The sequence below is a fragment of the Haemaphysalis longicornis genome, unplaced genomic scaffold (genome assembly GCF_048455015.1).
Source record: "Haemaphysalis longicornis isolate Haplotype H1 unplaced genomic scaffold, Haemaphysalis longicornis Haplotype H1 scaffold_10, whole genome shotgun sequence".
NCBI classification, from domain to species: domain Eukaryota; kingdom Metazoa; phylum Arthropoda; class Arachnida; order Ixodida; family Ixodidae; genus Haemaphysalis; species Haemaphysalis longicornis.
The window spans coordinates 18821163-18965341 of NW_027526204.1; the positions used below are offsets into that span (position 1 = coordinate 18821163).

At 48.0% G+C, this 144179-nt stretch overlaps 1 protein-coding gene across 7 annotated transcripts; it reads left to right on the forward strand.

Moving 5' to 3' along the window:
* The first annotated feature begins 26557 nt into the window (after positions 1–26557).
* LOC144158257 (uncharacterized) lies at positions 26558–93975 on the forward strand. 7 transcript variants are annotated; one of them, XM_077689003.1, is made up of 5 exons: positions 26558–26859; positions 32033–32096; positions 33897–34139; positions 50656–50794; positions 69434–74115. In XM_077689003.1, exons 1-5 carry the CDS (start codon positions 26848–26850, stop codon positions 69657–69659), a joined length of 684 nt encoding a protein of 227 aa, XP_077545129.1. In that variant the 5' UTR covers positions 26558–26847; the 3' UTR covers positions 69660–74115. The 7 variants fall into 7 exon arrangements, with proteins under 7 accessions (XP_077545129.1, XP_077545131.1, XP_077545132.1 ...); XM_077689006.1 differs by lacking the exon at positions 26558–26859 and adding an exon at positions 27229–27842 and having other exon boundaries at positions 32033–32092; positions 69434–74114; XM_077689005.1 differs by lacking the exon at positions 32033–32096 and having other exon boundaries at positions 69434–74114.
* The last annotated feature ends 50204 nt before the right edge of the window (positions 93976–144179 follow it).

Sequence of the window (144179 nt, forward strand, 5' to 3'; positions counted from 1 at the left end):
GTTTTGGTTTTACCATCGAAGTGTACGCAAGGAGCGTGACATTTCGAGGAGCCACTTTAAGTTTACTTCCATGAAGGCTAAACTTTCAGAAAACTGTGTTTGATTCTTCTGTCATAGGAATCGGTAAAACACTAAAGCGAAATCTGCAGCGAAGTCTGCCGCTGAGCATGATTTGCGGGTCGGCGGCTGTCTTGTGGGTGTGCTTGATGAGCGATGTCCTGTTGGCGCGTCACATCGGCAAAGGTGTACTGGCGTCATTTCCGTTACGGATACGACATCAGTAAAATCTTGGTATATCCCGGAATAAAACACATTCGTGTTAAATATAAAACCTCAAACTAACAACCATAAGTATATCCTACTCTTTGGTACTAAAGGTTGCTTCCCCGCAATAAGTCCCTGTGTGCAAGGGCGCCCCCCTTACAAGCCGCTTGTGTCTTTGTATTGTGTGACGGATATGACGAAGTGAAATCTTCGTGAATCCCGGAATAAAACACTTTCGTATTCAAAGAGGACGCACTCGTGTTAGCAACATATTCGTTCCAAATTAATTGGTTTGTAATCGGTACACTAAGGTTCTTGTAAGCACTGACCTCACGAAGGGGCTGTGCGGGGAGGTTATAGAAAAAGGGCAAACTATTTTTCTTAGTAATTTTTATAAAGACGTATGTCTTGCCATTTACCTTCATGTTAAACTTTGTGCACCACGTATGGACGTTAAGAAGGTTATTATTTATTTTATTTCTACCCCTGGGCAAGGTATTTCGTCCAACGAGAATACAATCTTCCTCAAAAGGTCTGATTTGTAGTGGGTGAGCCATAAAATTACCATTGCCATTGATATATACCAAAAACAATAAGAGGCTTCGTACTCTCCCTTGGAGCACGCCAAATGTCACGGGTTCAGACTCGTATGAAATATTTGTAATACGGACTTATTGGATGCGATTATTGGATGCGATTATTGGATGCGATTATTGGATACTTATTGGATGCGATTATTGGATGCGATAGACAAGAGAAACCCAGCTAAAACCGCGGGTTCTTCTTGGAAATTTCCCATGTATGTCAGGAGGTGTTTATGTGCCTGTTTCTTACTTTCATATTTTGTGTCGCAGTTGTGAGCAAGTAAGCTGTTCAGCTGCTGAGGACAAGGTCGGAAATTCATTTGCAGGCTTCAGTGGTTGCTGTTACGAAGGAGACGCAGATAACAACGCCGGGGCTGCGGTGATTTCCCTTGGCGTTAAAAATTCCCAGGAATGGTAAAGTGCTTTGTTACACTGATATTGCATTCCTTGTAGCCTAAGTTTTTTTCGGGGAAGAATTTCATGTTAAATGCGTTAAATGGCTTCCAAAGGCAATAAATAATGCTTTGCCCCTTTTTGTTTGTAGCAAAACGTTCGTAATGTTACGTTTCACATGGTTCACGTGATTCAGAGACAAAGTAACTGGCTTACCCGCGCTATTTTATTTCAAGAACTTCTCACGAATTTCCTGACACTTAGGAATATGACACGCCTCTTCAATCTCGCTACAGACACGGTAGCGGGAGTGTGCTGGGCGCCTTAAACAAAACCTACCTTTTCATCGTCATCCTGTTTTATTAGTGCAAAATGCCACGTTGCAATAATAAATGAGAATGATTATGACAAGGCAGGTTTTGTCTAATGCGCCCAGCATGCAAACCATATTTTGCATTTTTTTAAACGGAAAACATGCTTTTCATTTTTTTGTTATGCAATGATAAAAAAAAGCAGGATATAATCTGAAGACCTTTGAAAAAGCCGTCAAAAACACCTTATAAAGAAGACCTTCAACAAACTCCTTGCTGATACCTACCTTTCTGACTTCTTGTCTACTTAGTTCGCATGTTGAATTAGGCGCCCAGGAATACATGTCTGCTCCTGTAAGTTGCCCGAATTTACCACCCTACTTTCTAGTCGTGTTTGCTGGTTTCTGGAGGTCGTCCGGCTTGTAAGCAAATTAGTACGGCGGCACTGTTTGTTTGTGCTGTACGTCAGAAGCACCCTTTTTAATTTACTTCGCAGGAAGGAAAGCTTATAAAATTCAGAACGCCTTTCTTCGATGAGTTGTGAGAGCTGTGCTGAGATATGTACCTGAGCACGTGTACTCGTCCTTTTATGTCCGTCTCAGGTTGCATACGCAACCAATAGATCCTGCCGGTGATGACATATTGAGCGGGAACATAGCGCCTGAGCAAACACCAAGGAAGCAAACTTTGGTCGGTTCAACGGGCGACGGAACGAATAATGATCGGAGTAACACATAGGGACAGAAAACGAATTTCTTGGATCAGGGAGCAAGCTTGAGTAGATGATATAATAGTTCGAATAAAGAAAAAGAAATGGACTTCGGCAGGTCATGTTTGGTCTCCTGGATTTGGCTACACTTTCTGCACCAGTTGAGGCGGTGCAGCACTCTCGCACTGGATTTGCCAGTACAGCTAGTGCCACCTGCACTTCGGCCCTCAATTTGACACTGTGCTGCACGAGTTCTACACTTCTGCACTAGCCTTTGTGCGAGTTCTCGTCTCGTGCAAGGTGCAGCGTGCTTTGGTGCGTTTTTTTGGTGCGCATTGTAGCAGACGGCTCCAGCATGATAGTTGTGTCAGTAAATGGATACAAACGACAGCGTTCCCCGTTTTAGACGAGAGTGGTCGCGCGTGCAACAAGATAGTTTTTTGTGTGTGGACGAAACACAAGGTGAGTGCAGGGTGACGCCATTTCGAAAAAAAAACGCGAGCGCGCAAACACGGAGACCGCAGCAGACGACGTTTGTGCACTTTTGTCCTCGATTCGGCCGCTGCACGGAAAGCTCTACTGTACGGCTGCACTCGCACTGAAAGAACTGGCACTGCGCTTGCACGACACTTTTGTGAACTAGTGCACTAAGTGCAGCCAAATCGAGGACACCTGTAGTGAGACGTAATGACAACTGGTGGACCACCAGGCCTACCGAGTGGATACTGAGGGACGGGTATAGTACGGGCGGGTCAATAACTCGAGGGAGGGCGAAGTAAGGAAATTAGGTGGCCAAGAATGGACTCGAGCAGAGCAGGACAGCAGCGAGTGGAGGCCGATGGGACAGACCTTCGTCATGCAGTGGACCTCAGTAGGCTGCTGCTGGTGATGAGGATGATTAGGTTGCTGGGGTACAGAGAACATGCTACTGTGATACTTAAGGAACGATATTTAAGGAGTAGATTCATGGTGAAACAGAGCGCAAGAAGCACAGGGAAAAAAGAAAACACAGCGTTGAATGCGCAACTGAAAGTGTTATATAGAAAACACGTATTTATACACAAAAACCGCACTATCGCGTGAGCAGATAACGGGGAATGCATGTGAGCGACAACAAATTCACGTGTTTAAAGGAGCCATGAAGACAAAATACAAGTTGGGTTTATTAGAAAGACTGCTTAGCCCCGATTACAATGATACCAATATCATCGCAATCTTCGAACGAATAACGGAGATATGAAAGAAAACGTGTGAAGCAGTCGCGACCCCCTGGTCAATTTCCCGCAACTTTTCTCTGACGTCACGGAACCTTGTTTGTGCGATTGGCGGCCGCCTAACTGACCTGTCGCGACGACTTATGACTGGACGTCTGTAATGTAGCCTCTAGTTCCATTTGACCGCATCACTTGAATGCTAACGTTCAGTTAACGCACTGAAAATTATGTTTTATTTTTGGCCCGTATGACGCCATTCTTGCTGATAACACGTCACTGTGGCGCAAAAATTGAAAGTTATCAAATACTTCTTGCTTTTTTTTTCGTTAAAAAACATCTTTCGTGGCTGTAATGAAGCTAAGTGAGATACTGAATCCTAGTTCTTTCAAATTAAACGAAGTTGTATTTTCTCTTCATGGCTCCTTTCAGTGTGGTACGCGACGAAGTTCCGCATCCAAGAAGTTACACAATCTGCAAGCGTATAAAAAATTGAAATTCCTTGTCAAGTAATGACACAGAAGGAGCACTAACGCACTTGCCCTCGTTCCTTCTATCATCTCTCAGACGTGCTGGTTTGTATGTTTGCCTGCTACTTTTATATCCTTAAAACAGGAAAACAACCTCCGCATTTTTTGGTGTGTTGTGCAATGTGTGAACAATCATCACCCTTCAAAGAACGTCTATGCTCCATAAGTCGAATGTTAAGGCATCGGCCCGTCTGTCCAATATAAACTTGGCCGCAGAAAAAGAAAGTTCTAATAAACAAAAAGAGTTATGTGCATTGTAGCATTACCGATTGTGTCATTAAAATTGAACTAAAGGATGGGCGCTTTCAAAACAGCCAAAGTAATGATAACAGGCTAGGCAGGCTGGATCGGGTTCCCAAAACGGAAGCGAAGGGCAGTCTTCAACGTTGCTAGATGTGCGCACACAATCTGACGCTATTGGGAGGGAAATTTCGTTTCTCCTTTGTAATGTTAGAAGCATATGAACAAGCGTGACGAATTATTATCCCTTGTTCACTCCTGCATGGCGGATACAATCATACTGACGGAAACTTGGCTGTCAGCAAAAATTAATAGCAGGGAAATTTCGCATGGTGTACAAAACTACGTTTTTTATCGCTGCGACCTGGTTAGCCGTTCAGGCGGTGGTGTTTTATTTGCAGTATCAAATGAATTCGTCGCTTTCAAAATAAATGTCGCTTCTGAACTAGAATTCGCCTTTGTGTGCAATCGAATGTCCCACAAAGACTTCATTCTTTGTGCCTGCTATAGGCCTCCAAATTATCATTCGGGCTTTTCGGAGATGTTTTATGACGTTTTAAATAAGATACATATTAGATTTCCTGCTGCAGTCCTCTTTGTTTTGGGAGACTTCAATCTACCCGGTATTCTTTCGTGTGTACCCCAGCCACGTGCAAGCACCGGCTCGTCTGAAAGCGCATCATTTGTCAATCCAACTTGTCAGTCCAATCTGACCCAACTTATATACCCGACCCGTGTTACTACAACAAGTTCATCTATTCTTGATTTGGTTCTCACAACTCACCCAGTTCTCGTTACATCCCTTTCTGCCATACCTAGTCTCAGTGACCACTCAGCGATCCATTTCACTATACCCAACAGGAATCCGAGGCGACAGAAAACTTCGAAAACAATCAGAGATTACAAACGAGCTGACTATGCTGCAATAAATAGGGAGCTGGAAGTGTTCACAGAAGAATTGTTTCAAAAATTTGATCAGCGTTCTGTACACGAAAATTGCCATCTGTTTAAAACTAAAGTGTCCGAGTTAACAAACCACTATCTACCACTGCGTAAAATAACAAATACGGTAAATCACCGTGGTTCACAGCGACCTCAATGCGACTATGCAATAAAAAACAGCGTCTTTTTCGGAAAGCCAAACGTTCGAGGTCAAATGATGTATGGGCTGCGTACAATGCACAGCCGGTGAATATGCGCATGCGCTTGCCATGGCAGAGCGTTCTTTCTTTGAAGTTACCCTCCCCTCTATGCTTAGAACTAATCCCCACACATTCTGGCTAACTGTCAACGGAAAAAGTGAAAAGAAAATTGAATTGATGTGTGAAGACGACTGCGTGATGCCAAGTGAAATGTGCTGTGAAGCCTTAAAGGAGCCATGAAGACAAAATACAAGTTGGGTTTATTAGAAAGACTGCTTAGTCCCGATAACAATGATACCAATATCATCGCAATCTCCGAACAAATAACGAGATAATAAAGAAAACGTGTGAAGCAGTCGCGACCCCCTAGCCAATTTCCCGTAACTTTTCTATGACGTCGCGGAACCTTGTTTGTGCGATTGCCGGCCGCCTAACTGACCTGTCGCGACGACACATGACTGGACGTCTGTAATGGGGCCTCTAGTTTCATTTGACCGCATCACTTGAATGCTAACGTGCAGTTAACGCACTGAAAATTATGCTTTATTGTTGGCCCGTATGACGTCATTCTGGCTCATATTACGTCACTGTGGGGCGAAATGTGAGTTTTTAAATTCTTCGTGCTTTTTTTTGTTAAAAACATATTTTGTGGCTGTAATGGAGCTGAGTGAGATACTGAATTCTAGTTTTTTCAAATTAAACGAAGTTGTATTTTTTCTTCATGGCTCCTTTAAGTGCTGTCTTTTTGTCGGTGTTTGTAACCTGTGTTTGTAACCCCGTTTGCCCCCTTTCCCTGTCTGCAGTTATTTACCCATGGATCCAATAGTTATAGACTGGGTGGGTGCTGCCAAACTAATGAGGAATCTGAAACCTTCTTCCCCCGGAGATGATGATATTATTCCAAAATTCTTATAAAATAGTGAAGTATTATCCGCTGTAATTCTGTCAAAGATTTTTTCCAAGTCTCTGGAAACTTCTACAATGCCGCAGGATGGAAGGTAGGGAAGGTGGTTCCCTTGCCCAAAACAGGTAACACTCCTAATCCCATCAATTATAGACACATATCGCTCATCGGTGTACCATGTAAAATTGTTGAGCACAACATGTACAGTCATAAAGTCCATTTTCTCGAAAGCAATTCCTTTTTACCAAGTACCAACATGGTTTCACAAAAAATTACTGCTGTGAAGCTCAGTTGCTTAGCCTCACTAACGACCTGTTTAGCGCCGCTGACCGTTCTTCAGTCATCGACTGCGTATTTATCGACTTTGCAAAGGCTTTCGATACCGTCTGTCAGGAACTACTACTTTTTAAATTAAAATCGCTGAATCTAGATGCAAATATTATAAAATGGTTGGAAAGTTTTTTAACTAACGCACACAATATGTAGTTGCTAATGACTTTATTTCCTCTCACTGCTCTGTTACATCTGGTGTTTCACAGGGTTCTCTCTTAGGACCCCTATTATTCTTAATTTATATTAACGACTTGCCGAACACACTATCATCAACTATTAAACTTTTCGCGGACGACTGCGTAATATTATAGAAATTCTTGATTCCGCCGAACAAAGTGTACTACAATCTGACCTAAATAAGATTTCTACCTGGTGCGACACATGGTTAATAAAACTGAACACAAATAAATGCAAACTAAAAACCAAACCAAAAAAAGTAACACTACAGCGTGGACTTACATACTTAACCACGACCCCCTAACCAAAATGTCATGTTACAAATATTTGGCGTGTATATCTCGGATAACCTTTCTTTGCAAGCGCTCATCGAACCCATCACAAGTGACGCTAACCGCATGCTCGGTTCTTTACGGCGGAATTTTGCTCTTGCTTCCACAGATGTAAGCATTTTATTTAAAACTTTAGTTCGGCGAAAGCTCGAGTATGCGTCGTCGATCTGGGACCCGCATATCAACTCGCTACTTCATGATATCGAAGCCATCCAGAATCGCTCCGCATGCTTCATATTATCTAAATTTTCGCACAGCTAGCGTCATTTCAATGAAATTTACCCTTAACCTAGTTGACCTGTCTGTTCGCAGGAAAATATCATGACTTTGTCTTTTTCATAAAATATATCACACCAATTTAATCCTCAAACATTCAATGCTTTTTCCCCCCACTTATCACTCGACAAGACGCGACCATCAGTTCAAGGTTGGCGTACCCAGCAGCCGGACAAACTACCATTTCAACTCATTCAGTCCTAAAACCAGCTGACTGGAACCACCTCCCAACCTGCATTGCTTCAATAATTAATCCGGTCAATTTCAAGGTGGCTCTTACTGGCCATATTACCTAGATTTTCGTTCTTTTTCGTTTTCTTTTTGCGTGTATTCCGCGATTTTATATTAATCCTGCTGTGTTGTTTCCGAGTGTGGAAAATGTTTTATGCACCTTCGAATTTTTTTTCTCTTGTTGCTGTTATATTTCTTGTTGATGTGTATAGTTCAAATATGTAAATATGTTTCCTATGTGTAACCAAACTCCTGCTGCACTGCCTGTAGAGTGCTTGACCCCACACTCCTCTCTGTAATGCCCATGTGCCTTGAGAGAAAATAAATACATAAATAAATATCATCTGGTGTAGCCATTCCGGGACATCAACACTAGGAGCCCCTAATTTCACCAGATTTCCAAAATCTGGTGCCGAATTTCACCATCTCGCAACGCTGGATCACACCCCCAAAACATATTTTTCTGCGACGTAAATATTTTGAAGCGAAGCCGCATTCTTTGTCCGCGCTGCAAAACGAAACAGACCTCTCAATGTGCCAGTATCAGGTCTAAACGAGGCGTCAGTAGAATTAATTTGTGCTTGACGTATTCGGAGGTGACAGTGGTGATATGCTGCTGCCGTCGCCGACGCCCCGAAGAGGGGCGGAGAAACGCGCTGTACAGCATCCCTGGGTAGCTATTGTCGGCGTTCGAGTACTCCACGAAGCCGCAGCTGCTTTTAAAGACGATAGTCTTTCTTGGGCTACTCAAACCCAAAAATTTTGGTCTGTCTGTCTGTCTGTCTGTCTGTCTGTCTGTCCGTCTGCCTGTCTGTGACTCGATTCAGCCACCCGGCCAAAGTAAAACAATGCCGGCGCAATAGTCTTATAAGTCACAGCTAAATGTGCCCGTCTAAGTCCGGTGTAATGTTCATACTTGTCAATATTGTTGAAGAACAACAAGACATGACGCATATATAAGACAACAAATTAATACAGAAGTGATATTTGCAGCGTTCCTTTATAAAAATCGTACATGTTTCATTTTGGCGAGATTAAATACTTCATCAACTGAAGAAAAAAAATATCACTCCGCCGTCGCCTGCTGTCGCCCGCGCCATATAGCTTCTGGCGGCATTTGAAGAAATCAAGTGGCAAGAGTTACGAAAGGTTCCACTAGATAGGTTCCACGTTCTGCTTGGAACGCACGTGTACTAGGGAAACGCGGTTCTATAAACGTTGAAGTAGGGCGCCTCGATTCACACGCATCTTCGCCGTACGGCAGCGTTGGCATCGAGACACCCGGTTTGGAGCAGTGGAACGCGGGAAATTTAAAATGATTTAAGCAAACCTTTGGCGCCTTTACCTTGGGAGCAGCGCGACGCAACAGGAACAACATGATAGGTGAGGGGGAAAGCGAAGGGAGGCATTTACTTGGCAAAAGTCGATAAAGACTATCGTCTTTTGACGACATTTGCAACGAAATGAGCAGATACGCGGCCAATTTTTAAGTTACCTATATAGACGTACTCTTTGCTTATAGACGTCACCATAACAAGTTTTATATGGCGTGGAAACGCAAAAAGAAGCGAAGCAGTACCAAAACACTGCAAGCCCCTATCAGCCACGTAGCGCAAATCCCGTAAACGCCGCGGAGAAGCGGCGGCGGGAGGCGCAGCGTTCGCAGACTTGTCAGCTGATTCTGACGTCGATAACCCCGACCAGGGCCGGATTAAGGGGATGGCTACGGGGGCTGCATCGCCGGGCCCCAAGCATTGAAAGTTGAAGGTAGGAGCTTCAACCTCACCTTCACCGAAGCTGACTAACTTGTGACTGGTTGGGAGGCGGGGGGGGGGGGGGGGCGCTCACGTTATGGTTGAACACCTTCGAGTCCATTTCAATTTAATGCAATTATTCCTACTCCTCTCCCTTATTTTCCCGAGGTTTATGAGAAGATGTCTCGGACCGAAAGTCGTGGGTACACAGCTTGACCGGGCCTAAGAAGCCACATAAAAAAGGCCCCGAGCTCGGCTCCGGTCTTTTTCGGCACAAGTCGTTTCGGTAGTCTTTTCGGTACACGGACATCTAAGTACGCGGATGTTTCGGCGCGCGCTCGTTTCGGTATAAGAAAGGGTCAGCCATGCGAATAATGAAATAATGTCTGAAGAACAGAAAAAAACGCCACCAGGGGGCTGCGGAGCCCACACCCGCTTCACATGGGCTACTGCTTTGCACCGCCCTGGCTTTGGACCTCCGTGCAGCAGCGCTCTATAATTAGTATCATCGTGTTCGCTAAGTCATCAGCTTCACCCTGATACCCGCCACAAAAGCCTTGGACCATTTCTCACCTCGCCGGACCCACCCGAAGTTTCAAGCGGTGAGCGTCTCTGCTAACCCTAACGTTCCAAAGAACACGGCTCAACTGCAATCGTGGACGCCTTCGGGCGCCCGGCCTGCCTCACTACCTGCGCGGAGTCTGGAAGTCGACATGCAAGAATCGCCCCAAGCCCCACCGACATACGACCCGGACAGCGGCCGCACGCTCCCAACCTATGACCCCTGGCGTCAGATCTTACGATCGCGCCACAACCAGCGCATCACTCCTTCCACTACCCACGTGCCAGCTTCCGTCTCTGCTCCACGCAGGGCAATCCAACCGAAACTCCCCATGAACGACTACAAGGTGATAATCCGCCCGAGGTCCGGCCTACGCGTCGAAGCCTTGCCGGCGCGACAGCTCGCACACAGCCTGCAACAAGCCACCGGCATCCCACCCTCTACGTTCTACGGGCAAGTTATCACCTTCCCGCAACCGCAGCAGAATCTTATCACGACAAGCACCCCTAGCGAAGTATGCGCCGACGCTCTGCGCAAGATCACCACCCTCCACCTTGGCGACACGACATATGATGTTACAGCGTGCCTCAAGAACCCCCCGGGGACTTCTCGCGGAGTAATCCAAGGCATCGACCCTGGAACACCTCCTGAGCAACTCCTCGCCATAATTACGTCCACCGGACCGCCCATCATTGAAGCCCGCATGCTCGGCACCTCGGACACAGCAGCACTCACGTTTGACGGTCCTCACGTGCCATTTTACGTGAAAGCGTACGGCACCCTGGTACGCTGTCGCCCCTACCGGAATACCTATCAATGCTGTGCGAAGTGCGGCGGCCTCGGACACCGACCCGATGTCTGTCCCAACCCTCAGCCCAACCTGTGCTCCCGGTGCCATACCCCCAACCCAGCTCCTGACCACCCCTGCCAACCTCAGTGAATCTTCCGACCTAGCGACTCTTGCACAAGAAAATGCACAACTAAAAGCACAATTAGCCGAAAACGCCAAGCAAATTGCTACCCTCCAGCAATAGCTCTCGGAGCTTAAGACACTTCTGCCACAACCACCCACTCCCTTCGTCCCACCCTCACCACCAGCAAATCCAGCAATGCCCGACAATTCCGCACTGGCACCCATTTTGTCTGCCCTGGATGACCTCAAGCTACTTTTTCAAACCAATTTCACGGCCCTGCAAGAAGAAGTCACCTCACTTTCGGGCCGCATCAAGGTTATAGAAGACCGCAACGCTGAGAAAGTAAAACGCAAAAAGCACCGCCCGCCCAGTTCTACCCCTCCACCCCCTACAACCGCTCCACTTGACGAAGCGATCGAGGAAGACTCGGACTGTTTATAATGCCTAAATGTACCACTTCCCCGTCCCTTCAAATTTGGCATTGGAACTGTCGCTCCTTTCGCAGGAAAAAATCGTCCCTCCACCAGCTTATCGCCCCTAACCCCCCAGCAGTACTCGCCTTACAAGAAGTAGAATTCACCAATCCCTCTCTCCGAGACTACATCACATTACCGCCACGTTTGTGCACAATACCTACCCAGCGCAACATCATCCGCTGAGCACTGCAATTGACTGTATACTAGTAGAACTCTTACCTACCAGCAAGAAGGAACAAAGTGTTTTTATCCTCAACGTCTATTCCCCTCCCTCTGGCAACCTCCAGGAACTTCCTCTACTCCTCCGGAATGTCATTAAATTAGCTAAGCACCACCGATTAGTAGTCCTCGGCGACTTTAATGCACCGCACACTGCATGGGGTTATGCGCGCAATGCGAAATCAGGAACTACCCTCTGGGATGCAGCACACCGTCACGGCTTTACTCTTTGCAACATGCCCCTCATCCCGACCCGCCTCGGCTCCAGCGTCACCCGGGATACCACCCCGGACCTAACATTCGTTCGGAACGTCTCCCAATACACATGGCAATGCCTCCCCCATACTCTCGGAAGTGATCACAGCATCGTTCACCTCACCATTTCGGGCATAACCAAGACCCAACTAGGCGTCGCCCGCCTCACAGATTGGAAAGCCTTCCGGGATACTCTAGAAGCTACCCCACCCGCCAATTCGGACCTCGATGAATGGACGACCACCATTGAACGTGCTCTTCACAAAAATTCCCCCGCATTTCCCCGAGGGGGAGAATGTGAAAGTGCGAATGCACGGTTGTCGGCCCGCTTGCGGCGCTTGCGCTCGAAACCCGCAGCCAACCGCCTCGCCGCATTCTCTTCCATCTCTTCCATCGGGTTTGTAGTATCACGTGTACACCACGCAGTTATCAAGCCGCTATAACGCCGCTGAGTCGCCAACGCACGCCGCTGACGACGTAGTTTGAATGCGTTAAAGATATAAGGCGCGTCACTAACACTGATATCAGCGTCGCGTCCGTGGCTTGGTCGGTAGAGCGTCGCGCTGCGGCCGCAAAGTCCTCGGATCGAAACCTGGCGCCGGATGCTGTTTCTTTTTTAAATATAGAGGAGCACTGCGGACGCCGCCGCCGCCGACGCCGCCGGCGGCGGTGGATGGTTTGGGGTCGCTTATAAAGTGCATTCGCACTTAAAACACACCAAACGAATCCCGATCACGACCGAGTACCCCGCTGTAGATCCGCACCTCGATCACCTTTGGACAGCCAGGCACAGCCTGGTAACACGCTGGAAGCGTAACAAAACAAACCGGCGCCTGAAGTTACGCATAGCTCGCCTCACAAAGCAAGCAGAAGACTACGCCCAACAACTAAGTCAGCAGAATTGGCTCCAATTTTGCGGCCAGTTACAAGGAACGCTTAGTACGCGCAAAACCTGGCACCTACTTCGATCACTAATGGGTACCCGAGAGAAGAAGATCACCAATCAACATAACATCCGCCGACTCATGCATGCCTTCCCAGGAGATGAACAAGGCCTCCTCAACACCTTACGACAAAGGTACGAACGTTCTCCACAGACTCCTGTGCCTTCTTATTCGGACTATACTGGTGATCCTAACGCGACGCTGGACACGCCTTTTACCTACGAAGAACTCGGGGCAGCAATCCGCAACCTCACGCGCAACACAGCCCCAGGTCCAGACAAAATCACGAATCGTTTAATACGCAACCTTCCTCCTGCCAGCCTCGACCAGCTCCTGAATCTTATCAATGATCATTGGACACAAGGGACGCTTCCGCCTGCCTGGAAACACGCTGACATCTCACTGATCCCCAAACCTGGCAAACCAATCGAGATACCCAACCTGCGTCCCATCTCCCTTATTCATGCCTCGGGAAACTGCTTGAACACATGGTTTACAATCGCCTTACGGCGTACATAGAAGAAAACAACCTCTTCCCCACGACCATGTACGGCTTTCGACCTCAACTGTCTACCCAAGACGTCCTCCTGCAGCTCAAGGAAGACCTCCTCAATAACCTTCCGAAGCATCACAAACACTGTATCCTCGCTCTCGACATCAAGAGCGCGTTCGATAACGTTTCCCACGACGCCCTACTAAGCAGCCTGGCCACTCTCCATGTTGGGACACGACTATACAACTATGTGAGAGCCTTCCTTACCAACCGCACCGCTACAGTGGGGATCTCTCATTTACGCACACCCTCCTTCCCAGCGCTTCCCCGAGGAACACCACAAGGCTCCGTCATTTCTCCTTTGCTATTTAACATAGCTCTCAAAGATCTGCCTCCACTACTGGACACCGTCCCATCCCTCCACCATGCCCTATATGCCGACGACCTTACCATATGGACCAACTCAGGTTCCATGGGCGAACAACAAGAATCGCTTCAACGAGCCATCGACATCACTACCATATATCTCTCTAAATGTGGTCTTACCTGCTCCCCGGAAAAATCCGCACTGCTAACCCTTCAGCAGAGAACTCGGGGACGACGCACGGCGCCGACGCCGGACCCGGCTCTTACTATAGAGACTCGTCCCGTTTCTGTAGTAACCCATCTCAGGGTACTCGGACTGACAATCCCACGAGATGGCTCCGGCTCGCACACCATCCTCGCACTTCAACGCACAGTTACTCAATTGGCACAACTAGTTAAGCGCATCACCCACCAACGTACTGGTCTCAAAGAAGCTGAAACTGCCCGTCTGGTTCAAGCTTTTCTCATCTGTCGCCTTACATACGGAGCTCCTTACCTGTCTCTCAAACCAGCAGAGCACAAGAAACTTGACATTTTAATTAGGCAAGCATACAAAATTGCACTCGGCCTCCCCACTAACACCTCTACTGACTTGTTTTTACGCTTGGGAATACATAATACTTGGACAGAGCTGTGCGAAGCCCAACGAACTTCGCAATTCCAACGCCTTAAGCTTACACCCACTGGCTGTAGTACTTTAGCTCGCCTGGACTATCCGACCCCGACTCAGCCTCACCGCCTGGCACGTCTTCCCCCCCTACTACGCGCTCGCATTAAAGTCGCCCCGCTACCCCGGAACATGCACCCAGGCATCCACAATGGTCGTCGCACCGCGCGAACCAATTACATTCGCACCCACTACCAGCATCTGCCGGACACGCTTTACGTCGATTCATCTCCATACCCCAACCGATCGACTTACGCCGTCGCCGCTGTAGATAGTCAAAAACGTACCGTCGCCACTGCCTCCACGCGAGCCTCAACACAAACTGAAGCGGAAGAGATAGCCATTGCGCTGTCCCTTACCTCCACTCGTCGTGACTACGTGACAGTAATCACGGACTCGCAGGAAGCCTGCCGACACCTTCAAAAAGGTCTACTCCCTCGCACTGCCCTACGCATCATTGAACACTCCTCTTACCTCCCTGAGGAGTGCCACATTTTATGGACCCCTGGCCATTGTGGGTTGGCCGGCAACGAAGCGGCGCACGACGCGGCCCGAGAAGTGGTACACCCGGCCATTGCCCACGACCCCCCTCCTACTACCCTGGATGCCCACCCCCTACTCACCTACAATGACATACTCACACACTACAAGCTCTCTCGTCGCACCTTCCCTCCACCTCACCTGTCTCTAACAAAAGCCGATGAAATCACTCTCCGTCAACTTCAAACCCGGACCTTCCCTCACAATACACTTTGGCATTTGATTTTCCCCACCTATCACTCACCACAGTGCAAGTTTTGCCCCGAAAGGGGTACACTTTATCACATTGTATGGGAATGCTCCCACACACCCAACCTCCCTCCAAATCCCCACCCCTCCCCTTCACAGTGGGCGGCGCAGCTGTCCAGCCCTGAACCCGGCTCCCAGCTTAACCTGGTGAGACGGGCCCGGGCTGCCAGCCAGAGCCAGGGACTCCTGGACTAAGGAGTCTCCCCACTGGTCTGCCTCCACACACGGAGTCAGATTGGGCCTGAATAAAAGTTTTTTCCTCCTTCCTCTGAAGAACATAGTAAATTGTTTAAGACCGAGGGACGCTATATGTAATTATTGACAACTTAAGCACAGCACTACGGTCTTATACACAGTTTCTGCCAGAAATTTTAATGTATAGCGCTTGACAAGGAAGTTCATAGCGATGACGACCCGTTCAATAAAGCTAGTGGATTAGTTGAATCGCATAAGCGTGATTGATATCGACTGGATATTTCTCACTGAATGGTCAGCGTATATATGCTTATTTAAATGTTCAAAGGTTGCGTAGGCCTCTCGCGGGGTCGTTCGGCTTCAGCGCGCGCCTCTGTGCTGTAGCCTCTGGAGGCTGTCTGGGAACAAGCGTTGCGGAAGCTACATGTCCGCGCGACTCCATTCGTAGCGTAATTCTTTAGGCGCCACTCCGTGTGGACGCAGAGGCCGCCGGGCCAGCCCGACCCTAGCGGCTCCCTTCGAGCTGGGGAATCAGCAGGCCTAGGCGGTGTGAAGAGCTCCGGCGTGGACGCCAAATAAAGCAACAACGTCTGTTTCCTTTCGGGGTGACGAAAGCTGTGTCCACTTAAAAACGCATCCTCCGTGCGACCCCTTCGATGCCCTCTTGAAAACGGACCTCCGCCGCGAATCGGGGACGGTAAGCTGTTTGTTCCCGTGGGCGCTTTTCGCTTTGGAATGAGCCGGCGGACGACGTATACCAAAGGGCGGCCCGCAGATCTGGTCCCGCTTGGGCGCGGCGGCAGGAGGAGAGGAACCCCTGAAGGAGCGCAGGAAAACAGTAGACGCGGCAGACATGTTGAGGGCTCTAAAACGAGAGGTCCACCCATACTCGCCTCCGTCGTAGACCCCGAATCTAGACGAGAAGCTTCAGCGTGTTTCCACTGCCAGTTACGACCGAACAACGACCCGACCGATCGACAACCAACTACTGACTGCTGGAACTGCTGCACGGCACCGACGGGAGCCGGACATTCTATCCCTATTAAACAGTTGTCCGATGCCATCTCTCGTGCTCGCCTGTTGTTCTCCAACCCAAAGGGGACCTGTTAATATGTATCGGCTTGCCGACTAGCAAGACCAGCACAGCTGCGCAACAGGAGTTCATCGCTGCTGAAAGTTCGACGGTCATGCGCAGAACCCACGCACGAAGCGGACCACTTCCAAGCCCAAAATGCGACATTCTTCTGCTTATCGTCTTTGTGCTAATCGTGATGCGATAGGAAGGTTGCGTTGCGCGACACGTCTGAGCCATCCCCCTTCCCCCCCAACCTCCTTCAAAGGAGGTGCGTGTTCTAACCGCCGCGTGCTTTCTCGTCTGCGCGGGTAACCTACAGGATTTTGGCCCGTAAGCCGTGGCGGCTAAATGTTTGGCAGATGTGTGTAAGTGACAGTTGCCTGCGCGGACTTTGAGCCCTCCCATATACGCAGGTGGAGAACATTACAATAAAACTAAAACCTTACAGGCTTAATAAAATATGCTTCTTGAAAGAAAATACTCTTCTGTACCATGGCGTGTGCAGGCCGACACGGCGCTTCGATTAATGGTTAATCTGTGGTGAACTGGCAATCCAACCATACTAACGTTTACGCCTGATAAAATCTGTTATTAATACTAGACATCAAACCAAGAAATTAGTTTCCGGAATGCATAAAGTTATGGATAATTTATCGCTGATCAGAGAGCATAACATGGGCTTCGAAAATTTTCGAATAATAAAGCAGAAGTATTCCCATCATCATCGTAATAATCATCATCATCATCATCATCGTCATTAGGGCCCCAATGACGCAGTAGCCCCGGGCCCCCAAGTTTCCTAATCCGGCACTGACCCCGACCTCGCTGATCACTCACAGGGTCACAGAGAAATTTGACACCACCCCAACTTAAGACTGATGTTCATTTGAGGTTCAGGCCGACCTCACGAGGTTCAAACTTCACGGTTCCGGGTTAGCAATTGGGGCACACCTGGGCAGCTCCGGCCATGCGGGTTCAAATCTGACGCGAATTCAATTTATTTATTAGGGGCGAAGCTCCTAAAGCCATGGGTCTGTCCATCCCTTGTGTCTCGTGGTACGTGACCGCCGCATGCTTTCGGAGATGTCGCAAAGTGGGCCGCGTTGCACGCGCAAGAACCGGCTGCAACCGGCAGCGCAAACTCGGCACCGGGAGCGCGAGCTTGTCTGTGTTCACCAACGGAGGCGCGAGCGCACGTGCACTGCGAGGGGGAGATCAGGCAAGAGATCACGCCACGAACGCAGGCAGTCGTTCTCGGAGATCGAACGAGACGCAAGGACCTTTGCTCGTTTCCTCTCGTCTTGTTCTGGCACAAGTTCGCCCTAAATATCTCGTCTAGAAAGTCGTGCTTAAACCGCGCGTCGGCAGCTTCGGGCTGAGCTCGCTTGATGCGTTTTGCTGCTGCCTCGCGAGCTCTCACTGCATCGGGGTTTGCCTGCCGATACGAGCGCTTGCTTGCAGCCTCACGAACCCTACAACAACAACAACAACAAACGAACAAGAACAAAATAAAAGAACAAAATAAAAGTTGATTTGTACAATGTACGCACACAGTCTTACGTCTTTCTTAATGATGTAATGGGCGAACTTTCACGGGAGAGTTACGGTTACCGATGATCTCCCCCTCTCGAGCTTCGCCCCACTTATCATCATTCATTCCGTGGATATGGCGTGATTTTTTTCCCCCTTTCAGCTGCGCAAATTCTTGTTCCATTGGTGTTGACCCGCACAATTACGGTCACTTTTGCTTTTTATGAGAAAGCTTTTATTCGCTCAATTACGGGAAGTACGTATGCAGCTCACAAATTTAAGAGTACCTGTGCACTACAACAACAGCTGAAAGAGGACGCCTGTTGTCAGATTTGCTCTACCTTAATGCAGAAAAAGTGAGAATGATAAAAGGAAAGTTCCTGTTTGACCGGACTCTTTATTTCAACAAAAAGGGGAGAGAGAGAGAGAGAGAGAGAGAGAGAGAGAGAGAGAGAGAGAGAGAGAGAGAGAGAGAGAGAGAGAGAGAGAGAGAGAGAGAGAGAAATAAACTTTATTGCGATACGTACTTAGGAGGGGGCGGTGACCGGTAGTCGCAGTTTGCCGGTGACCAAGGCAGCCCGTTCCGTCAGACTTGTTTGCATCTGCGGGTCGGAGCTACCCAGCGCCGCCTCCCATTGCTCGGTGGTACGGATTAATGGGAAGGGGTCGTTGTTGCATGCCCACGTGGTATGGATGATGGTGTATTTGAAGCCACAAGCGGGGCAGTTGGGGGACTGATACAGTGTGGGATGAATTAGGTGCAGTTTGGCGCGACAGGGCAAAGTGTTTGTTTGAATGAGACGCCATAAGCGTTCTTCAGAGTGAGAGAGGGTAGGATGAGCCGGCGGGATATGCGGCGGGCGAGGCGGTAATGCTCAGTTATTTCCCGATAGCTAAGCAAGCTGTCTCGGGCTGATCGGGACAGTGAGTTCTCGAGCTGCTTTGTTGGCTGCCTCGTTCCCCAGCCCTGTATGGGCAGGAGTCCAGATCAGCTCCACGGGGTGGGTAGGGGGATTTTGAACAAGAATTTGGAGCGCCTGAGGAGATATGGTACCTCTGGCAAAGTTTTGAATGGCCGTTTTCGAATCAGAGATGATAATTGTGGGGGTTGGTCGTTGCGTTAGTGCTATAGGGCGATTGCCGCTTTCTCTGCCGTTGCCGGATGACGGGTGCGTATTGGGAGGGACGTGAGGGGTGGGGAGTTTGGGCTGAATTCATTGCTGTGACAGCGTACGCGTCGTGATGTCTATAGTCTGCTGCGTCTACGTAGAGGGTGCTCGGCTTAATGGGATATTTCAAAGCCCGTGCTCGCTGTTCCCTGCGTGTTTTGTTGTGCACTGGGTGCATATTGCGTGGGAGAGGGCGGATGCAGAGGTGCGCATGAATGCTGTACTTTGGGATCACGGATTAGCGGAGCTATAGCTCGCAGATTTAACCTATGCATGATCTGTCGACCAGTGGATGTTGTCCATAGGCGCTGAATTTGATGGACCTCGACTATTTCTTCTGTAGTGTTGTAAACGCCCAGCTGTTCTAATCTGGCAGTTGGAATGCTGTGGGGTAACTGCATGCAGTGCCGTCTTGTATATCCGGCGAATGAGACAATTAATTTTTGCCAACTCTGCTTGAGAGGGATTGAGATATGGCAGAGAATACGTAATACGGCTTATTACAAACGCCTGTATGAGGCGGATTCTCTCTGCTTCTTTAATTTACGACACAGAATCTACGCCAACGAAATTACCCTGTGGGCGTCAGGGGGCAGTGATGGCCAAATCGAAGACACCCTACAAACGTTTCTACAAACGGGTGCCCGAATCGTCACTGATGAAGCTCGCAAGGTCGGATTAGAATGCTCCCCACATAAATCACAACTACTTGTCCTTGCAGCTAAATCGGGTTCAAAAACGCCTCCCAGTATAAAAGTCCACGTTGGGAACGTGGAAGTGTTGGAGGTGCCTAGCATTGAAATTAGCTGGGCCTTACTCTCCAGCGCAACCGCGCGAACACCTGCTTTATAACACAATTAAAATTCCAGGTAACTCAAACTATGGGCATATTACGCGGAATTTCCGCTCGCAACAACGAAAAGGGGAGACATGGGGCTCGCACACGCTTCAGTGGTCTAACAGATCGATGCAGCTAACAGCAGCGGTACATAAACTTAGGTTAAACAACCAAGTTATATTTGCCCTCGACTTGTGTTGTACTACAAATTGTGTTTAATCGTGCATGGACAAATTGCGCACAGAAACTGCGACGTGGGCAATTCAATCGCAATCACCCGAGTTTAATGCCAACAGCGAATAGGACTCGAATGAGGGAACCACTGACCACTGCATTCGCATCTGTGAAGAACACGAAATGCGACCAAGTGCTACAATTGAAATTTTTTGTTAGGCAGCGTCTCCTGCCACGCGCGTGGCAGCAGCCACGCCCCCCTGGCAACGGCTGCTGCCACGCATGACGTCGTAATGACGTCATAACATTAATAATTGTCATTATTTTGTGTAGTGTAGTCCGAAATACACATAGTGTAGTCCGAAATACACATTTTTTTTATTTGCAGTACAAAATAACGCACCATTGAACTGCTAAAACTTTTCTAAACAAACAATTTTTGTTCTTGCGGGAGCAGCCGGCGATGCTGCTGCTGCTGCTGCCAGCTGCCGTATCGCGCACATGGAGTCGCGTATCCGAAAGCGTGACGAAGCTCCGATTTTCTCGGGCCGACAACGTAGATAAACCGGAGTTCATATTGTCAGAAGCACTATCTGAAAACGTGAGAAAGTTGCTTGTGATTATGTATTGCGTGGGGACCCAGCCAGCCTTTCCAGACCGCAGCAAAATAGCCGCTCTCGAGTAATGTTGACCTGTGACCGCTTGGTTATGCTTGGTGTACGCCGATGGTACCTGCGTACAGTTTCAGCGTACGTGAGACGACATCGCACAGCCGACTGGCCTCGTTCGAACAAGCTACGTTCCACACAAGAAAAGACACCGTCCGAGCGTAATTCTGTGAACCTTCCGACGCATGTCGGCGCGGCGGCATCTGCTATCAACAGTTTGCACCACGGCAAGTCCAGAATGCTTAAATGGGCGACCTGAAATCGCGGTGTGTGTTCTCGAAATGAAGACAACTTAGCAGCGCCAAAAGATAATCAGAATGTACAGTGCCGAGGACGAAGGGTAGTGGCGGCAACCGTTTTTTACTAGGCACATGTGCGCATTACAATTACAGACAATTGCGCCGAGAATAGGAAAGGTAATCTTTGGTGTCCCCACACATGTACCACGTACGTACCACTACAGTAGATCTCCTCTTCTGAAATATTAGCAAGGAAAACTCGAAAATCGGGAAGTTCTTATTTTCTAGTGGGCGAAATTGTAGCTTAAAATTTGTTTTACACCCACGATACGTTTTATGAGCAGAAAAGTCTTGTGTGCATGCGCCACAAGGATCATAATTGCGTGATATTCAGCGCTTAAAAAGATTTCCTAGTAGAAACCAAATATTTCGTAGTAGGATACATGATTCTACAACAGTTTAGGACCTGCGACCTTCAAAAGGTAGACTAGCTAGACGCTTCATCTCATAGCCACTGCACTGGTATAACTTTCACGTCTCACTGTACCGTGGTGTACGCTATGTTGGCCAGACTTGACTGAGTCCCTCATGCAAAGGAAGTTAATTCAGGACACACAACCAGACGATAGGGTCAGAGAAGAGGCTGTAGAGACGGCAATAGGAAGGGTATACGCTTGGCCGGCCATCATGTCTAATACACCTACATGCACTCCAGCATATGAAAACCTATGGGTTCTGCAAAGGCTCAATAAGCAACGTCAAAGAGGATCTTAAGATATGCCTAGAACGTGAAAGCATCTACGGATTGTTTGTGTAAACAGGTATAAGCAGCGAGCATGCTGCAAATGTAATTGATAGGCAAACGTCAAGGCTATCATGGGGCGAATTTAACAAAAAGAAATGGTGCAAAAGATCCCAATTTCAAACTACATTGATGTTATATGTGCATGCACTATAAACACAGTCATCAGTATGTTAACTGTACGTAAACACTCAAGTGATATGATCAAACGGAACTAGAGGCCCCACTGCAATCGCCCAGTTATGTTTCTTTGCAGTGGAATAGGTCGGTATCTGTTAGTCGCACAAACAAGATTCTCTGATGGCATGGAGAAATAGCTGGAAAGTGGCTATGGAGCTCCAGCTGCTTTACACATTTTCTGTAATACCAGTTATTTGTTTGAAGTTTGCAATAAAATTGATCTCATTTGTTAGTCTTTTTAATTAATGAACGAAACTTTTCATGGCCACAAAACGGTGGTCGATAAACAAATGCTCACTTTCTTTGGTGGCTTGTAACGATTCACTAGAATTTCACATGGCCAACCCAAGGAATCCATGGCTCGTACACTGCAGGGTAGTGCTAGTCTCCAAAAACATTTGCCAGGACGACTGGAAACTAGTGCGGCCCACAGGCTCCATAGGTGGAAACCAGTAGCCCACCCACAGTGCCATAAAACAGCTAATGAATGGAGTGAGTCTCTGCTAAATATTAAGCAGGTTCAAAGGGTAGGTTCGCATTGATAGATTTTGTGCCACCGTTCACTGTGCGTAGATTAACTATTTAACGGGCACAATAGTCATTTTTGTTATTTCGGACAGTTGAAGGGTTGCCTAAATGTTCTTTAACAAAACAAAAAGTGAAAGCTCTCAGGGATTTTAAAAACATTGTTTAGCCTCTCCAGCAATTGTCCCAGCCTGAAGGAACTCAGCTGATAGTTGGTGCCGACTGTCGTCCTTGCTTGCTAGCTCCCTGACCAAGCACATGAATGCAGTGACTAAGAAAGATGGTGACCAAAGTGAGAAGAGAAGGTGGATCCTATACAACAGCCCTTGATCATCTAAACACCAGAAAAAAGCGCCGATGACTCACAGGCCACGACTAGGGCGTTAAAATACCTTTTGACATACATTTACAGGGCATTTACAACCTTTTATCAAAAAAATCTTGATTACACACAGTCCCTCCATGGAAGGGGTTTGTTTCTGACAAGGTCGTTGAAATTTGTTATTAGTGACAACATAAACTCATCATTGGTCCCTTTCATTCAGCACACTTACGGGCTTCGTTTTAAAAACCCTGCTGTTTCTATTTCACATATAAATGAACTGCTTATGCAATATTCTCTTATTTACCTATGTTCGAAGTAAACTGTGTTATACCGTAAAATGTGATGTGCCGAGTGCATGCAGGTGTAACATTCTTCAATGGGACATGCAGAACATGAAGCTCAGTGCTGATAAACTTAAATCAGGGAAAATAAAGCTTCCCATGTTGCTTCTTTATTTTTGTAACTATTCTCTCTACCAAATACTTTGGTGGTAAACTCAACTAAGCTCACCTTTTCCCTAGGCCTTTATAATTGTTTTGCTCTGCAATTATACATTCTCAGCTGGAGCATGCCTGCTGAATTCAGGCCCCAACCACGCTTTACTATTTCTCAATTGCAGCTGTATGAAATGTTGCTCTTTAGGTTTTGCCAATGATTTCCAACAGGCCATTTAATTGGTGTCAGAACCATTTTATACCTTTAATTGCTATTTATAGCAAACAGTATTATATCATTTTTCATAACACATTTTGTTGTAACCACATTCAATGATTTTGTTACCCCGCCAGCCTGGTTCATAAATCTTTGCGTGAACATGCCCGTCTTGCAGCTAATCTGCATTAACAGACACCACACATTTTGGCTTTCCAGCGTAGCTTTGGTGTCCGCAAAAAGGAATCTTTTTCTTGGCTCCTCTGCAGCGCTTTGTAGAAAAAGATCACTTGCTGGTTTGGCTTTCCCGCAGGGCTCTAGTGTAGTGCAAGAAAGTATCGCGTGCTTATTCCTTTTTTGTTGAGGTTTTAATGCTGTGCATCTTCCAGAAGAACCCTGGCATTTTGTTTAGAAATGGAACTTCACAGCACAAACAGTGCAGAGAAAGTAGAGCTACTCACTTTTTGCATAGACACGGAAGTTTGGCAGATCACTTGTCATTGACAAGCAAGTGTTTGATTTCTGGCTTAAGGTGCAACGCTGGGATAGTTTACTAGCTGGGTGGAAAAAACACAGCACTGATAAACGGTACTGAAGTACTAGGAAAGGTGCCGTGATCAACATGGTTCCCATGTGTTGGCAGCTTTTTGGTCCAGTGTTTTTCATGAATATTTGCCAGGGGGCCTTAACATGGCCTGCTTTTGTGTAACAAAAATGTCAACAGTGAAGCACTTATCAATGCTCACATGCTGCTCATTGATACCAGAGCAAAAGTACGTTCAGCAGTCATTTTATTGTTAAAGCCACCCATGATCCATACACCTTCCAGCTGTACTGCAACTTTCACAAACACCGACAGACATTCACATCTACGCACGTGGCCTTGGCTCCAGTTCTTGCACAAGGAATTAAGAAGTACTCTTGGGAGTGGGCAATGTCACGCTCGACACCAACCATTACCCCAAAGTTGTACTTGATGAACTATTTTTTACGCCTGTTGGCTTAAAGGATTGTTTAAGTGCCCGTTTTGTGGAAGAAAAAGAAACAGCTAATGGGCACACAACACACAACCCGTGAATGTGTTTTCTAGCAGCTGGCTTCTGACGAGACTTGCATCATTGTTGGGACATTTTATAAAGCCCCTTACCACTAAGTAAATTCACTTGAGCAATTTTCCAAAACAGTTTACACAGTGCGGAGTTAAAAAGCAATAGAATGTGAAACGTCCCCTCACAATTGGAAACTCTTCCTGTTCACTACCCCAAAGGCTTTGACAGTAGACGCTTAAGCACGCTTCACCAGTTGCGAATACAAGCATTAGTGTCAAGTTGAACTCCGCAGAGTGCTTGGGATGGGCATATAGATGTCACAGCCACTTGGAATTTGTGCAAAGACTGCAAGCCTCCGAGATAAGCTCTCATCATCATTAGCCCATCCTGCTGAGAGTGAATGAAAGTATTGTGCCTGGTTATGTTCATTTCCAACCAAGCCAAACACAAGAGTAAAGAAGGAACGAGCCTATCAAAATACATACTCAAAGCAGATGCAGGAGGAAGTTCTGTTGCCTAACCAGGTTAGAGGAGGCGAAAGGTACTGGAGCGAAGGAAAGGGAAATAAGAGCCAAGCAGTAATTTTAAGCCTTGCCTATCATTTCATTAAGACTTCCTAAGTTGAAAGCACAATGGTACTAAGCAACAAATCTGAGCATAGATGAACAATAACTGAATTGTCACTTGTTAACCTTATGCACACCAGACTTTTAAAGGACTATTAGCAGAAGTTCCAAACTTGGCTCACACGGCGATCTTATCGGCTGCACTTCTCCCATGCTTGCACAGTTGGAGCTTGAGCCTCCTTGCACAAGAAGCCAGCCAGTCAGCGAATGGTTTCAGTGGTATCTTGAATAGATATATCTTTGGACGGGCAGTTGGGCTCCACCCACGGAAGTGCAACTGCGCTCCCTGCACGGATTCTGCAGCGCTACGTGCACAGATCGTTTCTGTGGAATAGTCAGGATACATTTCTCGGCGACAGTACTACTGCCCCGGGGGAAAAATTGCAGAAGCTACATGCGAGATCGGATTGCGTTCGATGATGCCGTGCGCTACCTGACGACACTCGATTCGTGCACACGCTGACACTACGTCGCTCGCTACGGCGCGACGCGATGGAAAATACTGATCCCTACGTTTTATAATTGAGCCACCACTCCAGAATCAGAACACAAGGCTTGGCATGGAAGAAGCGAGGCACAAGTAGACAACAAATGCAGGCGCGTAAAGCAAATAGCACGCGAACTGCAATACAACGTGAAGCTTACAAAATATTAAACGACAACAGTACAGTTCTAGGAGCATGTAAAAAGCGGGGCGAAGCAGCGTGCAGAAAACAATGCGTTAGGCTTACCAAGACGTGCAACAGCAAGTTCACAAAAAATACCCAATCTAAATAATTACAAGCGCACCTCCCAACAAGAAAAAAGCGCCGCGAGGCAGCCGCTGTACAGGGAGATAAGGACGTAACGATGCGTCAGGCCTGCCATTCGAACCACGGGCGGAGAACATCGGGACACAAGACGCGAACACCCGGCTGCCGTCGTCAACACAAAAAAGTGGCATGATCAAATGACGTGAATATGACGTTTGTTTCACAGGAAGTCACGTGATTACTTTAGCTTGACGTCACTTCTGCGTGGCAGCAGCTGTTGCCAGGGGGGCGCAGCTCGTGCCACGCGCGTGGCAGGAGACTTAACCTTTTTGTTATCCTTATTATTATTTTTTTCAGAGGACGCTCCCTCTGTCCATCGATTCGTTCATTTTGTATAAATCATTATTTGGAAGTTTCTGTTGAGTAAACATTTAGGGAGGTATTGCTGTAAATTACAAAGAAACGGAGATATTTGCCCTAATATTACTGTGGTATTCAAAGGCTACAGCATAGAGTTCACACTGGTTAAAGGCTACAGCATCGATGTACAGGAATACTGCGCTCCTTGCGGCACATTTTCGAAATAAGGCATCTTAAGTAAAACAAAATTGAATGAGCAGGCTTTGAAAACCAAAAGTGGCTCTAGCCAAGTACTGGCCAGTCACAAATCCAGTCGAAGCCAATTCAGTAGACGCCATGTTCAAATGCTGCTTATCTCTTGGAAGAATTTGAGTGAGCCGCTGCCTGTTGTTGATGATGTGCTAATGATTCTACGGTCCTCGTTTGCATTGTTCAGATCATTTTAATGCTGCAAAATGATTGCCATTTATATGGAACAGCGGCCACGGCGTGACGGCGCCTGTCAACGTGTGAGCCCACGTGAACGACGGTTTGACGTGCGCCAAGCCAGTGGTCACCGCTCATCGTTTCGCCGTCGTCGGTTGCTCCCCTACGCCGTACCCTGCGACCGCCGATGCTGACCAAGGTCACCTCAGCGCCTGTTTTTCGCCAGTGATGTTAATCGCGGCCGTGTTTTTCTGGATACAGCGCGTTCGCGCCCTAAGCGCGCTGTCTGCCTTTTACGTGTGCCCGTTCGCCCTTTGAGTTACGTGAAACGTGGTTTCGATTTTTCCCCCACCTTGACGATGGATCGTCAAAGCTCCACGCGTGCTGTGCATCTTGGGCGCTTAAAAACTACGCTCCTTTCTGCCAGCGGTGGAGTGACGAACGTCTTGCGCGCCGTCTCCGCCTGCATAAATGGACCGTGAATTCCAACACGCACCGCTTTCAGCTATTAGCCGTGCTTTCACAGCAGGCTTGGAAGGGTAAGAAGTGTAGCTGCCGTAGCCTTGGTAAAAAGGCTTCGTCGTAATCACGTATACCTGGACTCGGTAATAAGCGTACCTCATTAGAACGCACAACGTAGGCGTAGTTGTAAAACACCTACACTTGTAAGGGGGGACGTTGGCGAAGACTTGTGCACATTCAAACATAACTATTTACCGCCAGTGCGATTCGGCAGGGCTCGGAATTTCGGCGCGGCAGCTTCCCGGAGCGTCATTCGATTTACAGCAGGAACAACGATGTGGGGATGGTGACGTGCTTCAAGTGCTCGGACAAGTGTAATGACGACCCTTGGAAAGTGGTGTAATGAGTGTGAGCGTGTATACAGATAAGGTTGCAGTGAAGTGTGTCATGGAAAATTTCAGAAAGAGAGTTTCAAGAAGCGTGATGAGGAGTTGGGTGGCGAGTGATGGGTAGTGGGGCAGTGGTGGTGATTGTGATGAGTTTGACAAAAGGTTCTGGACGTGAAGAGTGATGTGATGGTGCGACAAAATAGAGGGAGGGGTGTGATGACGAGTTTGGCGACGACACTACTGAGCAGTTCAATGTGAAATTGCAACAGTGTGAGTGATTTGTAGCCTAACAGTGGTAAGTGGTGGCAAGTTGGACAAGAGCTGTGGTAAGGTAAGTGACAAGCGCAGGAATACCTGCCGTGGTGGCTCGGTGGCTACGGTGGTGTGCTTCTGAGGCCAGGGATACAGCTTCGAGTCCAGCCGCCGTGGCTGCTTTTGGGGTGGAGGTGAAAAGCGAAAATGCCTATGTCAAGAGTTCAGCATACTTTAGATTGGCAGGCGCTTGAAATTATTGTGAGCCCTCCACAACGCGTGCCTCATGTAGCTTCAGTGCATTCAACTCCAAAAATGTGGGGAGTGCGGCAATATAGAGTGATAAAAAGTATAACAGTGGCTAAAAGGCTGCCGAAAGTTTGAAATGGAGATTGTCGAGTCAGTATTTACGCGAGGTTTTGCTCTTCTGCACGTCTCCAGCAGGTAGTGGTTCAAAGGGAGCACTGCTCCAGTGGTAGGAAGATTTCGAATAAGTAAGGTGAATGCGTGAGCATGGATAACACGAGAATGGCGGTTCCCAGGCAGGCTCATCACACTGCTTTGCGGATGTGCTGTGACGAATGTGCATGAGATTTGCACTACGAAACCTGGGCTCAGCTACTTTACAGTGGTGATGTTACAAGGCAGTTCTTTGTGCACAGCAATGCTTGCAAGGAACGGTTATGTATGTGCGATTGACATCATTCCATGTTATAGGTGGAGCCCGATAGAGATTTTATGAAGAAAGTTGAAGCCCAACTTAAAGGAGTACTGACACGAAATTTTTATGTTGCGTTTTTTTCGCTGCTATGCGTGCCTACCAGCCCACTAATCATAGAATGACAGATTAGACGGTCGAGCGCAGCGTAAACATTCATTTACGGCGTCGTTTATTCATGCCAGTTTCAGTTTCGACAAAAAAACGCCGAGCGGCCGCCATGACAGCATGTATCACATGGCGTCACCATTCTTGCCGTATCGCTGCCTCTCTAGAAGCGCGCGCACGCGCGCGCCCAGACCGGCCGAGGTTTTCACCGTCCCCACAGGCCCGGGCAGCATGACGTCAGTCCCAAAACCATGACGTGTACACACGCCCGAGCAGCGCGCACCAACCACAGCCAGCGCGTCGGCTTCGTCACGGGAGCCCCGACGTCGGCAGTTTGGGGCACGTTGCAGATGATGTCACGTCGGCCCGCTCTGGGCTTTCTCGTGCGGGCGAAGATTAAAATGGATTTTAAATATGTTTCGCTGAACGGTTGCTGTTGAAACTTGCTGGGAGATATCTCCTGATAAAAAGGAAGCGTTGTACATAGTTATCTCAGCTTTGAAATTTCGTGTCAGTACTCCTTTAAAGCCTGCTGCCGGGAATTTTCACACTTTATTCCTGTGTTTCCTAATGCAACTTTTGCATAACCTCGCAAGAGCCATGTATGGGGTAGCAAGTGTGTGTTTGTTGTAAATGACAGCACTTAGACATGAAATACATGGGGCATAATATGATCCTGTTCAATCAAAAGGTACCTGAAGAAATTGTAAAACTTTGTGCCCTTTAGAGCATGAAAAAGGTGGGGCAATTTCTACGTGAACTGAGGACTTTTAGCTAAGAATTTTGCTTTCCAAAAAGCAACTGCAAGCAATACAGTGGTAAATGGCTCTGAAAAGTGAAATTTTGCGATCAACCAGATTTAGGAGAAATCCCCACAAGGTGGAGTTTCTACGAAGGAAGATGTGCAGCTGTACAGCTTTTCTTTGTAGCCGTATGGCTGCATAGGGGTGGTTGTCAAATTTTCCTTCGTAAAGTTTTACAATGTTTGCTCTCTGCTTTTCATTTGGAAATGATACCTTGCTTTTATACAGCAATGAGAAAATGAGAAACAAAGCAGCAAGTACCCTTTCTAATTTGTCTTCCAGCAGACAGCCGGAGAGAGAAGAGTGTTGAGTAGATTGCAAATACTTGTCTCTTTTGAATGTTTAATTAAGCAATTTTATTTAGATATTCACTCAAATATCTGGCTTATGCTACACTGCGTGGCAACAGCAGCGTTATTGCTGCTGCCTTCATGACTGCTCCTAGAATGGTGCCAGTATAGAGAAAAAAAAAATGGCAGCATCTCCACTCCGTGGATAATGGCAAGGGTGCAGAGTACGGGGACTCGAAATGACATCCAAGTTGCGCCCCGAGTGACATCCGATTTGCGGGCCCCTACCGTCATTCGATTTGAGCCGTGAGTTGCACCTTGATTATTCCCTAAATGAAACTGCAACTCACGGCTCAAATCGAATTTCGCTTGATGGTGGTGTGCACACAGATGGACGCGGACGGACATTGGGAGGTTCTAAGGTACTCCGCACCGTTACAGGCGAGGGAGTAAGCCTTTTGACTCACGATCGTTGCCCAATAAATAAGACGACTGACACTAACTCTGTCTGGTCTACCATACGCAGGCTCGAATCCTGCCGGCGCCTGTGTGATATTTTGCGATTGTAAATGCTATGCGCACGGACGCGAATAGACATTTTGCGGTCCTAAGGTACTCCGCACCTAAAATGCCGGAAACTGAAATCCAGGCAACGTTTTCGAGTACACTTGGGTCTGCTGCCCTTTGTTCTTGACACACCCCAGCCAGATGGGACAGCGAATTTCTAGTCTTGAAAAACCTAGCCATATCTTATCTGCATTGCATGCGTGGTGCACAGTTATCTTGTCGCCGTCCACACGAGGAGGCCTCTGCAAAAGTCGTGGTTTGTTGCCTATGCTCCTCAGTGCCTTGCCCTCCGGGAACAGATTACAGCGCACTAAGACGTGTCTGACCTTCGAACGGCCGAAGCGATAACAACGCTCGGCCGTGTCTGAGCTTTGAACGGCGGGAGTGATAAAGGCACAGAGCACTCGGGCTTTTGTTTCCTTGCCGCCCAAGTGGTGTTGATCCGTTAATAGCCACATGCTGGTTGCTGCACATACGTCATTAGACTGATATCCCGGCTACACTAGGGTCCAAATGTCATTTGAACCAAATGTCATTTGACTCAAATGGGGTGCTTCGAATGCCATTCAGAATCTGCCGTGCCACACTACAATTTCGATGGCATTGGAAAGCTTTCACAATTGCTCGCCGTGCTGTAGTGGTGCTGTTGTCGCCCCGTTCCGTTTTCGTACAGTAATACAACAGTCAAGTTTAGAAGCAGTCTAAGGCAGTAAAATGATATCAAATTAGAAGAGACACAAATTTTGACTCTAATATGGTGACTGTTTGCGTAGTTTTATTTTTTTCAACTGACCCACTGGTTTTGGGAGTTTGAGAATTAAATATGTTGATTTTCCAGTTTAAATAAATGAACAGTGAACAAAGTTCCACAAACAAAAATATTTTGCTTGTTTTACGTACGGAAGTATTATATTTTTTATTGCCGATCGAAGATGCTGCGTGCGAGAGTGCGAGAAATGTCATTTGAAATCCCAAATGTCTCTCTCGGTGCTCATTTCGCTTGAAAGTCATTTGAGCCGAATGGCATTTCAGAACCTAGTGTAGCAGCACAACATGGCATTTGAGTCGAATTACATTTGGTTCAAATGACATTCGGACGCTACTGTAGCAGGGGTATTACAGATAATGAACAAAGCATGTATTTATTTTTCTGACAATACTGATGAGGCTCCGTTGAAGCTAATGCAATCTGCTTTTGATGCGTAATTTGCTAAACGATTACAAGGGAAAGATCGCAAACGGAAGTGCAAATATGAGCCGGCTGAAGTCACTTTGACTGCAGTTGTGAGCGCATTGAAATTTCTGGATTGATTAAAATTATCGATTAGTTTGTCATGTCTCATTGATCTTGTTTGTTTGGTTAGTTTTTTTTATGCAACCTTGGTGAATCTTCTAGTCTGTACACTGGTACATGCCAGCTGCAACAGGGCATGCGAACGCCACATGTCACAAATGTTTGGTACCTTCCCAAAATTGTTGCTACTAATACTGCATACTCTAAGTTCAAAAGTTTTAACAATATTTCTGTTTTTTTTTTTTTTTTTGGTGACGAGAACATCCTTCCAGGCTGGAATAAAGTTGAGCTAGTTATGAAAGGCTAGTTTTTTCAGCCAAAATTAAAATGTATGTGACCCCGAGGCCTATATGGTGACTTCGAGAACATATATGTGAGGCCAAAATAAAAATTGCAAAGAAAAAAGCATGAATGCCTCGCGTATGAATGCTAAGTAATATTTATGGACAGCAGCTCTGTACTGACCTTGTTTGTTTTTTCCTTCTACAGGGCAGGTTTGCCAACCCAACAGACACACTTGGATTGCACTTGGCCCTGCTGTGTACAGCAGTGTGTATGGCAGTGGTGTATAGCAAAACCTAAACCTTGCTGTTGCGTGTCTGTTGATTGAATTTTTTCCCAGTATAAGGGCTACACACGAGCCCCACTGACTTCTATTAATGACTAAAGTTTGATTTCAGTCATTGTGTTTATGTTATGACTGATTTTTTTGAATGAAACATAATTGGGACTTGGAAGTAGGTCTTTATGTGCAGCATTTTGAGAATGACCATTCTGGTGACCTTGGTCCTTTACTAAGCTGTATGTTGAATCCTGTGTGAAAAAAAAAACCTAATAATTTTTCAGAACTGGTGCACTTAGTTTTAAGACACTGGTCATTAACTTTTTTTGGGCTGGTTCTAATGACAACGCTGCATAAGGGACTAAATCGCAAAACAAACTCGTTTTGGCAGCAACAGTGTTTAACGATGCAGATAACAAAAAATGTGTAAAATGTATTATTTAAATTCTGTATATTATTCTGTATATTATTCTGCTGTATAACTCGGAAAAAGCATTTTCAGAGCCGTTAATGTTTTTTAGAGCAGTACCTAGCTTGCCAGAGTGATAAGTTGGTATTCGGATGTATTGAATATGCTGCTGTTTCTTGCGTATTTGCAGTGCAACTTACCACTTGATTTGGTGAGAGTGCTTGCCTGTAATTCATTCTTCTTTTATATCTAGTCATGCATTGGGCTGGGCACCACCTTTTTAGTGCTCTGTGGTTCTTACCCAGAACTGCTGAAAGATAAAACTACAATGAGCACGGAATTATGGCATGCACCTTCAAGGGCACTGAGTTGCTATGGCCTGCCTGCCATGACTTGGCAGCGTTTAGGATAGTAAAAACGACAGGGGAGGGTTAGAGGCTTGAGACAGATATAAAAACTCGTATAATATTTACTTGCTTCATTTTTACTTAACACTGTACTACGTTCTTGCAGGCTGAGGTTACTGAGATGGTGTCTAATAAATCCAATGTGTGCTGTGGATTGTTTGGAGGCTGTTTCAGGTTCTTTAGAAGTCATAGTGCTTGAGACGGCAGCTCTTCAAGCCTACTAAAAAAATGTAAAACGATTGGCTTATTGCCTTACCTTGTATGATTGCTATCATAGCTTGATAAAAAACAAATGCTGCATGCAGCATTTTACTCCTAGGGAGTTGCTTTCTACACCACTCAGAGCGGGACGGCGGTTTCAACAGTCTTTCTGCCCTTTGAGTTAAAGAATGGGTTTACTTTCCACAAGGCATTCAGAATGCACAGTCTCAGGTTCACATGCAGAAGGGGCCCAGCACTGACGAGATTGCAAAATCAGAACACCATATTGCTTGCATTTTTTTTTCTATCCACTTCTTGTTGACCTTTGTGCAAGCAGTCACAAACATGCCACTTACTCAATTAGAATGCCAGGGGCATCCATCTTGATAACTTCTCTGTCACAATCACCTTCTATGTCACAATCTCAGTTAGTTTTTCGAGCAGCAGTGTATTGCTGGTCTGGTGTTGAGAGAGTTTCTTTTTTGTAGATGTCTCAGTCGGGACCGCACCCTAACGTGTGAAACACATAAGCTGCTTGTTTTGTGTTTGCAACCATTCACAAATGTTGATTGTGCTCATAGAGTGTGATGGGGATTTCAGGTGGGAAAACTCGCTTTAAGTGGATGAGCATAAGGTTAATTAGAAGAGGGCTCAGTACGACTCCTTGAGGCACTCCTTTTTGTATAGTGTTGTAGTACATTGGGCTTTCCAGAGTGGACAGGGAAAATTTTTGCCCCAGTAGGTGGCTCACGGTGGTGTCAATAATACCTGCAGGGCACTCTGCTATGGTGCAGCCATGGCAGTTCAGCCGAGCACAGCTGCTGCCTAACACGCTGCACCCAGGGTCTCCGACACCAACTGAAGTCCTCGTGGCGTACCAACCTGAAGCGTACCAGTACCAGGTCGGGGGAGGTGGATTCACCCTGCGAGACCTGCTCACGGTGCCACCAAGCACACCGCAGCGGGAGCCAGATCATCAAGGACCACAAGTGATTACTATAGACGACGTACCTGAAGGTAGGCAAAAAGTATCTCTCTTGTTTTTGTTAGGCGTTCATAGCTAAGTACTGGTGGCACGCAATCTTAGAGCACTTGCAAATAAAATTTAGTGCAGAATGCGTATTGGGCCTGGCAAGACAATTGTGGGTTCATGTAATGGAGGCTTGGTGGGAACTTCTTTTTTAGGGGGTTTCTCAGAGGCCTTATGGAGTAACGCACTGGCAAAAAAAGTTTGCAGGCCATTCTAGCTTTGTCACCTCCTGAAACTCTAAACCCATTCTATTTTCATTCAGGGTACCTGTTTTCATTCAAGGTATCCATTTAAAAAGGATTTGTTTGGTTGAAGTAATTAATATATTTTACCATGCCTAATTTCACCAATATTTACTTGGCTTGGTTGTTTGTTGTCAAGTCCTATTGTGAAAAATGCTGCCTTATGGAACAACTTGATTTAGCCCCAGCCCTGTTTTTTGTAGCTGGGGTTGGGTATGGCATCTTTTTAGCAGGAGAACGTTACTGCTTCCCGTTAAAAAACTTGGAAAACGTGGTGTCAGGATCACCTTTCAGTGTCCTAGTTCACGGCTGAGCCTTGAATGCCAAAGGTTTTAACTGGCCATACCTATACGTCAGGCAGCCAGCAAGTGAGCAGTTACCATCACTGAGTAGCCAGCAGAAATGAGAAATAAGGAAGGAGGGGAATTTTGCAGCTTTTTTTGCTCATGCAAGTATCAAAGATGCAGCTTTGTTGTTCCATATATATTTGGCCAAGAACGACGAGGAGTCTTTCAGTTAACAAAGGCTGTTTGAGTGAACCTGTGCTTCGAAACAAGGGGAAGCCAGAAGAACACACAGCTGGCGAAGAAGTGGTCCCCATAGTCAGAGGCGTCGGAACTATTTTCTAACAGGGGGAGTGAAAAAATCCTAACATAGACATCATCATCATCATCATCATTTATTTTCTTTGAGGATTCATGAATGCGCAGTGTTCCAGATGACAAGACTAAAATAAACCATACAAAATCCAATCAAATTTTTATCCAACATCCCAGGTGCTAGAGAGCAGTCAAAAAGACCGTTAGTGTTTTGATGGCTTCAGCACCATCTATAAGGCGATGGTAGCATGCAAAATGCTATATATTTTATGTATCGAGGTACAGAAAAGCACTGCACGCCCTTGAAACATATGAAAACAGTAACAGGGAACCTACAGGGGTAGTGCAAAATGCCAGGTCATGATTTGATACACCTTTCGACTCGACCGTGTGGCAACAGCTTGTTGCACACCCTCCTCGACAAACTGCCGGCTCACTGCTCCGACAAAAGAATGTCGCTCGGTTTTCCTTCAGGTTGAGCCTGGGGAACTTGAGGTTACTTACTCCTTTTGCTGCGGGGCCACGCGTTATCATGGCCCACAGTTCAGTGATTCGCTCGGCCTGGGGGATCACCTCGAAAATGTTGTCCGGCTACCCGCGGCAGGCGCGTGGCTACCGAGGGTTAAGCGCAGGTGGTGGACGGCGCGAAGGCCGTGATTTGAAGTGAATTTCGTCTGATCCTTTAAACCTTCTGGGAATAAACCAACTTTCCCAGAACCGTCTGAGGCTCAGCGAAAGTCTATGCTCTTTGACTGGGGGAGCCGTGCTCCCCCATTTGTACAATAGGGGGAGCCGTTGCTCCCCCTGCTCTTTCTGTTCCAACGCCCATGCCCATAGTGACATGCACATCGAGCGTCTGCGAATAGAATGTTGCAGCGTTTGTTCTCCCCATATTTATGTCAAGTGATCTCCATTGTAGAAATATTGAACTAGGTCAAGAATGCTGTCGTTCAAACGAGAAAACTCTTGTATAATGACCGTGAACCTGCACTTTGTCCCCGTCACACAAGATTGCCACTGCAGCATATGAAAGGAGGATACGAAAGCACTTTACTTGAAACAAAGGATGAGATAGTGTAGTGTGGCCATGTGCTAGTGACAAAACGTAATTAAACAAATCATAAAGTGTGGTTCGTAGCAGTAATTACCCCTGTCTAAATGCGCATCGACCCAATGCTTGAATAAAGCAGTTGTCCAAATAATAGAAAGTTCATTATCTGTCATAGTAAGGCTTGGGGCAAACGTTGTGGACATCCTTGGGCTGCATGCATTGCCGTGATCTCAACATCAGGGACGACCTCACAGACAAGTTGGCCAACATGTCACTGGATTCTCTATGGTACCAAATACTTTTACAGGAGCTCCTCGTATTTTGTCAGATCGAGGTCCATACTCACACAAGGCCCTGGGAGTGAGACATGGCATCTCGGCATCGAAGGTAGTAGTGTCTGGAATCCACCAGCTGCTGCTTCATTGTATGAACTCGTGTAAGCTGGCGAGCTCCTTTGCACACTGTAGGTATCCTTGGACGTCAACATTGGGTTTGACGTCTTCTGCATGTGGCAGCAAGGCGTCAAGCAGTGTAGTCGGCTGTCTTCTTTGGACAAGCTGGAACGGTGTATTCTGCATGGTTTCCAGGATAGCTGAGTTGTATGCAAACGTGGCACAAGGGAGGACTTTGTCCCACATCTTATGTTCAACATCGACATACATTGACAGGATGTCTCCGATCATCTTGTTCAAACGTTTAGTTAGTCTGTTTGGTTGGTGGTGGTACGCCGTGGTTATTTGGTGCTCTATGTTGCTGTAGTGTAAGACTCCTTGCATAAGCTCTGCAGTGAAGGTTGTTCAACAGTCCATAATTAGGACTTCAGGGTCTCCACGTCGCAGCAGAACTTGGTGGACAAAGAATTTTGTGACTTCTTGTGCGTAAGAGCTTGGGAAGAGCTGCGGTACCTGTGTATCGCGTAATGTAGTCTGTGGCTACGCCAATCCACTTGTTCTCATCTCATGACGTAGACAGCAGCCCGCAAGGTCCATTCTGATCTTTTGGAAGGGCCCTGATGGTATGGCAATTGGCTGGTGATGTTGGTCCCATCGGCGGCGTTTTCATCACTGGCAGTCAGGCAGCTGTGGACCTAGTGGGTGACATCGGATGCAAGGAGGGGCCATAGTTTTCAGCCTTAACTTTTTCAAGTGTGCTTGCTATGTCGAGGTGTCTGGAAGATGAATCATTGGGCCACACTTTTTCCCAATTTTTTTCCCAAAGGCTTGCGGGGATTAAAGGGACCCTGCAACACTTGCCATCGACTACTAGTGCTGTATTTTGGGATAAAGTCTATTGTCCCAGAAATCTTCTCCCGCAAGAATTATGAAAATCCGTTCACAATTAACGAAACTACGCGCGATGAGAAATCGCGCATAATCGTTCCCTCTCAACTCAAGCGCGGACAAGGCGACGAAAGCTGCGCGCTCTCTCCCGGAGAGGGGGGCGGCTCGCGGCGTTCTCTTCGGCGGCCTTCGATATATCACATGCCGGGTAGTTTTCTCCTCTTCTCCGCAACGCGGAGGGGCCTATTTCCGGTCTGGTGCCACAAAAAAGCAGGCATGAGTGCCTGCTCGCAAGTGCGCGCTCGGGCTGGTAGGGCGTTTTTGAAGCAATAAACGTTTGTAGTCGAGTGGTCCCGTTGAAAGGGAAGTATGGAGCTCATCACTCAAACTCCCCGCGCACTCAAAACACAAAATAAACGGCAAAACTTTGCCTACAGGTTCAGGCATAGAAGAGGTTCGTACACAGCGATGACGACGACGGAAATGGGAGAATCTAGCCGCGAAGTTGACCAGTGACAGCCGATCGGGCAGCCATGGCCTATGTGACATCCCTTAGGCCATGCATAATGAGGACAACTGAAGAGAGAGCGGTTTGTTTTTCCACGTCTTTCACATCGATTTTCGCGCTCACTGCTTCACGTGCACGTGTAATATTTGGCTCAGGTATTCCTGGCAGTGTAATCTAAACGTCGCGCAGGTTTACTTGTACTGCTCAAAGAGTGTTGCAGGGTCCCTTTAAGAGAAGATAATGTGTTCATTCCTTGGTCAGAGTCAAAGGGACATATGCTTAACCAGAACTGTACCCACACCAAGCAAAGGAGTTGTACCAGCATTTTTCACATAACTGAATACAAAACCAAACCATTATTTCTGAAGTCACCAAACCTGGGCCAGATTTAGCCAAAAAGAAAAATTCAGGGAAGCTTTCACTCATGCTCAAGACTTGAATGGCAAAGCTGTTGTACGTGATCAGTGATGGACACAAAGTTGAGTTTTAGCATCATTGTGGTGTCGTGGTTGACGTCGGCAGCATAGCATTTCACAGACCTTATGTTAAGCAAGGCCAGAGTGAGCTCGTTGTTTTGGTTGACATTTTCGTACGCCATGCTCCAAGCGCGACTTATCGTCTCTAGTGGATGCTTTGCACGCTGAGCCTCTCGAAGCGCATCCTCTTCCTCAGCCGTGCGAACTATTCACGGCCGGGCCATGTGGAGTCTGTGATTACCTACAGCAGCTTCGGCATTCAAGTCGCAGCTCTTCTGTGGTACAGAGCACATGCGAACGACTTCTTACACGAGGACGAACGCGGGGCGTTTGCTGTGATGTGTCTTTCCCGTTCGGAGCAAATGTTGCCACGATACGGCGAATGCTTTCTTGTGGCCAATGTTGGCCAGTCTCTATAAGTGGGTATGCTTAGCTTGACAAACGTGCGCTGGAGGCGCGCGTGCACAAGCACTCAGACTTTTTTTTGGTATTTTTAACAGCGAACACCATTCACAAATGATTTGTTCAAGAGCTTCGCTGTTAAAACAAACAGAAAACAATGTTCCACAGTCTTTACTCTGAAGTGGTTCGGTCATGCGTTCTTGATAAAGGACGGTCAGTGCCACTTGGTTTTTCTTTTGCATGCCACGAACCTTGTAATGCCTCGTGCATTTTTGCCCCCTTTGATCAGTGACAGGAATTCAAATGCTTTGCTCTCGGCAACGATGTGTGATAAAGAATGTGCAGAAACATTGCGATTGGATGGCACTGATTGTCACACTGCAAGACTGAGCTGGAGAATGATCATAGTGTTTGGCTTGCTGGTCACAGTGAGTGTGGCCAGCCGGAGGGAACGCACACAGACACGACCTCCTATAATCACAAGAGGTAGTGCACAATAGTTTCATTCATCAATGAACAATTTTGTTTGGGCCAGTTTTCTTCAAAGAAATTTTCCTGAAAACAAAAAAATTTCAGTTTTAATAGATTCTGTTACTTTAACTGTAAAGATCATGTTGTCGTAACATTAAGAGTGCACGCAGAAAAACATTGTAATACCGTATTTATTCGAATCTAGGCCGGCCCCGATTCTAAGCCGACCCCCGAAAGTCCGAAGCCACGAAAAAAAAAAAACTTACCTAGAAAGTAGGCTGAACAAAAAGGCGAGGTCAGCGTTCACAAAAAGAAAACACGTTTATTGAACATGAAGATGCGGTGCTGGAACTCAATCAGTTTCTCTTCAAAATCACCGGACAACTTCTGGGCGATTGAGGTTCGACGACAGAGGCTAAAGCCGAAGCACTTCATGAATTTCTGTAGCCAGCCCCGACTGGCTTTGTAGTGTGCCCGTGATAAGCCTCGTTCCTTTGAAAGCTCCCTTGGTTTTGCCTGGAGCACTTCCGTCGTTACTGAAAGGGCAGCTGCTCACTGCGTCCGAACGAAGTCAGTCAATGCTATCTCCATTTCGTGATGACGGCCTTCTCGTAGTTCGGTGAATGCCATCCTCGTTGGGGCGCATGCAAATATCCTCTCCCGTTGCGTCCTTCAAGACGGACATTTTTTTCATCCACGCTGAAGTCCCGCCCGGCTTGAACGTTCCACGACAACTCCGCGGCTAAAAAAACTTTTCTTTTAAAAGCGGCACTATAATGGCACCACTTGTTTGGTGCCATTGCGCTGTCGAAACCAAACGCCACACTACACGCAGGCCACTATCTGCACAGTTCAAAATGGTGGCATCGCCCCCAGCTATGGCCCTTAACTGGCTACTGGCTCGTCTAGTAATGGCTACAATACTTTCTTTTCTGTGTAGCGTGCTAGCTGCGTGCCACTTCCCTTAATTTCACTTGGAAATTGGCGCGTGTTTCAAAATCCTCGAATCCAAGCCGACGCTGGAGATTGATATTGGCCGCGAGGCCCACCACTGGAGAGGCCGGCGCTGCGATAGTTTTGACGTCACTTGTAGGATTACCATTCCTACCTTGCTGCGTAGTTGGCTTGCAGCGAGACACACCTCGCTTAGGAAGGGCGTTCTAAAAGTATTTTCGTGTTAATTTGCGTCGTTTGAAGTTAATTCTCAGTGCGTCAAGTGCAGTTTGACCTCGCGGGGACATTATAAATGTATCAACTGTGGTACATTATCCGGAAACATGAGTGTGGTGGTGTGTATGCGACCGAAGCGTATAAGCAGTGGCTTGTTTCCCCGATCAACAATGTGGGCTACGACGATCACCGAGTTAAGTTTATAGAGTTCCCTTGTTTGCAAGAAATGTATAAAGGAGGAAATCGTGAAGCGTTTACTGCTCGCAGAAGCACACGCACCCGGCATGCCTGCCCGCCCGGCCGACGGTGCGACTCGAACCGATGCAGGTCGAGGCAGCAACAACTTGTCACCGCTTTTTAAAATCACACAAGTCGTGGAAAAGAAGTTCCAGATTGGTGAAAGGGGGTGTTAGTGTGATTAAAAATTGTGCTAGGTAGTGTCATCAGCTGTGTTTTTCAAAGCGATGCTCAAATATCTGCCGTGATTTACGCCGCGGCAGAGGCCGGTCCCGGCAGCGCCGGCCCGTTCACGCGCGGTGTGGCGAGTGGCCGAAGGGTGGCGATACCTGCGCGCAAGTATCGGCCGCGGCTGTGGCAGGCATCTTGATCATCACCGCGGTTAGAGTTTCACATACGAGAAGGGGGGTGACAGTGCGGTGAAAAGTTGTGTTAGGGACTGCCATTCGCTACTGTAACGATAGCGGCGATGAAATATCTGCTGCGACGCTAAGTTCCCAACATTCGATTACGTGCATCCGAAGCCGGCTGCTAGCTGTTGTATCCGAAGTTGCATCCGAAGCCGGCTGCGAGTGAAGTTGTATCCGAAGCCGGCTGCGAGCTGTTGCATCCGAAGCCGTCGCGCGCGCCCGTGTTGCGTTGGGGTTCCTCTAACTTCTTTGGGGCCCCATACGCTCGGTTCTTCTATTCTAAAACTCCCCATTACCCCAAATCATTAACGACGTGTTTGGCCTCGTACAAAGCGTCGCCTTCAGTGAGCAGTCGTGAGTTTCGAAATTGATGCTTGAGAATTAAAGGCCGGCTCACTATTAATGACCGAAGTTCATGTTGCAATTATAAATTCCCACTCCGAGGTCCTAATGAAAACTAACTATAGCCATGTACAAACCCGCCCAAAGGCGTTAAAAACTCACGTTCATACCGTTCATACATTGTGGACAATTTGTCCCGAAAAGTAAACATATCAGCCGTGCAGAGTACAGGCTACAGAAGTGATCGTAATCAAATCCGGGCATAAGTATAAAAACATTGTTGGGGAAATAGGCACTGATTAAGCCAAACTGCAGACCATAACAACACTTTAAGCATGAGCGGCGCAGCAATCCGATCACCGCTCTCGCGTAGTTATTCATTTACCAGGCAATGCGAGCAGTATGCGCGGTGAGATCACAAGTGAATGATGCGTTTCCGTCGCTGTTACAAGGTGTTTCCTTGCACACACAGTCTTGTACGTGTCCCATCACAAGTATATCATAATGAATTTAGAGTGTCCTTTTCTCGGCATCGGTTGCATCGTCCTTGGCGTTAGCTGGCTGCGTACGAGCTGTGGGTCGCGATCGTAGCAACTACCTAAACGCGGCGGTGTCACGGGAACAAGAACATCGCTGATTGCTTGGCCAGAATATTCACTCTGCAGACAACTATTTCGGGTAATTTGCATCAAGTCCACAAGGTGAGGGGAGACGGTGGCCACAACAAAAAACATGCTTCCGCATCCGCGCAGGAAATGTGTTGTAGCAGACGACAATACAACCCGGAGTCCTACAAGTGACGTCACTTGTAGGTGGCGCCACGGTATGTCCTCGAGGCCAATATCAGTATTTCTAAAAAACTATTGGCTAAATTCGAATAAATACGGTATTATCACTTTTTTCTTGTAAAATAACAGTCAGTGCCACTGCTATGTGAAGGCCCTGATTGTTTCGTGGAATTGATAATCTAAGTGATAATCTGATTGTTTCATGGAAGTGATAATCTAAGTAAAGGACCTTGCTATTGAGTTACAGCCAAACCATATTGACACAGAACTGCATCTCAGATTGTGATGCTTCATAGCAGTGTTTTGACAGGTTTGTGCGAGAGCAATTTGACATGCAAGCTTAGGTGTGTTATGTAATTTCGAAGATAATTTGTATAGCTCTGGATGAAGAAATTTATCACAAAACTTTAGATGATGTAGGTGCAGATGATTTTCTCCATTTCTGTCCCTCAGGTACAAACTACGTGTTAGTCTCTGTTTACGATTAGCACGTTCTCATGGGCAGCTTACTAGATGGCAAAAGTTGAATTTCGCTGACAGCTTCTGGCCAGACTTCTTTGCTGGTGAAGGCAGAAAGTTGGGCTAGTTGGTTATCTGACTGCATTTTACTAGCAAAAACAGACTCGGACGAAAAAGAAGTACACAGGGCACTCACTAGACTACAACTGAAATTTTACTTAGCGTTCGTGAAACAAAGAAAGATAACATATCACCACGCCCTTCCCCTACACCACCCCACACATGCCAGCCTATGTCTCGCACATGCGCCCTTGTAGAAAGCCTATTGCCTTTTCTGTAAGGGTGATTGAAGGAGTGCTCATACAATTAACTCCTTCCCTGTAGATATAAAATGCCTTGTTAATCTCGCAACTGGTTTGGTCACGTCCAGATCCTAAAACACGTGTTTTATCAAACACTGGCGTACAACCAGGGTACAGCTTGCAATGATCGGCCAGATGGCCTCCCACCGCAAGCAATGAAACTGCTGCATGGTGGTCTCTCAGTCTGTCATTTAAACACCGCCCCGTCATCCCACGTAGCATTTGCCACAGGACAACAGAATGCGGTAGATGACACCTTTGCAGGTGACAAAACTGGTGGCATGTTTTTTGGTGCAAGCCTGGCATGGCTTCTGGTTTACGGCGGGGCACATCCGCTTCAGCTTTCCAGGCGCAGTGGCCAGCACTTCACGCCGCATATTTTCCCCACTTTTTTGAGGCGGTGCGTGAGCTGATGCACGTATGGCACAGCTACGCGTCGCAACCTGTCCCAGTTGGCGTCTTCTCCCCTTGGAGAGCCCTTACTGTCTTTAACCTCTTTAACCTTTAAGCGACCGAAGCCACCAACTCCAAAGGGAAGCCCGCATGCGTGAGATGCGCCACTTGAGCTTGCACACTACCAGCTACTTGTGAGCGCACGACTTCTGAAGGGCACCGCACAGGCAGTTCGCCACTGTGCTGCGCTTAACCAACTTAGAGTAGGAACTTAGAGTGGGCTGAAGCGTAATTCAAAATCTGCTTTTTTGAGCGCGGTTGGTACGTCCAGCATATATGCCCCTCGGTAAAACATAGTTTCACATCCAGAAACTGAATACCTCCATTATCAGGTTCCTCAAAAGTGAACTTCAATCCCTTTGAACACGTGTTCAAAACATCTAAAACGCTGTGAATCACACCCCGTCTATCCTAATGGCTGTCCACATTCACAAACACAATGAAATCATCAACATATCTAAAATACTTAACTATAGTGTGGTTGAGGCGTGCTGCAATGCATTTGTCACAGTCTGCTAAAAAGATTTCAATAAGTATTGGGGCAATGCAGGGACCAATACAGACACCATCTTTCTGCACATAGTACTGGTCATTAAAAGCGACAAAGGTTGACTCTAGATAAAACGTTAAAAGACCAATAAACCGTTGAGTGGACATCCCGCTAGCATTCTGAAAACGGACCGGTTCGCTTTCTTCAACCGTCGTTCTCACGGCGTCAATCAGTTCTTTTTGAGGGACACTACAAAACAAATCTTCGACGTCTACTGAGAACGCAAAATTGGCCCACTTCTTGTCCAAGTCTGGGAACACCTCAACTAGCTCGTTGGAATTGCGAATTTAAAATGGGTCATCATCGCAGATGTAGTTCAAAGGCTTTCGAATCTCCCTTGAAATAACGCCCTGCCAGGACCCTTTTTCAGACACTATTGCCCTAAGGGGCATGCCTTCCTTGTGGGTTTTACCCGAAAGGAGGAGGAGGAGGCAAATCGTTTTATTGAGCAAAAAAAGAAGGTGGGTGGCGTCCTCAGTTCAGGAAGCCGCGTGCTTCCGCAGCCCGGGTGGCCCGGTTGATCAAGCATTGCTGGTCCTCTGGGTGCAGGCTGGTCAGTGCACGTTCCCACCGCTCAGGGGATGGTGCGGGCAGAACCATACAAGATTGGCTGTTGTGGCGGGGAGGTTGCAGGAATGGCAGAAGTAGGAGAATGTGGTAGGGGAGATGTGCGACAGTACGGTACAGTTGAAGTATGTGCCTGTCTGTAGCCGGCGCCACGTCCGGGCCTCTGCTGTAGCGAGCGACGAGTGGGGAGGGGGGTAGTGGAAACGAGTGTGGCGGTAGTGGACAAGCAGGTCGGTGTATCTGAGCGACAGAGGGTGGAGGGATGGTGCGGATGCCAAGTCGTCTGTCTGTCCTTGGACGGGAATCCCGGAAAATGAGTTCACGGGCAGCGGCATGTGCCGCCTCATTCCCTGGTAGGAAGGCATGCCCAGGTGTCCACACTATCTGGATTGTTGGGGGAGTCTTGAGGGATTGAAGTATCTTGAGAGCCTGGTAGGGAATGCAGCCAAGAAGGTAGTAGTGGCAGGCCTGCTGAGAGTCTGTTAAGATGGTGAGGTGGCCCGTACTTGTAGTGGTGGTGGCTGCCATGGCTATGGTGGTTGCTTCTGCTCTTGCGGTTGTGGTGTTAGGTAAGGTGGCCGAGGTGAGTATAGCACCTGTAGAATCCGTGACTTCCAGGGTGGGCACGAGATGTGAAAATGCAGTGCGCGATGTCGGTGTATCTGCTGTCTGGTTGGCCAGAATAACGTCTGTTTAGGTAATTGACCCGAGCTTCACGGCCGCCCTTGTTCTACTCTGGGTGCATGTGGCGCGGTATAGGGGTTACTCTGATAAAGCTACGTATAGGTTGCGGGAGATGCTGGAGTGTCTCTGCTGGTGGAGGGGTTGGTCAATCCAGAGATCGGAGGACTATTCTGCCGGTAGGTGTCAGGGCCAGGTGGGAGAGTTGGTTTACCTGTTGTGCTCCCAGGAGTTAAGCAAGAGTGTTATGCACTCCTAACTGCAGTAGCTTCTGGATAGGTGTGAAGGCAAGAAGACTGAGGGCGATTTTGTACGCCCGACGGATGAGTGCATCAATCTTGGAGTGTTCTTGACGCTTTAGCTGTACATATGGGGTGCCGTACGTGATGCGGCTGACGAGAATGGCTTGTATGAGGCGGCAGGTGTCTTGCTCACGAAGGCCGTGTTGGTGGGTGCAACTTCGCTTGATGAGATGAATAAGTTGTGTGACTGTACGGTGTAGTTGTGGTAAGAGGGCAGCACCAGAGCCGTCAGCCTGAAAGGGTACGCCCAGTATTTGGAGTGTCGAAACTTGAGGTACAGCGGTGCCTTGAATGAAAACTGTCGGATCCGGAGTAGGTTGTGGGGGCGTCCTCTAGTGCGGGCTAGAAGGATAAGAAGTTCAGACTTTTGAGGTGCGCACGTAAGCCCGAGAGTGGCGAGGTACGTCATTGTCGTATCAATTGCCTATTGTAAACTGTCTTGCTGGTGCCCGGCAGAGCCTTTGTTTGTCCATAAAGTGAGGTCATCTGCATAGAATGCATGATGTAGATCCAGAATTTCGGCGAGGAGCTTAGGAAGGCCCAACAGGGCGACATTGAACAATAGAGGCGAAAAGACAGAGCCCTGGGGTGTCCCTTTTGCCGGTGTTGAAAAGTAGGTGTCCGATGAGTACCGAGACGGATGGAGGCCGTTCTGTTGGTTAGAAATGCCTTGACGTAGTTGTACGTGGCCGGGCCGCAGTGGGTTTCTTGAAGGCCTTGCAAAATAGCCTCGTGTGTCACGTTATCAAAAGCTCCCTGAACATCTAGGGCCAGGACACAGCTGGGGTTTGGTTTTACTAAGTTGGTCGATAATGCTCCTTTATTTGAATTAGGACATCTTAGTGGAATGGTGATTACGGAAACCGAACATAGTGTGGGGGAAGAAGTCACGGTTTTCCAGGTAGGTTGTCAAGCGGTTGTGTACTAGATGCTCAAAGAGCTTGCCTAGGCATGAGGTCAGTGATATTGGGCGGAGGTTGGTCGTTGTTAGAGGCTTGTGAGGTTTGGGGATCAGGGTAATGTCGGAGTGGCGCCACTGAAGAGGTACAGTGCCATGCTTTTAATAATTGAAGAGAGTCAGTAAGTCCTCTTGGGCCTCGTCATCCAGGTTGCGGAATAATTTATTGGTTATCTTGTCTTTTCCTGGGGTCGTGTTGCGTGTGAGTCTGCCGAGTGCTTGTTGTAGTTCAGATGAAGTGAACGGAGCGTCGAGTGAGTCATTTGGGGGTCCAGTGTAGGCCTGTTCAGGTGGGGGTGGGTAAGTTGTTGGGTGCCTGAAGAGGTAGGTGCGACTTGAATACTTGAATCGAGTAGCTCTTGGGGGGGAAGGTGGTGATAATGAATGAGACGTTGGATTTGTTGCTGTCCTAGTCTGCGAGAGGCTTTGTCACCTAGGAGCTTCCTGAGAATATGCCAGGTTCTTTTGGTAGTGAGCGTGCCCTGAAGTTGATCACAAAAGCTACGCCAATTTTGATTTTGGAGGATCTTGGCATAAGTTGCTGCCTGTTAAGTCATTTCGGCTATTCTTTTTTTGAGGGACTGGTTGTGCTTCCTTTTCTTCCAATGATTAACTAGACCGTGGTGGGCTGCCCAAAGATGCTGTAGGTGGGCGTCTGCTACTGGGTTTTTGTCGGTTAAATTGGACAGTGCTGGTGTTCTTTCGGACCAGACTTTCAAGGGCTTCTTTCCAAGCTTCAAGGTTTTCTTCGATTGGAGGAAGAGATGTAGGGTCTTTACGGAAGGCTGCCCAGTTTTTTATGTGGGCTTTTCTGATTTTGCGAGCTGTTTGAAGGTTGGGCAGCTTGATTTCTGTTATATAGTGATCGCTGCCAAGGGTATCCGTACGGAGGGACCAGCTTAAATGGGGAACGTTCCGGGCGAAGGTGAGATCAGGTGTTGTGTCTCTAGAGACACTGTTTCCAAGGCAGGTGGGGGTGGTGAGGTCATTGTATAGGGTTCGGGAATGATTTTGTGCTGCATGGAGGAGGGCTGTTCCTTTTTTAGAGGCTTGGAGATATCCCCATGAGTGATGGGAGGCGTTGAAGTCCCGTAGTACAATGAGAGGGCTTTGCTGCGACTTTCGGCTTGCTTCATGAATAAGCAGGTCAACGGTCTTCAAGGATGAGAGCGGCGGACTGTACACGTTCATTTGGGTGGGGAATGAGAATTTCAATAAAGGTGTGGCCGATTTCTGATGCAATGAGGTGTTCTTGTGCAGTAATATGCTGCGCTACTAGAACAGCTGTTCGGTGGCCTGGGTCTTGTGTATACGAGCAATAGCCGCGAAGCTCGGGTTTTGGGGTATCCACTTCTTGTAGCGCAATAACGTCGGGCGGCTCGGGTGCGATGTAAAGGTTTAGTTGCGCTTTTTTGCTATTGAGGGACCTGCAGTTCCACTGGTAGATGTGCAGCTGAGAAGGGTTAGGCATTATCTTCCGCGAGGGCTGTGTCCATTGTTACTGAGTAATCGTTGCGTGCGGGGGACAGTTTGACTTCCTTGGTTTATGGAGTAGTGGTACAGGGTGTTGTGGAGAGGGCTTTTTCTAGAGTGTTGAGGCGGGAGGTCAGGGCGTCAGTGAGTCGCTTAATTGTTGCCGTTGAATTCGTGATTTGTTTATTGAGTTCGGTTAGGGCGACGTCGAAACGTTGCTTGACAGTGGGAAGAACTTGTGTCTGAAGTTGCTCGTTTACCAGTGATTTGAATATCTCGGTTGGGATGGATAGGGGAGCGAGGTTATCTGGTGTCTGGGGGAAGCTGGAGCTGTAGAGGAGGGGGCTGGGGTGTTGGCCGCTTTGCTTCTAAGCGAGCCATAATTTCTGTTTGCTGGCGTTGAATGCTTTCGAGGAGTTTGGTTAGGGAAGGAAGGAATGTGGGCTCGGAGAAGGGTGGTTGGGTGGTTGATTGGGGAGGGATGGGGGGAGGAAGTCTGGGTGCCGAGGGGAGGGGTGGGAAGTCCTTAGTGGGGGGGGGGGGGGGGGGGGGTTGCGGCACAATAGTGGACCAGCCTACCTGGAGTGGACTGCTGGGTTGGTGGTGCTCGGACGCATGGTGGAAGAACGGGGTGTGAAGCGTTGCTTGGGGGCTGGGCGGTTGGGGACGAGGCGTTTCGGGCAGTCCTTGCCGGCCGTTAGATGAGGTTGTTGGCACAGTTTACACATCGGCGCGCACTTATCTTGATCTGTAGGATCGGCAAGGCCACAGGATGAACACTTCATGGAGTCCGGATGCGGGCAGATGTCCCTGCGGTGGCCGATGTCCCCGCAGAGGCAGCACACTTGAACAGTCCGTCGGAAAGGTTGGCAGCGGTGGAGAATGCAGCCTACGTGCACGTAGAACGGGACCTTGCTTCCGTTGAATGTTAGCAGTGCGGATGTAGTGCGGCCCATCATGCACGCATGAAGCAGTAGCGGCTTGTTCGCTGCTAAGAGTTCTTGGAGAACTTCTGGGGTCGTTCCTTCCTCTAGACCGTGTATGACACCATGACAGGTATCGGGCTCAGGGTGAGCGAAAAATGTGCGTTGGCGGTGCTAGCCACAAGAAGGTTGTTTCGGGGCTGTGCTTGCACTATCATCTCGTTGAGAAAACTTTGGCGGGGAAGGTTACTTGCCGTTGCAAGACTCTTAAGTGCGGGGGGTCCACTTGGCTATGTTGAGGCCCGAGCGTAGGCGGTAGATAACCGTGTAGTTCTCTTGCGGCAGTCGTGGCAGGGGCACTTGAGCGGGCAGATTAGAGTTGGGCGCACCAGTTCGCGGGGGGGGGGGTAGGAGCCTGGCCCGTCGTTGCTTTGATTTTCGCGCGGATAACGTGCTCCCATGGGTTGTCAGGTGGTAGAGTGCGTCCGCTGAGGCTGTCAAATTGGCACTCCATGTTGATGGTTGGCGCTGTCATGGTCGGTTGTGAAGTCAGCGCGCCTTCCAGCGCATTCGGCGCAAAATCGCTCGGCTCACTAGGCCTGATCAGAGGCCTAGCAAGGCAGCGGCATGGTGGCGAGCTTGCGGGGCGGCTGTCGGTCTTCCAGATGGTCGATAAGGGTCCACGAAGTGTCAAAATGTTGCTTAGCACGCCAGGAATGAGTTGGCAGTGGTCGCAAGGTCAGTTGCCTTGGTTCGCTGTAGCGGGAACACAGAGCGGGAGCCCATACGAAACCGAACCGGCCGTGTCGGCCCCCTAGCGGCGAACCTCTTTTGCCTGAAAAGAATATTTTTAAACCCTCATTTTTAGCTAGCCCAATGTTCTTTCCGAGGTGAGGTAAATTCAATACTTCACACAAAACTAAAGCCTCTTTTTTCATTTTTGTCTTACGGCCCTCAAATGGAACAAAGTTCTTTCCAAGTGCCTGATTGGCTTTTTCTTCATAGGGACATCATAGGGATTCTTCATAGGGATTTTGGGACATCGTTTTGTTCACGCAGTTGAGTAATGTGCTAGTGACGCCCAGCTAATAACGCTGCATTCCCCTGAAGTGTATCTTTTTGTGCAGAATAACGCCACCAAGTTCGCATTGTTCCATGGTAAGACAGAAAAAGTACAGAGAAGATAAAAAAGTACTTGTTTGTGGGTTGCTGTGAGCATGCTATTTGGAAGGTGCAAAGGTCACAGCGGCAGTTTGATGGGTTCATAAGGCAACACCAATGCTTTCTGTGACTGCCAATGTTTTGCAGGGAAGAAACTCTCATAAATAGCAAGAGCCCCTTATTGGACCTAGCCTTTATATACTGGCACAATTTAGTGCCATGAAGAACAGATTTTTGTGCATTAGTGCACGTTTGTTTTCTTTTTTGAATAAACTTCCATTGGAAGTGTAACTACAGGTGCCCCCATTCTTTTCTAACAACAAAGTTTCCTGTACAGAAAATTTTTTTATGCACTTTGTGAATCATGCGTTTGTGGTATTTGACCACCCAAATAACCGTGTGGTCATAATGTTGAGTGCTGGTACTTATTTCAGCTTCTAAACTGTTTCCGCACTCTTGCTTTCTGCAGCTGATTACACCTAATTTTATCGTGATTGGAAGTTGGGTAAGTTAGTACTAATACATCAAAGTGCCAGCTGCTAGTAGCGCGCTGTCCTGTTCGTTCCTATTCTCTGGCGTCGTCTTTTTCGAGCCTTTTCTATGTTAGAGCTTTTTTGTCTTATCATCCCTCGATTCAGGGGAGCCAAGCGATGGAAACCCCTCTGCACTGACGTTCCTGAACGCACCTACCAGTGGCCAGTCATCTCCTCGACAGTCTGCTCAGCAAGGACCGGGAATGTACACCTGCCGCTTCTGTCCCTACTCTAGCGACCACAGGTAGGCCGCAGTGTCATTTGGGGCGCAACGATAGCGCTGCTTCTTCATATCTAGCCAACCCAATAGGCAGTCATCAACACTCTTCCGAGTGCACGAGGATGGTGAAGTGGTGCAGGTGGACAAAGGGTGATGGGCTTTTGTGTGGTAGAATTTGTCCCGTCTGTGCTGGCAGGGCCCAGCTTAAATCTGTACAGGTGAGTATTCTGGACAAAGCCAATCACCATGTGTTGAAAAATGTAAGCTGGCCGAGGTTAGCTGGATGTAGATGCTTTCGTTATATTTGACAGCATTTCAGGTTCTTACAGATTTCAGTAGTGTGCCCCAACACTTACCAAACTGTTGTACAATAGGAGTTTGCTAAGCGTAATTTGGAGAATAGGGGTGTCATTCTATCCAATACCACTCCCTAGGATGGTTATTTCTGCTAGTTTTCCTCTTTTCACTCCCTTCGGTGTAGAAGCTCATACCATTCCCACTACTGCAGTGTCTCAGCAGCCCTTTCCATTCCTTCCAATTCCCTGTGCAGATGTAAATTGAACAAATTACAGCATTTGGCTTTTTTGTGGGGAGCAAAACACTGAACAGAAGGTAGAATTCTCGGTGTCGCTGTTAGGGGACGCTAAAGGCTGGCTCACCTGTTGTTTGAACTAGCAGACCACATCGGTCATAACTGGTTTCACTTTTTTTATATTCGGTGAGAGGTGGCACTGTGTTGAAAAGTCAGTAATAAAGGTGGCATCTGTCTCATCCACCTGCTTTCATTGTTTTCGTGGTGCAGAAAAGCAAGACACAAACCGAGACAATAGAGTGTTGAACAAGTGGACGTGTGTTCTGCTGTAATCTTGTTTTAGATAGGCCAATAATCTGTAAATTAGGTGGCCAGTTTATTCTGTATAGGGGAATGTAACACACTCTCGATTGCAATGCCCGCATGTTTCTTGTGGTCCGGAAAAAACAAAGAACACTGTGTCCTTCATAATAGCGCACTCTAGATTTTCGTGCTTTGATAAAAAAATGCAACTTTTTCTGAATTGGTGCATTGAAGGTTTATGTCAAATCTGTTAGTGTTGTGACGAAATGAACAGCACTGGTTGTCACTGGCAAGATAGTCACCATGATGATGGTTCAGGGCAATGCCCATGTAGTGGTACGTATCATCACTCATTGTCAGTGTCGAATGACTCCTTATTGCCCTCAACGGCTCAAAGCATCCCGTCTTTGACGCCATTCTTAGCTCTTGAAATCCTGCACTTTTTGAACGCCTTACTAATCAAAGTGGGCAGGGTCATGTACCAGGCATCTTTGGCCCATCCGGTGAAGTCTTGCAGTGAGGCACACGTGATTTTGTTGGTAGGCGTGAGTATGAGTTCGTGGCAGCAATCAACAAGCCATTCAGTGTGCAGTGCCAAAATCCGGTCTTTCACTGGCTTATTCAGGGAAACATCCAGTAGCTGCAAATGAGATGGCACGCCTTAAGGTGCCACAACAGGGTTTGTGTTGCATGTGACGAGCTTGTCTTTGATGCACTTGTCGAAGTGGGAGCTGAATGTGCCGAGAATGAACATCTTGTGCACTGGGTCTTTTCCGCCACGCATGGCCGATCCAGTCGGCAACCAAGTTCAGGGTCATCTACCCCTTCTCATTTGCCTGTGCGATCACTCTACTGTGGAACATGATTTCTGTTGGGAACATATTGCTCTTAAATATGAGATAGAGAGGCAGTTTTTGCCCGTCCCCAATGCAGCAAAGCATTTCCGTGACTAGTTTTTTTTGTGGTCAGAATGCAACATGTGAACTTTGCACATTCTTTTCCCATGATTGCGGTGGCAAGCTTGTGGAAGTATAGCGGCGTTTGGTTCGCATTTTCGCTTTGCTCGAACTGGTATTTGTTCTCGCAGCGCAAATTCAACGCATACTGCTGAAAAGCTTCGTCCAGTTTTTTTTCAAAGTGCAGCAACAACTTCTGACATATGCCTATCTGCCGGTGAAGCAAAAAGCCTCTGCTTTCATGGAGTTTGCTACCGAGCACCTGCTGGCCTTGAACTCTCTGCGAATTAATCCTTGCTGCAGGGGTGTAGCTAAATCGCCCAAATTTTCGGCCACTCTGTCATTGGACGTCTCTCTGTTGCTCGTTGCTGCCTCATGTATCCCATAAGCGGTTCTTCTATTTCTGGAAATTGGCCCTTCTTTGGTCTACTGAATCTTTTCTGCATTGCCTCGCTTGCCAAAATCCTGTCTTTCTGCTTGCAACAGTTCTGCATGCAAGTTTCCAGAACACTAAGTGCGCGTGATGTGGCCGGATTGCTATCACTCTCTGCATACAACATTACTTTTCTTTTAAAGGGAGCATCGTGATGAACTCACCGTGTCTTTGAACAGTCAGTCGGAGGAACTTCAGTGGTGATAACATGAGAACGCAAAAAAAAAAAACAGACTACCTATGCTGAACCTGGAAGACCTGCCTAGACTCTGAAGTGCTGGCTACGCTTTTAGCACATAATGTGGGGGCCATTTTGAACTGTCGATAGCAGTATCTTACTGCAGTTTTTGGTGGTACTCAGTAGTAATGGATATGGAAATTTCGGACCTATTTTTCTGGAAAAAAAAAAAGGTGCACGTTAGATTCAGGTAGATACGATAATGACTCACCAGTCATGCTAGGTATCTTGTGGCACCTGCTACAGGGTGTCGTTCATATATGCACTTGTGGTTAGATGGGATCATAGCTTTCACATTCACCCTCATAAATCCTTCGACCACGCTTGTAAACCAAGGCTGAAACCAAAATTCAAACAGCACACCATGCATATGTGGGGGCAGCCATTTTGAACATGCTGGCTAGCCAAAGTTTGAAACCTAAAAAGAAATGTATTCAGTCAAATGTGTTTATTTTACACCTGTCTTACCGCTGTTTCAAAATCATGCTTAACCACTGCTTTTAAACTTTTGGTGGTTATGCTCTAATACTGTGTGTACTATGTATGTCAAAAGGCCACACTTTTTTTGTAGTATCTTGGCTGGCTGTGGCTGTTACTTGAATCAGGCCAATGATGGCCCAATAAAGCTTCATATGTTTCTGCACTAAAGGGGGGTTAAGGAAAGGGAACCTCAGATGGCCTGCAATGAAGGGTTTTATTATGCCTCAATTCTTCATTCGCTTTCATTGCTCCCAAAGAGGTCACCTCACCGGCATCCTCCCAGATGCAATTGTTCTGAGTGCCACGTATGCCATAGTTGGAGGTCTCAGCCGCGCTCAGGTTTTCGCAACGGTGTCAGCTAACATTGCGCACTTGAACCCCATTCACACGCTTGTTGTAGCGATGTCTTCATCAGCTGCCTTCAAAGGGTCTTCTCATGATGACCTGCAGCCATCTATTGGAGTTTTGCTTTAAGCGGCTGGGTAGTGCTTACAGTGAGAGGCTGCAGTACACTTATCATTGCCCCAAAGATTGTGGTGAAGTCTATTCCAGTAATGGGAAACTGGTCCTAGTACTGACTGAAGGACCTAAAGTAAGAAGTAAGGACTGAAGGTTCGAGTACTGAGGGAGTACTGACACGAAATTTCAAAGCTGAGATAACTACGTGAAAACCTTCCTTTGTATATGGACGCACCTCCCACAATATTTCAACTGTAACCGCTCAGTAGAACATATTTTAAAAGAATTTGAAAGGGACGGACCACCAATTTTTGTGGCATATATGTTCTTTAGCTCATATGAAAGCTAGCATTTTATATAGCCTGGTAAGCACTAGCAATTTATAAACAATTTGGTGGAAATAATTTTAATTTGGTACCAAACTTTCTGAAATCGGAAGGCTGGCGGTTCGTAGTGTAGAAACTTGATTCTACATTACATGTTTCGGTGACATGACCTGCAAATTCAGCAGCTACTGTAACTGCTGAAACATTTAATCTTATTGAAAGCCACTTAACACAGTTACTTGTATAAGTTTAAATTGTATGTGTTAAACATAATTTAGCAAATTGTTAAGACATGCTGTCTGCCGCCGCTTGGTTGCTCTCAGTTTGGCTATCTGAGCCTCCATGCCCAGAATCAACGGCAGCATTCAGTAAGCAGACCCATTGAAGGAGCTTCGACGACTCTGCCTGATTCAGGGGCGTTTCTTCTGCCAAAACATTTGATTTCAGTTTCCAAATACGCCAACAGCAGCTTAAAAAAAAAAGGACGTGCCACAGAACAATCGAACTGCCGACTTCCACAACGTGAAGCTAGGTTTTACCTATCATCCATTCCAACAGATGGCGCCTTCGTGCAAAATAGACTAGGGAATTCAAAAACACATAAATGAATAAGAAAGCCTGCGATTGACACGTTTTTCAGCTGGGAATGTTTTCAAATATCGCTTTTCATCTCGCATACAGACAAAAGTATGTTGCCGCAGTACTTTATGTCATGGTTGTCAGCATTATTTTTGGAAAAACGCATACGGCTCGTAGATGTAAAAATTTCGATTAAAAAGTTCTAGGGCGTTATTAGCAAAACCGTTTCTCGTTGAGGTGCTTTAAGGGATGCCCTTTCATTTGGGATAGAGAACATACACTTGACAAAAATCGGTTCTCTGTCCCTTTAAACCCCTGAAGGGATACCCATTCAAAATTGGCACCAGCGCGGCGCCATCCTTGACGCGACCTGCTTCTCACCGCAAACTGCTGACGTCAGGGCACCTGGGATGTAGCCGAAGTGCTGGCTGCTGCTGGCGCATGCTGCTTTGCATTGAACATCATGTTGCAGTTTTAGGACTGGCGTCACGCTGCCTGGGCACGTGCAACCACAGCCGCCTGGACGTGCAAGTGCGTCCAGAACTGTTGCAGTGCAACGGGAACAGCAACATCAGGTGCGCTTTCCTGTCATGGTGGCCGCCTCGGTGTTTGTTTCATTGAAACCGAAACTGACGCAAATAAATGAGGCTGTAGATGATTATTTACGCCGTGATCGACCATCTAATGTGGCATTCTCTGATAAGGGAGCTGGTAGGCACTCACTGCACTGAAAAAAATATAACGCGAAAATTTCGTGTCGGGACTCCTTTAGTGCAGTTCGCAAAGTGACCTCTGAACCTGTCAAAACACTAGGAAGGCTTTTTGTCAAAGAAGGCTTCCGCATCTGTTGTCTTTGTACACACATCCAGCCCTTGTCTTGTACGCGTACTATCATCCGCTGAGAAAATTCCTTTTTTCAGAGTGTTCCTTCCGACAACAACATATGGTGAAAGCTTTCTGCGGCTGCCTTGATCCATTAGGGAGCATCTGTCTTGATCTGCGCCAGTTGTGTGCCCAGAGAATCATGTTGTGCCTTTAAATTGAACTGTGGTGGTGTTACCCACCGATGTGGCTCAGTGGCTACATCATGCTGCTGAGCCCAAGGATGTGGGTTCAATCCCAGCCGCGGTGGTCGCTCTTCTGATGGAGGCGAAAAGCAAAAACGCCTGTGTTTTCGAGGTTTCTACGCTCGTTAAAGATTCGCAGGTGGTCTAAATTAATCCGGAGCCCCCCAGAGCCCAGGTGTGGCCTTGAAGTGTTAAACTCCACAATAAATCAATCAGACAACTATGGTGTTTTCTCGTGCATCAAATCGTGCGGAAGTTTTGTCCCTGTTGCGAAAAGAAGGAAGACTGCTTGCCAAAGTAGACATCATCATCATGAGGAGAAAAGAAGAGGATTAAAGAGGTGTTCTCAGCAGAGCCATGGCGCGGGTCTAGTTCCTCAATATTTTTGGTGCCGTAACCCGGGAACGAACCAGGGACCTTCGACGTAGGTTAAAGATCCCTGGTTCGTTCCCGGGTTTCGGCACCAAAGATGTCGCGGAAGCTACCGCGAGTCACGGCCCAGAGCCCTAGACGGAGCGATACGTGTTTCTTTATTGGCTGTCCTCGAACAACTCCCGATGATGATCGTGGTGCGTGCTCACGCCCGCTTTGTCCTTTTCTACAGTCCCCATCATCAATTTGGGAAAAGTCAGGTTCATGCTCCCTCCTCTTGGAGTGAAGGAACTTCAGTAAGCAGCTGGCCTTCGTTTTTTTGGCGTTTCGAAGCACATTTTACTCTTTGGCATGCCACGGTTGGGCAGCAGATGCAGAGCTTTTCAGAGTTTGTGAACCATGTTTCCCAACGCCAGTTTGCCCTAAATTCTGCCCTGCTGACTGCTGTCACACATATCTCTGATGAGGCATAGCCGTCGCTTTGTCAGTGAGCTGATAACATAGCAAAATGTTTTTCCAGTTTAGGGAACTTGCAGTACTTTGCACGGAACGCCTTTTGGCTTCTCCTGGTTGCACCAGGCATCCGCAGGGAAACATCCTTATTGCCCTCAAAAATGGAACTTTTGGTCGTGGCAACGTCTTCCTTCTGTTGGACCCAGTACTGTATGGGTTTTCATCCATGTCAGACTTGCGTCTAGCTGCTTGCTTGCTGTGCATGGTGTATTTGATTACTTGCCCTTTTAAGTGCAGTGAATGATTTTATGCACCAGAACAGCCAAGATGCGCCCTCATGCTATGCATTACAGCAGCCGCAGAAAGCTTTTGTTTTGCCATATGTTGTCACCACAAGGAGTTCCCGTGAGGAATTTATTGTATGTATTTAAGACAACAGCTAGATACTGGTGCAAACAGGGTTCTTCTCTTTGGAAGTGCAATGCTTCCGATTCTCGCTGAAAACACTGCACCACAGCATGCACAACTCGCCACACAAAGAAGCAATGACACCGGCCTGAGGTGCATTGACAGCGTAATCTAGCAGGAACAGAACTCACTTTGGCTTCCGGTGGGACATTTCGAATTTTTTTTCCAAGATTACTCCTAATTGAGGAGAGAGAGAGAGAGAGAAGAAACTTTAATGAGCAAAAATAAATTGTGGGGGGGCTTCCTAGTTTCCTAGTCCGGAAGTCCATGGGCTGTCCTGGCTCTGTCCGCTCGGTCATCCAAGATCATCTGGTCGTTGAGGCTCGAGCTGGACAACATGCTCTCCCACCGCCCACTGGAAGGGTTGGGAATGGGGGGAAGGTCGGGGTTTTGGTCGCACTCCCAGACGATGTGGTAGAGGGTGACTGAATTGCCGCAAAAAGCACACTCCGAGGAGTATTGTGTGGGGTATTGAGGATTTAATCATACTGGATTTGGGATTGTGTTTGTTTGAATTCGTCTTAATGTGTTTGCCTGCATTTTAGACAAACTGCGTTGAGCGGGGGGAAAGGTCCTTCTATAATATTCAGTTATTTCCTGGAAGGTCTCAATCGGCGTTGGACTGTGCTCCTCCTCTGGGGCCCGGTTGGTGAGAGCGCGGGCCAATGCATGGGGTGTGTCGTTGCCCAGGAGATCGGAGTGGGCAGGGGTCCAGACAATTTTGACCGTGCGAGAGGGAGGGGTTTTGCTCAGGAGGCGCAGTGCTGTTGAAGAAACTGCTCCAGCCGCGTAGCTTCTGCATGCCGCTTGACAATCGGTGATTATCGTAATCGCGGTGGTTTCTGTTATGGCCAAGGCAATCGCCACTTCTTCCGCTTCCTGGATGGAACCGGTCTTGATTGTGAGACTGGTGAGTGGTTGATCCCTTGAGGTGACTACTGTAACCGCTGCTCTTCGGTAACACTGGTATGGGGCGGCATCAGTGTACACTGCTGAGGATTCTTTGGAATACTGCTTGGCGAGGACCGCTGCTCTGGCTTTTCTCCTCCCCTCATGATGGTCTGGGTGCATATTCTTTGGGAGGTCGGCGATGTAGACATTCTTTCTGATTTCTGGTGGAAGCGTCTGCGGTTGCTGTTTCTCCTGAGCCTGCCATTCATATGTAGCCAACAGTAGTCGCCCCGCAGTGGAGAAGCCTAGTCGTCGCAGTTTGTGGCTTGCGAGGTGGGCCTCGATAAGTTCTTCGGCAGTGTTGTGAAGGCCGAGACTGAGCAGGCGGGCCGTGGAGGTACTCATGGGTAATCCCAAATCTTGCTTGTAGGCTTTTCAGATGATTATGTATACTTTTTCAAGTTCTAGCTTGGATAGGACTGTGTAAGGGGTTGTGTACGTTATCCGGGAGATGACAAATGCTTGCACGAGTCATATTGTGTCCTGCTCCTTCATGCCGCGCTGTCTGTTGAAGATTCGGCGAATCATGTGCGTTACTTGTTCTGCTGAGTGCTTAAGGTGGTTCACCAGGATAGTGTTCTTGGTATCCGCTTGGATTATTAGCCCGAGAATTTTGAGGTGTTTGCAAAGTTTATAGTGTGGCCGTCCAGTTTGATCTGAATGTCATTGGAGTCCTTGGCGGTGGCTTTTTTCCTTACTAGTAGTAGCTCTGATTTTTGCGGGGCGCAGGAAATAGAGCATTCCTGGGCATATTGGTTAACAATGTCGGCCTCCTGTTGAAGGCTGTGTTGAAGGCCACCCAGTGAATCAGAGCCAGTCCAAATTGTTGTCGTCTGCGGCATGTTTTATATCAGGAACCTCGTTGAGTCGCCTCGGAAGATCGAGTAGTGCTAGGTTGAAAAGTAGGGGGGATAACACTGACTCCTCAGGGGTCCCCCTGTCTCCGAGGTGGATAGGGGCTGAGGAGACGTCTCCAACTCTGAGCACTGCCACGTGGTTCGAGAGGAAGTCTCCGATGTTGTCGTAAGTTCGTTGTCAACATCCCGTTCCGGCTAGGCGCTGTGGACTGCAGTATGTGCCACGTTGTCGAATGCCCCCTTGAGGTTCAGGGCAAGGATGGCTCTTGGGGAGTGGCGGGAGGCTGGAACTAGGATGTCTTCCTTAAGCTGGATTAGTACGTCTTGTGTTCCTAGGTGCTTGCGGAATCCGTACATAGTGTTTGGCATCTGACCTGTGTGGTCCAAGTGTTCTTGAAGCCTCACGAGTATGATGCGTTCTAAAATTTTGCTCACACACGAAGTTAGAGATATCGGCCTCAGGTTGTCGATGTGAGGAGGTTTGCCCGGTTTAGGGATCATCCGGACTTCCGCTGTTTTCCAGGCGATAGGGAGTTTGCCAGAGCGCCAACAGGAGTTAAAATGGTCTGTGAGGCTTTGCATGGCTCTGTCGTCGAGGTTTGCCAGGAGTTTATAAGTGATTTTATCTTGCCCAGGTGTGCTGGCTCGCTTGCTTTCGACAATGGCTGCTCGAACCTCATGTAGTTGGATGTCCCGGTCGAGCAAGGGATTGGGGGTAAAGATGGAGATCCATTCCTGGCCTCGAGGTACTTGGTTGTAAGATCTCTAATGAGGTGTTCCGTCGTGCCTTAATAAGAAGTGAGAGTTTTAGTTAAAGTGCGGCTGCTTTCACCCTTGCTTTTCAGCGGGTCAATTAGGCATCGAAGCAACTGCCATGTCTTCTGGGTGGACAGTGTTCCCCAAAGACCGTCACACATGTCAGCCAGTTTTCCTTGCATAGCAAATTTGCATATTCCGCCGCTTCGTTGTTAAGTTGTGCTATGCGCAGCTTGAGTTTTCTGTTATGTCGCTGCTTTTTCCACCTATGCGTACGGCTGTGTCGTGCTTGCCAAATATGCAACAGCTTGGAGTCGACGTACGGGATTTGGTAAGAAGTGGTTGTAGTCTTTGTGGAGGTCTTCATGTCTTGAATGAGTTCATCGGCCCACTGGTCATAAGAGAGGTCCAGCGATGGAATCTCGCGCTCCTTCCGGATTTCGCGGAAAGTGTCCCAATCAGTGATATGTGCCGAACCAATACGGGCATTGTAGTCCATACCCTTAACTTGTATTTTATAATGTCATGATCCGAGCCTAAAGATTCTGTTGTGTTGATCCAGGTGGCTTCCTGGACGCTGTGAGTGATTGACAGGTCAGGGCATGTGTTCCTTGTCACACTGTTCCCAGTCCTTGTGGGAGTATTGAAGTCATTGATAATTGTAAGGTCTTGATCTTCTATGGCTTTTACAAGCTCCAAACCTCTCTTATTGCTGTCGCAATAGCCCCACAGCTGATGAGCAGCGTTAAAGTCTCCTAGTATGAGGACTGGGGAACCGCCAGCAATTTGAAGTGCGGTTTTGATTGTGTCTTCAATTCCCGACTGCTTTTTCGCTGGCTTGCAGTACATAATAAGTATGAACAGGCTCTTCTTGTTCTGGGAGGAACGAGGGATAAGCTAGGTGAGCGTGTGGTGACACTTTTTTTGAGGAAGAAGGTGCTGCATGGATGTGATGGATTTTCGAATTAAAGTTGCTGTAGATTTGCCTGTGGGATCTATATGTGATACATACCCCGGTAATTTTGCGGGGACATTAGTTTCTTGAATTACAAGCACACCCGGGGGTGGGTTCCAAGTTGACAGGTATTGCTGGAGCGTCCCGGCCTTGTTTTTGAACCCTCTACAGTTCCATTGCAGGACTGTAGTATCACACTGCCGATTATTTTGTGCGCCCATCGTTAACAGAAGGAGGGACTTGGTTTTCAACTATCGATCATCGGGAATATGGCGATTGCCTCTTGCGGAGTGAGCTGCTTTCTATATTCTCTACTCGGGCCTGGAGTTGTTCTATTTTTGCCGATTGCTGGTCTATACGGGCTGATTGTCCGTCAATCTGCGCTCCTTGTTGTGTGACGAGTTCTTTCAAGTGAGCGATCTGCCGACATTGTTCGGCGAGTTGTGCACTAATTTGGTTTAGCAGAGTTGTAACAGATTCGATGGAGTTGGGCTGGGCTCCTTGCTCTATCGGGCTTGGGCTGGGATTTGCATTTGACTCAGGAGGAACTGGCTGTGCCTGTCCTTGTATTCCTGGCATTGTCGCCGTGCTTGAGCAAGCACTGGCCTCCTGAGCAAGGGGAGGGGGAGTGATCGTTGGGGCTTGGGGCGAAGTGTCCATGGCAGAGCTACTTTCTGCCAAACGCTTCACCGCTCGTTTATGTTTGTCGGGATTGGGTTGCTCACATTTCCTGCGAAGCTCGGCTAACTCGGCACACATCTCGTCAACTTTTCTCTCTAAGCGCTCACAGTTTTGGCATGACGGCTGCTTAATAGGTATGCGCTGATTTAAATTGGCGGTAGGTAAGGTGCAAGCAGTGGGAGAAGCGATGTTAGCCCAGCTCACCTGCCTAGTGGTGCTGCCGCCCCTTGAAGAACGGCTGCGGGATCTTGACCGGGACCGGGACCGCGATCGAGAGTTCCTTCGCGATGAAGAGGAGGAGCTCCGGTGGACCAGGGTGTTCCTAGGTCTCCGTCGACGGCGGCCACGTGATGGTGCAGGCTGCTGTTGGTCCCCCGGAGCCTCGGATGGTGCACATTGTTGCGCCAGCTCCTTCTGTCGCTTGACGTACGGTTCGCAGAACCACTGCGGGCAGCCCTTAGATGCCGTGAGGTGCTCCCCCTTGCACAGGGAGCAGCAGGGCTTGCACACGTGGCCATCAGCCGGGTCCCTGGTTCCACAGGTGGGGCACGCCCGCACGTTGGGGCATGGGCAGGCCGTGGATCGATGGCCCAGTTCGTGGCAGATGGTGCAGGCAGGAACCGTCAGCTCCCAGGTGGTACACGTAGAACAGCACCTTTTTTCCCAGGATTGTTACGATTACTGTAGTTGAATTTCCGAGCCTTCTACAGGCGATGAACACAAATCCAGGGAGGAAGATGTTCTCGAGAATTTCTTGGCTTGAGTAGTGCAGGGGGATGTCGTGGATGACCCCCTTGACTGAATCGTCCGGGGCGAGACCGTAAAGTTGGACTGGGTAGATGGTCCCTCCAAACATAACTTGTTTCAGGTGGTGGAGCACTTCCGCTGCCTCGTGGTGGGATGTGCTCACCGTTGCCGCATTTTGAACACCGTCGATGCGAAGACGGAAGTCTGCCTTGCGCCACGTGAGCTTTGTTGCCCGGAGTAGGACTTCTGAGAGCTCCGTTGGACTAACTTTGGCGAGATTCAGGCCGCCCTGGGGTCTTATGACGAGCTTGCAGTCGTTGAAAGGCAGGGGAGGTGGTTTCTGCTTCCCGGTGGGTTGAGCGGTATGCTTCATTGCCGGCTTGGTCCAGGTTAGGTCTGGCTGCTGAGCGGTTTTCTTCATGCGGCGATGTTGGGCCAGACTGACGACGTCGATCCATTTCGAGCTTGCATTGCCCGCAGACGAGTTCTCCGCGGTGTAATCCCCTTCATCGGATGTCTGATAAGCCATGACGTCTTCAGCATCGCTTGAGTTTTCGTCCAGGTGGCTCGGCGAAAGCTCCAAGCAGGCGGCGGAGCTTGACATTGTGCGCACTCGTCGCTAAGCCTACCCCAGTGGAAGTAGGCCTAGCTCGCTGATGAGGAAAGTTGACCGTGAATTAGTGCAATGTTCACTTACGGTCAAACAGTCAGTATCTTGGCACGCACGGTAACTTAACGGGCACGATGGATTGGTTGAAAACGTCCATACATTGGGAATTCTGCGCCTCTAAATGGAAATCTGTGGAGCCGTCATCACTGTTCCAAAACCCTAATTGAGGAAGCAGTCCGACAGGAGGGCGGCCCTTACATGAGTGCATACAATAACAGCTGCTGCCACTGCAAGTACTAGTACTTTTATTATCCCTGACATCTTTAACCTGCTGCTGTTGGCCAACCTGTTTTTGTAATTTATTGTAGTATCTTCAACGCATATCATACCGGACAACTAAAAATCTTTTGCTGGTTTCTCGCTACGGGTGTACCACCAATCACTATCGTCCCGCCAAAGAGGGAACCATAGGAAGCCACCAGCATCACTTGAAAGAGCAGGTACCCCTCCAATCCTGATGGCTGGTGCCTTCCTCCCCCTCCCATCCCCTCTAAAAAGAAAAAGTGCTCAGGAGTTTAAGGAAGAATCGTTTTAAGCAAGAATCATTTTAAAACAATCAAGATAAAACGGGCCCGCTCTATCCTGTAGTAATTAGTGATGTCCCTGTAGGGCACAAGCTGATCCCTGGCCAAACAGGGAAATGAATGATCGCTGCTGTCGTCACCAGCTCAGCCAGAAAATCCTTGAGCGAGCGGCATCGTGCACACATTTGCTCCCAGCCAGGCCAGTGTGCGCAGGTGCCCATATTAGTCATATCTTTCCTGACCACTGAATGTTGTTCAGCCCAGTCCTTAGAATTACAGACGCTTCTGGAGAGGTACGCTGCCTTGCATAATTTATAATATCAGATTTTGAGTCGCTCACCACATATTTGATTTTAGTGGAGGCCATAATTGCCAAGGCAATGGCCACCTCTTCACCCACCTCTGGTTCGCTCATGCGGACCACCTCGGAGCTCATGGAAAAGCCGTGTTGATTGACTATTGCAAGGGCCATGGCATCACGACCCGGGTAATCGGCCGCGTCGACGTTATACCACGTCGTCTGAATTACCGAATCGTTTGTGAAGGGCTCTCACCTTGCCTGCCTGCGTTCCAGATTGTGAACCGGGTGCATGTTTTTAGGGATCGGTGGGATGTAAATTTGTTCACGCACTTCGGTACCCAAGGGAGGGTACCTTGTGGAAAAACGGAGACACTGAGCAAAAGAAACTGTTAAAAACTTATGATAAAAAAAAAAAAAAAAAACATGTTTCGGCTTCGCTACGGAAGCCCAAGCTTCCGTAGCAAAGCCGAAGAGTCTTGTTTGTTACCGTGTGAGTGCCGGTTCGCGGGTGGTTGATGCCCAGGGAGTCGAGAATTGCCGACCCGTCTGGCTGTAGCTAAGCCGCTCTCATTGATCCCGCCGTTGAGCCTCTATTAGCTCACTCCGGGTACTGTGAAGCTCCAGTGCTTTGAAACATTCGGTCAGAGCAGTAATCAAGGTGCCGAAGGCCTGCTTGTAGGCCCATGTAATAAGGGCGTCAATTTTGAGTTCTTCGTTCTTCTTGAGGTGTAGAAAAGGCGTGACGTGGGTTATCCTACTGAGGACAAAGGCTTCTACTAATTAAACAAGGTTGTGCTCTTTCATACCGTGATGTTGGTCAGCAGTTTGCGATATGAGTTGAGTAGTTTAATGCGTGCTTTTTTAGAGCACGAGGATGGTTTCTGAGTTGTGTCCATTGGCCTGTGTTTGGAGACTGAGTGCCCGTACACTGGACACTGTGGGTATGAGTTGCGTTCCATGCACGAAACTCTTCACAGCCAGGGGGTTCGAGACTGTACGTCTCCCCCTACTAGTGGGTCTGTAAAGTGACAGTTCTGACTTTTGTGATGAGCAGCTGAGGCCCTGGGGACCTACGTACAGCTCCAATGCCTTTAATGCCCGGTTGTAAGATGTCCTGAATTTGCCTGTCACTGCTTCTGCTGACCCAAAGCGTGAAATCATTCGCGTAGAGGCTGTGTTCGAGACTGTCAATCTGTTCGAGTATTTTGGGAAGCCCATCGTGGCTCTGTTAAAGAGAAATGGGGAAAGGACTGAACCCTGTGGAGTCCCCTTGCTCCCAAGCTTGATTGCATTGGAGTGGAGTATCCCTACAGCTAGAGTAGCTGTGTGTTCGAAGGGAAAGTTACTTAACAGGACCCTGCAACACGCTTTGAGCAGTGCAAATAAACCTGTGTGACGTTTATATTACACTGCGAGGAATTCCTGCGCCAAATACCGTATTTATTCGAATCTAGGCCGGCCCCGATTCTAAGCCGACCCCCGAAAGTCCGAAGGCGCGAAAAAAAAAAAAACTTACCTCGAATGTAGGCCGAACAAAAAGGCGAGGTCAGCGTTCACAAAAAGAAAACACGTTTATTGAACATGAAGATGCGGAGCTGGAACTCAATCAGTTTCTCTTCAAAATCACCGGGCAACTTCTGGGCAATTGAGGTTCGACGACGGAGGCTAAAGCCGAAGTGCTTCATGAATTTCTGTAGCCAGCCCCGACTGGCTTTGAGGTGTGCCCGCGATAAGCCTCGTTCCCTTAAAAGCTCCCTTGCTTTTGCCTGGAGCACTTCCGTCGTTACTGGAAGGGCAGCTGCTCGCTGCGTCTGAACGAAGTCAGCCAATGCCATCTTCATTTCATGGTGATGGCATTCTCGTGGTCCGGTGATTGCCAGATTGCCAACCTCGTTGCGGCGCACGCAATATCCTCTCCCGTTGCGTCCTCCAACGACGGACATTTTTTTCATCCACGCCGAAGTCCCGCCCGGCTTGAACGTTCGACGACAACTCCGCAGCTAAAACAACTTTTCTTTTAAAACGCGCTGTCAAAACCAAATGCCACACAACACGCAGGTCACTATCTGCACAATTCAAAATGGCGGCCTATGGCCCTTAATGGCTACTGGCTCGTCTAGTAATGGCTACAATACTTTCTTTTCTGGGTGGCGCTAGCTGTGCACCACTTCACTTGGAAATTGGCGCGTATTTCAAAATCCTTGAATCCAAGCCGACCCTGGAGTTTGATATATCAGTATTTCAAAAAAACTATCGGCTTAGATTCGAATAAATACGGTATTACGCGTGCACACGAAGCGGTGAGCATGAAGTCGCTGTGAAAGACGTGAAAAAACCAACTGCGTTCTCTTCAATTTCCGTCATTATGCACCACTGGCATTGCTGAAGTTACGTCATTTGTGCAGTGGCTGACCTATTGGCTGTTGCTGGTGAACTTCACGGCTTATTTGTTGCATTTCCTGTGGCGATTTGCCGCCATCGGAGTTGTGCACCAATCTATTTTATGCGTGAACCTGTACAAACAGTATTTTTGTTTCTTTTGTGTTTTGAATGTGCACAGAATTTGAGTGACGAACTCAATACTTTCCTTTCAACTAGACTACTCGACAACACACGTTTAATGCTTCAAAAATACTCTACCCGCCTGAGCGCGTGCTTGCGAGCAGGCAGCTGTGCCTTTTTTGTTGCACCTAACTGAAAATAGACCCCTCCACGTTGCAGAGAAAAGGAGAAATTTTGGCTGTGACATATCGAAGGCCGCCGAAGAGACCGCCACGAGCCGGCCCCCTCTTTCGTCAGGGTGGTGGCTTTCGTCGCGTTGTCCACAGTCGAATTGAGAGGGAACAATTATGCACGATTTCTCATTGCACGTAGTTTCGGTGATAGTGAATGAATTTTCATAATTATAGCGGGAGTCTGGGACAATAGACTTTACCCCAAAATACATGCCAAGGAGTCGATGGTAAGTGCTGCAGGGTCCCTTTAAGTAGTTGTATCCTTGTTTCCCAAGACCAAGTTGGAAGAGGTTGTCAAGAATTGCCCAGTGTTTGATGTTGTCAAAAGCCTTGGTTAAATCTAATCCCAAAATGGATCTAGTATCTAGAGGTGAACAGCATTACCCATCGATGACGTCATGTTCCAGATGGAGCATGATATCCTACGTTGGGAGTTGTTGGACAGAACCTGATCATAGAATGCGGAAAAAGTCCATTGTGTTCCAATAGTTTCCCTATGGAGGAAGTGAGCAAAATAGGTCTAAGGTTTTCATTCTAGAATTTTTTGCCCAGTTTAGGTATCATAATCACCTTGGCCGTTTTCCACTGAGCTGGTAGTTGCCCAGTATCCCAGCATACATTCATGTATCGTGTTAGGGCTTCAATGGACTCGTCATCTAGGTTTGTGAGCTTTTTATCTGTAATGCCGTCCCGGCCAGGAGCCGAGCAAGTGCGCAGTGCCAAGATAGCAGCCCTAACTTCACTTATAGTGATGGGCCGGTCAAGAAGATGATGGGCTAGTCAAGATGAGCATTGTCGTTGTCCATGTGCAGAGGAAGCCCCTCGCGGGTGCAGTCGCCAATGTATCTGTCCTGAATGGCTTTGAGCAATTCCATGTTCGTGATCTGAAATTTATGGAGAAGTATGCTGAGGCTGTTTCTTTGGGGGGTAGTTTTACTGTTTTCGGGGCCGATGAGGCAGCACAGGATGTTCTAGGTTTTGTGAAGGCCTATTTGTGCTATGCCAATTTTACCGAGTTAGAGTCTGTACGTGCGTTTCTATATCATGGTTGAGAGCCGCTAGTGGTCCCCACAGGGTTCGGTTGAGGTTTTGCTTCTGTTGTCGTGTGTAAACTGTGTTTAGCTTCCCTCATATGCAGCATTGGAGATCCATGGGAGAGGCCTTTGCCCTGCAGTGGGTGTAGATAGGCTGATGATGATGATGATATGCAGTGTTGGCCTGTTGGAGCTGCACCTCTTCCGGTGTAACCTTAGTGGCACGTTTAGTGTCAGCGCGAAGTTGTTCTGCCCATCTCTGCCTGAATGTCTGTTATGTCGACCTCAGAAGTACCGTCTCTTGTGCCCAGAGGGCCTCGTTCTTCAGCTCTTAACGCGTGGAATGCATCCCAGTCAATGAGCTGTAGTTCTTACCACTTTCCTTTGGCTACCCCGAATTTGACCTCGATAGTGACAAGATAGTGGTTGCTGCCAAGATTTTCCTGGGTGTTTAGCCAGGTTAATAGCGAGGGTGTTTAGCCCTGTTTATATGTTTAGCAAGGTTGCTTCCATACGTGTTTTTGGCAAAGGTAAAGTCAGGGCTGTGTCCCCACTAAAGCTGCTTCCAGTACGGGTGGGATGCTGCGGATCGTTGAGCAAGCTGAGGCACTCTCTGTCTGCGCATTAAGCCAGAGATTGCGTCCATTTATTGTGCCCTGCTTCTAACCCCATTCCATATGCTGTGCGTTAAAGTCTCCAACAACCAACAGTGTGTTTCTTCTGGCTATTTCGACAGTTTTCTGGAAGAGTTTACTAGCTTTGACTATTTCTTGGGAGCTGTACAACATTAAGAATAAGTGTGCTCTGAGCTTTGTGTTTCTAGTTTAGGATAATTTCTACAAGGACGTGAGCCGCAGATGCCGTTTCCACCCTGATCTCGTGCCTCAGGGCCTAGAGGTTTTGCGTAACGAGGGTGCTGTCTGGAGGTTTTTGTTTCTCTGTTACACCAGAGGCGTCACTTTCTAGGTCATTCAAAGAATTATAGTTAATAAAAAGCTCTGAACAAATCATCGAGGTAATAATGGAGAACACATAAAGCAGTGGCAACTTTCCGGCCAATGTCCCATGATTTCTCTGTGATGTCACAGAATGTTCATGCGATTGTTAGCCATTGACAAAAGGCACCACCAGGCAGTATGACTGGGTGGCTATAATGGTGCCTCTAGTTTCATTTGATCATATCGCTTCAATAGGAACATGGAGTAAAACACTGATAGAAGTGTTCTTATTGCTGGCCCATAATACATCACTCCTGTCCATGTTGCGTCACTGTGGCGGGAAATTTAAAAGTGTATCAATATTTCTTGCTTTTGCCAGTTTAAAAAGCATCTCTCGTGGCTGGAATGGAGCTTGATTGATTGATTGATTGATTGATTGATTGTAGGGTTTAACGCATCGACGCAACGCAGGCGATGAGGCGCGCCGTAGTGGAGGGCTCCGGATTAATTTTGACCACCTGGGGATCTTTAACGTGTGCCGAAATCTCGTACACACGGGCGTTTTTGCTTTTCGCCTCCATCAGAAAAGCGGCCGCCGCGGCCAGGAATCGAACCCGCGACCTCGTGCTCAGCAGCGCAACGCCTTAGCCACTGAGCCACCGCGGCGGGTGGAATGTTGCTTAGGGAGTTACCAAAGGCTGGTTCTTTTAAAGTGAGCAGAGTTGTATTCTGTCTTTATGGCCTCTTTAAAGAATTCTTAGCCAGCAATGCATTCTTGGCCACTGTCTCTAAACGTCTCCCCTTTGTTTGTTTGTGCTTGTATTTGTGCCGTCCACACACGTATTCAGGTGGCACGTCATCGTTCACGAGCGCACGCACAGCGGAGAGAAGCCCTTTGTGTGCAAGTACTGCCAGAGGGCCTTTGCACGGGGAGGACACTTGCGCACCCACCTGAGGAGTCACACCAAGGAGATGCCGTACAGGTGCGACGCGTGCGGGCAGCGCTTCAGGTACACGTCCAGCTACTGGCGTCACCAGAAGCGGCAGCTGTGTCACGCGAGGCCGTGCAAGTGACAGGAGGAATTTGTGACAAAGGATTTGCAGGGTCTTCGAGCTTACCGTGAGCACAAGCGGTGCAAACGTGACCGTGTCTTCCCCAAAGTGACTGAAGGAATGGACCTGTGGTGGTGTAATGTGAAGTTGAGTTGGGAAAATATGGTCAAGCGTGGAAGGAAGTTCCAATGAAGAGTTTGCACGGTCATTCAGTGAAACGTGAGCCAAAGTATTGCAAACGTGGCTGTGGCTTTGCCAGAAGAAACATGCCTGCGATGTGGTAATGTGAAGTCAAGTTGGTGGACCTATAGTCGGGCGTGAAGCTGGTGTAATGCTGTGGACCAAAGAGCGCAATATCTAGGAATGCATTCGTGCCAAAATGTTTTTACTATGTTCTTGGGATACGTGTGAATGGGGGTTAAAATGACTCTTGTGCTCCTCAAACAGCGCTCAAACAGCACATAAAAGGAGGCATATGATGCAACCTGGAAATGGATAGCATCCAAGTTGGTAAGGCTCAGAGGAACTTGGGTTAGTTTGGTTTATAGTTTGGGACAAGTTCGGTGGTAGACAAATGAAGTGAAGGATTATAGTTTTCGGAAAGGTTGTTTCTGTTACCTTTCAATAATTCAGTAAAAGAAAAAAAGGTTTTCATGAGTACGTATCCTACGCACAGAGCACTTCGGTGAGAGATTTTGCACCGATCTTATGTATTATCAGTCTTGCGTGGTACCTCACAAAAGCAGTCATTTCGTGATATACAGACTTATTTCCACAGTCATTCAATACTACCGTATTTTCCGGTGTATAAGTTGCGGTTTTTATCTGAAATTTTCGTTGGTGCGTCTTATCTACCGGTGTGACTTATGTATGGAATAAATCCGGTTCGTGGCGGCCGCGCGTGGCCAGTCCACGTTAAGAACACAGCGCTAGGGTCTAAATGAATCCGAAGCCCACCGCTACGGTGTTTCTCATAGCCCATATGTCGCTTCGGGACGTTAAACCAAAGAATTTGCCGCTTTTTCTAGTCAAAAACAATAATGGCCTGCGACAACCGCGCGCCACTTTCTGCCATGCGAGTAACTACAGTTCAAAATAAAATCAAAGTAATATCACACTGGGTTGCAAAAATGAAATGCAGCTTATAAATTATTACAGAGAGTTACTCTGAAGGAGGTAAACGTGCTTTTTTAAAATGACAGCTTGCTGATAAGTTTCTATTTTCGGGCCGCTTCCGGGCGCGTCACTTCCGTCCGCCATGACACCTTTATTGCTCTGATTGACGACAGCACGTGACAGCACGCAAGAGACGCGCGACGTTTGGAGAGGTGGCCAAATGGGTCTCAGACTGTTGGGACTCCATTTCTACAAAAACAGTTGTAGCCGGGTTGATAAAGGCCGCAATGATTCGTTCCGCGAGTGGTGACGATGTTGGCGAAGAAGACATAAGCGAGTCAGAGGACGACAGCGATGTGGCCGGCGGAACTCCCGCTTGAAGTTGCTGAATTGTTTGTTAGCAAGTCGGAGGAAGAAAACAGATGGTTTTGCCTAAACGCCGTCTGTAAGTACATGCCATCTGTATGTATCAATAAACCATTTTTGAGAAGTTGGTTCTGTCTAGACTTCGGACGGTATATGCACGTGTCTAGCCCTCCTTACCGGGCGATGCGTTGATAGGCGGCGGCTGCCACAACGATGTACTTTCGCCGCTCTTTCTAACGATCTGATGCACTATGAGTTTACTTAATTAACAAGTGCGTCTTGTACACCGGTGCGTCTTATACACCGGTGCGACTTATATACACGTTTTTTTTGGAAAAACTGTCATTTTGAGGGGGGTGCGACTTATACAAAGGTGCGATTTATAGACCGGAAAATACGGTATGACAAAAGAAGCTACCATATTTACTACAATCCAATATGCCCTCATTTGACTTTTACCTGTTTTTCACAACTGGAGATAAGAAGAGGCGCTGAAGTTCTGTAATAGGACAAGCCGTTTATGCAAGCAAGATGCTAGGATGGCTCTCACCACTCCAATCGCAACATGTTTATGGGGCCTCCCTTCCAAACTCAACTTGCACAAACTTTGAAGGATTTAAAAAAAAAAGTTCACCAAGAGGCTGTGTCGGTGTGCAAATTCCTTTGTAGAAAAGGGCGCCCTACAGGGCACTGCATACTTTCGTAGTTTTCTCCTTCTTCAGGGCAAAGTTTGGACAAGAGTGGGCTGGCCATCTCCAGCTCCCTATATAAAAAAAAGGTATTGCCATCTTGCCAGTGTTTTTTAGATGCGACGCATCTCTTTGACTCGCCTTGTCCCTCCATACATCCGTAGTCCGCACGCCTCTCCCCCATTTTCCTCGCCACGCCAGCTGCGCGGTAACGCCGCTCTCACCGCAGCGCCATCTTGTGTTAGCGCTCGCTCCCCTCGCCATGCCAGCTGTGCGTAAGTGCGCGTTAGCGCTCGGTTAACACATGCGCATGCGCTACTCTCTCATTCCCCACACCGTTAACGTGCAGCACATATAATCGCGATAACTGCGCCGCTCTGCTCAGTCGCTCCACCGCCGCCGCTCCGATGACATCCGATGACCACCAATGATTTGAATGGAGACTAACAGGTCTGCTACCGCGATGGTCGGCGCAAGCGTAACAAGCACCGCCCAGATGCGTCGCATCACCCCATGGTTTCCTCCCGCGGAAAGTGTGGTCAATTTTTATTTTTTCCTGGCACAACAGGTGCTCTCCAGGCCGTCAGTGTCCTGTGGAGCCGTTCACACCAGCTGCATGTGACCCTTGTGCCTTGCAGATGATGTGCCCGTGCCAACCACCCATTGGGGACGTGATAATTTCCACCTTTGCATGAACGTCTGCTTGTGTGCGCATTCCTGCGTTGCAGTAGTGTGCCTTCTTTCTGCAGGAAGAGTTAACACTCAGGTGGATTCTTTTATTTTAGCAATGCTGTGAGCCACACAATCTTTCACGGTTTGCAGTGTAGACCATTTATGACCTAACCACTTATAGTACAGGACTGGATATAATGCAGGTTTTCGTGACCACCGGTTTGCCTCCCATAGAACTCGACTTAAAATATTTTTGGCCGAAGCACAATACTGTTTATAGTGCGGTTTTCTGGGCGGTCTGCTGATCGACCGGCGCAGCTGGGGCATCGTTTTAGGGCAGCAAAAGAAAACAGAAAGGGTGAAATCGGCCGTCTGACGCAGCACGCACCCCTTTGCCCTCCTCTAACTTCGACACACAAAAAAAAAATAGGCACCTTTGGTTTGTCCGTACATGATAACCACAACTGTCAAAAATAGGCACCTTTGGTTTGTCCGTACATGATAACCACAACTGTCCTTGCTTCACGTACCTCGGAAGATAGCGACCCCCCTCCCCGTCCGCGCGTGGGAAGTTGTTTCTATTGAGCGTGAACCGCATGGCCCATTTTCGCATCAGGCTCATGCACGTCGGCGTTGCGCGTGTGTTTTATTCACGCTCGTGTCGACGATTCCGCGCTCGCGGTGGCTTCTTCGCGTGGCAGTGAGGAGCCTGATGACGTGCACCAATGGGGAGACATGCACCTAATGGCGGGAGATTCGAAGCGCTCCGTACAGCCGGCTTGCAGCGCCAGAGAGGTTTAGGCTTACCACCGCGGTATTTTTTGATGGGTGCTTTCACAAGCAATGTGGATGGCATTTTATATTCCATTTTTCGCCCAGATTATCAGCTCTTGTGTGAGCATCTTCGCTTGCACTTTGCGCGGCATTTTAGCGGCACTGTAAGAAGCGGTCGCTAGACCTGCTTGCACCACTTCACGGCCAGTGCAGATGCCGTGTTGCCGCCTCTTACCGCGCCGCACACACCACGATAGTTGTATCCGCGCCGGCGTTCCCCCACCTGCGGCGTGCACCGCTCTTTCCCTTTTCGAACACGTGAGCCGCACGAAGCCAAAGATTTCCACTACCAGTGCGTTGCGCTGATAAGCAGCCGCCTTTGGCATCATGAACACGAGGTGGGGCAAAAAAAAAATATCCTGCTACATTGTGCCGCAGCATCTGTTGAGACGCTAAAACACAGCCATGGTCCTTCAAAACACAAGCACTATGGAAGTTAAAGCCGCTTTCGCCGCTTGTAAGACTGCGCTTGCAATACACCCTGCAGCAGTGGCTGATGCGAAAAAAATATAAAATAAAGACTGTGCCTTTGTTTTTAAGTGCTGTGCGTTTGAGTGATGGTGAATATAGGATGACTTCAGAGGTAGGTTGCAATGTGGTTGGATTTGCGCATGTTTTGGTTATAGTGTGGTACGCTTATAGTGCAGATTTTTGCGGCTCCTGCGACATACGTTATAAGCAGTCTACACTGTACTTGCGATTTGTGCTGCGGTGTTGTCTTGATAAAAATAAGCAAGCACTAGTGCTGTTTTGCCTGGTGCTCGATTCTAACGCGTACGATTTTCGGATGGGACGTAGTTTTCTGAAAAAGGGGTTATGCATTACAAGTGAAGAATTACAGTCATTTGTAGAATAGCAAGAAAAAGCACACTCGGCAGAGTGCATAAAAGTGAAGTAAAGACTTTCACAGATGAAATGGACACCACTCTTTGGTGTGCAGCCGTGGACAGTTGGCCAATTCGCAAATTTTCAAACAGTCGACAGCGTACTTGGTATTCTCTACCATGAAATGATCTGTACAAATTGGAGTACATCTGACTGCATGCAGAAGAATTTTACCGGTAAGTCTTAAAATTGTCTGCGATGTTCGAAACTTCCCAGGAAAGGGTTTCCTGTTTCTTGGTTTTATCACCACAAATAATGTGAAGAAACTGCTTTTACATCGTTTCATTTTTTTTGTCAGCTTGCCTAAACCTTTTTGGTTATGCCTGTTCTGTATTCTTTTATGGTATAGCTTGTTTAGGCTTACTGGGACGAAATTTTGACATGATGCCCATGTACATTATATTTATTTTCTTGAAAGCTGAGCAAATATGAAATGTTTCGCAATATTTAAGTGCTGCACATCTATTGATTTCATTTAAATTTAAATCGTGTCTGCAGCATATGTTTGATTGTTCAAAAAGCTTAGGAAACCAATTTTATGTTCTAGAACACATTGTGAGCGCTACATTTGGAACCTGGGTAGGTAGCTTTTTTGCTGCTAATGGTCCCAGATGCTGCGTTAATGGTCCCATTCCAAATGCAGAAAGCTTGTATCTGGTTAAAAGCTTTCCCACATGGCACCTTCACTAAAAGCACGTGGGCAAAAGGAAGCCGTCTTGAAGCTTCCAAGTACAAACCACGGGAGTCCCACACCATGGACGCATGTCTTTCAGAGTTAGCACCCACAGATAGTAGTCCTTTCGGCGAGAGCTCAAGCAGTACCTTGCGCATATGATCGTAAAGGGGCCATGGAGACAAAAAATACTCTTGCTCAGATTGAAAGAAGTGGCCTTTTTGTGTATGCTATATTCCAGGCTCAAAATATGTTGTTTAACCAAAACAAAGCAGTACTGAAAAGCTTTCCAATTTTACGCTACCGGTAAGCAGTGACGCAGTTGAGTAGAGCGATAAAAAAGTGGTATGAATGCGTTCAGTGCACCTTAGATTTCAAGTAGTATGAAGTAACGGAACTGGAGGCCCCGCTCCAATCGTCTTGTCACGTTTCTGGACGGCGGCTTAGGTCAGCAGCCACCAAGTGCACAAATAAAATTCTTGGACGTCACAGCGTGGCCTCCACGATTGACTGCTGGCGACACGCAAGTTGCTCCGGCCGTCCCATTTGGCGCGTGCCCCAGCAAAAAAAATGTCATTCGGCTAACTCTGCAATTTAGTCGCCAGCTTTCGCGTCCTCTTCCTTCTCTGCCTTCTTTTCCATCCTCTCTTTCCACATGAGCGTCTCTGTTTCCTTCACTTGCTTTTTAACTGCCCCCCCTTGTTTATTTGCCGCGGTCAAGGTATATTTAGTCGCCAGCTTTCGCGTCCTCTTCCTGCTTGAAAGGGGTAATGGTGCCGGCGCTCACGTTCTCTAATGCCGTATTATGCTTAAAGTCCGATATCCTGTCGGGACTGGAGGTTAACCAAAAGGCAATCGGCAGATTAGCACTGGGAGCTCACAGTAAGTCTACAAATGAGGCGGTACAAGGCGATATGGGTTGGGCTTCATTTGAGGCGAGGGAAGCGCAAAGTAAGATACGTTTTGAGGAGCGGCTGAGACATTTAGATGAGAAGAACTGGGCAGCCAGAGTGCACAGGTACGTGTACCTTAAAAGTGTGGACACCCAATGGCGGAAGAAGACGCGAAAGCTGGCGACTAAATATACCTTGACCGCAGCAAATAAACAAGGGGGGCAGTTAAAAAGCAAGTGAAGGAAACAGAGACGCTCATGTGGAAAGAGAGGATGGAAAAGAAGGCATCGCTGGGAATCTACAAAGCAAGCAAAAAAGAGATCCGGAAAGATAACTTTTATGACAACAATAAAGGTAGTGCGTTGCTCTTTGAGCCGCGGGCTGGCTGCTTGAGAACTCGAACTTACATGAGCAAATATTCGTCCCAGGATGAGACATGTGTTGTATGTGGCAGGGATAAAGAAACAATCGACCACATAGTAATAGGATGCCAAAAGATTCAGCCGTATAGAATTGGGGGAAAGTACTACTTCCTGAGGCACTGGGCTTCGCAATAGATGGAAACATTAACTGGTCAGCAGTAGGTATAGGCCTCCTGCGCTGCCCAGGGGGCGCTGTGCAAGCGGCTTCCGGGCAGTACAAAGCTGCGCGGGTCCCATAGGATCCCGTGTTGACAGAAGCAAAATGAGCTCGACGCTCCCGATTATTTTGCGACGTGGTCACCAGCTCATCCCCGACGCGTCAGATCTATTTCAGCGATCAACTTGGCATTAGGGGAAAAAGCTTTGCAGCGCCGACGAAAGTGCCGTGACGGCGTCTGCTACTCGCTGGTTCACCGATCGATGGTCGTACGAAGTGAAATTTTAAGTAAAATTTCTAGTTTAAACTAATACTCTAGGTGACAAAGACTTCTCAAAAACAGCCAATCAAAAAAGAAGAGTGACGCAATCGGCGATGATCGCGCTTTAAAAAGCCAGCGAGTCCGACGGACCGCAGGCTCGCCTGCTGCGGTGCGCCGCTCTTTTGCGTACCTGCACACTATGCGTGCACTTTCATTAAACAGTGCTCGTTTGCGTCGCCGTTACGAATACATGGTGCAGCGTTAGCTTGCCGTTTTGTTGCGTGTCTCAGTGACAAAATGCCGCGACCGTCAGAAGCGTGAAATCTGTTTTCGATTCCGAAATTAGTGGCCGTGAAACAAAGTGGTCGGGCGAACTAAGAGGCCGCTCGCTTTCCTTGTTTGCTCTCACTTTACTTAATTACGCTTTTGCAGCATACATTCCCAGTTCGCACCTAATAGCCTAGAATCAGGGTCAGCAACGGCTGAGTTCCATGCAGCCTACACAGCCGAGGGCTGGACAGCAAATAGGGGGGGGGGGAGGAGGGGGGGGGGGGGGGCTTTGAATGCAAAGAGAAAAAATTGAGCGAATTTCTAATAATATTTCACAATAATCTGGCGAAGTGTGAAGATTGGGGGGGGGGGGGGTGGCAATTCAACTGGAGGACGCCACTTCTCTGTTCTTGTCTCGCTGTCTAACTCCATTTGAAGTCATAACTGGCGTGTCGGCGTACGACCCCTGCACTAGAAAACCAACACAGTCAGTGATGATCGTATAGAAATATTCGGGCCCCCCGCGCATGCGGCTGTACGTGATGTTATAGTACACATCTCTGCAGGGCGTGTGATTTGGTGCGTGTTTTGCGTCCTTTAATAGCGCTTAATTTGTTTATTTAATTGGCGCTATTGCCCCACCTACTCGCTATGTACCCTGCCGTTCGTAAATCGTGCGGCGTAAAACGTTACGCAAGAATCATTTAGTTTGCGAAAATACGAAACAAAATTTCCACTCGTTTCAAAGGCGGTGCCAGGCCAGCAGTGTCAGCTGAGTCGGCTGCGCAATTCTTGCGTTCGCTTGCATGCTCCCGATGAAGCAACATTTGCAGTTACCTCAGGATGTAAGATAAGCAGCGTTCCGTGTTTATGCTACTCGTGAACTTTCCTTTGTCGACCGCGCGCAAGAAGAAAAAACTGTAACTGTCGTCAAACAGTTAAACCACCCGACCTGGCGATATACTGTCCCACGCCGCGACCACCGCGACAGCTCGCTCAAAAGAAAGCCGACAAATCGGCTTCTTTTTGCGGATATTATTTTGTTTAGCCTCTGCAGCTACTTTTGGGGCTATTTCATACAGTATGCAGTGATTTAAACACGCCACAAAGCGCCACAACCAACTTTCACTCTGGCTTGTAATTGAAAACACATGGAGGGCGGCGAGGGTCGTCTGCTTTTGTACTACCCAGAGGCGTCGGCCGCTAGGGGCGCTGCATGTCGCCAAAACTCCCAAAACTCCAGCGCAGGAGGCCTATTACTAAGCAGCGGCTAGAGTATTGGTGGAAAAAAAGCAGGGAAGTCGATAAAATAACAGCCCAGCCAGGGGTAGCGGCAGGGCAGAATCAAAAAGAAATCCGAGTTGAGGGACTAAATTTAAATTCAAACTACTAAGATAGGCTAGATGGAGCACGCCATTACCCCGATTCAAAGGGGAGGCCTTTAATCATCATCATCAGCCGCTCGCACCGACTCAATAGTGAATAGAATATACTGGCTAATAGAATATAGAATGGCTTGGTACAGATTGGGCAGCTGGGTGTCTTCGCTGTTGTAATTCCTCTTAATTCTCCTGTTGGCATTATTTTTGATGAATTAAAAGACTTGACAATGAATGATATTATGAAGTCAGCTTGTCTTAGCAGCTTAAAGGAGTACTGACACGAAATTTCAAAGCTGAGATAACTATGTAAAACGCTTCCTTTTTATCAGGAGATATCTCCCAGCAAGTTTCAGCAGCAACCGTTCAGCGAAACATATTTAAAATCCATTTTAATTTCCTCCCGCACGAGAAAGCCCAGAGCGGGCCGACGTGACATCATCTGCTACGTGCCCCAAACTGCCGACGTCGGGGCTCCCGTGACGAAGCCGACGCGCTGGCTGTGGTTGGCGCGCGCTGCTCGGGCGTGTGTACACGTCATGGTTTTGGGACTGACGTCATGCTGCCCGGGCCTGTGGGGACGGCGAAAACCTCGGCCGGTCTGGGCGCGCGCGTGCGCTCGCTCGCGCGCGCTTCCAGAGAGGCAGCGATACAACAAGAATGGTGACGTCATGTTATACATGCTGTCATGGCGGCCGCTCGGCGTTTTTCAGTCGAAACCGAAACTGGCACGAATAAACGACGCCGTAAATGAATGTTTACGCTGCGCTCGACCGTCTAATCTGTCATTCTATGATTAGTGGGCTGGTAGGCACGCATAGCAGCGAAAAAAACGTAACATAAAAATTTCGTGTCAGTACTCCTTTAAGCCCCGTACACGTGAACCCGATGAGGGAGGGTTGAGTCGACTGGCGGGTTCAGCTACCTCGACCCCTCACGCGTATATGTGAGCTCCATTCAAAGAGTCGAGGCGAGGGGGCCGGGGGATTGCCGGAGAAGCAGTTACTGTATTTTTACGTTTCTAGCGCTCACGTTCTTTTGCTAAAAGCTAGCGTTAAAATTTGTGTGCGCGTTACAATTGGGCTCAAAACTGAAACAGGTTTTAAATCGGTCAGCAACATTGCCATAGGCACGAGGTCCTCCCAAACTCTAAGTCAAATAAAACAATCCGTCAATATCATGTGAGTGAATTTCGGCGCACTCATTCATGAATGACATACCTTGGTCAGCTGTTACTCATTTTTCTGCTATTGCAATTAGACCGTCACACGTAGAATTAATTATGAAGGTCAAGACACTTGAAATCGCAAACGGCTTCAATGTTTCCCACTATAGTTTTATTCCCTGCAGGAGCTGAATAAGCAAGTTTACGAAGCGCAATTTATTTTTGGCTGCCACAGTTGCACGCGCGAAATAAAATCTCCCTCTTCCGGGTAAGTAGTGTCATGTATTTTACACCTGCGCGGTAAAGCCAACGTTCATTTGTTTTTTCGGATTTTCCTGCGCAAACCTACCCGCGCGCTACAATCGGTGGCGCATTATAATCGTGCAAATACGGTATTTAGCTCCTCACGGCCCGCCGACTCAGCCCGACGAGCGCGTCAACCCACCCTCTGCCTGCGAGTCGAACGGACTCACCCCGACGGCTTTTCAACTCACCACGTCCGCTTATACATGAGTGCATCGAGTCCAAAAAAACCTGTTTATTTCAACTCAACGTGCCCTCGTCAGGTCAATATAAACGGGGCTTTAGAGAAATGAACTGAAGCAAAGGTGTGCAAGCGATCAACGAAAGGCTGATCACTGCAGCGAGCATGCAGAGTGGTACGCAGTACATTGTCGAAGGTGATTTATAGAGTTATTATAGATAGTTATTTTGGTGGTTAACAAGTTTGTGGTTGCCATGCCATGCTGTTGCAATGGCCGCCGGAAAGGCCCCATAGTGCAGGAAACTGAGCTCCAGGTCATTGCAACGCAAAGTGAAATTTCAACCGCTTGTATGTGGAATGTTTCACCTCACTGAAATGTTTTCTGGTAACAACACGCGAATGCTTTGAAATCCTACACTTGTGATTAAAAGCGCTGGGTGGCTGGGTGTATTGAAAAAAAGTCCACTGCTGTTCCACTCTGTGAAGGATGACCGGGGGCAGCAGGGTGCAATCCAAGAAGTGAATTAAACGAACACGTTTGTAATTTGTGATTGGACCTATACTTCCTAGTTAATTAGTCTAATGAAACTTGGAAGGAGTTTATTCTGGCGGACAAACATGGAGCTGTTCGTATCCCTCGCGTAGATGCGTATTAACAGCAGACAGAAATTCCAACTTCACTATGAGCTACGTAATGGTGAAAAGCAGATAAAAGTTGGCGTTACGTTCAAGTCATCTCCGCTGCAAATTGTCATATAATTTCTTTTGAGATAATTTCGATAAAACAAAAGTTACAGCCATTTTTTTGTATCCATGCACTTTCCGTGGCCATGTAGAACTGACGGTAATTCGGTAACATCTAGAACGTCACTGTGAACTAATTATGACAATTAAATGAAACACATTTTAATGACGAAATCGCCCTAGCGGCCAATTTTTTTATGATTTTTTTTAGGATACCAAGATTACATTGACATATACGGAGAAAGTGCCAGAAAGTTGGCTTTGCCGCAAGATAAACACTGTAAACGAGCTGTTTTTTCGACACACCCTGTCGACGCACACTGTTTTTGTCAGAACCTCGCCAAGGCTAGGTTCCGACTAAATGTTACAGCTTTAACATTTCACCTCTAATAACGTTCGTAGACACTTTGCTTACTTGCAGGAATACGAACACATTTTATTTTAAGCTATGCAATCCTCATTGTCTAATAGTACGCCCGCCATGGTTGTGTCACCTTCCATTTCTACAATGTCTTAGTCATCAAGTGTATAATCTATGTGTTATGGTGGCGGAGACGTCGATTAGGAGTGGTTCTAGCTGCAGCGAGAACTTGCCTCTTTGTAGGCCTCGCGTCATGTAAGTATCAGTCTACGAGGTAACAACGCATTCTCTGGCCATGTTGCAGGAAATGCGTGTTGCAGTGTTGCATATTTGACTGGCTATTCGTCGGCTCTGAATTCCACTTCCTGATCAAAATTCACCGTGTTTTCTCCAATTTTAATTTCTTTGCACTCTCGGGAATTCTCGGAACCATATCTCACTCGCACTGATTCGCGACTGGGAATTTTTGCGTAGGGGGGTATTTAATGCTTCTGCAGTGACTATGTACAGAAGCCATGCAGCTCCTGGACTCCCCCGTGTACATGTGGTAGGTAACGTTTCAGTGCGAACAGAAATGGCTAATATTGAAACTAGACAAAAGCTAACTTACATAACAGTACAACCCACTAATAATACCAGATGTTGTGAAATAAGTAGATATCCTGCTCTCATGCCCTGCTATCATCATTGTAAGTGGGTTCGATTAAAAGACAGCATTGTTTTCACAGCTCGTCCCTTTCTCCATATATTTTGCTGCCGAAACCCGGGAGAAGGGACCTCCAAACGTGAGGTATACAGTGAGCGTATTTCGCCTGTTTGGCCGCGTTCTCACCTGTGGAGATGAGGAATGGAGCCGCACAGGGAAGGAGCCGATTCGGGGAACAGCGGGGCAGCCTAAGAAGAAGACGGAACGAACCCAGCCGCAAGAGACACATGCCCAACACAACACATTTCTGTGAGCAGAGGCAAGAACGACGCAGAGACGACGCCGACTTCTGCCATCTACGGCCGCACGCCAGGTCTTACAACCTGGACCGCTGGACCGGACCATGGAGCCCCTTCTCGAAAGGCCACATCATCCGACAAGATATCACGGCAATCATTGGTTAAGCTGAATAAGTGAGTTGTCTGATGTTGCTAATAAGTTGGCCTACTAGCTAATAAGTTGATGTACTACACAAGATTAATCAAGAAGTGGAAGGGGCTGTAGCCATTGATACTGTGGAGGCCGAGTTTGAAGATGCATTCAACTTTGACGACCTAGTTTGTGCGGCAAAATCCAAGCTTAAACTTAAAATAGTTGAAACAAAGAAAACTTGAGAAAACCATATAGCGTTTATCAAAGACCAAATTCAGGCAGAACATAAGGATCGTTGGAAGAATCAGACCAGATATTTGGAAAGTAACAAAACCTCAAATGCAAATCACACTTATCGAAAAGAAACAGATGAAAACCGATATACAAGCAAACTGGATTTTCAAGATATTACCCCAACTGAAACCAACGGTCGTGTGAACTCTTCTGAAGAAAGTTAACAAGAGAAAGAGACCACTACCACCACATTCTTGAAGCAAAAGGTAGTGATTTCTACCAGAACTGGACTCATGCAAAGAAACGAAACCATCAACGACTTGGACATTGATGACCTGACACCAAATATAGCCCAGGAGAAGTCCTTTCATAGTAGGGAATTAGTGCTTCATCTGACCAATGATAGTTGAAAGGTACAGATCCCGCAATGCCTTGTGCTGATTTCTCTGGCAAAGTCAGAAACATGCATTTGTTACGGCTTGGCATAATTTGTCTTTTTGTTTTTTGATAAAAACATAAGTGCTGGTGAAGCAGTACACCCGAAAGAAACAGGGACGTGCAAAGAAGAAGCATTCAAGGATGGAGGACTTCAAAGAAGGCTGTGCTCACAATTTGCCACAGTTTAAAAGGAATCACCAGTGCCAGCTAATGTTGGAAAAGTGAGCAAAGCATCTTCACCTTGTTACAAAAACACGTGCACTGAACCCCTACTCAAAGCACATTTCTGGAACTGCACCAAGCACAAAAAACCGAACCTTGCGCTTTGGGCAGAACCACAACTCAAATACGGCCCACATGCATCCGGCCGCTACAAGGAAAAATGATGACTTGTGGGAACAAAAAAAATACCTGCAACCCGAACAAGTAAAAGAAGCTCAGCTAGTCCTCCCAAAAGACTGCATCTAGGGGCTGCCGTAGCTTGGTTCACAGGTCCACAAAATCCAAGGCATTGTTACCATCGATGGAGGTGGAAGCCGACATGTGTTTAACTCTTTTGGCTCATTTGGACCTATAATTAGCTCTCCATGGACTGAGCAATTTCTTGGCCATGAACCATACTCATTGTTGCACGGGGGAGGATGTTGTGAAATAGATATCGTTCTCTCGTGCCCTGCTATCATCATCGTAAGTGGGTTCGATTCAGACAGCATCGGGAGGGGTCTCCGTGGCTCGTCCCTTTCTTCACACCGGCTATAACAATATATTGGATATAATAATGGACATTTGTTAGACCATCAACTTTTCTGTGTGTTATATGGTAAAATAAACCACTTATTACTGGTTATAACAATTGAGCGTGGAAGTATGACCCCGTGTAGGGTATAGTATTTGGAGATCTGTTAGAGATCTTGGGTGCATGGTCTGTAACCAAGCATGACTTTTTAAGCATGAGATAAGTTGCGGCATTTTCTATCTTTCTAACACTCAAAAAGTTGGTGCCTATTATTAAGTTTGCGAAAGTATAAAACAAAGAGCCCCTTCGATTTGCCAGTCCTGAATGGTCCACGGGCAGTCCGAGGACAGCGTTCGGACCGGAAGTTCCATAGGAATAGATGGAAAAATCAAGCGCTGGACTACATCACTGGCAGTCCACATCGATCCAGGACTGATAATCGAGGAGGCCCAAATAATCCACTCGTTTTCAAGTGGTGCCGGGCCAGTGGTGTCACCTGAACCGGCTGCGCTTCTCGCGTCAGCTTGAATGCTCCTGCTGAAGCAATCTTTCGCAATTTCCTGAGGCTATAGGAGAGCAACGTTCTGTGTTCTATGCTACTTGCGAATTGTTCCTATGTCGACCGTGTGCAAGATGACAGAACGATAATTATCGCCAGGAAGTTAGACCATCTGACCCGGCAATGCAGACGTACATTGCAACTATCACTGCAGCTCGCTAAAAAGAAAGCAATAAATCGGTTTGTTTTAGGGGATATTATTTTGTTTAGCCTCTCCAACTACTTTAAAGGAGCCATGACGACAAAACGCAAGTTTGGTTCATTGAAATGATTGCCTCCTTAGAATCATGCTGACACCACTTTTAACGTAAACTTCGCTCAAATAAGCCGTTAATTAGGTAAAAGGGGAATGGCCATGCGACCCACTAGCTCACTTTCCGCAACAGAACCTATGATGTCATACCAGCCAGCTCTGCAATTGGCCGAGGCCGGAAAAAGCAAACGCAAAGTAGGCACAACTTATAAGCTTGCCGAACGAGCTATTTGCGCTTAAATTTAGGGCACATTCTTTTTATATCAGTAAGAATGATGGGCCAAACTGTGGAAGGTACGACAGCACACGGAAACATAGAAGTACCGATGCGTACTGCTGTTGGTACTGCACGCCAGGTTTACGGCATGCCACTATAATACATTCACAAACAAACCAGAGGCAGAAAACAGCTTACCACGGTGTGTTAGCGGTATCTACGTTGACTAACAGTAATAGCATCCTCGATAAACATGCACCGGGGTTGCCCCCAAACCGGCGCGGTGCACGGTGCCCAACGACGGTGCGCACCGGCAAGGTGCTTTGATCGAGGACAAACTGAGCGGTTCTACCCTAGCGCCATCTCTTAAGCTATCAAAGCAACGTCAAAACGTTCAAAAGTGGCTAAAAAGCAGCGTATATATGACACAGCGTCACTACAAAGTAATATTTATTGAAAGCTATATTATATGAACACGCAAGCCTTATCCGTCACACATTCGCGACAACGTACTTCACCGCTTTCACTAAACAGCTGCCTACAAGCTGCTTCTCATCTTCGTTCTGGGAGCCATAACGCGAGTGCCTGTTATGTTCCGCCCTTCCTCCACGGAAAAGTATGTAGGTCTTCGTGGTCTAGGCACTCCAGTAAATGTTCGTGTAATTCAATCGACCGAAACGAATGCAAAGCTCCAACTGGCTGGCCATGCATTCAGCCTTCTTTGCAGCACACGAAGTTCGCGTCCTCATTTTCAATCTCCGGCCCTTATTACGCCTGTTATGAGCCCGTCGCATCGCTGTCTGATTAATTCGCAAGCAATTCAGGCTTGTCAGCAACAATATACAGCCAGTTCCGCCTTTACACGAGTGCACCGATGCTACAATTCACTGTACCGATGCGCCGTCGCTGCAGCAGACGGCAGAGGAAGCCGCTTCACCGGCGTCGTCCACGATGCATCTCGGGATTGCGCTCCATCGCACCGTCAACTCTCACGGTGCGCGACGGGGCAACGAAAAATTTTCCCGCAACGGTGCGCCCCAGTTTATCGAGGACAGATGGTACGCACAGGTGCGGTTTATCGAGAATGAAAAGGCGCATCGGTGCACACCGGTGCGGTTTATCGAGGATGCTATAAGCAACTCCGCTCCCACGGCCGGACACGACTCAGGAGGAGGAAAATCAAGTCCAGCCGTGCTGCTCCACACCAAGTTTAGCCGAAAGACCTGCCCTTATGACGTCATTGCAAACGTCATTCAACCACACGTTTTGGCGCGAGAATCAAAATTTTAGCTTATATTGATTAATTTCGCAGTGAATAAAGCATCTTTTGTTTCCGGACAAGCACTGGGGGCACTATAGAACATGAAATCTTTCGAATAAAACAAACTTGTATTTTGTCTTCATGGCTCTTTTAAGGGTTATTTTATTCAGTATGCTATCATTTAAATGCATCAAAACGCGATTAAATTAAGTACAACCAAGTTTCGTTCTGGCTTCTAATTGAAAACACATGGAGGGTAGTGCGGGTCGTCTTCTAATGTACTGCCCAGATGCAGCTGGCACGAGGGGGCGCTGCATGTCCCCAAAGAAGGAGGGAATTGGGGCAGAATTCATTAGCTTAGTAAGGGAGATATACCGGGAGAACCAAGTTCAAATAGTGTGGGAGGGGATAACGTACAATAGGCCTGTATACACCTACAAGGGTTTGAAACAAGGATGTCCTCTCTCTCCGCTGCTGTTCATGATCTAAATGGCGGGGTTAGAAAGGAAGCTAGAAGTCAGCACGCTGGGATTCGACTTATCCTACATGAAAAACGGGAAGGTGGTGGAACAACGGGTTCCGGGACTAATGTATGCAGACGACATATTGTTGATGGCGGACAACCGGATAAGTATGCAGGGCTTGATGGATATATGCTGTGAAGAAGCGACGCACCTAGGGCTATCCTTTAGCAGAGAAAAATCGGGAATCATGGTCTTTAATGACGGCGAGGAGCACAAAACATTATCAGTGCAGCAAGTAGAAATACCATTGGTGAAAGAGTATAAATATTTAGGAGTATGGCTGAACGACAGCGAAGATTACACGCAGGCGCATGAGGCGCACCTTAAGACGAAAGGAAGACGGAACGCGGCCATAATGAAGCATAGAGCCCTCTGGGGATACAGCAAATACGAGGTGGTAAAGGGAGTCTGGAAAGCGGTCATGGTACCAGGATTAACTTTCGCAAATTCGGTTCTGTGCATGAAGCCAGAGACCCAAGCGGGCCTGGAAGTAAATCAGAGGGCGGTAGGCAGATTGGCCCTAGGGGCCCACAGCAAAACTACAAATGAAGCGGTACAAGGGGATATGGGCTGGTCGTCTTTCGAGGCGAGGGAGGCGCAGAGCAAGATAAAGTTTGAGGAGCGACTTCGTGACATGGAGGACGATAAATGGGCCGCGAGGGTGTTTAAGAACCTGTATATGAGGAGCGTGGACACGCGGTGGAGACGGAGGACCAGACAGCTAAAAAGGACCAGACACAACAGTTAAAAAGCAGGTAAAGACAGCAGAGACGACGAAGTGGGCAAAGATCATGGAAGCGAAAAAAACCCTGGAGACTTATAGGGCAGAGAAACGGGAAATTAAGAAGGTGGGATTCTATGACAATACGAGAGGCAGTACTTTGCTCTTCGAGGCACGGGCAGGGTGCCTGAGAACCCGGGCATACACGGGTAGCTACAGGCAGCAGGATGAAACATGTGCATGCTGCGGCAGTGATTGGGAATCTATAGACCATATTGTCAGGAACTTCACAGAGATACGACCACCGCGGGGTGAGGGGGAAACGACGCTGGTGGAGGCTTTGTGATTTGGGGCGAGGGTGAACCTCAACTTCAAGGCCATAGAGGTGACGAAGAGGCAACTGGAGTGGTGGTGGAGGAAAAGTAGGGAAGGGATGAGTACGCAGGCGGAGTAATCATACGGATGAGAATTTACAACAGCGAGGAGAGAAAAAAACGGGGGCGGGGGCGATGAGTTTTTAAACAGGGAAGAGAGGGAGATGGGAGGGAGGATGCAAATCTATTAGGTTAGCTAGGAGTAGGGCGAGTAGGCGTAATAAAACTGGCAAGTCGGTTGCTGACACAACTCAAAATTCCGCCCCCATATGATATTGCTGCGAACCATGCATTGGGTATGTTTACGTTTTGTTCTTGCCGACCGGCTGCGCTGGGCTGTGTTATCTGTGTTGTCCGTGGACCAAGTGAAGTGCGTGTTTCATTCTTTATTTCTTATGCCACATGTGTTATCTCCCTTGATAGGGAGAGTGTTCCGAACTAACGTTGCCAGCCTAGAATAATCTGCTTTGATCTACAGTATTCCAGATGTAATTCGAACGTTCGAGAAACGCTCGCACCGAGACGCCGTGGTTTTCGATTCGCCGACACCGGTCTGCGCATGTTACTTTGTTGACTGCTGTTTCGCCACCTTTGTATTTGTTGAGTTGTTAGGGAAGCAGAAGTTTGCTCCAATAAACTTGTTTTACCTTCAAGTTGACTGCATTGTCTTTGGCTACGTGACATCTGGTAATGGCTGTCGGTAGGACGACGGCGAACGGTTGAAACGGGCTTGGGCCACGGCTGGTTTGAGATATACTCGTCAATCTCACGCGGTCATTGGCCAGGGAGAGGGCGAGGTGCGTCGACAGAGAAACCGCGCAATCCGAGCCTTTTGTATGAGCAGCGACGATAGATGTGGTTGGCCTCTCCATAGTGCTAGCTAAGTGGATGATTATCGGGAGTTCGCCACACGTTGGTCTTCCTCGACATCTGGTATTGTACTACAAGGGGCCGGGCGGGCGACAGTGGACGGCGATGCGGCAGGGCCCTTTGATGATGGGTTGTAGCAGGGTGGGGTCGACGAACAGCTCCGGAGTAGGTCATAGCTTGTGGCTCACGGGATGCTTTAGATGACGTAGAAGTCCCCAATGCCTGTTGAGCCTCTTCTCGGATGACGTGAGTCAGCAAAGCGACTTGAGGTTGCGGCATCATTGGAAAGTTTCCGAAGCTCCTCCCTTACGACTGCGTGATGGATTATCTCACGTAATGTATCGGAGGTGATAGCCCTGGCACCGATCGTTTCCGAAGCTAGCGCATTGATGGGGCGGTCATACTACCTCGTACAAATTTCCACCATCTTCAATGTGGCAGCCTCAGACGTGCATTAGACCACCGTTTTAGGGAGGTTGCGGACAAGGCAAGCAAAGGGTTCTTGCTTCACTCCTCGCATTACAAACAGAGTTTCTTTTCTTCCGTCATTTCGGGGTCCGCACGGTAAAAAGTTGTTTCATCTCCTCAACGAAGATCACCACCCCTTTGTTCGGGCGTTGCGTGCGCGTTTCCAACGTAAGTGCGGCTCGTTCTTTCCACACGACGGTGGCGAATGTTTTAAGAAACTCACTTTTAAAGAGAGTCCAGTCGGTTAAGGAGCTTTCACGGTTCTCGGATCACGTTTTGGCTGTATCTTCTAAATAGAAGAAAGCCTGGCAGAATTTCTTCGTCATCCCACCTGTTAAAGATCCGGACGCGCTCTACTTTCTCTAACCAGTCCTCAGTCACGGTCTTCACCGGGGGATCCCCCAAATGATGGTGGCTCCTGGGGTATTTGCAGGACGATGGGAGGAGTGGCTTGTTGCACCATGCATGTTGTCGGTTGAAGCGGTCTTTCTTTTGGTTTGTTCTGGCAAGAGACCACACTCGGCCGGTAAACCTTGAAGTCGGCGGCTGGCTCAGCTTGTACTGGCTGGCCGGCTTTGAGAAGGCGAACGCAGCATAAAAGGTGCATACCCAGCACCTCCACCTGATGTCACATAGCCAAAGACGATGCAGTTGACTTGAAGGCAAAATAAGTTTATTTGAGCGAACTTGTGCTGCCTTTCGGGCTGTGCACGGCAACAGCAATGTTTCAAAGAGTCACGGACACCGTGCTAGCTGGCCTGAAGTGGCACAGTTTTCTCGTATACCTCCAACACGCTGTGGTGTTCGCCTAAAATTTCGACGGACACCTTGCAAGGTTGGAGTCTGTACTCTCGGCCATTCGCTCATCGGGGCTAACGCTGAAGCCTGAAAAGAGTCGCTTCACGTACGAGGAACTCAAGATTTTGGGCCATGTCGTCAATGCCGCAGGAGTCCTGCCTGACCTGGCGGAAACTTCAACCATAGCGAACTTCCCAAGACCAAAAGACGAGAAGGGCATGTGAATATTTCTCATACTGTGTGCATACTACCGGCACTTCGTCTCAAACTTCGCATGCATTGCAGAGCCACTCATGCACTTGATGAAAGAGCACTTCGTTCAGCTGGAAAAATGCCCAAGAGAAAGCATTCTGCGAGCTGCAACAATGCCTGCAAAACGCGCCCATCCTCACTTATTTCGACTAAAACGCCGAAACGAAAATGCACACGGACGCCAGTGATATAGGCTTGGGTGCCGTCCTCGTCCAAAAGCAAAGCGGTTTCAGAAAAGTAATCGTCTTTGCCAGCCATAGTCTGTCGAAGCAGAAGAAAAATTACTCAGCCTCTGAGAAAGGGTGCCTTGCAAATATATGGACGATTTCAACATTTCGCCACCAGTTTATGGTAGACCATTCAAGGTTCTGACCGACCACCGTGTGCGGTGTTGGTTCCCCAATTTGAAGGACGCCTCTGGCTGTCTTGGGCAGTGGAGCTTACACCTGCAAGAGTTTGACGTTACAATCGTCTATAAATTCGGCAGGAAACACTCCGACTGCCTCTCCTGCACCCTCATTGACTGGCGACCACTAGACTCCGATACGCGTTCTTTGGAGTCATGACGAAGAGCAGCCTAGCCGCCCAGCGGCGTGCCGACTCCGACTTACAGGTAATGATCGACTACCTTGAAGGATGCAACGTCGCCGTGCCCAGGGTGTTCAAACGGAACTTGCCAGCATTCAGCCTAAAAAACTCCTTCCTCGTCAAGAATTTCAGCCCCAGAACGAGAACGAATTATCTTCTTGTCATCCCCGCAGACCTTCGTGACAAAATTTAGGAAGCGTGCCACGACGACCCGTCTCCCGGACATCTCGGCACAGCTCGCACTGTTGGGAAAATCAAGGCAAAGTACTACTGGCTCCGCCTTACATCCGACGTCTCCCACTACGTCCGGAGGTGCCGTGACTCCCAGCAACGAAAAATGCCACCGCCGAGACCCGCCGGACGTCTGCAACCGATCGCCGTCCCATCGAGGCCCTTCCAACAGATTGGAGTGGGCCTTCTGGGCCCGTTCCCTACGTCCCGATCCGAGAACAAGTGGGTTGTAGCGACAGACTACATGATGAGCTACGCATACCGCCGCTCTTCTTAGGGGGACTCCACAAGAAGTCATGAAGTTCTTCATAAACCAAGTCGTGGTGCGACATGGAGCCCCTGAAGTCCTGATCGCGGACTGCGAAATGGCCTTCACAGCGAAGCTTATGCAAGGAATCTTACGCTACTGCAACACGGATAACCGAAGAACGAGAACGACGGTGTATCACCGCCAAACGAACGGACTAATGGGAACGTCTGAACAAGACGATCGCGGATATGCTGTTTATGTACGTCAACGTTGAAGATAAGACCTGGAACGAAGTCCTTCTGCATGTCACCGTTGCGTCTAACAAGGAAACTACGCAGATGACACCGTTTCCTTGTCTATGAGCCTGTCTACGGAAGACGGCCGACTACGATGCTTGACGCCATGCTTCCACACGTAGAAGATGACCTCAACGCCGACGTGCAAGGATACCTTCAACGTGCGGAGGATGCCTGCCAGCTTGCTCGAGTTTGCACAGCGGCTGGTGGATGCTGGACGTTACAACTTCAGACTCCGAGACGCCGAGTACTGCCCAGAGGATCCTGTGTGGGTTTGGACTCCCATCCGACGACGTGGACTCAGTGAAAAGCTTCTGCGACGGTATTTCGGACCGTACCAGATTCTACGTGTTTGCCAGCTTACCTATGAGGTGATCCACGATGGTGATTCCAGAACGTCATGACGATCCGCACGCGGCCCAACGTCGTTCACGTGGTTCACCTGAAACCTTGCTATGCAATATGACGGACCTTATTTGTTGTTTGTTTGGAGTGTCTTTTAGATTAGCATCGGGTCGATGCACTCTTAGAGGGGGTTAATGCCGCGAACCATGCATTGGGTTTGTTTGTTTATGCTTTGTTTTTGCCGACTGGCTGCGCCAGGCTGTGTTATCTGTGTTATCCATGGGCCAAGTGAAGCGGATGTTCCATTCTTTATTTTTTATGCCGCACATGTGTTATCTCGTTTGACAGAGAAAGTCTTTCAAACTAACGTCACCATCCTAGAATAACCTTCTTCGATCTACAGTGTTTTGGGTGTAATTTGACGGTTCGAGAAACACTCGCGCTGGGAGATAAATGCCTACAGAGCAGATACCGTGGTATTTGATTAGCCGACACCAGTCTGCGCACGTTACTTTGTTGACTGCTGTTTCGCCGCCTGTGTATTTGTTGAGTTGTTAGGGGAGCACAAGTTCGCTGCAATAAACTTGTTTTACCTTCAAGTCAACTGCGTCGTCTTTGGCTACGTGACAATATGAACAGGACATGACAACCATGACAAACCTACCATCTACACCTACAAAAATTGCCAGATAACTATACACTGACTGACTGACTGATTCATCAATGCCCAGCCAAAACCACTAAATTTAGAGACTTCAACCTTTGGGAGTACATTTCAGTCATGACGTAGGGGCTGAGAAAGGCAGGATTTTCAGAAATCTCACCCCTAACAAAGAGAAGGGAAATTTTGTTTCCGCAAATTTCTGATTATCTCGCTCACATGCATGCAGGTAGCAAAGTTCCTTTGACATATATATCAAGTTCTACAAATTAGCTTGAAGGTTTAGCCCTAACCAACATTGATGGCACAAATCTCTTTTTTGGAGCAAATTGTGTGTTTTTAAAGATACCCTAATATGTTTCACTCTGACACATCCAACCATTTCCCACAACCACACACCTCCGGTAGGAGCCCTTGCACTGGCAGCGGATGGGAGTTCCTATTACTATACAACTATGCAGTAAACTAATTATGACAAGTAGGAAGTATCTAGATGCGTGTTACACTCATTATGTTAGTAGTATATCGGCCAAGCCTTGCCACATCCAGTGTGATGCATTTTCATTCTCACAGGTTACCATTTTGTCTGAGTTTTTTATTGAAATATGTGTAATGAAGAAAGGTTTTTAGGTTGCACTCGCTAAAGCATGTGCTACTGTGATGCCACAGCCGCAAACTTCGTTGCTGGCCCATTGCACATGTGTTTTATACACCTTGCTGGCAGTGGCAGTACTCCCCAAAAATGTTTTCCAGGGGCAACATACGGGGCAGTGCATAGAGGCCAACTGTGCCTCAACGCCGCAACGCTTTAAAAAATAGACCCTTTCTGTTTGACATGGGCTTACAATTTGTGACATGAAACGAGGACGGGCTTTTGGAAGATGGCGGCAATTGAATAAAATCGGACGCCTGATCACTCTGTGTGGTTAATGGTGAGCTGTTAAACCTCACAAAAAATGACAAGGAAATGGCGGAGGGAACTGCCAGTTTTAATTCTTTATTAGCAAGCAAGGGACTGTTGGCCATTCAACGATACCCAAGTAAGCTACGAAACACGTGATTTCTTAGTTAAAACAAAATATTCAATTCAGCTTGTAGTGTATATTAATTCAAAATTGCTTTATGTTGAATTTATTATTCATGGAACCTGCACTTGGCGTTTGCTCTTATGGCTCTATTTCAAAAAAAGATTCCCACTTTTTTTTCTGGTGTTGCCATGGCATATATATGGTAGGTGCCACTGACAAAGTCGGTAGTATAGGTGAGCCTTGTGCTACGGGTGAATTTCTGATGCAGAAAAAAGTCAAAGCCCGTTTCTGAAGAGACAGATAGTTAAAACATGAAGCTTTCTTTCATGCAACCTCAGTCAATGGCAAATTCATCATCATCACTAGCCGTGTGTGTTTCCAAACTATATTTTGCGTAGTATGAGAGGTCCGTTGGGTGGGTGTGCATGAATATACCATTGTTATGTTCTGTGGTGTATGGTTGATGTACGCCTTCTGAAACGTATAGTGTAAAGGTGGCTTTCCTGTAGTGCTTTTTACTCAGACGTCAACGCTGTCAATGAGTAGTAGCAGGCTTCACTTAGAAAACGGGCGTACAACAAAAGAAATGTAGCCTATTTGTGATTGATTGTGTTCACAAAATTTGCATTTAACTAATTTTCTTTTTTTATGCAGGGCTGTTCCACATATATATTGGGGAAAGTGTTGCCGAGGACAAAAAGGGTAAGAGGCTGAAGGCTGGACCAGGAGATGGGTGACATGCAGAGCTAGTTATGTATGTAGGTAATAAAAGCAATTTGCTGCTCAAAACTTGTTTCCGTTGCAGTGATTGATGTGTTTGGAAAGAAGTTGAAACAATTTTGTGGCACGCCAGCAAACCAGCAGGCTGGCAGGCCTGTAGCCCAGCAGTCCAGCAGACTGGAAGACCAGCAGGCCAGCAGACCGGAAGGCAAGCAGACCTGTAAGGTCTGAAACTACGGGTTCATGTAGACCATAAGGCTGGTGGCTAGTTCATCGGTGGTTGATGGTAAAATAGACTGGAAGCTCTTTTGTGAGTGGTACGACTGTTTAATATGCCTCAATGAGGCGTTTTAGCTCCGGGTTTGGGCTTCTTTGCCTAAAAAGAAAAAAAGCGATGCAGAGATACGGAAGGTGTAGATTCTCAGTGACACCCCGATGATGAAGGAGAAAAAAATCCTTAGGGATCCAAGTTCTTCCTGCACTGAGCCGACACTACAGGCACCGGAGAGGCTGGCATTACTAAGTCATCTCCAGGAACGTGAATGAAGGGGAAAATAGTTAAGCGAAATATTGTGGTAATCTTGCAGCCAATGCCTACTGCAGAGGTAGGTAGCAGCCTTGTTTGAAAGTTTCCATTTCTTTCCTAAAGTACAGTAAAATGTGTTCCACAGTGTAGGTATACAACAGGAGGTCTTAAGATTAGAAATTGGCGGCAGGGCATCCTTGCTGCGCTGGCTTGCTGTTTACTTTCACAGGAGTTGCGAGTAGTACGAGCAGAATATCAAGGGTGTCTAGTGGTAATGCCATTAGCATACGCACTTAAAGAGGCTTAATTGGACATGATGCACAAGTGCTCTAAGGAAGTAACACTAAAGCCGTAGGGGGCAAAGAAACGGCCATTGTGCCGTAGGGAGCAAAGAAACGGCCATTGTCACTTTAGGTGCAGTTTAGAGAACTTTGCTTTACAAGTGGGAAAAGAACATTCGGCGACCTTCGCAATCGAGGTGCGAAGACCGAAGAAATCGTGGAGCTGGTGGTCTTCGGTAGCTTTAACTTGGCTTTTCTTAGATCTGCCCAATTTATCGGTAGATCGGACACGGTTGCCGCCGAGCGCAAGCCATCCCTCTCAACCAGGAGAACACCCACACGTCCGATTAGGCGCAACCAATCCACGACGCGCACTCCCAACACCTGCACGTCTGCAACACCTGCACCTTGCCACCGCACCAATTTCCCTCACACCTCTTGGCCTATGATTTTATTCCTCTCCACTTTGATTCGCGTAGTTTTGGGCGACTTCCGGCATGCTCCCCACCCGAAAATCTGCGCTGCGACCCGCAGTTCCCACAACTGCTTATCGGCTCTTTGCCTCCTGGCCACTTCCCCTTACACTTCCCATAAATTTCCTCCTCTCCGCTTTACTCAGTCGGATTTTGAGTGACGCCCGGCACATAGGGACCTGTAGTTCAAACAGTGTATCTGTTAAAATGATTGTAGAGTTTTAACGCGCCGACGCAACGCAGGTGATGAGGCGCGCCGTAGTGGAGGGCTCCGGTTTAATTTTGGCCACCTGGAGATCTTTAACGAGCGCAGAAATCTCGTACACATGGGCGTTTTTAGATGCGACGGCATCTCTTCACCCGGCTTGACCCTGCAGCCGGCGTCGTCGGCGTCCACCCCTCCCCCATTCGCCTCGCCGCGTCAGCTGCACTCTCCGCCGCTCACCTCCTCTCCTATCCGATAGCTTACACAAACTCTATGGCTTACACTGTCTCGCGAGGGGCATTGGATTGGATTCGATTGGATTGGCTTGGATTGGATTAAAGTGGATTGTGTTGCGTCCGCAGCAGACGCACTGGCGCCGGCGCGTCCCCTCACCGTTATGCGCGCTATAAAACGCGGTGCCTGCGCAGCTCCATCGTTCCAGCACCGTTCCTCCGCTGTCCAACGCTGCAACGTGAACCCCCTATGCGTCGCATCTACACAGGGGTTCCCGCGAGGGGAGGTGGGAGTTTTAAATGCATAGCATTTTAGTAACTCACAATGTCACGCGGCGTTGGCGTGCGCTGTCGTAGTCCGCATGCGCGCCTTGTCGTAGTCCGCATGCGCGCCCTGTCGTAGTCCGCAGGCGCGCCTTGTCGTAGTCCGCAGCCAGGAAGAAATAACAGTTTCCGGCGCCCGGTTTCGAACCCATGACGCCGCGGGCGGAACGCAAGGTGCCCGGCGCACAACCGACCGAGCCACGAAACCGACACAGATTTCAATGCACCGAACGCGCCTTATATCCTTCACTCATTTCTCGTTTGTTTCGAAAGCGCCACAAGTTGTCCCGCGCTTCCAAAAGATGGCGACACGGGTCCCGCGATCAAGAGATACGACTTGCCGGCGCACCCCCTCGGAAATGCTGTGCATTTGATCGTGCCCCTCGCGAGGGGGATGTCTTTTTTGGACTTGTTTCTACAAGAACTATAGAGTAGATTTCTGACACCAACAAAAACACTTTGAAATCCATCTCAGGCCCCCTTTAAGGGGGAAGACTGGGAATCGTGGAGAACCGCTGCCCGCGATCCCGAGCCTACGCGCGTTTCGGGAGAGACGCATTGCGCTGAAACCGGTCCGGCGCTCAACTGGTTCATCGGCGTCCCCTGAGAGATGGCACCACCGGTCCGTGCAGGGAATAGGCGCGCGGGCGGCGCGATCGTGTGCGCGCGGGAGACGGAGAGTCTCGACGGAGGCCCGGTCGGGAAAGGCGCGGAGAAAGAAGTATTTGAGGAGGGAAATCTGCTGGGCTGGGACAGCGTGGGCGAGCTGCGCGTTAATGTCACCGTCTGGCGAGGAGGAAATGCAGCTTGCGGAGCAGTACAACAGATGGCGCGTCAAGCGCGTTGCCATAGTTGACATGTTCTTCCAAGGACGCGATGCACAAAATTCGTAATAATCGAACACATTGTGAAAATTGCCTGATTTGTTTCTGTAAAATAAACAAATAGAAGTGCTTGACATTTTAGCAGCAGTTATTTGTCAGGATCACGAGAGCGTCGACCATTCGGTTGATCGGCGCCGTATGACCGAGTGATTACACGGCGAACATGACGAGAGTTTCCGAATGCGCTCTAAGCACCCGCTGTGGCGGCCCTCGTCTGTAGGCCATAGCCTCCTGTATCACGCCTTGGCTAGGCTCTTACAGGAACTGAACGCAGCCCCGAATCACTTCTTCGGTTAGCGCACTGTTTCGCGTGCTCGCCTTCTTTGTTCACAAGAAAGCCGGGTGCACGAATATTTCATAAAAAGCTAAAAAGCGCACATTTCGAGATTTTCCCGCGTCATGCCTAGGTTTCGGCTATTCTTTTGCTTTTCGCCTCCATCAGAAAAGCGGCCGCCGCGGCCGGGAATCGAACCTGTGACCTCGTGCTGCAACTGAGCCACCGCGGCGGGTTTATCTGTTAAAATGCCAAATGCAAGAGTGGCACTGGAGAGCAGCAACGATGTAGTCGTTGCTGCAAAACCACTTTACAACGCCGTTGTAAATTCGGCTGTAAACTATTTACGCTGTGGTTGCTGCGGTCGATCATCTATTCTATGATGATTGCACATGCAGGCACCCATAACAGTGAAAAAACGTACCACGAAAATTTCGAATCAGTGATCCTCTAAAGTACAAGAGAAAGACTAATTTTCGTATTAGGCTAAACTAACCTAATCTATCGTGGCACACGCGCGGTGTGCAACATTACTTGAGCAGATTGAGCTCATACTGACAGTCATTTCGCCCTGCTAGACTTTTACCCATGTTAGTGAGGGAAAGTGGTGCGCAAACTTTCCTCACCCCAAACCACAGTGGAGGCCCTTTTATTCAGCACCGAATAAATTCATGGTGATAAGTAAATTTTCTATGTAAAAGCCAACATATGCCTTCACTCCACCGTCATCAAGTTAACACCGAAAGTTTGTCCTCCTGTGAATGTTATTTGGGTACCTACATGGAACTAGCGTGCGTGCTCTCTGTTTCAGTTTGCTAGTGCTGAGACCCCCACTTCTGTGTTTTGCCGATGTTTCCTTGTCTGTCTAATCATCTGGGCAGCACGCCTAATTAATGAGGAGAGCGTGTACATGGTACTGACAAATAAAAAAAGTGCATAATTTTACGGGCGTATTCTACGTAAAAAAACGTACGTTTTATCGATCGCTTGAGTACAGATATTTTAATCCTGCTGTTTGGGAGCAGCTATAGCGCTACTTGTTTCACTTTAATGCGACACTGAAGTGATTTGTAAACATTGCTGGATTAATAGCGCAAATTGAAGTCCGGAGCCCATATATGTTTCGACCATTCTGAGCGCGTTCACGCAAATTTATTTAATAGAAAAATGTCACAATTTAGCCCCGCGTTCCGCGTTCGTGAACCTGGGAGGGTAGGGGTACCCTCCAGCCGAGAGACGACATGTAGCGTGCTGGTGGTGACGGTGACTGACCGCGAGCTGCTGTGCTCGTCGGTGTTTATTGGTCAGCCGCCCACAATGTTGCCCACCGAGCCTGGTGGGGCCACTGAACTTAGCGGCCAACGAATATCAGGGTTGGGGGGCGCCACACACTTGTCACACCCCTCACCCCCAAGCTTGTTTCTACAACACAACCACAAAACACCTGTCACCCCGGCGAGTAACGGTTCAGCGGTCTCCGATGTCTCTCTCTCCGCCTGAGCACAGGTGTCGAAGCAGTTGTGGCAGCATTGGGTGCCGTCTGTGTCACTCTCGCACAGTCCGTCAGCCTTGCAGGTGTCACCAGACTTGCACGTGGCGCCACATTGGCGCAAGTAGCACCAGCCCCTGGTGCTGTGCTGGCAGCGGTCGGTGTAGCTGGCTCCCCTGCCTGCTGGCTTCCTGAAGGGGCGGCTGAGGTTGCCAGGCGAGGCCTCACATGGTCAGCATGCCGGTGCCACGTGGTCCCGTCCGACATGCGGACGAGCAGCGACGACGCACTGGCAGGAGAGACCACGTTCCCGGCAGACCAGGGTGGACCAGGCCCGAAGTTCCTGGCGAAGACCGGAGCCCCAGACTCCGGCAAGGGCACAGGGCGGCAACTATCTCTCAGTAGCCAGCTTCTGCTTCAGCTGCTTCAGGAGCGCTGTGGACCGGAGGTCTGGGTGTAACACGTCCAACGGTGTCTTCACCATCCGGCCCAACAGGAGCTCGCAGGGGGCACGGCCCGTGGCGACATGGGGTGTGGTCCGATACTGGAACAGGACTCGGGCAACCTGCGTCCTGAAATCCCCAGCCTTGCTCTTTTTGAGCTTGTCCTTGACAGTTTGCACCACCCGCTCGGCAGCACCATTCGACGGAGGTTGGTAAGGCGGAACCATCATCCAACTGATTCCGTTCTTCGTCAGCCAGGCCAGGTACACCTCACTGGCGAAAGCGGGACCGTTGTCGGACACGATGACGTCCGTCAACCCCTGGGCTACGAAGACTTGCCGCAGCGCCGCAATCGTTGCTCCTGCCGAGGGAGTGGTGACCGGAAGCACCTCCACCCACTCTACTGAAGGCGTCCACCACCACCAGGAAGTATTGGCCCTTGAACGGCCCCCTGAAATCCACGTGCAGGCGGGACCAGGGTCTCTCCGGGAACGGCCAGGGGGTGATCTCCACATGGCGCGCGGCTCGCTGGTTCTCCTGGCAGACTTGGCAGCTCTACACCATGCGAGCAATGTCCTGGTCCAGGCCAGGCCACCAAACGTGGGACCGGGCCACCATCTCGGTCTTCTCCACGCCTGGATGACCCGCGTGCAGCAACTGCAGGACCCTGGACGGCAGGCTCTGTGGAATCACCACCCTGGAACCCCACAGCAGGCAGCCCTGCTGCAGGCTCAGCTCGGCGGCCTTGTGACTGTACGTCCGCTCAGCCAACTCCTCCCCTCGGGACACCACCTTGACCACATGCGACAGGACTGGGTCCCGGCTGGTCGCCTGCGACACTTCCGATCTGGACAGCACCTCCGGATAAGCGTGCTCCAGCATGAACACTTCGGCAGGTTCAGGAATAGCAGCAGGCACCTCCGGCAGGGGCAGTCAGCTCAGGGCGTCAGCAGGTGCCAGGTCCTTTCCCGGACGGTAGACCAGCCGGTAGTGGTAGGCCGCAAGTCTCAGGGCCCAGCGCACCACTCGAGGCGATGCCTGCACTGGGACCGCCTTGTCAGGCCCCAGCAGTCCCAGCAGCGGCTTGTGGTCCGTGACCGCCTCGAACTTTCGGCCCCAAAGGTACTGGTGGAAGCGCTCGACCCCGAACATGAGGGCCAAGCCTTGTCCAGCTGGCTGTACCGCTGCTCTGCCACATGAAGCCGACGGGACGCAAACGATACAGGGCGTTCCTGGCCATTCTTCTCCCGGTGGGCCAGGACAGCTCCCACGCCGTACGGCGACGACTCTACAGTCAGGACGACAGACTTGGCCGAATCGAAGTGCACCAACACCGGAGCCTTGGTGATGAGCTCCTTGCTGCGCTGGAAGGCCAAGTCCTGCTCCTTCTTCCAGGCCCACTGCTGTCCATCTCGAAGCAGAAGGTGGAGCGGCTGCAGATGCGACGACAGGTTCGGCAGGAAGCTCCTGTAGAAGTTCACGAGGCCGAGGTAGCTCTGGAGTTCCTTCTTGTTCTGGGGCTTGGGTGCCTTGAGCACAGCCTCAACCTTGCGGGGTGCCGGGGCTAGGCCTGCCTGTGAAATGACGTGGCCTAGGTACTCAACGCTGGGGCCAAGAAAACGCACTTCTCCAGCTTGAGCTTCAGCCCGGCATCCTGCAATCGTGCCGGGACGTTGTGTAGGTTGTGCAGGTGGTCCTCGTCGTCGGTACCGGGCACCAGGATGTCGTCCAAGTACACCGCCACGTGCCTCATGCCCTTGAACAGGTTGTCCATCTCCCTCTTGAAAATGGCAGGTGCTGAGGCCATGCCAAACGGTAGGCGCGTGTACTGGAAGAGTCCCAGCGTTGTCGAAACGGTGACATACTTCCTGGGCGACTCCTGGAGCACCAGCGGCTGGTACACATCTCTGAGGTCAAGATTGGTGAACTTCTGTCCCCCGGACAAAGCTGACCAGAGATCTTCGATGCGGGGCAGCGGGTACTTTCCCACGGTAGCAGCGGGGTTGATGGTGACCTTGAAGTCCCCGCAGATCCTGACACTGCTGTCTTGCTTCAGGACTGGCACGATGGGAGCATCCCACTCCGAAGATTTGACCGGCACCAGGATGTCGTCTCGCTGCAGCCGTTGCAGCTCCTCGGTTACCCCGTCCTTCAGGGCGAACGGCAGCGGGCGCGGCTTGAAAAACTGGGGCTTGGCTCCCTCTGGCACATGAATGCTTGCCGCCGTGCCGGTGAATGTGCCCACCCCGGGCTGGAACAGGGCCTTGAACTTGGTCAGGAGGCTCGGGACGTCTTCAACCACCTGCACTGCTTCCTGGTACTCCGGCAGCCGCACACCCAAAGTCTGGATCCAGTTCCGGCCCAGCAGCGTCGGTGACGGCCCCTTGGTCAGGTACAGGGGCAGAGTGGCCTCCCTGTCGCCAAGGCGAACGCTGACCTGGGCTTGACCCTCGACTTGGGCGAGCTGTCCGGAGTAGCTGCGCAGCATGACGCCCGACGCCTCGACGGACACGCCAGGAAAGGTGCGCTTGAAGGCTTTCCCGGCCATGACCGACACGCTGGCCCCTTTGTCCAGCTCCATGGAGATGGGGCGCCCGCAGACTTCGACGGTCAGCATGTATGGTGGCACCGACGGCTGCACTGAGCCCGCGTGCCACATGTCGAAAATCTGCGGGTCTTCGGCCACGACGTGAAGCCTAGCCGCTGCACCCGAAGCTGCTGCCGCACGCCCCCGCCGCCTACCCTTGCGCCGTCTTCCTTGGCCGTGGGCTGGCGCGGAACCTGTGCTCGACGCCGGCTGCTGCTTCCGTCCGTCCGCCGTCGTCCCCCCTCGGCACGCCCGAGCAATGTGCCCAGTTCTTCCGCAACCAAAGCACTCCGCTTCCGCGAACTGGCACTGTGAGGGGGGGTGGCCACCACCGCAGCGAACGCACCTGCCCTTCCGCGTCGCCATCTTGTTCACCGCCGCCTCCGTCGACGGTGAGCCGGCCACAGACGCTATATCGCCCGCGTCCTTGGCCTGAGCCTCTATCGCCAGCGCTGCCTTCTCGGCGTCGTCCAGCGAGGGGTCGAGAAGTTCCAGGAGTCGCGTCTGCATGGCGGGGTCGTTGATGCCGCAGACGAAACGGTCCCGGAGCAGCGAGTCGAGCTGCTCCCCGAAGGCGCAGCCGCTCGCCAACCCTCGCAGCGTTGCGCCGAACTGCCCGAGGGTCTCTCCGTCTCGGCGGCTCCGGTTGTTGAAGCGAAAACGCTCCATTAACGTCGACGGAGCCGCGCTGAAGTGTGAGCGCAGCGTGGCGAGCAGCTCACCCAGCGACTTGTCATGCGGCGTGGCCGGCTTGAGCAGGTCGAGCAGGAGAGCGAAGACGCGGGTCCCGCAGCTGGCCAGGAAGATGTCGCGCTGTTTTGCCTCGGGAGTGTCATTCGCCCGGAAAAACACGCCGACTTGTTCCTCGTAGACGGGCCAGGCGGACCCTTCACCGTAGAACGGCTCGAGCCTTCCGTACAGCGGCATGGCGTAATGCCGGCTGGCTTGAGGGGGCGGTGTCTCGGCGTTCTCGGTGGCGGCGCTCTCGGTGGCCTCGGCCGCTCCGCGGGCTTCTTCCCTCGTCGCCAGTGTCACGGTTCAGCCCCGCGTTCGTGAACCTGGGAGTGTAGGGGTACCCTCCAGCCGAGAGACGGCATGTAGCGTGCTGGTGGTGACGGTGACTGACCGCGAGCTGCTGTGCTCGTCGGTGTTTATTGGTCAGCCGCCCACAATGTTGCCCACCGAGCCTGGTGGGGCCACTGAACTTAGCGGCCAACGAATATCAGGGTTGGAGGGCGCCACACACTTGTCACAAAAAATCAATTCGAAAATGCTGTCCTCCTCTCTGCATCCTCGCCCATTTTCTGTGGCGTTTTCGTGTGACGTCAGGAGGAGATGACTTGGCTTGACTGCGCTACTGCACAGCTCGCCGACCTTCCGGCCGAGTCAGTCGGCCCAGCGTTTAGTCTGCCGCCCGCCGACGCATGTCGTCGCAATTCGTTTGCTCAGTAGAAACGGAGTCACGACACTTTTGTGAATGGAAGAATGTGCCTTTCTTTACTTTGTTAGTCTGTACACTGTATCTAGCTCCAAGTCCAGGTCGCTCCACACAAGCGCTACACAAGCGCACATGCGGCGCGCTTCGCTTACTGGCACGCTAGTAGGAAAATCTAAGGCCATTTGAAGGCGGGAGAAGAGTCAGCGAAGTCAATATAGGTACTAAGGAAATAAAATCAACTGGAACCTTTAGCGTACAGCGTGAAATCAGAGAGCAGGAAGCACTTTTTTGCGCTGGGTGAATAAGCACAGCGGTCAGCAGCACGACCACATATATGCGAACGCTTTTCTGCCTAAGAAATGCAATTGCTAGACGTGAGATATTGTGGAATTTTCGGGGGATGCTTACTGCACGAGCACTATGCAACAAATAGTCACCTATGCTACTTGAAATGCTAAAACTAAATAAAAGTGTCAGCTGGTTATACATTATATAGCTTATATTTCCATTGTCGGCAGCGTTGTCCCGCGGGAGAAAGGAATGTCTATTCCTTGGTCTGACAATTGCCGTTTATGCAATCAACCTGAAACCATAGATCATTGTTTTGTTTTGTGCCGGGATGCGGTGTTTTTCTGGGATGTGTTGCAACGAACTCGTAAAAAGGACATGGACATTACCCCTTATACAATTCGGTTCTCGCCTATTCGAGATGTTACTGAAGTGCCCTATGGTATATCTGTTGTGATGGGATTGTACAGCTTGTGTAAGTGCCGCATGGCGGACAGGCACGCCGAACCCCCTCGCTGAACGAAGTCCATTTTTCGGGAGCAAGCTGCATTGGTGCGGAGCATTTATGCGGCGCAGGATGACCCACCAGAATGGCTGCATCTGTTGGACGCGTGCGTCTGCTTGCCGGAGTTTTGACGGACCGATTATTTCAGCTGCAGTGATGCGCATCTTCTTGGATGACTTTGTAGGCTGTAATAAGTGCAGTTTTCCATGCAGTAAAAAAAAATGTCCCGAGGCCGAGTGGTCTGTGGCGCTAGGTGCGTTATTTTGAAAGTCGCAAGTTCGAATCCCCGAGCGTACGTTCTTCTTTATTTTGAAAGTTGATTTCTTCGTTTTCGGCCGATGTTTTCTACACTGAGGTCACCATTTTGGGCCATAACGTTCACTGCTCCACGAGCGACGTCGCAGAACGCGCGCAGACTGATACTGACGCGCTAGCGAGTTCTTGTTGGCGTGCTTTGCCACAAGCACCGATTACTTGCGGGCAGTGGGCACACGCCAGAATCAGCAGACCCTTGGCCTGTTGCGAACACGCTTTTTTACGATACAGACATGAGTGAGGCAAGCTCCGAATATGCGGGAAAAGCGCATGGCATTTGAGCGTACGTCTGCGGTGACGCGGAGGGCGTTCATCCACTGCGTATGCCTCGGCTAGTGATTGCTACGATTCGAAGCAGTCCTGGGAAGCTTATCTTTGGCTTTTTACAGCCGACCTCACGGCAGAAGCGCGGTATTACGATTATTGAGATATCGAGAATGCCCGTCCAACAATAACGTCGGATGTCAATGTTGTTTTGCAGAACCGAAACCGGAACTTGTTTGAATGCTATTCCTGGACATCGTCCAAACACGGTGCACCTCCTCCTGAGGTCACAGCCTTTAGTTGGTGCGGCCGCTGCAGACCGCGCATGGTAGTTTTTCTTCTTCCGGGCTTTACAAAATAATTACCGATTTATGAACCGGATAAACGATGAAAAGTGTGTTAATTTGAGCCAGTCTACGCAGTGAAAGCAAAAACGGGACTACGACAAATTTTCACTTCAGTGTCCCTTTAATGCCCGTTGGATTCGTTCCTCTAGCACTGGTTGGTTTTTTATAAAGGTTTAAAATTATACAGCCAATATTGGTGCTTCCCTAGTGCGCGCTAGTTTCTAGAAGGTAAATGCAGTTGTCGGGCATTTTGGTTAATACCACTAAACCTATTTTTTACTGGCAAGCCTTTGTTCGTTTGTGCATGTCAAGCGGTAATATTGTCACGGCATGGCCTGTTGCACGCGCTCGGCCACAAAGAACAAAGAAAGAAAGGATGCCTCGCGGAGCAACCAACAACGCCCAACTAACCACGCCACGTGCCGAAGAAGGAAAAGGGAGACACGCGGCGCGCGTGACAGAACTCGGTGGCAGCGGCGCTAGGGCGTTCGGTTTTGTGAGGCACAGGTTCGCCTTTTAATAATTTTTTAAAGACGATAGTCTTTCTTGGGCTCCTTAAACCCAGAAATTTTGGTCTGTCTGTATGTCTGTATGTCTGTCCGTCTGTCTGTCTGTGACTCGATTCAGCCACCCGGCCAAAGCAAAACAATGCCTGCCCATTAGTCTTATATAGTCACAGCTAAATCTACCCGTCTATGTCCGGTGTAAGGTTCATACTTGTCAACATTGTTGAAGAAGAACAAGACATTACGCAAATATCAGACAGCAAATCAATACAGAAGTGATATTTGCAGTGTTCCTTTATAAAAAAATCAAACATGATTGCTTTTGCGAAATTAAATACTTCATCAACTGCAGAAAAAAATTCCCCCGCATTTCCCCGAGGGGGAGAATGTGAAAGTGCGAATGCACGGTTGTCGGCCCGCTTGCGGCGCTTGCGCTCGGCCCCCGCAGCCCACCGCCTCGCCGCCTTCTCTTCCATCTCTTCCATCGGGTTTGTAGTATCACGTGTACACCACGCAGTTATCAGGCCGCTATAACGCCGCTGAGTCGCCAACGCACGCCGCTGACGACGTAGTTTGAATGCGTTAAAGATATAAGGCGCGTTACTGACACCGATATCAGCGTCGCTTCCGTGGCTTATGTGGTAGAGCGTCGGGCTGCGGCCCGCAAAGTCCTCGGATCGAAACCTGGCGCCGGATGCTGTTGCTTTATAGAGGAGCACTGCGGACGCCGACGCCGCCGCCGGCGGTGGATGGTTTGGGGTCGCTTATAAAGTGCATTCGCACTTTATAAGCGACCCCAAACCATCCACCGCCGGCGAAGTGAATTCTTTTAAGTGCATTCGCACTTAAAAGAATTCACTTCGCCGTCGCCTACTGTCGCCCGCGCCACTATAGCTTCTTGCGCCATTTTAAGAAATCAACCGGCAACAGTTACGCAAGGTTCCACTAGATAGGTTCCACGTTCTGCTTGCAACGCACGTGGAGTAGGGAAACGCGGTTTTATAAACGTTGAAGCAGGGCGCCTCGATTAACGCGCGTCTCCGCCGTACAGCAGCGTTCGCATCGAGACACCCGGTTTGGAGCAGTGGAACGCGGGAAATTTAAAATGATTTAAGCAAACCTTTGGCGTCTTTACCTTGGGAGGAGCGCGACGCAAGAGGAACAACATGAGAGGTGAGCGGCAAAGCGAAGGGAGGCATTTACTTCGCAATAGCCGATAAAGACTATCGTCTTTTGACGACATTTGCAACGAAAGGAGCAGATACGCGGCCAATTTTTTGTCCTATTACCGCCAACGTCGTCTTCTTGAGTTTGTGCCTCGCTAGAATATCTGCTTGTAATGTACAGACCAACTGGGACCTTAGGCAGCGTCATTGTGACAACCTAACTCTGGCTGGCGCTGTGGATTCGCGGTCTTCGTTGCAAGCTTCAGCCACCGAAATACCCAGCTCGCGTAAATGAACTGTCAAACATCAGTTTTTTTTTCGCCAAAAGACAGCCACCTGAATAGAGCCGCAAAGAATAATAAACCGGGAAAATGTAATTGTAAAACAAAAAAATCACTGCTCTTCTACATTGTGAACTTAGGATGACCAGCGAAGCTGTCGTGCGAAGCCTCAACGTGAGCGACCACATGCTTTTACCGGGGTTTAGTTCAAAGAGTGCACAAAACAAAATACGTTTGTTTGGAATTTGCGACTGATTTTACCGTTAATTTCATGACTGAAACTTGGACGGTCAAGAGTTCTGTTTTATCGGACGAACATGGGACTGTCTGTTTTCCTCCTGTTTTCCTGACAGCAGACGAGAATTACACAATATTTTCAACCTCAAAGTAAATTATGCAATTTTGAAACGTAAATGGAAGTCGTAACGGTAGAGTCGTCTTAGCGGCTAATTGTCATATATTTTCTTTCCGAATACTTTAGATAACACAGGAATTGAGCTGTTTCCTGTAATTATACTCCCTCCATAGAAGGCCACGCTTCACAGTGAAACAATCAATGTGGGAAAGCCATCTTACAAAGACCAAGCTCTTACACCAAGCCCTCTGAAGTAGGCCTCACCCCTAAGCACAAATGCGTTGCTGAGAAGACACCCTTTCGGGGTAAATATAAGCCGTCTTATATCAGGACATGAAGGGTCTAGCAAGTTCTAAATTTTATACGTTTACCCATATGCTGGCGGTGTGGCGCACAGTTTTACGATCCCAGGGATTTGTGCGGACACCGCAAGGTGGTTACCGTGGCATGCGATCGCTGTCTAGACCTTTCTGTAGTTGAAGATGATCTGCTGGATCGTAGCCGTAGACAGCTTTGCTGTAAAAATAAGTTCGATAGGCGGGGTGGGGCGGGAGCAGTTTGCACAGGGCGTCAAATGAGGTAAGGCTGGTCCTGTAGTCCCCGGCGGGGTCTAAAAATTAAGCATATGCCGAAAAATGAGTAACGGGGCGTGTGGGGGTGTGGATTAGTTAGTACCTTTAGGGGGGGGGGGGCGTCGCCCAACCGCCTGCCCCTCCCTGGATCGGCCGCTGCTAAGTGGGCGAGCTGGGTGGAGGTTAAAAAAAATTACACCATCCTCCCGTGGGGAACCCTGATGAGGATGCGAAGCATCGTGGCGGTTCCGTGTGGTTCCATTGTGTTGAGTTTGTGGCGCATACCCACTTGGGGGATTGGCCAGGTTTTTTTTATAGTGTAGTACCGCGGAGCTGTGGGTGTAAGGAGGAGAGTTGCGCATGCGCAGTGAGCGTGTGGACGGCGCCGCCATCAACGACGCAGGACCAGGCGAGCCTAAGAAATACTCCGCATTTAAAAGAAAGCACATTACATGGTTTGAAAAAGTGGGCCCTGTGGATTATAATTTCGGAATTGTCCCGTGCCCCTGAAACCACAGATCGCCTGGCCATCGGGAAGCATCCGTGACCCCGGCCTGTGGAACCCCATCCGCGGGCAAGGCCCGTCTTGGGCCCACAGGGACCCACCGGCGAATGGTCCAACACGCAGCCCCTCACGGGGACCAAGCGCGGACCCAACGCCTAGCATTCCCGAACTGACGTTCCTGTTGCTTACAACGGGTGTCAGGAACGTTTTATATGCACCACGGTTGTTGCAGTGGAGAGACCGTGAAACCCAAGCACCGGGTCTTGTGGCGCATGCTGACTCAGCACCAGAGCGAGCGAACCGATTTTATGCTCCAGTGGTCGCATTCGTTGCAGGGTGAAATAACGGAGCATCTTTCTCTTTTGGTACATAAAGTAGCAAACAATGCAGAATGAAGTGCATGAATACTTGCTTATGACATTTAAAGGGAATTAAATAAATACGTCAGGCAAAAATTGGAGTTTTCATCGTCTAGAAAAACCTGTATACTACTCCATGCACGTTTAGTCCCATTCCCCCATACCGGCAAAGCGGGACCCAATAAAAGTTCTGCGCGATTAAGGTGCGCCTAGAACCAGCAGGGTTTCTTTTACCTTGTTCAGCAGCCACCACTCAAGATATATCGAGCCGAAAAAGCATGTGGTGGAGGAGAGCCGCAGAGTTTCCGAGAACGTTCTGACAGAAAAAGTGTTCACAGGAACCAGTCATGCGTCTCAGTTTTCCGCAAAAATCTGGGGTCCCGAGCAGTCATTTACGAATCGTAAAGAACACAACAAGGGAGTCATTTGAGAGAATTTTTCCCTTAATGGCAGGACAGGCACTGCTAGGCCGAACAATCAGCACACACGCAAACAATATCTTTTCTAAACGTGACTACTCCGTAGTTGCCGTGTTGCAGACTCTAACCTATGGTTCCAGGAAATCAGTTGGTCCAAACAATGCGCCCCAAAAAATGCTCGGAAGCGCACCCGCCTACTGCATTAGCGCGCAGACGGGCGTACTTACATTTTAGCGTGGCGGTTTCGGCCATCCCGGCTCCCCAAGCCCCCCTCACCTTCCACGGATGGAGTTTAAATGTAATTCGTATGTACACTCTGTGTTGTGCACTGAAAGAAATAAGAGAAGGCAATCAAGTCAGCGAACCCGAGCGTCTGAGCTAGGTGCTGCTGACAAGTCATGTGACGATGTGCGACCTGAGTCGCATGAACCTTTTATACGAAACGTAAAAGTGACCCAACTGCCAAGGCTACAAGGGTGAAATGTATATTATTCGTATCTCCTTTTGGTTGATTACTGCGGCTGATAAGTCCCCCTTAGAAATTCCATTGCTTTCCTTGTGTTATTTTTTAGTGGTTAACAAGCATTCACTGAGGCTCAGCTCCCCTGGACACGTGTCGAAATTCCCTCCGTGCTTCAGCGCACAGAGTTTGAGAAGTCTCCCCGCGATGAGAACAGCCGGTGGCAGCTGAGGGCGCGGGGCGAATGAACTGTTGAGTACAGAGGAAACAGCATGAAGCCCTGTCATGTAAATCGACCGCATCAATTCTGCCTCGCGGCCTGACAGCTAACATTATCCCTGAGGCAGTTCCTTGCCACTGTTTCGTAACCACAACCGGAAAGCGATCCTTTATTCGCCAAGCTGTATTTCATTTGTCATGACTACTTTTAATTTTTAGGCTTCCCTTTTAGAGGTTCAACATCTTATTACAGATAACTCAGTTAATTCAATGGGATTGAATATGGTGTAATAGAATTACAGAGCCCAAGCCGCCTTCTCGGAGAATTACATCCAGCGTGCCCTACAACTTAGTAACGCCGTTTACAACTCATAGAACTTGCTGCAACTAACAAGAGGGAGAAGTGATTTGTTGGAAGAGAGGAAAGGAAAGTGCACTGGAGATATTGTTGAGCCCTGCAGGCGGCTCACCTCCATACAACCCAGTGCGGGGGGACAAGGAAGAGGGAATAAAATACCAGGGAGGAGATTTGGGTTAGAATAGAAAATATATTAGTTAGAAAGAGAGGGAGAAAATAGAGAGAGAGAGAATGAGGAAGAAAGGGGGGCATTACATAGACGGCAGCGGCGCGAGTGTTCGGTGCGAATGTTCGTTCAGCAGCCTCAGCTACTGGCGCTGGGTGGCCTCGAGGTTTGTCAGGAGGTGGCTGAACACTTCCCGACGGTAGCTGGCAGGACCCGTCCGTCCTGCCGGATCGGTACACCAGGTGCTGCAGGTTTTGTCTGTACTCTGTACTCAGCAGTTCATTCGGCCCACGCCCTCAGCTGCCACTGGCTGTTCTCATCGTGGGGAGACCGCCATCTCTGTGCGCTGAACCACGGAGTGAATTTCGACGCGTATCCAGGGGAGCTGAGCCTCAGCGAATGCTTGTTAACCGCTAAAAAATAACATAAAAGGGAGCAATGGCATTTCTAAGGGGAACTTATCAGCCGGAGTAGTTAACCAAAAGGGGATACGAATAATTCGATACATTTCACCCTAGTAGCCTTGGCAGTTGGGTCACTTTTTCGTTTAGTATAAAGGGTTCATGCGACTCAGGTCGCACATCGTCACATGACTTGTCAGCAGCACCTAGCTCAGACGCTCGGGTTCGCTGACTTGATTGCCTTCTCTTATTTCTTTCAGTGCACAACACAGAGTGTACATACGAATTACATTTAAACTCCATCCGTGGAAGGTGAGGGGGGCTTGGGGAGCCGGGATGGCCGAAACCGCCACGCTAAAATGTAAGTACGCCCGTCTGCGCGCTAATGCAGTAGGCGGGTGCGCTTCCGAGCATTTTTTGGGGCGCATTGTTTGGACCAACTGATTTCCTGGAACCATAGGTTAGAGTCTGCAACACGGCAACTACGGAGTAGTCACGTTTAGAAAAGATATTGTTTGCGTGTGTGCTGATTGTCCGGCCTGTAGCTAATTGATTCTTAAAAAGGCTGGAGTTTGTGCTGGTCCTCCATTAAGGGAAAAATTATCTCAAATGACTGCCCTTCTTGTGTTCCTTTAAGTATACCTACTTCAAACATCACCAGATCGCGATATCAAATATGCAAATGAAACCGCTAAAATAAATAGAAAGTTTTAGTATTGCGGAAAACACCACTTTAGCGCGCCCATAGCGTTAGCGGGCACGCTAACCGTCGCGTAACGAGGCGCTATCCGTTTGCGATTGCGGCCCGCAAACGTTAACGCCACAGCTAAAACGATACACTAAAACTCTCTAATGTTAAGAAGGGATCAGGACATAAGCCACAGAGCAGGAAACGTGTAGTCGGTAAAACGTTCTGTCTAATTCGATATTTCAAATGAAACTAGGTACATCTGAGAACTGCCGAGACATTCTTTGTACAAACAGATTGTAGACAAGAGGGGTGGGCTTAGACTTCAGAATTAACACCACAGTAATTCTCTTGAACTCCCGCTCGGGTGAGGCAGGATAAGGCTGAAAGTACAAAAGCTGTGTTATAGCCAGGTGTTTTACCGACTGTATAACGACACAAGAAATTACGAGCCAATATTTTCCTCCAGACGCGTAGCCAGGATTTTTTTTTTCGTGGGGGGGGGGGGGGGCTAAAGTTGTTGTCAAGCCCCCCGCCCCCCCTCAACAGAGAAAAAGCGAGGTAGTTTGCAGGCGCCCTTAAAGGCTTTTGCAGGCGCCCTTAAAGGCTATAAAGACAAAATACATGTTTGATTCATTAAACAGACTGCATTTTCCCGATAACAATTGATACCAATCTTATCGCAAACTTCAAAAGAATAATCGAGATATCAAATAAAACATATGAAGCAGCGGCAACTCACCACCCACTTTCCGGCGATTTCTCTATGACATCACAGAATCTTTTTACTACTGACGTCAAACGACCTTAGACTCAACCAGTCAACATGGCTGCGCGATTGTAGAGAGCATCTAGTTCCATTGATGCTACCATTTCAATTGTTACGTGCAGTTAACACACTCATAACCATGTTTTAGTGCTGGCCTGTACTAAATCCCTCCTGCCCATATTACGCCACTGCAGCGCGAAATTTGAAAATGTTTGATATTTGTTGCAATGCTCTGGTTGAAAAACGTCTTTTGTGGTTGGAATGTAGCTGAGTGAGTTACCAAAGGCTAGTTGTTTCAAATTCAACAACGTTGTATTTTGTCTTCAAATGGGCTTAAGGTATCCATTGGTGTTGATTATGATGGTATGATAGTGCCAGATGAAGACATGTAAACTCGGAAAAAATCCGCAGATCGCGTGGTGGAAATCTGCGCCCGTGATACGGTACTTATCTTGCACGCACGGGCACCTTGTGGAGGCATTGCATTATATGACCATAGTTTCATGTGATTACTTGCTTTATTTCAACGTGTGTGGTGTGATGAGTGTGACATCCGCAATAAAAGGGCGTAGGCCGTAAGAATGAGATTTTTTATTTAGTTGCTGTTGTCCAAAACGCAGAAGAATTTTTTTTTTACTTATCAGCATTCAACGCCCGATCGCGTGGTGTGAAATGGGGTAACAAAGGTCCCGATAACGGGCACACCATGCGACAGCCGCTAACTCACTTGGAGTTACGTGCCTGTAGATGAAGAAAACTACGAAAACTGCAGCGAGAACAAATATATTTTGTAACTCTTCATGCACTTTAACTGTTCACGTAATTCACGGACAGCGGTAACTCTTCATGTACTTAACGCTGTCCCGATGCGATTTGAGTAACCCTCGTCAACTTTGTGTATCACAGAATATTTAGGCGTTTATATGAGTAGAATTTACGTTTTCCCTCTTTTAAGTTACCTGCCTGCTTCATTGCTGGCGCTCCTTTCAACAACCAATTGAAATGCAAATATTGCATGATAAATAAAACGAGATATAAATTTTTTGGCTCGCAGACATAAAGGTACTGTGACATCGTGTAAATATTAGGAAGCGATTATTTCAATATGAACAGGCACAGTGATCATGCAAGGATAAATAACGGGTCAGGAGAGAAGAAAATGACTTACAATTGCGGCCTCTTTTGTGTGTTGCATGGCACTTAGAGTGTGAGCTTTCCAAAGCAAGGGTGCTTCGGCCCTTGCACCGTTCTGTCACGCCGGCGTTTTTGGGACGCAGGACGCTGAATATAGACTGCTCTGGGCAGCCGCCGCCCAGGCAAACAGCGGCCGTGGACGCAATGGAGGGGCTTTTGTTGTGACCGAGGTCGAAGATGGCCATCAGGTATTTGTTACTCTCGCGAGCGCAGTTTGCCTATGGCAGGGCTGGTGACCGTAAAGCCTTCACGTGTAGGATAAAGTCTGGAACTCGCTCGGCAAGCCGCAGCGTGCCCTTTTCGTCAACTCCCTGTTTCCCAGTTTCGTAGGTTAGCGAAAAATACTGCCGAACGAATCTGCCTAATCGCAGAGGAGAAAATGACTGTCCGCAACACCGCTTTCTGAAAGGGACACGCAGTGCGCGCAAGCTGAGACCAAGTAATTATCCCACGCCAACACCCTCCCGGGCTCCACAGAAACGTGAAAAAGAATGAAGGGGTGACGCGCAGAAGAGAAGAATACTTTGCTATGCGCCTCACCCACAAAGGCCCTCTGCCCAACCATGACATTCATTCACATGTTTCGCCCAATACGTAGACCCATCGCTTTCTTCAGTTAATTGTCTGCCACCGCCGCTTGCACGTGGTTCCGTTTACACATACAAAGATCGTCTTTTCCCTTTCGGCCCTTTATCGTACCAGTCTTCACCCATCACGGCCGGACTCGACTCTTCTCCCGCGCTCCCGGGAGGAAGAGAGTCGAGTCCGGCCGTGCACCCATCAATGGCGGGCGGTCTCTCTTTTTTTCCGCGCGAGTCAGTGCGGACCACTCCTTGCTTCCCCGGTTATAACGTGACGAGTCAATCTCCTCTGCTGAGAGGGAACGACTCAGCGGGCCAATTATTCTTTGTGTGGCGACATCTTACCTGACGGCGCCATCACTTTGGGAGCTGCACCCCTCCGACGCAATTGTCCTGACCCCGGCGCTTCGTTTTGTTAGGAATGCGTTAGGACAGGCATTGGGTCGTGAATGTTTTTAACAGTGGCACATCCCAATATGCGCCTTTGTTCACAGGCGACGTACCAGGCATAATAGGCAGCACGGCGCCAGCCGGAAAAATTTCGGGGGGGGGGGGGGGGGGGGCGAGAGCTGAAGCCTGGTCAGCCCCCCTCCCGGCTACGCCACTGGAACTTGCGACGGGACGGACGGATAGAGGAACCCGCGTGAAGGAGGCAAAGTCACAACAGCGACTAGAACCCAAACCTTGATCGAGATCTTACCGAAAGTCGCAAGAAAGTCGCCGTCATAATTTTCTCTTGCTACGAGCCTGGGAAGTTCGCCAATTCGGTGAAAAGGAGGCACTATGCGCGGCGCTGAGGGCAGAATCATCATCATCATCACCAGCCTGTTTACACCCACTGCAGGGCAAATGCCTCTTCCATTATTCTCCAATTACCCCGGTCCTGTGCCAACTGTGACCAATTTATCACCGCAAACTTCTTGATCTCATCTGCCCATCTAACTTTCTGCCGCACCCTGCAACGCTTGCCTTCTCTCGGGATCCACTCTGTTACCCTTAATGACCAACGGTTATCTTGCCTTCGCATTACATGCCCTGCCCACGTCCATTTCTTCTTAATTTTTTTATTAATATGTCCTTAACACGCGTTTGTTCCCTGACCCACTCCACTCTCTTCTGTTCTGTAAGTAATGATCAATAACCTCGGGACAGCACAGAAATTTGAGATAGGTGGCGAGGCCGTGGAACTAGTAAGCGAATATATCTACTTAGGCCAAGTTGTGACCCCGGATCCCAACCATGAGGCAGAGATAATTCGAACGATAAGAATGGGGTGGAGTGCATGCGGCAGGCATTTTCAGATAATGCTTAGCAGCCTACCATTGTCCCTTAAGAAGAAAGTTTATGACAGCTGCATCTTACCGGTACTCGTCTACGGGGCAGAAACTTGGAGGCTCACTGAGAGGCTTATAATAGACCTTATGCGAAATTGCTTGGTGATCTAGTAACACTGATGTAAACTAGACCGTCGGCCATATTGGTACGGGCGCCGATCGGGAAGTCTCGCATTGTTTACTGTGGAACAGTAGGTGACGGTAACGCGGTATGGCTCAAACTGGATGGCGTTTTCCGACTCCCGACTGCGGATTGTGGACGAAGGACTTGTCTGTGCTGCCGACTGTGCCTGAAGACTCATACCACTCGGGGTGCCGCGCCAAAGACCCATCCGAGTGGCAGCGAAGCAGAGCATGCCGCCTAGCCACCGAGGCGCATTGCTCGCCTTCATCGCTGCGGACAAACACATGCGACTCGCAGTAAGTAAATCCTTCTTTGTTTTTTACTTGACGCGAGTTAACCGGTATGAGCATTTGTATAGCACTTCGTTCACCGTTGTTTACCATGCAAATGCGTAGCGGTGACCCTGTTGCAGTAACCCTGAAAGAGGAAAGCGACAATCGCCAGACCGTACCGCTAGTGGGTGGATTAGGTATTTTCAAACGCTGTACATCGAATTCACGGGATGATTTTTGGCGAAGATGTTTACGGAAAGGTTGCGGCCGTTTTCCGTGACGGTCGTCCGCCCGCGCGTTTGCCGCAAAGCAATCGCGCTTTGCGGCGAAGTCAACTACAAAGCACACATACGCCTTGAATTTTCTTTTTTTGTGTTTTCATTATTTATTGCGCATGTTCTGCCGCAAAAATCTGTTTGTGTGTCTTTCTTCTCCTTTTTTGGCGGTAGGGTGGTTGTGTTTGTTTCTAAAGCGCATGTTTTTGGTGTGCACGAATAAATAATACAGTTAAACCTAGTTAGCTCGAACTCACTGAACAAGATTTTTTTATTTCGATGGGTCATCGGTATAGCCCGAATGTTTACCTGTTTATCTCGAAAGGTTCTGGAAGTGAGTTCCAGATAATCATATTATTGCTTGCTTAAGTTATGACGAACACGATTATGCGGGTACTGGTATCATTACCCACGGTGAGGTTTTTAAACGTTAAACTTCCTTCTCTTCAAAATGCATTAACAAAGCATGCAGAGATACTTGCACGCTCGAACTTGACAAACAATTTTGACATCATTGCTGTTTGAGGTGTAGATTATTGCCCTTGCAACAGTGTTAAGCAATACACAAAATCTGGTCATTTTGAGTCTGTTCCTTGCGGCCACTGCTTTCTGCTCTGTCCCTTTAGCATAAACTGTAGCGGACTAGTCCTGTCCTTCCCTGAGTGCTATTTACTGCTACTCTCTCTCTGTTCTTGCAGCTTGGGCCTCATCCATGTGCTCGGCGGCTGCTTCCGCTCCCAGAAGAAAAGTAGCCGGCCCTATGTTGTGTGCCTCACGTTTGAGACGGACAGTGGGGTGATTGTGGAGGCAGCCTGCGATTGCCCGGCGGGTTGCAGTGGAGCATGGAGTCACATCCTGGCTGCTGTGCACCTACTCGCCCTCTTGCAAGCTGAAGGTTTTGAGAGGCGCCACCGGAGCTTGCGTGCACTGAGCTGCCACAACAGGGGGGACGTCCGAGACAGCAGGGCATTTAGCCAGCGAGTGTCCAAGACATTGACTGGAGAAGCCCGCGAGAAAATGACCCCTCCCTTCCCTTGCCAATGCGTCTGTTCGATGCACTTCGAGTACAGGAGGAAAGCGAGCAGCAACAAAGTGCCGTGCAGGCGCTTGGGAGAAAACTTGGTAGCCTTGGGAATGGGTTTTTTGCCCCAGTTGTGCTGGCCTCACCCCCAACAGTGACAGAAACGAGGACTGACATGGCACTTGAAGGGTGACCTATGAGCTACCAGCAAGCATTCATGCCACATTTCACCGTGGTCATCTCACGATCACGCAGAGGCTGGGCAACGTCGTGTTTACTAGACCGCGGCATGCAGGGGTGCGCGAATGCTTCCATTTGTTCCATTTATATCCACAGTTTGCTATACTGTACGCGCTATAAATCAGCGAAGTAGTTTAATTTACTAGGATTTTCACTGTGGATACAAAAAATGCAAAAGCACTCAAGCTGATGCGCGGCGGCCTGATGCAACTCTAGCTGTTTTCTTTTTCTTTTTTTTTAATAAAACTTTAAAATTGTCTCAGCTACCTACATCAATAGCCGCTATCATTACGTCGGAGGCGTTCATGCAGCAGGTGACAAACTACAGGAGTGAGTGTATTTTAGTCGCAAAATATTCGAGCGTAAATGCATCGTGGCTGAAATGACAATGGGCACCAAGTAAAGTTCACGTAACAACAAACCTTTCAGCCCGGAAAATCGGGAACCAAGTGCAAAAGCTCGAATTTTCCACCGTTAGATCATCATAAAACAGTGTACGCCACTTCTGCAACGACACGCGGCTAAATGCAACGTAAAAGAAACGAACAACACACTCCCATACCGTGCGCGCCCGCCACAGAGGAAATTTTCAACCGCGCCGTGACGGCGTAGTGCGGCAAGAAAAGTTTGTTTACAGCCCTAGGTAAGATAAAGGCTCGGGTAGGGGCTAAGTGGCACCATTTAACAATGAAATGAAGCGGGCACAGAGCCACAGGGACGAGTAAAGAAACAGCCTAATTTTGGCAACGTGTAGTACTGTTTTTCCGGTCGAGAGCCGCTGTCAGTCGCATGAATAGGTGGCGCGCGCTCAGGCTTCATTTAGAATACAAAGGCTGGACCACAGAATTCCAGCGCAGCTGTATTTTTCATCCGGACAGCGACTACGGAATCCCGCGCTTAGCGAACCAACGACAAATATTCGCTCACAGCGCACCGCGCCGAGAGTGTCACAAAGGCTGCTCGCGCCGGCATAGTTCGCGTCAGAAAGTTCGTTCAAAAGCGTGGAACTTCACGTACCTTTTCTCCATTTGGACCGGTATTTCCGCATTGCATGCACTGCGGCACGAAGCAATGCTCCGGCATTGTAGTCTATCACCAAGAGCGGTCAATGCCCGCCTTCTATGTTTTGCTAATTGGTTTCGGTTTTAAACGACTGTACCAAAATGGCGGACCTGGTTACCGGAGTCGACGTGAGATGGCGGGGCGCATTTTGCATAGGGTCTATTGAGGATGACTCAGCGCGCAATGGAACGGAAGATAGGTGTAACACTGAGGGACAAGAAGAGAGCGGAGTGGATGGGCAGAATGTGGTTCCTTAAAAACTACAGAGTGAGGAGGGTGGGTGCAGTGAAAATTTCAGGGAAGGGGGGGCGTGGACCCCCAAAACCCCCCCTCTGGCTACGCAATTGTTTTCCTCTGTGAAGGTGGTTGCGTGACCAGCGAAGCTGTATGCAACGCACATCCCAAACATGGTTAGAGAATCTGTACATATCTATAGAACCCCGGAAAGGTAGGGGGGGGGTGCGAGCCCCTCCTCCCCCCCCCCACCCATCTTTTTTGAAATTAAAGAACTTAGTTTCCCCTCCTGGTCCTAGCACAATTAGAAAAATCATGACTCTAAACCAAAACAAAACAAAAAACTGGCTGAAGTGGGACAAAGTGCTAGACTTTGTTGAGTCCGGGCGCCATTCGAGTCATTTAGCCAGGACACCCGACCCGCCTGCAAAGGCTAATCGTTACGTAATTCCCAATTCGCCTTGTTTGAGTTCTTGAAACTTGTTACTTACGCATTCCTATCAGAGTATTGTAGTTTAGCAACGACAAGCAAAGTGTTTCCTTAAAGTAATTTAATTAATATTTCCTATGTCAATGTCGACTGTATCACACGTGATGGCATACAGTGGAGTTCAAGTTCCACGCAGAGGGTACGATTGATAGCTTCTCTAACGAAACAATAAGAGATTTAATTATTACAACAGGATGTTTGAAGTAGCCTTAAAATAACTGGTGTTTGGTTTAATACTGACATTGAAAAGCCACGCATGCCTTACAAAATGAAAGCTCTCTATTTCAGACGCCAAAAAATAAAATGCGCTCTAGTGTCTAGAACAACCAAATCTTCATTATTGATTGACTGATTGACTTGAGTACCCCCCCTCACGTGAAAGACACTCCCGAAGTCTCTGCGTATTTATTTTATTCATTATTGGTTAATGGTAGTATTATCTATTATTGAGAGCCGTTGGCTGAACTGAAACAACTCGTTTTTATGTAACTGATTCTCTTAACAACGGTGGCTCGCGCGGCCCATCGGGGAGCGCTCTTCTTGCTCTCTGCGGCGACGGTGCGCAGGCGCGGCTTCCGCTCGCCTGCTCGCGTTACACGATCGCACCTGCAGCAGCTCGGTTGGCTCGGTGGCGTCATCCAGCAGAAGCGCCGCGTACAGTAGTGACTATGGCTTTGTGATTACTTCTTAAAGCTTGTAAACACAGGAGTTTCATCCTATCAGACAAGCAAATGTGAGCTGTTGGTTCAGGAATTCCAGATTCCTCTCATACAAATTAAGTAGAGAAAATGAAAGTCGCCTTACTTACATGCTCCTCTCAGCGGCTAATTGTCTCATACATTTTTGCTAGACATTTTCAAAAAGCAACTGTTACAGCCGATTTTCACTCGTACGTTTATAGCTTCGGCTAAGTAATTATCACAAGTAACTGAAATTCATCATACTGTAACAGTCATCCTAGCGGCCTATTGTTATATACCTTTTCATGCGTCTTTCTATAAAACACGAGCTGAGGCTGTTTTTATAACGAGACAGCCTCCCTATATGGCCATGTATCGACAGCAGACGAGAATTCTGTAACGTTTAGAACTTCACTGTGAACTAATTTGTCACAGGTAAATAAAACTCGAAGTTATGATGAAGCTGTCCTTGCGGCCAATCGTCATATTATTGCTTTCTGTAAAGTTGCGATAAAACAACAGCTACAGCCATTCAAAAGTTGACCGTACGCGATAAAGTTGGCTCTGCCGCAATGCGTTTTTTGTCTCCGCGGTGCCCCAATACACGGAACTCAAGCCCTAAACAGCTTTTTGAAATTCACGGGCCATATCTATAAGCAGTTTTGATATAAAAAATTTACACCAGCATGCTGCAGACGCTGTGAAAACACGAGCCGGCGAGGCAGGCGAGGCCAGGCGTAGTAACGGCGGTCGGCTGCTCCAGGCATCTCGGTAACGACGCGCGCACCGCCGCGCGACGGCATGAAATATCAGCACGCTTCGAACACGGTGCGGCCGAGCCGAGGCTGACACCTAGCCACCATACCTATAGTGAATACACGATTAGCCTTTCTTGGGTTTCTGCATGGGCAATCAAAAGCTGAAAACCTTGAACACTTTTGTGACCGCGGCTTTTCCAATCGATAGTAAGTTATCGATGAATACAAGCTCAAATTTTGGCGCTCTCCGAGCGCTTCTGGACAGCTAACGCCATCTAAAGGGTAAAAGACGAAGTATTTTACCAGTTTCGCTTTCGATTTTCTTTCCTCCACTGTGGGGGAGGGGCGGGAGGGATTTTTAAAGGTCCTTCGCAGTCGGGCGCACGTAGTTTTGGTTGCGACGTCGATCCTGCTTGCCAATGCTCCACGGGAACGGCAAATTTTGAGGGATTCCGATGCATCTAAGCTGTAATCTTTGGGTGATGGTAGCAGTACAGACACGCCAGAGCACTTCGATTCGTCAGACTTCATCACGGATGGTGAAAGTGCGTCGATCCACTCCAGAACGTCAACAAGTATCGGCCGGTAAGTTTCGCTTTTTCCTCAGGTCACTCTATCACTGCCGCACGTTGATGTAAACATACCCGGCCTATTCTAAGGTCCCAGCTCTTATGTACAGGGTGTCGACCGCGTTCGGGCGGGACCACTTGGCGCCCGCTGCACAGTGGAACCAACCTTCGTTTCACCGCGTCGAGAAACTTCTTCGCATGGTGGCATATGACAGGCACTAGTGCTCATATTTCTCATATTTGCAGTATTCGAGTGCTAGGCACAAAAAAGTCAGAGCGTCAGACTTAGTGACAGTGTACCAAAGCCTGGTACGTAACTGCAAAGCAGCAGTCAGCTTAGGCACTGATGAGGGTAACGATGTATTGCTACCTCATGCGTACTATTTCATGCCTAGCGTTTATCTCTAAAAAATTCAGCATGTCGGCATTTCGCTCTCAACACTTCATTGTCGCGTTTCACAGACTGGTTAGGATTGAATCACGTCTAAGAACATTACCTGAGGTGCACTGATATAGCTGCATTATACTCGTCTGCATGCAAAACTTTTCTACCAAAAAAAAGCTTTCTCGTGTCCATATGGGTATGTAAATTTGGGAAAATGTATTTCTGTATGTATCCAAAATACGATAGGAGCAGTTTATTACTAAACTATTATGAACGTTCCCATTTGGAAAATGAAAGTGGGGTGATTGCACCCACATGTGCGTGGCTATATATATATTATCAGTCGGACCAAATAATAAAGCCAGAGACATGGTAAATTCGACCTTAAACCGAGACAAGTAGCTGTAACTGCTAACCCCAGGTAGAAACACCTGCTGCTGGTACGAGGGAAAACCGGCGCACTTCGTTTTTGGATGCAGCATCTCAAAGTGTGATACATTCGAAGTGACTATGAAGGGCGGCTTTGGCACATAGTTTTAACACAGCACTTAATATTCTCGATCAGTCCCATGAAAAGAGGCATTGACTATGGGTGATCGAACACCTATCTTCGTCTTTACACTTCAAAGTACTCCAAAATATTGCATTTTTGTACAGCGCTAGTCATTTATGGAAATCGATTATGATATTGTTATGAGGCAGATATTCTTATGAATACCTGAAAGTTTCGAACAGTTGCACCGACCTTTTAATTGACGATAACCAAGTGCATATGCTACAATATTAATGTCTAGCATGCCGCCGACCCTGAGTGTGCCAGTAAGCAAATGCTGTTGACATTCCAGTCTAATGCACAGCGATTAAGAATACTAACTCCAGGCATGCTAGGAGGTGTCACAGTAGTTTCAAAGGCACATGAAACAAGCAGTTCGAAATGGGCACTCTCTGCACTTGCACCTCAGCAGCTGCAAACATCTTTAAACAATTGTGCCATACGGCCACGTAATTTGAAATGTTTGGGATAGCGGTCATTGTAGCAACAAACCAACTACTGAGCACTAAAAGCTTCATTCCACTTGCTTCCGAAAACAGGCATCCTATATGAGCATACTAAAATTATTTCGGCTCCAACAACAGGGAGAGAACAGGTTCATGGGTTTGGGAGCAGTCATATGAACAGGCAAAATTGCATTTTGCAGCAGGCTTGGAGCAGCCAAAAAGGCCTTTTAGAGCAGCTAGAAACGCCGTTTGGCAGGGCTGGCAGTGCAGCCTCTGCCAGCCCCCTGTCAAGCTTATTATATTTATCTACTGTATTAGACGTTCACCACGCACTAGAACCTACTGCGAACCAGGAACCTAGTTGTTGTGCTATAACTGGAATTTTACAATTTCAGGGTTATGCCCTGCAAGTGTGCCGTGTTAGCACCGTTCAAAGGATAAACTTCACGCACACAGTCGACAGTGATCAGATAACAGACCACACTTCGTGTCCCATAGACGGCAGTGATATGCGGACTCATGGCGGCGCTCTGTAAAACAAAGCGTTTGCTTGCATTTTTTAACATCGAACAGCGGTTTGAGTGCGTGCGAAGCAGAAAGTAGCAGTCTTCACCCATCACGGGGTTGTGAGAGTCGACCGAACGTAAACCATAGACTACATAACAAGAGCCTGTTAGATGCCACAATGCTGGACCATCCTCCATATAAGCAAAGCTAACCCCGAAGTCCACTGGCGAAAATGAGTACTAATTATCTCAGAACAAAGGTGAATTGAATTAACAATTCAGCGAGTGTAAAGCGTCCAAGACCCTGTTTGTTCAATACATGCAGCTACGCTCGTTAAAAATGCCGACTAAACTGGAGTTCACCTCCACTATACTACACCCTTTCACGCAAATATTGTTTTCTATCTGTTTGCGATGTGACACAAGAGCATTTCACTCACTTTTGGTCATTTTCAATTATTGTGGAGCAACGGCCGGCACCAGGAAAAAACCGTGCAAATGCAACCGAAATAAATCCAAGGTAAAGGCGAAGAAGGTGCATAGTGCCTGCGGCCTTAAAGCTAAGCAAACGAACACTTTGCTACCTGCTCATACAACCTTGAAACCGAAACCATAACCGCATTGACACGAAAACACGGCTTCAGCCAAATTTGCAGGCACGGGGCACCACGGCAGTCGTATCTCGTGGCCCGATTCGGGCTCTGCGGTGCACGACGGCGCTGATAAACCATTCGGCGCAACATGGGCAGTTTGGCATAGATAAACAAGTTTGGCGCTAAATGGCGCAGCTGTTCCACCCCTGAAACAAGCAAACTCAATACTCAGAAGACTTGGTTGCAGGCGATGTCATAGTTTCATTTGGAGATCTTGCGATGTTTACATACGCATACCCCATCCCCTCATCTTTGGGCACACTTAGGCTCACTCAACAGGCTTAGAATAACTGGCTCATTCCGGCTCTAGGTGCATTGGATTCGTATCACTCAGTTTGTGATTCAATCAAATTAAGTGAGCTAACGGTCACCTGGAATTATATTCTAGGGCTCACATCATTCGGGATCATATTCAGGAGTCTGATGAACAAGGGCTCAGGACTGCTCAGAATTGGATTCGGGTTGACTTGGGATTGGATTCTGAGGGCTTAGCGTCATTTTAAATCAGAATCACAAGGTTTCAGAGTCCATCGGAACCATTTTATTCTAGCTCCAACTCAAGCCAGTTTATAGTCACTCGATACTCAATACACGCAGGCTCCAGGTATCTTGGTCTCACGCCGATATATTACATTATGCTCCCTCACTTGAAAGCTCACGCATTCTCGTTTTGGCCCAAATGAATGGACTCTAAAACGAGCCCGCTGTCCTATGCAACCAGCAGCCAAGTATAATGCATTCCTGAACCAAACAAAATAAAAGTGGAACCATTAGAATTTTAACAAAAGATTTGTAGTGCTTTCTAACAGGCAATTCAAGGGTTAAAACTCAGTGTCTTGAATGTTGCAAACTTAGCCTGAAAAACGTTTAGCTAAGTCATGCCAAATCAACGCCTACAAGACGAGAACCTCAACTATTCCTTGTACCAGTAGTGGTAGCAAAAGAAGCAAAGAACAGCTTTTCAATCAACATTGTAACTTTAGTAAGAATGTTTATTCCCAAAAAAACGACATTTGTTCCACTTTTACTTTCATAACAGGCAAGGGTCTAGCTCATGAATTTCAACATTGTGGGCAAAGTGCAATGATTTGTGCCTGTGCAAAGCAAACTTGGTTCCTCAAGTGAATGCACATATTACCTACACGAAAGTGGGTTTCTACCGTAACGGGCATGACAGCAGATAACCTTAGCATGCAACAAATTTTACGAAGCAGTGGCACCAGCTGAAATTAAGCAGCAGTGTGTGTAAGCGTGTGAATACCCAGTTCCATGTCGAACCTGAATTTCATCAAGGCGCATTCATGGCACCCGTCTTAGCGGCCATCACCAATGATATGACGGTGTTGCGACCGTGCACTAGGACACGTCAGCCATGTCTTTACCATGCCGCTTTCGCATCCGAGGCATGGGCAACTGGGCACATTGCTACGTAGCCAGCAAGGCTGCCCTTCAGAGCATCAAGGCACAACTTCCGCTGCCACTGCCGAGCCGTGATGTGTACAATGGCTTCAAAAAGGCAGCCCTTGTTCACCTCGGCTGCACTATCGTTCTTCACTCTCAGCAAACGTCCCCATGCAACAGACACAAGTAACGCGTTTGTTTTACGCGTCCAGCCTTTCAAACAGTGATCCCTCTGCACCCGTACATCACGTGGGCCCATCAGTGGCAACTGCGGAGATGCCACGTTCACTTCCGTCCTCAGTGCACACGCACATTCTGTGGCCTTGCCTGATGCAGATATCCACTGACCACCATTCGCGCCCATGACATCGTCGATGCCACCATGCAGCTCAGCAGTTTCGGTGAGCTTATTTGTGCTGTGAATAATAAGATAGGCATTTGTAGGCCCAAGCCCTCCGTTGAACCACAGCCATTTTACGCCAAAGATGCGGAGGTGTGGGTGGCTCAAGCTGAAGCGTTTTTCTACATCCAACGGCGTTACTAGTCAAGATCCGAAGTGTCAACTGCCAGTCTACCGCCTGTCCATCATTCGCAACAAATTACTGGGGGCCTTCTGTAGCAGCACTGCTGAGGACAACAAAGCACCGCTCTTAGGATCACTGAGTGAGCTGATTGGTGTGAGCGGCCTGTGCCCCCACAGACCTCAAGCGTTTGGCCAGGCATAGCCGCTGCTGTCCCGTCAGCTGCTGCCTTCCACCTGAAATGTGTTGAACTGTGGCTTGCCATTTTCACTGCCTAGTAATGCCACAAGCTCATCTGCAAGCAAAAGGGCCCCAGCGAGCAAAGGTTTTGAACACAATGGTCCCCTGCAGCAGAAAACCCACCCCAGAAGTTCTCAGAATACACCTGTGTGGTCAACAGCCTCCCACTTGAAGCAATCCTGATAATCATTTGTTGTTTTGTGTTAGAGCTCGGTTATGTCAAATTATGCTAATCTTACATCAAATGGCATTGTACTGCCACACATGTATCGAAGCTCACAAGCAGATGCCCAAAAGCTGCAGTGTGCATGTGCGAACAACTCGTTGGTGTCACCAAGCTCCTCTACGTTTTCTGAGTGTCTCTTAACGGGTGTAGAAAGGTGCAGATGCATCGATGACGACCCTAAAAATGTGTTGCAGACATAGACAGAGGAAAGTTGACTTCTGCTTTTAAATCCATGGTGCCATTAGCAATTAATGCAGAAGTCACACTTGCGGGCACCAGGGCTGGCACAAAAAATTTCTGACCCACTTGAGGTCTCAGCATTTTTTTCAGTATTACTGGGTCCTAGGTAATGATGTGCTGGCCTCAACCACAGAAAAACAGTCTTCCACTCATAGCAACAAAATTAGACACATTGTTAAACACAAGTGCATGTACATAGCCGATATTATCACCAGAAAGCAGCATTATGAATTAAAACATGATTCTATGCCTACTGATTGTATAAAATATGCTATATATCTTCTTCTCTGCCTATGAGACTGCAGGTTACACAAGACAGTCATGGCAGAGATACAATCTTTTGCAGCAGAAAAGGAATAGTTGGCAGTTACATCTGTAGTTTTGCCAACCCAGAGCTCAAAATAGCAATTCCCACCTGCGGAAATCAGCCCACTGGGCTGGAATTATATTTAAAAAGACACTAAAAAGCAGAATAACATTTCGTTTCAAGTGAAAGAACATGTTTCATAGCTCTCGATTTTTTTTGAGAACCAAGCACGCCTTGTTTGGGGAGAAATAAATGGAGATGGAATTTCTCTTCTGTTTTTTTTTCATTTTTTGTGTTGATGAAAAGCACATCTTGAGATGCCCATTGCAAGCTGGGGCACTATTTTAAATTTTGACCAATCGTCGCCATCTTCTGGAGTGCCTGCTTTAACTGGCTTTCACATTAGTTGCAAATAGAAGCATATCACAAAGGGATTTGTTGCTATAAAACTGCCAATTAGGGACGGTAAAAAACGGAAATTTGGGGTACGATATGCTGAACATACACCTTCTAATAAGGCATGCCGTAGTGAGGGCCTAGGTTTAAATTAAATAACCTGTGGATGCTGTTTTGAAATCTCTCATTCTGGTTTTGTTCCTCGCTTTTCTCAAAACCTGCTATGGCAAGAAATCAAATATGCATCCTTGTGACCAGTAGATTGTCGCCTTGGTCGTCACGGCAAGTCAACAAAAGAAAGTTGAAAGGTATCAATAGCATGTTCCACGCTACTTAGAAAAACCCACAGCTTCAGTGCCCCATAATAGGCACCCTTTGATGTACTCAGAAAGAAAAGCCTATCGATGCTGCTTTGTACTCGCTTTATTATCAACACACTGCGAAGATATTTCAGAAAAATAAAATGCTCTTTTGTGCGAGTTGGTTCATGGCTTCAAAAAAATTAAAAAGAGCGCAATGGACGAGGTCACAGAAACAGAAGTAGACTGGACGAGTGCTCCAGAAAGTCTGACATAAGTGAAAGGCATGAAAATAATGAAACATACCAATTTAGATGCCAAATTATAACAGAGTGTAAAGTGAGTTAGAAATAACTTTTTAACGAGTATGCGTCAACATTTAAAGGCCAACTGCACTCAAATTTCACCTCGGCCAAATTTGTTTTTAATGCGTAGTAAGTACCCCTAAATAAGCTGAGACACAAGTGGTAGCCCCGTGAAACGCCTCGTTAATCAGTCAGAAGCGTTTAAAAAGGCTCCGCCGCAGACCACTCTGCACCTGCCGGCGGATCGCGTAAACAGCCATGACGCGCCTGTGACGTTCCAGCCGACGGTGGCTTTTTCCTCTGGCCAGCCACGCAGCGGGAGAACCGGTCGAGCTCTGCTGCCCCGTGCGCGCGTAGAGCTTGCGCGCAGACATTCTCCCGAACTGGTGACCGTCCGGCCGCTCGCTGGACGGCTGCAACGTCACTGCAATGGCCGCGCTCTCCTCGGTTTCGGTTTCAAAATCGCCGATTTTTGCTGGCCGCTTGCGGCGTCCACGCGCGTATTTCAGCTATTGTATTTTGCATGTTGCTTTCTTTTTAAGCAGACTATACGGAAATAGGGTTTTCAAGAAGTCGAAATTTTGAGTGCAGTTGGCCTTTAACTCCATAAAACTATAAAAATCACGCAATCTAATACCGTTCTCAATGCACAAGTGTTAAAAATCAAAAATCAATAAAGGAAGGCACTGCGTGTCGTGCTACTTAGCAACACTAATAGGACTTATTTAAGAACCCAATTTGAGTTTGAACTACTCAGTTCACCTAACATGAGCAACTGCGGCCAAATCAGAGGCCGAATCAGCAAAACATTTATCCTGTTCATGTTAATAAGTTGGAACATGACCCCTCTCTAAGAGTAACGATTGCCCAAGTAAAGCTAATCCAGTCCCTGTCATCCCCGAGGGGAGAATAGCATGACGACCCACTTTTCACGTGAGCAGCTAGCACCACCTCATCCTATCTTTCTTCACGCACCCACCTCCTACCTCTCGCTCATGTGAGAGAAGTCGCAGCAGTTGAAGGGCTATACTCTTCCTTTAGTCCTAGTTGAGTGAATTAGTACTGATTCGAGCATTAAAATGAAGCAATATATGTGCTTTTCAATCCGCATTGTGATTGTACAGAGCTATGAAGCAGATTAATGAAAAATTATCTGGTTTTTGTGTCAATGTAAAATACAGCCATCAGAAGTGGTTTCCACCAGCGAAGTTCTTCCAACCAACCTATTCTGCCTTGGCAAGAATTCAAAATTACTGTCATCACTGTAGAAATGCTATAAACTCCTCTTCAATCACATCACATGAAACTTGGTGACTATTCCAGAGCGGGGTTCGTATTTCCTCCCTCTGGAGAAGAGGTAGAATGCCTTTAGCCAGAAACAAAATTATTATTACTGCCACTTATGATTTGCCTTCTCAATTTTGGCAACTGTGTCATCAACCGAAGGTCAGCTTAGCTGGATCATCATTTAGAGATCAACGAGCATGGAGCTAGACCATCGCCTATTCAGAGACCAATGAAAAGGTGCTTCTTTAATAGCGCGGTCACACTAGGTCGACACAATGGCAACACGATAGCGATGGCATCACCAACCCGGCAGCCAACTGCCAAGTTGCGAGACTGCATTGTCACACTACATCGACGGCGACACAAACACGCCGGTTGATGAAAAGTCCACGTAGCGTGAGTGACTTGCCGACCGAAGCCACAGACGAAACCGGTTTGCCGACTGATCGGCCGATACGGTGTTAGAATTGATTCAGAAGCGAAAACTGCACATGGACAACATTAATTCCATATTGGATCCGGCTCTATTTTGTTAGTTTCTAAAATGTAATAAACTAAGTAAGGTCCATGAAGGCCATACCACTCAACACTTGCGCTTCCATATTTCGGTTTTACGAAGCTTCGGCCGTGCGCTGCGGAGATGTCGCTACCCTAAAGCCGCAAACTGCATATGCGTGTGTGACCGGCACACTTGTAGAAAATATATTCAGTTACATGCAGAAGAGTTACGGGAGGTTTTTAGGTAATAAAGAATTTATATTGGCCAGCTCTTAGCGTAAGTCGTAAAACCAAATTATGGCAAGCACTGTTCCCGCACTGTGAAATCGCAGTAGCAGCCTATCACACAACTGCGATCGCTTTTTTCACCTGAAGGAGAGGAGTTGATGGCGATCAGCTATTGTGGGGGCTTCAGGGAACCTAACTGTGCAAGCTTTATTCAAACAATTTCAGTTTACTAGCCACGAATTCTGTAAACCGGCTAGCAAACAGGCATCTATACGACACAAAGGGTGGGCCTCCATTTAGTACATAGGTTATTTGGGGTAGACCTACTCTTTCCACGGTGATGCAGTGGCCTCGAGTTCCGCATGCACTCGATTAACGTGGTGGATTCAATTCTCTGCGGGGTGTTTTTTTTCTGAGTGGTCTCTAAAGTGGGATGGTTTGTGTATCCTATTTACGAATCATTCCTTGCGTGATTTTGAGAAGCACTTACCTTTCATATGAAAAATTTATTTCGAAACAGCAAGTGGTGTCTTACAGCCACAGAAATCAATTTTATTTTTTTAATGTGTTTCTCGAAAATGCGATACCTTGGCGACACTTCTCTAGTACAGGAGGTTAAATTTCCGGTGATGTACGCCCTAATTTATATGCATATTCCACGTGCTGCAGCGGCATTTTTGCCGGGGGTTCATTCAAAACAACCGATATTACAAATGCCGCGGTAGCAGCGAACACAGCTTGTTCCCTTTCTCCCGTGTCCATGATCCAACATGAAGCTGTGGAGCACATGCAGTACAAGCAGTACACAAACAAGTACGCACGAATGGCTTCAGACGTGGCAGTTACATGATACTTAAGTATTATGAAGCTTGACATAAGTATCATTGAAGCTTGACTGGAGAACGAAAGAGATCCTCAGCAAAGGGGCGAGGCGGTGGGGTGTGTCGTCGCGCGGTCGTCATTGTGGTGCGACAAGTGACCCGGCTGACAGTGCGCAGACATTGACACCGATTTCTCGATGACACAGACGGTTGGCCAACAGTCGGCGTTGGTGACATGGTTGCCGACGGTAGGGCTAGTGTGACCGTGCCTTAAGAAAACTTGAGCGTGGAGCCACACTTAAATAGCTTTCCCTATAAGTAAGTGCAGCTTTGAGCTGTACAGTTTCGCATGTAATAAAACTGCTATTACCAAAGGAATAAAACTGCTAACACTGCTATCACCAAGCTACATGCTGGTGTGGACGTTCATGTGATTGGCCAGGGTTGACTTCTTACTGAATTCCAATGAACAGATGCTGCATTTGAATGGCTTCTCACTCGTGTGAGTGCGCACATGGCGTATTAAATTGTCCTTCTGGGAGAACGTACGAGAACAGATGCTACACTTGTACGGCTTCTCTCCCGTGTGCGTACGGATGTGCCTGGTCAGCTTAGAAGTACAAATCGTGACGTAGGGACAAAGATGGCAGTGATGTTGAATGGAATTTTGAGGAACTGCTGTGGAAGCAACGCTTGTGTGTCTGCGTGGGGCCCCGGAGTTTGTTTCAAATCTGGAATTCCCACTACCATCCGCTGAGCACCTTCTGCCCATGACGCTGAAAGAAGTCGAACGAAGACATCTTTCTATGTTGTACAAGTCCGTGCAGTGCGTGCTACCGGCTTGAGAGTTTTCTTCATTTGAAAAAGCCACTGGAAAAAAAGAAGACAGTACATTGAGATATCTGGAAACTTGGCACTGAACAGAAGACACTCACTTGTTTTCTCCTACACTGTGAGAGATATGGTTCTTTTTTAAAAGGTGTGGTATCTGTTTGGAAGCTTCCTGTTAACACTTACTCTTTGTTATATTCTAAGCACGGTTGCATTTCAACTTCAGAGTTGGGTACACTTAAATAATGTCATGTTAACGTGACATTTGTAATGTACGTGCTCTAAGTACAGAATGCAAATACGCCCGAGATAAACTTGGGGCCTCTTATGTACAATTGTGGCACCTCATCTTTGCAATGAACGTCCCCCAAGTTTCAGTGACCACTACAAAAAGTGCCAACTGCGCTGCATTTATCAACACATTAGCCTACCATGAAGTTTCGAAAAGACGTCCGCCCAAAGTACAGAGATATCACGTGAAAAAATTGGGATGGGTGAACTTTCGGGTCAGGTGCAAAAAAACTACAAAAATGTGGTGCACCGCCAACCAAAACTGCGGGAACATCAAGAAAAAGTACAAGATGGGCAAACATGCGGGTCAAGTACAGAAAAAACGATAAGTGGTCGCATCAACGCCTAAATAGATGATTCGCGTTTATTTGCTCACTCATTGGCGCTACAGATATCGATTTTAGGGGGTGGGCGATGCTTGGGAAATTTTAGTAAATTGAACAGTTCACCCCCAAGGGGGGGGGGCGATGTTTCGAGGGGGGGGGGCGTTCTCTCTCAGGACTCTACAGTAGCTAAATTTTCCTCGGTGTCACAACAATAGTAAAAGTGAATGTTGGCAAGCATCATGAGACAAGAGGAGCTGACAATGCATTGTCATGTTGCTAAAAAACTACAGTAGGCATGTGGATCTAGTGATATTCACCATACAATAATTTTCTGCAGAAACTTTACTAGTTGGTGGAAAAGTAGCCCATAGCTGCCACAAAGACGGTAAGAACTTACATGGCCATTTACTATCCAGTAGGAGCTGATATACTTTAAGAAATGCAAAGCAAATCTCAAGACCCCAGCTGGGGTCTAAAGAATTGCCTTTGGCGCACTGAGCAATCACCTCGTCACACTTCTAGCAGTAGCTCCTCAATCGGCCCACATGCAGAACACCATCACTTTCTCTAACAAACATTGCCACCAATGAACAAGATAACCACACACAGGCAAGCCAAGCGTGATGGTAGAGGAACTGTCAGTTTAGAGTTTGAGTTTTGGAATAAGCTAAGTACAATGCAAAAAAAATGTATCACAAACAATGGCTCAAAGTTTTAAGCACGGAAACGAAAACTGTCACTTGGTACTTCCCTCTATCAGCTGTGTTTATTTTTCTTTTGTATGTCTGTCGGTTCACTAAATATTTAACAAATGTGTAAGAAATTTGTATGCATGCCAAGCCACCACAGAAAGACGCAGGTAAAAAAATTGCGATTTTCAAATTTTAAAGATTTTTTGTTTCCGCTTGCTTTATCACATTTACTATAATTACTTCATTTGAAAAATGAAAACGCAGTATGAACAACAGGTTAGGAAAAGAAGTGCTCGAGTGACTCACATAAAAACAAAGTTTGAACAAAATGTTAGATAAAGACGTCTGAATGACTCCCAAGCACTCAAGAAATCATGCATTCGGTCAAATTTCAGCAATCTTTGAGCGTCTTCACTGCATGGCAGTGTGACTGGTTGGCATTGTGGCCACTCGAGTTTTTCCTTTCTCTACAAAGTACCCCGAAGGGCCTTCATCAGCTTCCTATCTCCGTGGTAAAATAAAACATTTCTCCCCACCTCTTTCGCCAGTTCCTGCTGGATCTTGAGGTCACATGACAGAAATATAGGTCTGCTATTGGCAGACACCACTGTGAATGCCATGCATAATTCTATCTGCAATGCTTTACACAAAGTTTTAGTCTAGAGTCCTTTTCTGTTTGCGTAACTAGTTCTTTATCTGAACTGTGAGAAGCGTGACCATTGCCACAAGACCTACAAGACCATTACAAGGGAACGTGCAAACAGCGAAAGATTGCAATAATCTGTTCATAGCAAAGGCTGTTTCAGTGTTATATACGTTCAAAACCGATTAAAAAGTGCCTTTTCCCTTCTGAGTTGCCAAAAATATGATTTTTTAGGCTCCTAATGTGACATAAATGTTGTTCTACTGCTCCTAATCAAGGTTCTTCTACAAAATCGAAGTTTCACTGCTCGAAAAACTGCTGTCAAATCTGATTCAGCTGTCTCACCCCTGTGTTCAAACACACCCCACACCAGCACGAATGCTATACGAACCCTAACAGTGACATGCCTGCAATCATTGCGAACGCCGCCAAACCAGGCGCAGCTGATTTGATCAACGACACTATTGGCTTTGCGAGCTCATTGGAGAAGCCAGCAGCTTTCTCAGATGCTGAAAGAGCCAGAAATAGGAGTGAGGCAAGATCAGTTATCAGAAGTTCCCACTGACCCAACTAGTCAGCAGTTCCAGGTGTGCAACATTCGAGAAGTGCGAACTTGTCAAGTCGTAAAGAAGCAGAAGGGCCTTGCATGACCACTACAACTTAAGTTAAAAACAAAGAGGTGGCAAGTACGAGTGATTTCTGCTGTGCACCCATGGCATCACGCTGCCATTGTCGGCCACCAAGGCTCAAACTCCGAACTCCACTAGGCAACTGTTCCCACTTGGCACACCTCTTATTGCCTTCCACGCTCCTCTCTTTGACTCTGCAGGATCTAACCTTTGTTTAGACCACTTTGACAGCACAAATCCACCGTTTTTGATACATGTTTCCACGGGAAATATAACATTACTGTAGTTGTGATCCGTGTACTCCTAAGGAACGCCATTCACAACTGAAAACTAATCTTCTACGGGCACGTAAACAAAAATAATTGAGAAGAGTACTTCAAAGTCACTAAAGTTTTAAAATCGAAGCTTAATGGGGATTGGGTTACTGTGCAGTAATGATGACCTCCAGAGCTCCCTTTGGCAAGTGCATAAAAAGCACTGGTTCTGACAAAGAATGCAGTACTAGTACCAGCAGTACCAGCACTAGTAATCAGTTACGAACTCAATTTATTTAAAAGAACAAAAATACACAATTGCTGGTGAAAAATAATGTTACTATAGCTATGCATTGAGTTCTTTTATTTACGAATGTTGTGTTGTTGTGGTTTGAAGAGAAGGAAAAGGAAAGCGCACTGGGGATATTACTGAGCTTGGCAGGGAGCAGATGATTTTAAGAATCAATGGTGGATTTGCAACATTTCCAAAGGAAAAATATTTAAGAACTATAAATTTCAATATAGCGTGTATTTCAGATAGAGACATACATTATTTCACTGTTTATAATCAAGGATCCCCAGCATTCGGAAAAAAGTAAAACCACTGCACCTCTCGTACGAAACAGAAATCATTGTTTCTATGTTTACGTCCCAAGGGTCATAGCGATCTTCATCACCACATCTGGTACCAAATGCTAGTTACCCCCATTGCTGTAGTCTAATGTGCAGTAGCTTAACAGGCCCAGCTGCCTTTTACCCTTTTCTCTTTCTTTGTGATGAGTGTCAGCCGATTCGTCATTGCTTGCACCATGCCTTGCATGCCAGTATTTCTTTCTTGTAAGTGATCTCACTGCAAAGCACGTGCAAGTTCTGATGATAAATACAGCTAGTGACGGTGCCTACAAAAAATTTTCTACTGAAAAAAGTAGATATACAGCCAGAAATCTCTGCAAGGATAAAGTAAGCATGGCTACTGTTGTGAACAGTATGGGACTGGCCTATCAACCATCGCGACTACATTTAAAGACCGGGACAAGATTGTCAAAGTTAAGTGGGAGTTGAAACTTGCTTTTAAAAAGAAACGCCTTTACCTGGGAAGCTTTCAAAATGTGTACCAAACTGTTCGCACATGGCTCTAAGATGGCAGACCGCAAAATGTCGCTATGCAAAGAAAAGGAACGTGAATTTTTTTATGCAAGTAACATAACTTGGTTTGACAGGAGTGCAGGTTGGCTTTTTTATTCCGTCAAAACTAAATCGGATAATACGGCTAATAGTATTGGGTGAGACAAAGGCTGCTGACATTCTTGGCAAAATGATCAATTCTGAGACGTGGCTAAATAGTTCCCCAGAAGTATGTTTTCAATGCAGGGAAGACCATGACCAGAAAATAACTAATTTATTCACACAAAACAGGTTTGAAGTGAACGCAACATTTTCATTTTAGAGTGCTTGTCTGCTTACGTGTCTACTTGTAAGTCCCTTTCCTTCCTGTTGCATATAGCCACAAATTTCCAACTGCAATGATATCGAAAATAACAAATGATTTTCGCCAGACTCACACGATTTGCTATAAAAGAAGTTACTGCATGCTTAGTAGTCTATACTACTGGGGAAACTTCGATTCTTCCTCTAGCAACCGGCACATGCAGCTGTTTCGGTTTTGCTGCAGCTGCTAAAATTGTAATGCTGGTTTTTCAACACTAGCATTAACCGGAGGAACTGAACTCATACGCTATACTTGTGATCGGGAGTGTTGGTTAGCCTGTTAACTCGTGGTTTATCCCCAAAATGTGCCACCAAACTGTAGCCATAAAATATTAGTTACGTTGCATGGCACTTCAGCCCTGTACTCGCACTTAAACCGAAGCTTCAGCCCTGTACTTGCACTTAAACCGAAGCATTTTCTATTGTATGTTATCAAACCTAGGCCAGCCTTGATTTTAGTGTGATTCCCAAACTCGTAAGCTTAGTTTTTGCTCTGAGGAAATAGAAAGAGCAGCCAACATATGTAGCACCGTGCAGTGCAGCCGAATCTACGGAGGGTTGCCACTTTGTGACAGCCTCTTGCAGAACATCTTGTATTCTTTAGTCTTCACAACTTGATTTTCAAAGAGCAGGTCTTAAGCATGGTATGCCATACATTCTGACTTGACGGTGAGGACAGCCGTTCTAGCACGATAACACATGAAGTTCTTGCACATACCAACTATGCCTGTATTAACACTACCTAACGCATCGCCCGCTTTCCAATGGCAACGGTAGGGACGTTTAGTGCAACCACTCATCTGCTACGTGGTGTGTGGCAGCGGACCTTCCGCCTTACGTCACCGCAGGCGAGTCGCGAATGCTGCGCCTACTTCTATGGTGCATGTCTGTCAGCTCTTCTGTTGAGTGTCAACAGCCATTTGATTCATGTTTTATCCGCGGCGGGGTGTTAGTTTGCGATCCCCTGGGAATCTCACTCAACCTGTCACACATTTCATACATGTGGCATTTTTCAAGGCTGACTGACAGAGGCAAAACTGAAAGAGTGGTAAGAACATATTGTCGGGTAGACAAAAAGCAAACAGAGAAACAGTTATTTCGGATGCTGCAGCAGTTCTCATGCGAATGCCGAATTAAATGCCCCGCTCAGCTTCTGCCCTGCTTTGTCGAAGTGCTTCGCACCCTTGCAACGCAACACGGCTTGCTTCACGATAAAGTGGTTTGTGTCGACCATATGGGCAATACGAGTATTAGCACTAAAAATAGTAATAGTATGAAACAGCAGGACCGATGGTCAAAGTAGGTAAGCGCACAGAACCCAGCATCAGCCAGCATAAGCACAAGTGGTTTTATGTCCGCAGTTGCATGGGCGGTTTTATCAGTTCAGACTAGGACAGACGGGCACAGAGAAACAAGAAGGCGTAGGAGTGCCACCGGGAGAACACTAGACAAAATGTTAATTATTTAGCATAGTTTCCATTAGGCGGCGTTGGCTGGCGGGCATGCAAGCACACAGGAAGGCTAGCGAGTTGAAAAGGGTAGGAGACAACAACAGGAGAGCGGCTGTATGGCCATGTTTGGCTCATGTGTTTGGCAATGTAAATACAGGCGGCGTTGTACACACAAACCGCGCGCTTACCATGTGGAGAAAACGTGTTTTTTCTTTTTTCTAGTTTTATACGGTATGTTCTATTGCGGTAGTGACAAGCACTTTTAAGCACATCAAATGTCCATATATCGCCATTTTCGACACCATTGCCCTCTTTCTGCTGCCCTCTCCGCACAGCACACTGTCTTCACTTCGGTCCGGAGTGCTAAAAATGCTGACCTTTCGAAATGACTGTACCATCACGTAAGCCGAAATTTTTTCTTACGCCTGCGCAAATGAGTTTACCACCTGAATAAGTGATGCCTACATTACGCGCCTGCTACGTGTGCGTTGGTGATCTTGCAGTGTAAGCCGGCTATCAGATTTGGCATTTTCAGAAAATCATAAACTGGTTAGTTGATGGCAACATCGAACAGTTGTAGCTAGCTTGTTGAATCTCCAGGTATTATTCCACTGACTGTACTGACCGCCTTGATAAACCCAGGACTGTGTGGCATCAGTCAAATAGCAAAGCTATCAGTTAGACTAGAGCCCCTCCATAAACAAGGCCGTAGGTCAGCGTTGCCAAATGGCATTGACCGGGTCTTTTACTATGGCACCACTCATTTCCATTTTCATAAATGCACATGACTTCATTTCTTGTGAACACTTTTAAGCTCAAAGCATCTTACTCTTATAGATAATGTGCCATGGCAGCGCAGCTTTCCCTCATCAGCAGTGAAACACACAATCGTGGTGGTTTGCTGGTTTTTGTACCCTGCAGTTCTCAGTTGCACTTCTGCACTCTTGCATAACTGTGTACGCCACAGGCATAACGAAGTACAGTGGCGCCTGAATGGCCCATCAATTTGCCCTGCCCGCAGTACCTGTCCAGTTCTTTCTTGGTCACATAACGCTGGAATGCAAACAGCTTTTTCACAAGTATAGGGTGGGGGTTCTGGGCCACTAAAGTTCATCATTGGAGGCTGAACTCGTACAGACAGGCAAAAGTAACATTTATTGGAAGGGGTGGCGTAGGCCTCATGAGAAAAAGGAAGTTAGAAGGAATGTGCTAACTAGGATTACTAATGAACCCTCATGGAGGCTTCACACAACTGCTAACCCCAATCCGTTTTAAAAAGCGAACGAACCAGCCCTTGCTGACATTAAAGTTGTTCCGTGCTAGACCTTGAGTGTGAGACATCCCTCATCTTTGCAGATATCTCCGTATTCCTGTTCCAACTTTTCCTCACGTCCTGATCAAATGGGCAATTATCTCCCCCTCATGCTTTCACTGCACTGTGGTCCAGCGAGTGGTCTACCTTGAAAATGCAAGAAGGCATGTTTTAATTTTCAGTTAACTCACCACGACACGTTATGGCATCTCTACCCATCAAAGAAGCTGGGCTTCAATCCTGCTGGGTGGCCGTCGGAGCATTAATTCATCGAACAAAAATCTGTTTGGTGTCTTTGAATTGAAGACATCAACTTGGAAGGTACAGCTATACATTAGGCATTGTTTTACTCACTTTTAAGCACGGCAGCATTTGAGTTGGAGTCACCAGACTCGCAAATCTCGACTGGCTCAGTTATCGGCAGGACGGGAAAACATGGTCCACCTGTGAGTGAAAATACGCGATCGAGGTTACCACATGGCCTGATAACCACCACAAGAGTCGAAAGAACTGAAAGCACTGGCTCATAAGATCGGTCCTCAAGTCAAAAACAAACACCGTAGTTGGTTACCTACACAATGTACATTTTTGAACGCCTCAGTAAGTAATGATTTCTTACAAGGAGTGTCTACATAACAGTATTAGTTTCACGACATGTGCACTTGCACCAATGCACTAGCAGTACAGGTTAGTGAAGAACAATGCTAAGCTTTTTTGCACCAATTAGCTCTTCTTTTGAATCAAATACACTGTAATGCCTAGTCAGATGCTCCACAATCTAAATATAAACGATTCATTTTTTAGAAAAAAATTTGGAATTATTAGTTCATGTGTTAAATGGGTGTTTGATGCACATTTAGGATCTTCCAGGATATGGCCCTGAGATATGGCCCTAAGGATATGACCCTGAGAAAAAACAAAAAAAAAAGAGGTTGGCAAGTGAGCTGCTTTTGGATGGGGAGCCTCTATTGTGATAATGAAAGAAGTGAAGGGAAAAAAGATAGCAATATATAACGTGTTCGTGCAGTTTATGAACCCCCTTTCCCCAAGCATGAAGGTGTTTACTTCAGCAAATAAAGGGTAAACTAAGGTATAGCAGGCAAAGTTACTGAAAAAAGATAGGAAAAAATTGCAAGAAGCTGTAAGGTATAATGAGAGATTACATAACCCAGATTTCTTCAGGCATACATCCTAAGGTCTCAATTTACGCTTAAAATGTGCAGACAGAAAATCGAGACCCGAAAACGAAGACGGCTGCTACCAGGAAAAAAATTAATTGCCCAAATTATTCACCCACGTACACAACAATTTTGGCAAAAGTCAGTGAATTGGCATGGAGACAATGGCATGTGTTTTGAGGCTGACATCTACCATCCATGCTGAACCAATAGCTTAACCCCTTGCTCATCACGCAAAAAAAACCAGCACTACACAAAGGCACCATTTAATAACATAAGGAAAGAAAATCATGAGATGACAACGGAATTTTGAAGGACAGTATTGATGCAATTTTTTTTAATAGAAAACAGTGCAGAATTTATTAGAAAAACCACAGGGCTGAACTGTATCATAGAAATGACAGAATGTGAACACTGTGCAATGCACTTTGGGTATGGTGGCTAGAAGGGGGGAGTTGGCGTCAACGCGCTTGCGCCACTGATGGGAAAGCGATTCTCCGTTTCATGACTAGGCCGCGGTGGCATGGGTGGCGCTCTGGTCAGCAATCGAAAAAGTGATAAAAACTAAGCAAGTACCGGACAATTGGCGCAAGAGCACGATGAAGATGATATGTAAAGGTAAAGCAGACAGGGCTGATGCCAATTCGTACAGACGTATTACAGTTACCTCAGTGGCATACAGGCTGGCAATGCAAGCCATAAAAGCAGAACTACAGGCGTGGATAGAGGGGAACAACATACTGCGAGAACTGCAAAATGGTTTCAGACGAGACAGACGCTAAAAGGACAATTTATTTGTCCTAACCCAATGCATAGAGGTGTCAATGGCTCAGGAGCGACCACTATGAATAGCATTTCTCGATGTAAAGAGAGCCTACGACAACGTAGATAGAGAACTTCTATGGAGCATACTTGAGCGAGAGGGATTAGGCCAGGCCTTTATACAGCTGTTACAGGGAATTTACAATGAGAGCGAGGTGCAAATTACCTGGGAGAACTAAAAGTGCACGAAACCGGTAGTCACAAATAGAGGTTTAAAGCAGGGTTGTCTTCTGTCGCCATTGTTGTTCATGCTGTAGATGGCTAGACTAGAAAGCTTGAAGGTAGTAAAATAGGTTTCAAGCAATGTTATAGCCGCAAAGTACAGGAAGTGGAACAACATATCCCGGGACTGATATATGCAGATGACATAGTACTGCATATGTTATCAGCAGATAGCAAACAGTGTCTGCAACAGCTCACTGATATCTGCGGGGAAGAAGCCACTCAACTGGGTTTAGAGTTTAGCACAGCAAAGTCGGGAGTACTAGTTTTTAATGACAACGCCTGTAATGAATCGGTATTCGTTCAAAAAGCAGCACTATTGTGGATAACGGAATACAAATATCTGGGTATATGGTTAAACAAAGGTCAGTCGTATCTAAAAACTCATGAGGAGCATTTAAGAATGAAAGGCAGAAGAAACGCCTCTATCATGAAGCACCGAGCACTGTGGGGATATAACAGATATTGTCGCGAAGACAAGGACGATGCAGTTGTCTTGAATGAGAAACACGTTTATTGGAGCGAACTTGTGCTCCCCTAACAACTCAAAAGAATACAGAGGCGGCGAAGCAGCGGTCAACAAAGTGACTTGCACAGGCGAGTGTCGTCGAATCGAATGCCCCGGCGTCCGCACTGCAGGCTTTTTATCTTTCGGCGCGCTTGGTTCTCGAAACGTCGATTCGCAACGAGAACATAGTAGATCCAAGAAGATTATTCTGGGCTGTTCACGTTAGATAGGAATGCTCTCCCTATCACGACAGATAACACATGCGGCACAGAAAGAAAGAATGGAACACGCGCTTCCCTTGGCGCAGAGATAACACAGACCGGCGCAGACAGGCGGTAAAAGCAAAACACAAATAAACAAAACCCAATGTATGGTTCGCGGCATTACCCCCCCTCTAAGAGTGCATCGACCCGATGCTAACATAAGCGACAGTCCGAAAATAAAAATAAAATTCGTTATCGACCATAGAAAGGTTTTAAGCGAACCACATGGACGACTTCGGGCCGCGTGCGTCGTCCTGATGTTCCGGAATCACCATCGGGGATCACCTCGTAGGTAAGTTGGCCGACACGTCGTAGAATCTGGTAGGGTCCAAAATACCGCCGCAGGAGCTTCTCACTGAGTCCACGCCGTCGGATGGGAGTCCAAACCCACACACGATCCCCTGGTTGGTACTCGGCGTCTCGGCGTCGGAGGTTGTACGGGCCCGCATCCGCCAGCTGCTGGTCCGTTATACGAACTCGAGCGAGCTGGCGGGCCTCCTCCGCACGTTGAAGATATCCGTGGACGTCGGCGTTGAGGTCGTCGTCTTCTACATGCGGAAGCATGGCGTCGAGCATCGTAGTCGGCCTTCTACCGTAGACAAGCTCGAACGGCGTCAGCTGCGTCGTCTCCTGGATAGCCGTGTTGTACGCAAACGTGACATACGGGAGCACTTCGTCCCAAGTCTTATGTTCAACGTCAACGTACATTGACAGCATATCTGCGATTGTCTTGTTCAGACGTTCTGTTAGTCCGTTCGTTTGGGGGTGGTACGCCGTCGTTCTTCGGTGATCCGTGTTGCTGCAGCGTAATACTCCTTGCATCAGCTCCGCAGTAAATGCCGTTCCGCGGTCGGTGATTAGGACTTCCAGGGCTCCATGTCGCAGCACAACTTGGCTTATAAAGAACTTTGCCACTTCTTGTGCAGTCCCCCTCGGAAGAGCGGCGGTCTCTGCGTAGCGCGTCATGTAGTCTGTCGCTACAACAATCCACTTGTTCTGTGATCGTGACGTAGAGAACGGGCCTAAAAGTTCCATTCCAATCTGTTGAAATGGTCTCGAAGGGACGGCGATCGGTTGCAGAAGTCCGGCGGGTCTTGTCGGCGGCGTTTTTCGTCGCTGGCAGTCACGGCAGCTCCGGACGTAGTGGGTGACGTCAGAGGTAAGGCCGGGCCAGTAGTACCTCGCCTTGATTTTTCCAATAGTGCGGGCTGTGCCGAGATGTCCGGAAGACGGGTCGTCGTGGCACGCTTCCCAAATTTCGTCACGAAGGTCCGCGGGGATGACGAGAAGGTAATTCGCTCTTGTTCCGGGGCTGAAATTCTTCTTCACGAGGACGGAGTTTCTGAGGCTGAATGCTGGTAAGCTGCGTTTGAAGGTCCTAGGAACGGCAACGTTGCATCTATCGAGGTACTCGGTTATGACGCGTAAGTCGGGGTCGGCACGCTGCTGGGCGGCTAGGTCGCTCTCCGTCACGGTCCCGAAGAACGCGCTGTCTTCATCAGCGTCTTGTGGTGGTGGGTCGACGGGGGCGCGGGACAGGCAGTCGGCGTCGGAGTGTTTCCTGCCGGATTTATAAACGACTGTAACGTCGAACTCCTGCAGGCGCAAGCTCCACCGCCCAAGACGGCCAGAGGGGTCCATCAAATTGGCGAGCCAACACAGCGCATGGTGGTCTGTTACAACCTTGAATGGCCTTCCATACACGTATGGGCAAAATTTTGAAATCGCCCATATAATAGCCAGGCACTCTTTCTCAGAGGCAGAATAGTTTTTCTCCTCCTTCGACAGACCACGGCTGGTATAGGCGATTACCCTTTCGCAACCGCTTTGCTTTTGGACAAGGACGGCACCCAAGCTTATATCACTGGCGTCCGTGTGCATTTCCGTTTCGGCATTTTCGTCGAAATGAGCGAGCACGGGCGGGCTTTGCAGGCGTTTCTGCAGCTCGCAGAATGCTTTTTCTTGGTCGTTTTCCCCGCTGAAAGGGGTGCTATCTTTCGTCAAGCGCGTGAGTGGCTCTGCAATGCGTGCGAAGTTTGCGACGAAGCGCCGGTAGTATGCGCACAGCCCGAGAAATCTTCGCACGCCCTTCCTGTCTTTTGGCCTTGAGAAGTTCGCAATGGCTGAAGTTTTTGCCGGGTCAGGTAGGACTCCCGCGGCGTTGACGACGTGGCCCAAGAACTCGAGTTCCCCGTATGCGAAACGGCACTTTTCAGGCTTCAGCGTCAACCCCGACGTATGAATGGCCTCGAGTACACACTCCAACCTTGCAAGGTGTTCGTCGAAAGTCCGGGCGAATACCACTACGTCGTCGAGGTATACGAGGCAGGTGTGCCCGTTAAGGCCAGCTAGCACAGTGTCCATGACTCTTTGAAACGTCGCTGGTGCTGTACACAACCCAAAAGGCATCACCTTGAACTCGTATAGGCCGTCTGAGGTTATAAATGCAGTCTTCTCTCGGTCTCTCTCGTCCACTTCAATTTGCCAGTAGCCCGTCTTCAGGTCCATTGATGAGAAGTACTTCGCGTGGCAGAGGTGGTCGAGGGCGTCGTCGATTCGGGGGAGGGGGTACACGTCCTTTTTCGTGATTTTGTTCAGTCGCCGGTAGTCAACAGAAAACCTTAATGTGCCGTCTTTTTTCTTTACGAGTACGACGGGCGCAGCCCATGGGCTTTTCGATGGCTGTATAATGTCGTCGCTGAGCATGTCCTCGACTTGAGTCCGGATGGCTTCCCGTTCGTGTGAGGAGACGCGGTACGGTGACTGTGGGGTAGGTCGGGCTCCATCTTCGGTTATTATTCGGTGCTTCGCTAGAGGGGTCTGACGTAGTTTTGCGCTCGACGAAAAACATTCGCTATAGCGACGCAGCAAAGCCAATAATTTGTTACGTTGTTCTTGCGGTAGCGCCGGATTCACGTCGAACGGCTGCGGGAGCTTGAAGGTTGCTACGGGTGTGCGTTCAAAGTCGGCGACCGCGATCACGTCACTTGCTTCTTGCGCTTCTTCGAGGAATGCAATTGCCGCGCCCTTGTTTAAATGCTGGTACTCCTCGGTGAAATTAGTAACCAGAATGTGGGATTGGTGTTCCTTGAAGTGCGCAATGCCTCTTGC

Bases quoted from the DNA above. Each gene is read 5' to 3' on its own strand.
- LOC144158257 (XM_077689003.1), top strand. The intron at 32,097-33,896 runs GTATGGCAGTGG...TAATACCTGCAG, and splicing joins CCTGCTGTGTACAGCAGTGT to GGCACTCTGCTATGGTGCAG. The intron at 34,140-50,655 runs GTAGGCAAAAAG...CCCTCGATTCAG, and splicing joins TATAGACGACGTACCTGAAG to GGGAGCCAAGCGATGGAAAC.